Source organism: Lampetra planeri, chromosome 13, assembly GCF_965212315.1.
Source record: "Lampetra planeri chromosome 13, kcLamPlan1.2.h2, whole genome shotgun sequence".
Lineage (NCBI taxonomy): Eukaryota > Metazoa > Chordata > Hyperoartia > Petromyzontiformes > Petromyzontidae > Lampetra > Lampetra planeri.
In genome coordinates, this window is record NC_136119.1 from 2738968 (window position 1) to 2852635 (window position 113668).

Sequence of the window (113668 nt, forward strand, 5' to 3'; positions counted from 1 at the left end):
GCCGAGATCCCGGGACAACTCCAGCATCTTCCCGAGGATGAGAGGTTCCAACAGGTCAGGCTCCATCTCCGGGTATGCGGCCATTGCCAGCTCCAGTACCACGCCCCTATACGCCACCGGAGACTCCTCGGGTGCGCGTTGTCGTTGCACAAACCGGCGATGAGCATCATCCGGCGGCTCGTAAGCGTCTGCCATTTCGTCGAACACACCACGCAATGTTTTCTTCTTCGCGGCTTTTATAGAGCGAAAGAATCTAACGGACTCATCATCAAGGAGAGTCGGAAGAACTTCTAATGCCTCGGCGTCAGTCCACCTCGCCGAGCGTACCGCTGCCAAAAATCTGCAGGCGAACGCATTCCAATCGACCCCGATGGAGAATTCCTTGACAGTCGTTAGGTGACGACTGCGAATCCTTGGCGCGCACCCTCCAGCCGCTGACTCATCCGGTGGCATGTTCAACATGGCGTCGCAGCGTGGTGTCGACAAGATGGCGGCCTTCCGTCGCGGAGGGCCCAAAATGGCGGCTTCCCGCCTTTCATCGTGCGCCACGCCCAAAATGGCGTCTTCGTGCCGCGTGGCTGATGGCGTCGACATCGAAGACAACCCGGGCTCCTGCGGACCACCAACATCTCCTTCCGACGCCGCCCTCGGCGTGACGAGCTCACACAACTGTGCAAGTACGTTCTTGAGAGTTTCAAGTTGCTCCGCCATCCGACTCCATCTTAAAACCGCGTCCTTCGGTGCAGACTGGTCCGCCGACGCGGCGACATCTTGGACCCCCGGACCCGCACTCGTCCCAGCACGGATCTCCTCCTCTGCCGGAGTCGGGTCCACCGCAGGAGGAAGGTCATCGTCGTCGGAAGATGAAGCCGATGCCGGAGACGGAATATTCTTTTTTCTCAGTTGTTTAGCCATGCCGTTACACTTCTGACACCAGTGTAATAAAAGACTCAGACGCTTCTCTCTGTCCTGTGCCCTTTATTTGGGTTCGATCTCTTTTCCCTCACGGCACTCCCCTATATACTCTCTGCTCTGCAGCCCCAGGCTGCTGTCGCTCACGTAGCCCAACTCCCTCCTAGCAGACCCGCTGCTGTCTCGTCGCGCAGACCCCTGCTGCCCAACTCCTCCCTTGCAGACCCGCTGCTCTCTGCAGCCTCCTCGCTGCTCCTGCTGCCCGGGGGTCGGTCACCGTTGGCCGACGGTGCCGATCCTCGTGGCCCGGGTGTGTGGCGATCTCGCCACTCTCTCTCTCTCACCCTTCGCCCTGCGTGGCCTCACACTTTCCCAGTCTCCAATCACTCCCCACTGCTTCCGGTTACCCCCCTTATAGACCTCTACCCTCTCCCCCACGTGACGTAACTCCTCCCCCCATGACGTCACTTCCGGGAGGTCGTTTACGCCCGCATTACACCTATATAGAGGCGTAGATGTGGTGACCACACTTCTGCATATTTGTGCAAACTAGGGGGGGGATTAATGAGTCAACGTCCATTATGCATGCACATTATGCGAGCCCATTGATCTTGTCCTTTCTGTCCATTGTGTGTATTAAAATAGCCGTACCAATGGTAATCTCTATTGAATTATAGTGGCCTGTATAGGCATGCATTTAAACAATGTATTATTTTGATTTGAAGCTTTCGTGACTGCAGGAATCCATACTCTTTGGTTCTTTCGGTAAAGTCATGTAGGTGTAACGGGTTCCGGAGACACTTGTAGAGGTAACTTGTTTATTACAATACAACACTCCAACAGTCCTGATACTCTGTTACAGCCTAGGTACACAGCCTAGGTACACAGCCTAGATACTCTACTCTGGCTACGCTCTGGAACTCGCCCTCACAAGGTCGTCGAGTCGGGAGTTCCAGAGTCCCACCACTGGCTTTCACATCGTCCCAGGGTCCTCAGATGGCTGTTCTTGGGTCTTGGGTCTTGAGCTACGACTGGCCCTGATCGTCCAGAAAGCTCCGCTTTTGTAACTAGTCCCCAACGAGGGGTGGGGCCGTGTGCGCCCCCAGATCTCCCACAGCGCACACAGCCCCCCCTTTGGCGGCGGCAAGGGGATTAAGCGCCTGAGAACCCAACGCCTGGTGCCAAGAGGCTTAAGCGTCTGGACCCGCCTGGGAACCCAACGCCTGGTGCCAAGAGGCTTAAGCGTCTGGCCCACCCAGGGTCCCAGAGCCCCAAGCAGCCCCTCCCTTCTTATGTCACTACATTACCCTCCTCTATGTAGCCTCCAGCCGTCCCGGCTGTCAATAATTAGAAAGTTTAAATTAACAAAAGGGAGCGAGAGAAAAAAAAAATACGCGAGCCTCAACAGGAACAAGAAAGCAACCATGAATACCATAACCAACCTGTACAACTTTACACTATATACAATCATCAATCAACAAAAAGGTGAAGCAATGACACGTGAACAAACGACCCGCGGCACACCTAGCCCTCCTCGGGATCCGCATAGAAAACAGGGAATTAACAACAACAAATATACAGATTCCGACGCGTTGGATGCACAACCACCGCATGGATGGCAGGGTTCCACACCACCCTGCCAGCCTCCCATCCGTCAAGTGGAGAGAAGGCAAAGACCAACATGTCGAGCATCCCTCTACACACACTAATCTGGACGTCTGTCTACGTCCCGGGTCGAGAAGTCGTACTTCAGGGCCGACCCATGTACTGGGAAAAGAAGTCGCACTTCAGGGCTGCTCCAGTATCTACATTTTTAAATATATATATACAATTTACATGACACAAACAAAATAAATCTGCCTGCTTCTGCCCAGAAATGGTGGCCGCACGCGCGAACCGCATCTCAAAAAGGCATCCCGTGCTTGCGTCCCAGCAGCCCTCAATGAGGACCACCACCGACATTACATGTCAACCGTTAGCACCCCCCGCCTTTCCAACGTGGCGTCTCCATCCTAAAACCGCACACGTCGGCCATATCGGGGGGCTTCAACCCAGTCTCTCTCCAAGACTCGCATCGCAGCATATAGCTGTACCGACCGAGCTGAGACCCAATCTCTCTCCAAGATTCGCATCGCAGCATATAGCTGTACCGACCGAGCTGAGACCCAATCTCTCTCCAAGACTCGCATCGCAGCATATAGCTGTACCGACCGAGCTGAGACCCATCGTTTACTCCCTGCACAACATGCACCCTAACAACTGAGGGATACAGTTCCAACGTAACGGGACAACTACACCTGAACACCACGAATCTCCAGCCCACTGTTTCAACGCGCCTCGGAGTGTTTCAATCTCCGGGCCGTCAGGGCGAGCCTACTGCTCCAGACGCACCACGGAGGGTCTCAACCTCCGGGCCATCAGGTCAAGCCGTCAGCGATTCCATGACGGGACCACACTCTCCGAGCCCTGTGAGCGCACAGCCCACTAGGCTAGACATGCCATGGAGTGTTTCAATCTCCGGCTGTCAGGTCAAGCCGTCAGCCATAGCATGACGGGACCACACTCTCCGAGCCATGTGAGCACACAGCCCACTAGGCTAGACATGCCACGGAGTGTTTCAATCTCCGGGCTGTCAGGTCAAGCCGTCAGCCATAGCATGACGGGACCACACTCTCCGAGCCATGTGAGCACACAGCCCACTAGGCTAGACATGCCACGGAGTGTCTCTATCTCCGGGCTGTCAGGTCAAGCCGTCAGCCATAGCATGACGGGACCACAACTCTCGTGTTAGACACGCAACACCCGCTGGGCCATCCTGGTCAGGATCTGCACCCCAAGATATTTGAGAGCCAGCATGACAATTCCAAATCCTTGGCAGCATGTCACCATCTCAAAATAAATGCCCCATACAGTATATACATCGTTAACAATGACAGCACAAGCTATACATAAACAATCACGAACAAAGCTCAATACAAACCATACATTGTTAACAATCACAAGCAAAGTTTCGCACACACATTGACAACACTCACGAGCGAAGCTCCACACAGTTTACCCAACAACAGTCACGACTCCCCGATGACAACGAAGAGAATGTCAACAAAAAAATCATTAATCCGGAGCGCGTAAATGTACGAAGTGTCAGGGGCCTGGTCTCCCGACCTCCAACCTTTGGCCAGAGCAGCAGAGGCGGCGACCAGCGTGTCGGTCGATGTGCCGGCCCCGGCGCCGGTTACAGTAAGAATGGCGCCCTCACTGTCCGGTCGCAGCGCTAATGACGCGGTATGCTAGGTTGAAGCCAGCTGTCGTCCGGCAGTGAAGGTCGCAGCGCTGATGACGCGGCGTTGCTAGGTTGCAAACAGCTGTCACCCGGCGGTGAGGGACGCAGCGCTGATGACGCGGCGTCGTCGGGTTGGCCCACGCTGGGCCCGGAAGGGACGTCGCTCCCAGCGGTCATTGCTCCCCCGGCAGAAGTGACGACACACCCGGATGTATTTGCGGCGGGAACGGCTGCCATCTTTGTGTTGGAGCCGGCGGAATGGCGCGGCCGCTGCGTCGCCTCTCTCCCTCCTGTCTCCGCCTGTGAGCGACGCATGTCGTCCAGGATGGAGACGGTGGCGTGGAGCAACTCGGTGAGGCGAAGCAGCGTTTCCTCCATTGCTGCTCCCGACGCTGGAGGAGGATCGGCAGGTGTGGTGGACGACTGCTCAGCCGGCGGTGCGGCGTCGTTGTCGGCCCGAGTTGGCTGCCCCGTCGCCGCTTGCTCCTCAACATTGCCGTCAGGACTGAAGGTACGTGGCTTACTTCTTGTCTCCATTGCCACTTCTGACGCCAAATGTAACGGGTTCCGGAGACACTTGTAGAGGTAACTTGTTTATTACAATACAACACTCCAACAGTCCTGATACTCTGTTACAGCCTAGGTACACAGCCTAGGTACACAGCCTAGATACTCTACTCTGGCTACGCTCTGGAACTCGCCCTCACAAGGTCGTCGAGTCGGGAGTTCCAGAGTCCCACCACTGGCTCTCACATCGCCCCAGGGTCCTCAGATGGCTGGTCTTGGGTCTTGGGTCTTGAGCTACGACTGGCCCTGATCGTCCAGGGAGCTCCGATTTTATAACTAGTCCCCAACGAGGGGTGGGGCCGTGTGCGCCCCCAGATCTCCCACAGCGCACACACAGCCCCCCCTTTGGCGGCGCCAAGGGGATTAAGCACCTGAGAACCCAACGCCTGGTGCCAAGAGGCTTAAGCGTCTGGACCCGCCTGGGAACCCAACGCCTGGTGCCAAGAGGCTTAAGCGTCTGGCACACCCAGGGTCCCAGAGCCCCCAGCAGCCCCTCCCTTCTTATGTCACTACATAGGTATAAAATGAAGTTAAATTTTATTTTTATTTTATTTTATACCGACGTGACTTTATTTCATGATTAGCTTCCACGCAGCACGAAGTCGGTAGCTATCCGAACGGTTAAAAGTTTTTTTTTTCAATTTCAATATATTCTCGAATTAGTCTTGGCCAGTAGTACCTAGTTTTGCACACAACTTCAACATTATCAAAATCAATTGAGTGTCCTTGTTGGCACGCGTGTTCTGCTACTGCTGACAGTTGTATTTGGGAGTATATATATTTCTCACGCTGGCTGGAAATACTTCAAGAGTGCTCGTTCCGAGTTATATATCGTAAAGGGGTGCGACATTGTAATGCGGATGCGTTGTCCCGCTTGCCCCTGATGGAGCGTTGTGCATGTTCATCGGGCGCGGGCCACTGTAAACCACCCGTGGCGGGGCCACTGAACGTCGTGGCAGCGCTCGGTTAAAGGGGGAGCCCCCCAAGGTGGTAGCGCCAGGGGACAGCACTTTGAATCTCACGAGCGCCGAGTGGGGGCGGTTGCAGATGGAGGATGGGTCCATCATGGTCTTGCGGCGTCGCGTTGAGTTGCAGCACAAAGGGTTTGCATGTTGAGCGACGTGTACAATCTGGTAAAAGATTGCACGGATTGCAAGCGCCGGAAACTGCTGCTGAGGAACTCCCAGCCTCCGTTGCAGTCCATTTCGGTGTCTCGGATTAACGAGTTGGTCGCACTCGACATTCTGGGACCCTTCCCGGCCACGCAGAGTGGGAATACATTTCTCCTAGTAGGGGTTGAATATTTCTCTAGGTGGCCGATGGCCTGGCCATTGCCCGTCCAATCGGCCGCATCTATTGCCGATGTATTTTTGCACGGCTACGGAATTGATAAGGAAGCCCCCGAGCAGCTTCTCACGGATCAGGGCCGAAATTTATCATCGAAACTGCTGCGTGAGGTGTGCGACGCGCTAGGCACTAAGAAAGTTATAACATCACCATACCATCCCCAAACGGACGGTATGGTGGAACGCCGGCACAGAACTTTGACACCTATGCTCTGTCAGGCAGTCAAGGCGGCGCAAACCAATTGAGACTTGCACGTTCCAGGGGTCTTGGCGGCGTAGAGGATGGCCCCTCACACTTCCAAGGGATTTTCGCCATTTTTCCTCATGAATTAACCCCCCATTGGGGTCAAATTGGGCATGTCAGGAGGCAGGGTTAAAACGGCCTTGCCCACGCCCCTGCAAGTTACGTTGAGTTGCATGTTGGCAGCATGTGACGCGGCTAGGGTAAATACCGCCAGAGCGCAGGTGGCCAATGAAAAGAACGCGGTGCAGCACGAGTGTGTGCTTCCATGGACCATAGGGGACAAGGCATGGTTGCACTGCCTGCAGGTGCCCCTGGGAGCGTCCCCTAAACTGCATCGGCCATGGCAGGGTCCCGTGGAAGTAGTGGAGATTAAACGGCCATAGTGTGTGCGTATACAGGTGGGCCGTCGCCGTTGGTTTGTCCATCCGTCGTGGTTGAAACCATACATTCCTCCCCAAACTGACAGCTCATCTCCAAGTACCGTACGGCCGGTGTTTGATGTGTCCGACGAGCCGGGGGAATTGGCCACGGAGAGCGTGCATCAGAAGGATTGTGTTGTGCCGCCTATAGTTTCCGAGCCCCTGAACCACCGGCTTCAGCCCGGTTCACATCTTATAAGGAATCAGGGGAGGAGCCGACCTCTTTAAGGCTTTTATGCAAGTCCCCATCGCCCGGAGAGAAGAAAAAATGTGCCCCCAAGGATGAACCGGCGTCAAGGACCAGGTCGAAATGTGCTATGTTCCGTTCATAGGAATCTCCCTGTGTGTGGGGGGAATTCGTTGGGGTCGGGTCGACAGCAACGCGTGTCGGGTTGTATTTTTTTTCCATCTCTCTATCCCTTACAGTTATTATGGATGTTCGGATTTTTTTTTTAAATGTTGTTCTCCTTTTCGATTGCGGATTTTGTTCTGCTCTAAAATGTGTTATTATTATCGGGATTTTATGGGTTCTTGTTTGCGGAATTGTTCTGCCTAAATTGTATAATTGTTGGTATTAGCCAGGACGGATATCTTTTAAACATCGGGGGGAGGGGGGGGTGATGTAGTGACAGGGTACCGTCTGCTGACCATGGAAGCTAATTACGGGTATGGGTGCATTATAGAACAGCACACATATGTTGTATAGTACTTCTTGACACCCAGGAGACTTGTAGAACCAGACGGAGACAAGGATTCTTACTTAAGGCTGCTTGCCGTTAATTCACACTCTTACACACACTGTCCACTGTACACTCACTGGTTGTTTACACTCTCTGCACTCGACGCTTACACCCATTATGGCGCACGTCAGAACTCTGTCCTTAACGCGGACATCCCTTCAGCTATCCACGCCCTGGTACGGCTCCCCTTTGTCTACCCCCTCGTCTGCCCCGGGCGAGGGATCATCCATCACCGCCCGGCGACCAGGTGAGACCTCTACATCTCTAGCCTTTCTTCGGCGGCAGCTGGGATGTCGTCCACGCAGGCTCTCCTTCCTCTCCCACGCTGTCGTCATGGGGTCCCCCTTAAGTACCCCTTGGCGGCTCCTCCCCCTAGCTCGGACCCACCTTTGTTTCACAAAGGTGTACCCCCTTACAGCACCCGTGACATGACGTAATTCTCCACTGTCAACTCGCTCGCACCTCCCTGTGTATGCCCTCTCCGTGACCGTGTCCTTAAAGTATCGAGAAATAAATAAGAAATCCTCTACAAGTCTCGGAAGTCATCTCATTACACATGTACAAACAAATTCGCTATCACAGGAGACAAAGGAGAGCCCATTGCTGCTCCTTCCTTTTGTTTATAAAAGTTACCTTTCCACAAGAAATAGGTGTTCTTTAGACAGTGTTCAGCTAGTCTTCAGATATCTTTGGCTAAACCTATGTTCGGTACCAGAGTGTCGAGTAATTTAATTGACTCGTGGACCGGAACCCTCGTGAACAGAGAAATCACATCAAACACCATTGGAACCTCATTTGCCAGTAAAAATATGATAATTGGTTTTTTACCCTTCTATCTGGCAACAAAACTGACACCTTTTTTTACAAGGAGTCATGTTTGCATAGACCACAATACCTGCAGCCATAATGCAAACAAAAAACATAACCCTGATAATATATGCACTGTCTTCTTGGTTCTTTCGGTAAAGTCACGTAGAAGGGAAGTAATAAAATAATAAAAATAAAACATGATAAAATAATTCTCACGACGTTTCGGCCACAACGCAAGCAGCCGTCCTCAGGTGAAGAATGAAACACCACCAAGCTTGGAGCGTATATTTAAGCTGGGTTGGAGGGGGGGAGGTGGGAAGAAGAGCGCCTAGACAAAATAATTTTCATATCAAGAGGAAATTTAGCATATGGAAAATGCGTAGGAGGTGGGTGGGGGGGTTTCAAATTAATATTATGCCCGTGCATTATGCAGGATTAGCAGCATCAAAGGGAGGGAGAACGGGGGTAGCATTAACAAAGGAAAGGAATGTTAATAGTATGTAGCTGCAGTTGCTAAACAACCACGTAAAAAAACTAAAGTATAAACTACATAAACAACTAAAGTATAAACTACATAGCATCATCAGTATACTTACTATACTCTACAATAAACTGAGTTACTAACAGTAAGTAATACATTACAATTCTACGTCGTAAAAATTATATAATATGCTTCCATCTAAACTTTGTTCCCTTACATCACACGAGTCTACACCGTACTATATACTGCCATAGACAAACCCAACATTAAATTATATACTGTATTGCTATAAATCACCCTATACCTTATACATTTTAATATAACACTATGTATTATTCTACCCACCCTAATGTGTATCACACTGCTATATGTTTACTATACAATTACGATACTATAAATTACTTTGTACATTGTATTAAGCATATAAATGTTATACTATTTGTTATTATACACTGTACCATTGACTGTCGTGTCAATGGGTGAGTCGTGGTGGGAAACTTGCAGCGGAGCAAAGAATCCATTCCCTGCGGAGAATACAATGCCAGTGAGTGGAACGCGGTCTGAAAGTCACCGTAAACGTGAACACAATCAGTTAAGATCCGAAATGGTTTATTACGTCCTTCCAATGATTGCTAAGCCAGAATCCATCTTCTCGGTTGAAATTGTCTCTGTGTTTGTATATGTGGATCGCCTCATGAACGAATCTCTCATGATAGCCAGATGGCTTGCAGAGAACCTCTGTGGTTTATAGCAATACAGTATATAATTTAATGTTGGGTTTGTCTATGGCAGTATATCAGTGGCGGCTCGTCAATAGAGGGCACAGGGGCGCCGCCCCCATCAAGATTCAAGAATATACATATACAAAAATTATATAAAAATACATAAATAAAATATTTTTTTCATACGATGTACCGGCTGGTAGTAAGAAAAGCATCAGCATTTAATAAAAACTGGCTTTAATCGGTCAACTATTTCTATGTTTTTCAATGTGTTTCATGCGGGGCGCCGGACAAATGGATGTCTATGTGAGACTTTAAATTTTCGGACAGCATGTGACCTGAAGCTGGTCTCTAATTGGTTTCTTAAAGATTCTGCTCGGGGCGCAAGTCGTTGCGTCCCTGGCCAATCAGAATTGGATACATGTTATTTTATCCAATCTGATTGGTTCTCGTCACCTGTCATTCAAATTTACGCTCTGGGCCACTACTGCGAGTGCGCAGGCGACACCACTTCGACACTTGCTAGGCTGATCAAATTTTTTGTGTAAACAATGGCAGCAGTTCATCCAAATTCTGTAATTTATTTACAAACAAACCCTTTCACAAGGCTTTCACTGGAAGAAATAAAAAAGATAAAGGATCTCGGACCGGACCAACCCGATTTACAAATCCAGCAGCAGGCCAGTGACAGAGGACGAAGCTACACACGAAGCTTCACCCGCGCTTGTTATGAGAAACGGAGGTGGCTGGCTGGATGTGATGTTAGCAATTCTCTTTTTTGTTTTCCCTGTCTTTTATTTCAAAGTGTCGGCACTGAAGTTTTGTGGACAACGACGGGGGTAAGAGACCTCAAACATCTCTCTGACAAATGCAAACGTCATGAAAGTAGCCGCAGCCATATTGATAATAGCATGAAACTAACGTTTTTATGTTCAAGTAAGAAACATGCTTTTTGGTACTTTGGTCTGAAATGTATATAAAAGAGAAACATTTATGTTCAAGTAGGAAACATGCTTTTTGGTACTTTGGTCTGAAATGTATATAAAAGAGAAACATTTATGTTCAAGTAGGAAACATGCTTTTTGGTACTTCTTTTGGTCTGAAATGTAAATAAAGATCATCAAAATTTATATTCAAGTAGTCAAAATGGTTTTTGGTACTGCTTTATATTTATTTGCCCCCCTCAATAAAATAAAAAAAATGCGCCCCCCCCAAAATAAATATCACCAGCCGCCACTGCAGTATATAGTACGGTGTAGACTCATGTGATGTAAGAGAACAAAGTTTAGATGGAAGCATATTATATAATTTATATGACGTAGAATTGTAATGTATTACTTACTGTTAGTAACTCAGCTTATTGTAGAGTATAGTAAGTATACTGATGATGCTATGTAGTTTATACTTTAGTTGTTTATGTAGTTTATACTTTAGTTTTTAACGTGGTTGTTTAGCAACTGCAGCTACATACTATTAACATTCCTTTCCTTTGTTAATGCTACCCCCGTTCTCCCTCCCTTTGATGCTGCTAATCCTGCATAATGCACGGGCATAATATTAATTTGAAACCCACCCGCCCACCTCCTACGCATTTTCCATATGCTAAATTCCTCTTGATATGCAAATTATTTTGTCTAGGCGCTCTTCTTCCCACCTCCCCCCCTCCAACCCAGCTTAAATATACGCTCCAAGCTTGGTGGTGTTTCATTCTTCACCTGAGGACGGCTGCTTGCGTTGTGGCCGAAACGTCGTGAGAATTATTTTATTATGTTTCATTTTTATTATTTTATTACTTCCCTTCTACGTGACTTTACCGAAAGAACCAAGAAGATGAATCCCTGCAGTCACGAAAGCTTTAAATCGAAATATGCACTGTCCTTGAAGTTGATTGGTCCACACCCGAGACAGCTTTCCTTAGAGCCTAGTCTCACATGGGTTCGACCAGATGACGCCAAAAAAAAAGGTGTCAGTTTTGTTGCCAGATAGAAGGGTTAAAAAACAATTATCAAGTCACATCAAAGCTTACGAGAATATCATTAGGGTTAAGCTTAATATATTTAATTATAGTTACGAGATGTTCATAGATTTTGATGAATGAAGAGGTCCTACCGATGTAGGACTGTTTTTGTGTCCTTACGTATTGTGCTAATTTGTATGTGGCACAGCCTATTCTACTATGGGTCTTAATGGGACATTAGGTTTGTAATGTTTTGGTAGCCCATTAAGTCTTGGTGGTTTTTATGCCCTTGGTTTGATCAGGTATTGCTCTTCCTTGGGAATTGATGACTTGGCAATGATTGCCGTTGTTTTACGTTCCAAGGTGTTGGTTGGGTCTCGTGTAATTTTAAGGTAGGTACCTTCATCGAGTAAATCTTTGATTTTATATTCGTAGTCCTATTCAGATTGTAAATGTTGTGGCTTGGCTCTCCAACACACCGGTGCGCTGTACTCGTGACGAATTGGCATGTTCTGTTTACGTGACAACCCTTACTAGTTGGCTGTGTCTGGTGGTGGCGGGTTTAACGACACATTTATAGATTTAGGCGATCTAATCCAAAAAACCTCTATTATGGATATTGGTCACGAAAGCCTCCGTATTAAACTGACATGGTTCAGAGGTTTATGCTTTGAATCTGCAAGGCTGTCCTATTGACATTCCAGACCAATACAAATAAGTGGTGATTATATTAAAGAAATGATTTGATGATACTCAATTGGCAGTGGTGCTCAAGCACACATAACGAAAACACGCAACGTATTCGTCAATAACACAAGTTTTTTGCACATGTACTTCTAGGCAGGATGCAACCACTCCTGACAAAACATTGTCACCTACAGAAATCAAGATGGATGCTGTGCTTGCACTAAGCCTACTTGCGGAACCGCACCGTGAGTTTGATCGTCCATTGGGGTGTCAGGGTAGCGAGACGTTAACTACCTCGCCTGGTGTACAGGAGGTTGTGGGTTCGATCCCGATCCCGATCCCGACCCTGACGCCTGGTGTATATTTGGAGTTTACATGTTTTTCCCGCGCTCATGTGGATATTTCTCCGCCTCCTCCGGGTTTTCCCCTCCATATTTAGAAACATGCATTCATAGTATTTGGCTGCTATAAATGTCCACGTGATAAGCCACTTCTTTGAGCTATAACTTTTGGCCAGGTTGCTTCTGAAAAAGAGCTATATAGCTTAGCGGTCAAATTTTAAAGTTTAATTTACATTTATTTGAAGATGGCTTTTGACTCTGTGGATCAACCTGCTCTCTGATCTGCCTTCAGGGATTTGGATCCCTGGCATCCTGCTGGACACTGTGAAAGATTTACGTGCAGGCACCAGCACAAGGGTCCGTGTCGGGTCCGTGTCGGGTCCGGACTTTCCCCACAATTCGAAACCACATCTGGAGTACGTCAAGTGTGGGGCCTTGTCCCGGCGCTCTTCTGTTGGATTGACAAGGTGTTTGAAAACATGACCCACTACCTTGGAGTCACGATTTGCCGGCACCACTTTACTGACCTCAATTACACTGATGATGCAGCTCAGTTTGTTGAAAAGTCTGAAACATGCACACCAGGCCTCCAAAATGTACACAAAAATGTGAAAAAAATGGTTCATGGCAATAAACAGAAGATACAACTTGAGTTTCAGTCCTAAAAAAGTACCCTGTATAATCAAAGACAACACTGTCGAAGAAGTGGATAAATTCCTGGGTTCTGCACAGAGCCCTGATGGATGATGTAGACCTGATGTCACATGCCGAATCGGCTTAGCCTCAGACGTAGTGACAGTTTGAACCGGATTTAGTCTCAGAAATTATTAAATCTGAGCACGAACTTGAGGGTCTACCTGTGGCTGTGTCGTCAGCTTCGTTGTGTGGTGCAGAGGCCTGGACATTGCTTCAATTCTGGTCTGGATCAGCTGCAGTCCTTCCACATGCGATGTCAAAGAGAGCTTCTTGGCATCATCATGTGGAATTTCACCATTGCATCTACGACCGGTCTACTAGCCATTGAGAGCTTAGCACGAAGGTGATGGCCGTCACTTTTTGGAAACGTCGCCTGTCTTGATGCGCCCTCTCCAGCAAATTGCGCACTTCGGTTGGCGGTCGACGTTCGAAGTGGAATGCGACCCTCTAAGGAATGGTGCCACTTCCATGGGCGCCCCACCCCATGAGCTTTGGATAAAACAAATCACTGCAGACTCCGGCATGGCAGCAAAAGCAGCTTGTGCAAATGCTTCTCGCAAGAGACCACACGGCCCTTCACTGACTATGCGTGATGAATGATTGATTCACTGTGCAAACTGACCTACATTCCTCAATCACTTCGTGCTATGGATAAAAACTCAATGGGGAGGTTTCGTCTGGAAAAGGGGCTAAAGTCTCACATTCGCCCGTGTCTGCTGAGGGAGCGAGGGCGTTGTATTTAATGTGTGGAGTGTGTTTGCTGGAAGCACAGCCTTGGCGTCACAAAGAATAAGAATAAGTCAAACACAGACAATTCTCAATACATAAATCAAGCTTCATTTCATATATCGCACTTCACAAGAAAACCGTTGCAGAGCACTTCATAGCATGCCATCACAAACACTTTTATAAATACAAAATAGTAAAAAATATACGATCATTGACAAGAAAAAGGACGAAGCAGACTCCAGGGAACACGATGGGGATCCCCCCCCCCATTGCACGGGTACTGCCTGGAGTTCATGGGTCTGCACGTTAAACGGTCTCTCGATTCACCCCACTCGAGTGACCGTGCCTCTGCAGCTTGGACAATGGGCGTTCGTGCCTCTGCAGGTGCAACGTCTGCAGATGTCTCACTGTGCCCGCTTTGATTCGCTGCCAGAGGCCTTTCTTCTGGCTCTGCCCTGCAACCGGCTCCTGTGCCGTCTCCTGCTCCACACACCTGCCCTTAATCAACTCCGCCCAGCACTCAGGTATGATGATCTCCACAATCCGCTCTTTGCCGATGCGCATAAACTCAAGCCTGATTGTCTTCTGCGGCTCTTGTTGTTGTTGCAGCTGCTGCAAATAATCATGGTGCTCCTGCATGTCTATTCTCAGCCGCTCCTCCTGCTCCTGGTCTGCATGCGTGTTCTTTTGCAGTACTACGTGGCTGTGCAGCGATGAGCCGACATTCAGCGTGTGCAGCGTCCTTGCGGAGACTGTGTGATACAGTGGGGAGAGATTAAATAGAAGACAGCAGTCAATATTGGAAACACAGGCACATAGCGTTCACTGCAGCAATGGTCAAAAAAACTTTTTTTTATCAAAGTTGGAATTTTCTTTCGGAAGGTTACCAAAATCCTGCCCGGCTCTGCTCAATGGATCCACCATGAAGCACTTTGATCAATTGATGTTGCTATGCTCATGCCAGCCATCCTCTGTCATTTATTTACTTCCTTGCCACTAATTTATAGGTATTACCACAGCCATAGTTCTTATAAATATCCTGTATTGATACCTCTGCTAATGTCAAGTACTCAACTGACAAAGGTTGACCTTTGCTGACCTCTACCATGTTCACCCATCATTAGAGAATAACAGATTCATCTTCCTCCTTTCTGTCTGCACACTGCTTGACTTTAAAACTCTCTTCCAGTTCTTATAACCTTGTTCATTATCATATGACCTTGCTTATTATCATAAATAACGCATTCCTGCGGAGGGAGCTGGTAGGAACGTTGGGTTGCTCGGTCAATGACCAGGGTCAACGGCGGCGTGGTGTATTCCGCAAATATGCCCGACTGTGAGGGCGGGCACAAGCCGGCGTGAGTAGGTTAAACGTTGAGTTTTATAAGGGCACCACGGGGTGACCAGCCCCTCTCCACCCAGCCCCACCCCTCCCACCCCCCACCCAGCTCCACCCTCCCCACCCAGCCCCTCCCCAGCCCCAACCTCCCCACCCAGCCCCACCCTCCCCACCCAGCCCCACCCTCCCCACCCAGCCCCTCCCTGCACGACGGACGGACACAATAATCCCCTGTGAGCTGGTGTAACCAGGAGGTTCCTACCAGTAATAAGCAACTTACAGCCCGTTGGCAATCCATTGCTTCATAAAGGCCTCCTCCTGCCATATAAGTCATGGGAGTTGTTATACCATGCCAGTCACCCCAGATTGGTGAAGGAGGTAGGCCATAACCTGTTTTGATATCACCAGCCAATGATGTTAGCTGTGGCTGAGACTCAAACGCCGGTCACCGCGTCATAGTATCACTGTGCCACTGCTCCGTAATATAATGGGTACCAACGTCATTATTTCTGGCTCTCCCCTGCCCCGAGTTGGCAATGTCATATGCTGCTTACCCTGCAGCAGCGGGTCGCAGGGCTGCCTGCGCTGTGGACACGCACTCGCTTTGATCACCAGGCTAGCAGCCGGAGCAGTGGCGGTGGTCCTCCTCGCGATGCGGATGCAATTTTTCATGCTGCGGATACGAGAAACAAAAAGCGGGCAGAATGTCAAAAGGCAGAATTTTGGCAATAGAATGGAGGAGATGGGCGAGTAGCTCATCTTTAACAACTAGCCAAGCAGCTGCTTGGACTGGCCCACCCACTGAAGCTAACTAATTTGCCAACTATATACAGATCAGAGCCCTCCCAATGACCCTACTTTCAACCCCACCCATACATCTGGCAATTGATTATATTGATTATGACCACTTTTCAGTAAATGCTTGATTTTCAGTTCATGGTAATCATGGTGCCCCAGTAGCAAGGGTAAATTTTCTGGGTTGGAAAATGAAAAGAAAACAATTCCATTTATGATAAAAAAAAAAATTTATTGAACCTCCGCTGGGTAGTGCTACGACTATTTCATATTTCAATACACGATACAGGTGAGCATTGAAATTACATGTACGAGTTACTGCGTAAATGAAATAAATATATAAAAGCATCGTGAAGCTGAGGTGAATGGTACAATCCAATGGTACTCCTCTGTCAGTGTCATGCATTATACGTACGATATAAGTGGGATGAAGTTGCGATAGATTGTGATGGATATAACACGCCCAATATTCACTGCTTCCAACAAATCAGAGACGAGCGTGCTTGTGTAGCCCAGCATTCGGAAACCCTCCACCTTGAACAACACGTCTCCTGTAGGGTGGAACAGACACAACGTTCATCTGCTGTTAGCTCGTGTTTGTGCATGGGTGTACGTGTGTCTGTGTCAATCTGCCCCATGACCTGTCAACGTGCCTTTGACACTTCACGTGGCTTCGAATATATACGTAGACTCACACAAGTACCGTGGTGACCAGGGGCGGTTTCTTCATTAGGGCGATTGGGCGACGCACCACCAATCTCATTCAACCACAGAGTTCCGCGAGCCGTTACTGTGCCTCTGGATATAGTCCAATCAGCGTCATGTCACGTTCTGTGGAGTACCGCCTCTTTTTGGGCGATTTCACTCCGGCTGAGAATCGCCCAGAGTGTTCCCATAGACTTACATTCAAAGATGTTTTTTACCGAACGGCGGGCGCTGCAATGCATTCTCTATTGCTTCCGGGAGGGCTCGCACTAACGTGCTTACGTCATCATACGTCAGCACGTTTCAGTCAACAATAGTATTTGTCGCCACCTAGTGGAATCTTTAATACAAGCAACTGAGTGGATTGTAATAATAGTGAGTATAGAAACAAACAAGATGTATTGTAAGAGTCACTTTATTTTTCATTAATATTAAAGAAGTGAAGTTGCCTTTACATGCTTAAGCTGTTAATTTATCCATTGCATGGGTGGACCTTATCCTTATCAATCATCCAGACATTTGCCCCCCCTGAGAGATTTAGCAGGAGCCGCCACTGGTGGTGACATTTCCACCATCTCGTGAAAGATCATGCTTCACCCTAAATTGCATCTGCGTAAACCAAGGCAGATGTGGATACCTGCCCATGTAGAACTTGCCCCATCGGTCTCTGAGCTGGAATTCACCGGAATAATTTGAACATCAAACTTAACATGATGTTACCAATCTTGTCATTGATGACCGAGCTGAGACCAAATCAGTTTTACTCGCAGGCAGCTGAAACCCAGATTCAAAAACCAGGATATTAATGCTTCCAGCTCCGTGATCTCTGATCGACCCAGCCATGTCTGATATAGTATTGTTGTTATGGTTTTTTTTTAAACATGATAAACCCAATGGCCATCCCTGCACCCCATCTTATAGTGTTTTGCCCGTGCATATTTTTGCAGTGTCTCACCTGGCTGAAGTTTTCCTCTTAAATGAGCATAACTTCCTGGAGCAAGGACAACCAGTTGCACATAATCTCCACGCTGTACAAATTCCAGCCCATAGCCAACATATCGCTCCCTCATTATTGTTGCCCGAACAGTCTTCGCAAAGTTGGGCTCCAGTTCCAAGCTGTACTTGACGCCTTCACCTGGAGGGGGGAGAGAGGAGGAGAGGGGAGGAAAGAGAGTTAGCAATAGAAGTGGTGATCAGCATGATTAAAACTGTTGTTTGTGGCGAGGTTTTTTTCATTCAATTAATCAAAATAGCATTGCTGAGAATAAGAAATGTTTGGTCGAACTGATTTCGTGCTAAACGAGCACTGAGGCAGTGCTCATTTTCCTTTTAAAGCCCAAAGCTAACCAGCAGAACCTCCCGATTTTTCTGAATTAAGCAGCATTTTTTTTCGTGCAAACCACACGTGCATCGCTAGCCTGCAACCTTCGAGGTTACCAAGGCCCTCCATATCTGTCTTTGACTTCAAAGCGGAATACAATTGTGTATCATCAGCATATTAATGGCGCTTAATGTCATGCGACCAGATGACATCAGCAATCGGCGAGATCTATGTTGAAAATAGGAAAGGTCCAAGGACGGACCCCTGTGGAACGCCAACTAGGCATAGACGTGAGAGGTGGCAGCTTTGTGGGCAGGACATTATCCAGCAGTGGGTTGATAATGGCTAATAATGATGGTGGGGGTGAGTCTTTCCATAGGACAACCACTGTTGACATTTCCATGCAGTGATAGTGAATTTATTGACCTCGGAAGCATGATGCGTTGTCAACCCCAAACCCAGGTTTCAACTCACAATGTGATTACGAGCTGATCATTCCGAGCCATCTGGCTGGTAGTTTTAATATACATTCCATAAATAGTTTTTGCGGGGCAACTAAAATTGTGTGGGCTTAGCGTGGATACATCATCCTGAAACATTATCTGGTGCAAGGTGGTACACTGCTTATAGTGACAATTCACAGAAATGCCCTTCTGATGTCATGCCAATAGCAAATAATAAAATGTATCACCCATAACAGCAACAAACCCACTGTTATCATCCACAAATCCCATGAACACATCATTAGGAACGCGCCCGATGTCATCACATGTCAAAATCTAGGCAGAGTTAGGTCTGAACAAAGCTGGGATGGGCAACCACTCTGATTAAACAACCCACGAGGTGTATGTCGGTGGTCCTCATCCAGCAGTAGATTGATAAAGAGATACAAATTGTTACAGAATAACTGTTATCCTTGGCCCTATTATTAGCAACTCCTATTAACTTATGTTTCCAATACAGTGGTACCTCGGTATACGACCGCTTTGGAATACGTCAAATTTGGTATACATCGTGTTTTGACGTGAAAAAAATGTCTTGGGATACGACGTCTTGCTTGGGATACGACGCGCTTGCTATAACTTGTATGGGTCTGGATGAGTCACCGCTTACCCGCGTACAGTATATCCCGTTCACGACTGAAACAAAGCGCCGCTCCTCAGTCTGCCTGTAAGTCTCGTTCAGTGCACAACCCTTGCTATAGCTCTGTGAATTTTCACGTCTTTTTTGTCATTTTAACGTACATTTTTTGCGAATTAATTCCTGAGAAGGTTAGTGAGAAAAGCAGAAAAATACTACCCCAATAAAGCTCTAACAAGCCATAACAGTATTGTGTGGAATGACCAGACAATGTCACACTTCAGGAACATTCTTAGAAGAAGGCAAAAACAAACTTAAATGGACAGGTTTAAAGTAAAACTCAAACCTGGTGAACCTCAACCAGGTCCATGTCAAGAAAAAAGACAGAAAAGAGAAAGAGAAAAAAACCCAGAATTTCAGCTTCCTGAAGTTTAATTGGAAGGGGACTCTCCTTCCAAAAAATAACATCTCCTCCTCCTCCCCTTCCTCACCACCATCCTCATAGGCTATCAACTCCTCTCAGAAAGGTAAAGTGACGTTAAAGTTTGTTAAAAATTATTTATTTATTTATGCGTTTATTTTAATTTATGTATGCATTTTAGTAATAAGTAGTGTCTAAATTTATATTTAAGACTGCAGTCCACTCGCTGGCATTGACTATATATCCTTTGTATTCTCCTCAGGGAATGGAGTCTTTGCTCCGCTGCAAGTCTCCCGCACCACTCTCCCATTGACATATTTCGTTGCTTCCTCTTAGTACCTTTCACGCGACGGTCAATGGTATAGTGTATAGCAGATTGTATAATAATAATAAATAGTATAAAAGTGTAATGTTTAATATAATGTATAAGGTAACATATAGTATCGTAATTGTATAGTGAATATACAGCAGTGTGGTATACAGTAGGGTGTGTAGAATAATACATAGTGTAATATTACAATGTATAGTCTAAGTAACGCAGTGTATAATTTAATGTTGGGTTTGTCTATGGCAGTGTAAAGTACGGGATATATCCGTGTTTAGCTGGAGGCATATTATATTTTTTGCGACATAGAATTGTAATGTATGACTTACTGGTAGTAGCTCAGCTTATTGGGGAGTATATTGAGTATATTGATGATATTGATGCAGTTTATATTTTAGTTTTTTACGTGGTGGTTTGGCTGCTGCAGCTCCTTACTATTAAAATTTCCCTCCCTTTATTACTGCTAATCCTACTTCCTCCCTTTATTATTGCTAATCCTACATAATACACGAGCATAATAGGACTTTCAACCCCCCCCCCCACCACCTACACATTCCACAAGTAGTGACTAATCCCATATCTGAATTTTCCATAAACATGCTAAATTCCTCTGTTGATATGCAAACTGCTTTGTCAAGGCGCTCTCCTCTAAACAAGCTTAAATATACGCTGCCAAGCTTGGTGGTGTTCATTCGGACGCTGTCTTTCCGACAGCCTGTTCTTCACCTGAGGACGGCTGCTTGCGTTGTGGCCGAAACGTCGTGAAAATTGTATTTTATTATGTTTAATTTTTATTATTTTATTATTTCCCTTCTACGTGACTTTACCGAAAGAACCAAGAAGAAGTAGTGTCTAAATTATTTAATACAACCCCATTAATGTATAATATGCCATATAAAATATCATTTCTTATACTCTGAAACGGATTATTTCCTTTCCCTTTATTTCTTATGGGAAAAATTCGTTTGGTGTACGTCATTTTCGGTATAAGTCCTCCTACCTTCTGGAACGAATTAACGACGTATACCGAGGTACCACTGTAATCTGGATTACTTGTGGCTTATTTTCTTTACGTTTTTGGGGAATGGAAACCCATCATCCGTGATGTTTATTGCGGATAAGATAAGTCTTGTGCTAAATACACCTGGAGACACCCAGAGAAGTGGATACACAGAAAGACGCAGAGACACACACAGAGACACATTCACAGAGGTACACACAAACACACGGGAACAGAGAGAGAGACACAGAGACGCAACATATACACAGGGAGATAGGGACAAAGAAAGGCAAGGTCCAAAGACAGAGATGGAGACACGTACAGCATAGACAGACCTAGGGGAGGCCCAGGACCGGTTGTGTAAACATCGCCACTGGGGAGATAACGGCGGCCGGGCGTGGTGCTGGTCACCCACCCCCTCGTGTGCCGTGCCGGACAGCCTCCTAAGGCTACACGGGGGGGGGGGATCTTTGTCTGTGCCCACACACAAACACCCACACACTGTGGTACCTACGTAGGCCTCGACAACCCGCTTGATGTATTTCGTTTTCATGTCGAGAAACTTTTTTCCCGTCGTCGACAAAAGGCGCGGCGCTCGATTCGCCACCAAGCACGCGTCTCGACCACAGCTGTTGTCGTCACCGCGACCACGTGGGGTGCTTCTGTGACGTTACAATCTTCTGCCCGCCCCCTGCAAGGCCCCGCCCACCTACGCTCGCCCCTCCCCCTTCCAACGCTCGCCCCTCCCCCTTCCAAAGCTCGCCCCTCCCCCCCAACGCTCGCCCCTCCCCCTTCCAACGCTCGCCCCTCCCCCCCAACGCTCGCCCCTCCCCCTTCCAACGCTCGCCCCTCCCCCCAACGCTCGCCCCTCCCCCTCAAAAGCTCCCCCCTCCCCCCCAACGCTCGCCCCGCGCCCTTCCAACTCTCGCCCCTCCCCCCCAACGCTCCCCCCCAACGCTCGCCCCTCCCCCCCAACTCTCGCCCCTCCCCCCCAACGCTCCCCCCCAACGCTCGCCCCTCCCCCCCAACTCTTGCCCCTCCCCCCCAACGCTGCCCCCTCCTCCCCAACGCTCGCCCCTCCCCCCCAACGCTCGCCCCTCCCCCTTCCAACGCTCGCCCTGCCCCCTCCCAACGCCCCACCCCTCCCCCTAACGGTAGCCCCCTCCCCTGACCCCCCCTCTCCCTGCTGCTGCGATTGTCCCAAGTCGCCGCTGTCTTTGATTTTTTTCCGCGCTTGCTGAGCACAGGGCCCAAACAAATTACACAGATCTCGTAAATAGATAAGATGTAACACGGATCTCGAATTGAGAACGGTTATAAGAGCTCGCCTGTATCATTCTAACTTAGCAATCTTTGAAATACGTAATCAACCAGGCTATGCGTTAATTGTGTGTTGACCGACCCTCTGTGTTGTATTACATTACATTTCGATATTTTACTAGGTTATTTAATTTTAGTGTGTCTTTCTCCTGATTTTCAGGCTTGCTTGCCGTGTAATCGTTCTTGCAGCACCAATTGATATGCTAATTTTTTCTGTAACCCCCCTCCCTCTCTCTGCCTCCGCCCCCTCTGTCTATTTAAGGCCACCACACAGAGACGATCACCCCTCTCTGTTACCTGTGTTGCTCTCGCTATGTATCTTGGTAATATCTGTCTGCTAATATGTCTGTCTATAGTTTTCTGGTTAGATTTTATGTCGCTATTTCATTATACCTGATGATGATTGCTTGTGTTGCAATCGAAACGTCATATTCTATTATTTAATTTAATTTATTATTTTATCTTTAGACGTGACTTAACCGAAAGAACCAAATAATAATTCCTGCAGTCACGAAAGTTCTAAAATTAAGATTGTATCATGGGACCTTGTTGCCAGGATCAAGGTATTCGAAATAAGAATGTTTTACCCGTTCTGGCAAAACAACAGGTGGTGTTAAGATGTTGAAACACTAAATAGACACCTTTCAAAGACAATGCATATATGATTTCGATTTAAAGCTTTCGTGACTGCAGGGATTCATCTTCTTGGTTCTTCCGGTAAAGTCACGTAGAAGGGAAATAATAAAATAATAAAAAATTAAACATAATAAAATGAAAAAATTCTCACGACGTTTCGGCCACAACGCAAGCAGCCGTCCTCAGGTGAAGACCAGGTCTGTCGGAAAGACAGCATCTAAATGAACACCACCAGGCTTGGCAGCGCATATTTAAGCTGAGTTGGAGGGGGAAGAGCGCCTTGACAAAGGAATTTGCATATCAAGAGGAATTTAGCATATTTATGGTAAATGCAGATATGGGATTAGTCACTACTTGTGGAATGCGTAGGTGGGCGGGGAGTTTTAAAGTCATATTATGCCCGTGTGATGTGAGAGAAAAAAGTTTAGCTGGAGGCATATTATATTTTTTGCGACATAGAATTGTAATGTATGACTTACTGTTAGTAGCTCAGCTTATTGGAGAGTATATTTAGTATATAGATGATACTGATGTAGTTTATATTTTAGTTTTTTACGTGGTGGTTTAGCTGCTGCAGCTCCATACTATTAACATTCCTTCCTCTTCTTGGTTCTTTCGGTAAAGTCACATAGAAGGGAAGTAATAAAATAATAAATATAAAACATAATAAAATAATTCTCACGACGTTTCGGCCACAACGCAAGCAGCAGGTGAAAACCAGGTCTGTCGCCTCGACAGACCTGGTTTTCACCTGAGGACGGCTGCTTGCGTTGTGGCCAAAACGTCGTGAGAATTATTTTATTATGTTTTATTTTTATTATTTTATTACTACCCTTCTACGTGACTTTACCGAAAGAACCAAGAAGATGAATCCCTGCAGTCACGAAAGCTTTAAATCGAAATTTAACATTCCTTCCCTTTATTGATGCTAACCCTACTCCCCCCCCCCCCCCCTTTGTTGCTGCTAATCCTGCATACTGCACGGGCATAATATGACTTTGAAACCCCCCGCCCACCTCCTACGCATTCCACAAGTAGTGACTAATCCCATATCTGCATTTCCCATAAATATGCTAAATTCCTCTTGATATGCAAATTCCTTTGTCAAGGCGCTCTTCCCCCTCCAACCCAGCTTAAATATACGCTGCCAAGCGTGGTGGTGTTCATTCAGACGCTGTCTTTCCGACAGACCTGTTCTTCACCTGACGCCTGCTTGCGTTGTGGCCGAAACGTCGTGAGAATTATTGAATGTTTTATTTTTATTATTTTATTATTTCCCTTCTACGTAAATTTACCGAAAAAACCAATAATATGATCAGAGCATGTTTGTTTGCATGTTCACCACACGCACGTGTGATTAATGCAGACTTAATTACTTGCAAAATGTATCTATTTGCTGTTTGATCATCTCAACACCTGTTGTATTGCCAGAAAGGGTAAAACTTCCTCTTATTTTTCAAAAGCTTTCCTGTAAATGAAAACCTCAAACCATCGCACTTTCTGAATAAACTTTCAAAACGAGCCACTCTTATGAAGAGGGTGTGCGTTCAATGGCAGTGTTGCATGATCCATTCCCCAGTGCTGTTTGGTGTGCAGAATGATGGTACGTGATGTACATATCTGTTTGTCTTTTGCAAATAACACGCTGTGATTTGCTTTTGATGTTATTTGATGCTTTACACAAAGGGGAGTTTGGACTTGAAAGGGGCCCACTGGCTTCAGTTAAACGGGACGAGATGTGGTCCCAGTTAAATCATCCACTCACCCCTCCTGGACTCCCCTCCCACTCGACTTTCTCCGCCACTTGCCCGTGTCTCGTAGTCCTCGATTGCCTCCCTCCTCTGATGTGGTCATTCATTATCATCTTTTCCATCTCTTATTCCTCTTCAATACCCGTCCCATCTCTCGTTTCCCCTCTCACTTCTTGGCTCTTCGTTCCTGTCCAACCTCCCCTCTCTCCACGGCAAATGCCAGCGGCAAAAAAACATTTTATTTCGAACAATGTTATTGCATTTGAAGATGTTTGTTTACACAATGTCATTTATTCATAAAAAGCCTTCTCAATGTGTAAGACTCATGGGAAAATGTAACACGTTTAAAACGCACTATCGAGCCAGCAGACATTGTGGATGTTTTGCCTGTACGAGACAAGCCAATTCAACGGCATTTCAAATAAACCACGAACTCAATGGTCTTTTAGTCTTTAATTTAAATGTAATAGTTGTTCAATAGGTTGCCTTTGACAGTGAACATCACGTGTTACTGTTAAGTCTTCGAGAAACGTTTTTCTGTACTCCAGTGGCAAATAATTAATCTCATTAGTGCATGTTGGTATTGACAGTTTGAAAATAGTTTGCCTGCAATATTTACTTGTACATAATTACAACTCACATGATTTAGAAAATTAACATGCAAGGGTCTATTTCATCACGTAACCAAATAACATTATAAGTGCATTGGGCTATGGGACTTCTTGACCAGCATAATTTGTTCAATCTGGCAGAACACACAATGCTTCATGATGCTAAGCGGTAGAAAACATTGGGGCAGAATACCCTTTCGCCAAATTGACTGAAATAAAATGTACTTAGTTTTTTTTTTACAAAATCGACGTTCATTTATTATCTGATCATCCACAACCTACCAAAATAACACACGTTTTGTATTTACACGAGTCAACACAGCCATCAATACAATGCTCACACACATGCACAAGAGACTCTTAGGCATTCGTTACAGCACTGATTGTGGAGATCGGCACTCACATGAGTTACGGTACAGCCACTGTCATGCCTATCAATGTGCCTGTGTCAACGCCTATCTTCTATCCAGTGTCAACCTCATAATTGAGGGTCAATGCTCATGACAGATGCTTTCCACCTTGTGATCTTAAGCGTCTCTCACAGAGAGTCCTGTTCTGTTATTGTGAATGTTGTTACAACTTTTGCGGCTCAAAAAAGTAAGCGACAGTTCAATTTTCAAACATGTTTTGATAGAATATTCCACAGATAACACAGTGAGATGCGAGCGGACAAACAAGAGCATCCAGGAAGCAGAGGTACGCCGACGTGTGTACACCACAAAACGATCGTTACTTTTATAGGGGTGAACGGACTGTGTTTAACACAAGGATAATTACTGGCCCCAGCAAGTGCTCAATAACACATGATACAGCACTGCACCCCCGTTCCATTCCTAAAAACGATCAAATCAACGGTCATAACTTGGGATTGTAATTCATAGCAAACTTTGTTTTTGCCTTTTATTTTTGACATTCCATTTGCCAAAATGTGAGTCTCTTCATTTGCATTACAATTTTAAGTCGCAAGTAATCCCATTGTACGATTCATTGCGTATATGGTGTTAACATTTTTATCGATGCATCGATGAGTTGTTACAGTACTTGGCTAATTAAGAGTAAAAGTTGATTGCCATTAGGGATGCAAGACTTTTCAATCACATAAAACACCAAGCATATCAACAGCATAACTGAGCACTGCCTCAGAGGTGTTCAATAGATAGGCTGCTGTGACATTCAAGGTTCACTGATCCACCGCGTATGCAGCTCGCAGTCACAAGTTCAACCGCAATGAAGCTTGTAGAGCTGAATGGAGTTCAAAATAACTCACAAACACCTTGTGAAAGACCCAACGCAAAGATCTCTGGGTTTGATCCTACACGAAGTTCATGGTCCACTCTAAACCGCATCCACAAAAACCATAGCAGATACAGATACCCGATGCACAAATGGAAAATTAAAAACTCTCCAGTGTGTGACTGTGGTCGTCCAGAACAGACCATACAACATATACCAATGTAATGCCTGATCGACAAATACCAAAGAGACATCACAGCGATACACTCTGATACTCCTGACGCGGTTATCTGGCTTCACTACCTTAATGTCAAATTGTAGTTGTTGCTTTTAATCTACATCAGCGACATGAAAGCTGGGTCACAATTCAAGTTTAACCCATCGAAATAAAAATGGAGCACTACATTCTCACAAAATGTACCATTTTGAATAACTTTTCAAGCAGCGATCTTATTTAGTAAAATTGTTACAAATTACCCGACTGAAATATGCAGCTTTTAAAAATAATATCGATAACAAGTGTCACCAAACTGCACTGCACTTTGGACCCACAATATTAATACCACGTTCCATCAATCGGCAATGAAAGCGCAAATCAATTTCCTAAAACACATTAAGTTTGTATAAATTAAAAATTATTTACACCCATTTACCTTCCCACTCTGTTGTCGATGTTGGTGTCAAATCATGTTCGTCTTCTGTTACTGCCAGTGGTTGCCCAGCAGAACCATTAACCTTTGATTACTTATGCAGTCACATCAATGCTTTAACAAATTCAAGAGTTGGTGCAGACAAAGGACATTATTGCCACTCGCATACAGTAAAGTCCATTCCTACCGATCAAAAGATTTCCGCAAAATACATTTCGCTTTGCGATTCATAGCTATTTGGCAGGTTCACAGGCAATTAAAAAAAAAACCTTTTGCAGAACAGATGGATGCTTGTCTGCAAACCTAGCCTCAATTGCACCGATGGCCACACAGCTGTCACTTGCGAGAGCCGCCAATGTCTCCGAGAAGCCCACAAGAGCTGCGGGAAATCGAACGAAAGCGGCGAGCCGACGGATACCATCGCTACCAATGCCGCGTGTGGACCAGCTCAGCCCTCAGGCTAAGGCGCTTCAGAGTCTCGTATCCCAGGACGACAAGCATTGACGTGGGCGCAGAGGATGCGATGCGCGCCGACAGGCCCTTGGTGAAGCCCCACATGCCCTCCTGTGCCCACAACTGCCGCAATGCTTCCAAGATGGAAGAACGGCCCTCCACCTGCAAAGCCGGTAGCACACAAAGCATAAGCAACGCACAGTGTGCGTGTAACAGCACATCGTCTCTGACTGCAACTTAAGTCTTTGGTGGCTGGGTGGCTTACGATGTTAATAATGTCTGTGAAGCACTAAGCCAACGCCAGAGAATTTGAATTTAGGTATTGACCACCTGTGATTTAACTGGGCTCGCAAATATGGTGAGATTATTTTGTAGCAGCATTCACGAAACAGGTAAAAAATGTAAACGATTCACGTGACGAGAACACTCTTTTAAGAGCGAATAAAATCTATACCGGAGCGTGGAAAAATACCCTGACTGAAAGTTACTTTTTAAGTGCAATACAAAACGCAATTCCACCCGGGCTCACCTGCAGACGAGTCCGAATAACGTCCATGGGGTTTGTCAGCACGGAGGCTGTGACGGACGCCATGGGACCGGCGACTGCTTGGAGGACCAGGTGAGGACAGTTGCTGGGGGCCCTACTCGAGAGCTGCTCTGCACAGCAACGTGGGAAGTGGTTTGAGTTGGGACAGCAAAACTGAAATCGACTGGTCAAACAAAGTGCACGAGCATACTCCGAGACACTGCAAAGCAAACGATTCAATTGTAAGAAATGTAGACAATCATCTTTTTTAAAGTATCAGGTGTACAGCACCAACTCACCGGCATAGAAGTGATAGAAGGGCCACCAGACGGCGCTGCTGGGAATGTAGGTGAGCAGTGAGGCCAGGTAGCCCCTGTAGAACCCTCGCATGCCGTCCACCTGCCGAATCTGCCTCACAATGTCCCTGGCTTGCCCGAAGGAAGGGCGCCCCCGTCGGCCCTCCGTCGGATCGGTGCCCACCTGGGCCGCGTGGCCGTTCAGACCCCGCTTGGGATGGTCCTGCACTTTGAAGCGCCCGCCACCCTCCCCGGCCTGGCCCTGCATCATGAGGTGCTGTGACACGACATCGATGGGCACCGTGATGCTCTGCGCCACCAGTGAAGCCACCCCGCCGCCTGCCAGTGACCTGAAGGGAATACCGGCGGTGAGGCTGGTGTGCCAACGGAAGCGTGCATCTGTAATCGAGCATTTGAAAGTAGTTCTGTTGGATTGCCTATGACGAGATCATCCAGAATACGCCCGATTTCGTCAGATCCTGGATGATAAACAGGATTCAGCCTGGATTCTGCTTGGAAGAATGACTACTATGCATAATATAGGTGCAAACAAATGCTGCAGGGCCATATAATGGGCAGCAGAGGGCAGTACAGAAATGATTTTTCGTACTCTCGTATGCTCTGTCGATGCTCACCACATTCACCAACCGACAGTGACCGGCGTGGTGACGCATGGTCAAATAATCCCCACGACTCACACAGCAAAGGGAGAGCCTTATCCAACAGTGCATTGACAAGAGGACTTTAAATTAGGACGGAGTCATCAGGTGTGTGAGACTCCCAACTGTGTTAGAAATGTATAAATCTTACTTAAGGTGTAGGAAATAAAGAAAAGCTTCCCACAGGGGCTGCGTACTTCAATGTGTTGTCAGCTCCCAGCCTGCCGGCTTGGTCTCGCACGAGTTCATAGGTCGTGATGTAGAACTGTCCTGACACCAGAGTTAATGCGTTGACAGCGAAGCCCCGATAGAGACCCAGCACTCCCTCCCTCTGCAGGATCTTGATGAAGGCGTCTGCCGTACCGCGGTACTGGCTGCTGCCTCGCTGCACCTGAACAACATATTCATATCCAATTACGAGTTGACACAATATATTTACAGGTGTTTACAGATTACCATCCATTCACAATCACCAAAAAATAATATGTTGTAACATTCACATCCTATTCACATGCAATAATGGGTTCACACAGACATTCACATTCATTCACATGCCATTCATGGGCTTCCATGTTCATATACCTGCTCACACACCAGACGCTCACATGATACACAACACATTCACACTGCTCATATGCAACCGTATGTCCACACACCACATGAACTCACAAACCATTCTCGGCTCACATGCCGCCACAGTCAGTTGCCAAACGACCATGCATCATCACGTTTTCACAAGTGTTCAAATGTCACCACTCATTCACACATCAGATGTTCACACGTGTTGACATGCCACCATGTGTTCATCATCTTAACAGACACGCCCACATTGCTACGACAGTGGTAACATAAAAATACCAAATGAAACAAAATAATACTTTAATACAGGATGTCCATAAAATCCCAATCTATTTTATTGAAATCAAAGCAATTCAGGGCAAATTATGCAATAATATAATCAAAGGTATATTTATTAATAACTGTTAAGAATTAGATTATACATGAGCATCCTCAATATTTTTGCACAGCCCAAATCTGTCAGCTGCATTACAGCATCTGTGGAGTTACTTTTGTAACTGCTGCCGCTATACAATCTAGTAAATCTTGCAGATCTGTAACTCTCGTTTGATACACCTCTGACTAGATGAGGCCCCATACAAAGACATCCCAAGGTGTTAAATCCGGAGATGGAGCCGTTTGGGGCTTTGTTGCCACTGCGTCCAATCCAGAAATTTGGAAAACGTTCGTTAAGGTGCTCCTGAATCATGTTTGTATAATGACAAGGAGCCCCATCTTATGAAAAGTCGTATTACCATCACGCATTCTTGTATATACATATTCATATGGTCCTGAAAATAAACATTATATATACCGTGAGTTCAATAAAATACATAGGGACTTTTTGGACACCCTGTATAATACATATGATTGATATTGCTGAATAGGCAGGCTACTGCTGCTGGACACTAAAAGGGACCCTACCTGCAGCCTCGTTCGAATGAGCGTGAAGGGGTAGACTGTGGCCCGCACGCTCAGCATCATGAACACGCCCAGGGAGTAGAACTTGTGCTTGTCCAGGTCTGCCCACTCGATCACGCGAATGTTCCTTTTCTCCTGCATTGTTCCACGCTTGCAGCGTGCGGTGCTAACAAGAGGTGCTGCGGTCTTCCACTGTCAAATCTTCAAGCCTACAACGACCACTGAAATGGGTAAAAAAATGTATGACTATAAACATTCGAACACCATGGACGAATAAAATAGGAAGTATTCAACTTGAGGCATATGTGGCAGACCGATTTGAGGTCTGTATCATCATCGATTGTCTACCCACTGCTGGATGAAGGTCTCTCCACACCATCGTCATTCCTCATGGTCCTGTGATCACTGAGTCCATGTCAATCCTGAACATAAACACATCCTATTCTTGGGTGCATGCTCCCTTTTAGCATGCCATCACTAGCTAGTCTTGTCCATCGGACCTCATCTCTTCGTGATGCATCCTACCCAAGGCTACTACTTACTTTTCTCAACAGTCAATGATGCCTCTAATTAGAAAATGTTCTCCAATCAATGTTTCCGTCTCTCGGTATGGGCTGTACGGCTGTATGCAGAGGACATATAGAAGGCTAGGATGGGACAAGCTTGAATCACACTATACTTGTTGGGTCTTTTCACACGAGCAAAACTGACGTCGATTTAAGTATGTCGAATCGATTTAAGGATGATCAAAGTGCCAAGTGAAAAGGTTTCGGGGTCAAAAGGCGTAACATTTAGGAGGTGTTTTTTTCCCCTCGGGAAACTAAAGGCTGCTTTTCGTGTCGACGTCAAGTCCGGGTTTATTGTGTCTAACCAGGGGAACATTCAAGAGACCAGGACAGACTCAATTGCAAGTTTACTCGGTCACCAAAATTACAGAATTATAACAAGAACAAAGACATTTTTAAAAAATTCAAGATTTGAAGTTCATACTCTTTGGTTCTTTCGGTAAAGTCACGTAGATTAAAAAAAATAACTAATTTAGTTATTTTAGTTTTTTAATGCTCTTTGGTTCTTTCGGTTAAGTCACATAGATGCAAAAGAATAATAAAAATAATAAAATGAAAATAACTAATTTAGTTATTTTCATTTTATAATGTAGTTACTTTCATTTTATTATTTTTCTTTTTCATCTACGTGACTTTACCGAAAGAACCAAAGAGCATTAAAAAAATTCATTCTGAATCATGAGGAATTGAAAATGGAGCATATCAAAGGTGAATCAATGTTCAGTCAAACTTCACTTTGTCGACGAGTTCGACACAAACTTCTCACCTGGCCAGGCGTGGTGAGGATTAGAAACTGGCGTTCAATACATCAAATGACAACCACTGATCACGTGTTTGTGTCAATCGAGTCAACTCCGGACCGGAATTTGAACGTGGGCTGAATAAGTTGTTTCATCTACCAAGCAGAATCACAAACGTCCACTGCTGCAAGCAGTGAGCACTGGTCACTAATACTGAAATAGCTCTTCAGACGAAACCGGTCCACAGTCGTGCATCTGTTCATCGCTGTTGTGAGTCGGTCACGTTTACTCAAATTTATTAAATGGTGACCCGAGAAAAAAAGAACAATGCACTTCTTCAAAAAATCGTGTTTTTTTTTTACACATAATTCACAAAAGTTACGTTTACGGAAAAACTAAACTTCCACATCAGCGTTAGGAAGGTCATTTTAGGCGCTCTAGTGACGCTCCTTTCACGTTCCCAAACGTCAATGCACATTGTCCGCCCATGAGTCTTTATGGGCGGACAATGTCAGTAACTTCGGTCATTTTGATTCCACTCATCCGACATCAACCCTCGTGCAGGGGAGCCTGTGGGCACACACTCTCCACAGCAGCCCCACTGGGTTACAACGTTGCATGTCACTTCGCCACAATGGTCACCAACCCAGCCGTAAAACAACTAAAACACAGCATCAATGACAGCAGCGACCGTTGCGTGACCGCTAAAGTCCATTGCTGCTCGTACAGTAACCATCAGTTCGATACCATTAACAACGCCCTGGCCGAGGAAGAACCAGCCGTACCTTTCGTCCGGCGTCGGCTGAACCACGAGGGTCCCCGTGTCTCTGTCCGTCTCTCTCTCTCTTGCCCGGGAGACTCGGCGCGGTGTCAGACCCCCCTCCCTCACCTCCCCGCCTTCTTCGCGCGGGGTTAAGAGGTGGAGCAGCGGCAGCAATCGGCGCCGAAGTCGCTAAACGCCGATCCCACGCTGGCCACTGTGCCGCCGTTCACCGGGAGGCAGAGGGCCTCCGTTCAGCTGATCGGTGACGTCACCGCGGCGTCGAGTGGTGCTGGATGACATCATTCGACGTTATCTTTGCGGTGACGTCACGACGAGGGGAGGGGAGTGGGATGGTCGGTGACGTCATTGCCGCGCGTGTGGAAATCGATCGCTTACGGCAAGACGAGAGGGATACAAACGCGTTTCGTAAAGCTTTTTAAGATTAAATTTCGATTTAAAGCTTTCGTGACTGCAGGAATTAATATTCTTGGTTCTTTCGGTAAAGTCACGTGCCATTAACTTTGAAGATTGTGAAAAGTGTTGTGTCTTGGTTAAATTAGTTTTGAGGTTTTTAATTTGTTTATTGCTACACGGATCATGCCGTTTAGTCAGTTTCCCGGTTACTTTACAGCAGCAGCAACAAAAATAAACGACAAACGAATCAATATTGCAGAGAACGAGTTATATAGGCTCGATAATGAATATTGCACAGTTAGCAATCGAGGTACGGTATTTAACGCTGGAAAACGAAGCGCTCAGGTTTAAAAAAAAACAGCGCAGATATAATGTGAGAGTAAGAGGCACCAGAAAAAGTTGGGTGTCTGTACTCTTAGGTTTTGTCGGTAAAGTCACGTAGATAAAAAATAAATAAAAATAAATAACAACAATAATAGAAATAATAATATAATAATACACTATTTCGGTAAAGTCACGTAGGAAAAAAATAAATAAAAATAAACAATAATAAAAAAATATAATAAAGCATTATTTTTCCTATTATTTTTATTATTTATTTTATTTATTTATTTTTTACCTACGTGACTTTACCGAAAAAACCTAAGAGTATGAATCCTTGCAGTCACGAAAGCTTCAAATCTAGAATCAGGTGTCTGTAAAATAAGCGTTGTTTTGGTCTGACAGGGACATAAAGAGAGAGGCCTGGGGCAGAACCAGGCTGCAGGTGTTTGTTTTACCCAAATAGATTTTTTTATCGGAATAAGGAGACATGGTGCTACGGGAGAGAGTTCGCGGAGGTAAATGATCCTTCAGGTAATTGACAGATTTCTTTGAGGACTTTTTGAATGAAGACATCCCCAGCTGATGGTCCCTTCCCATATCCAGGGGCGACAGATTTGAGTTCCATGGAACGAGACGTTTTAATGTAGATTCAGAAGAAGGAAACCCATACTCTTAGGTTCTTTCGGTAAAGTCACGTAGGTAAAATAATAATAATAAATGAAAATATTTATAAAAAACACGTGTCTTGAATAGTTTGAATAGCTTTCTTCACACGCTACAGTAATTTTACTGGAGTAGTTACACCTGATGACGGAGGCTTGTGTTGCTTCCGAAACGTGATTTAATTTAGTTATTTTCATTTATTATTTTTCATCTATGTGACTTAACCGAAAGAACCAAAGATAATAACTAATTTAGTTATTTACATTTTATTTTATTTTTTTTACCTACGTGACTTTACCGAAAGAACCTAAGAGTATGAATTCTTGCAGTCACGAAAGCTTCAAATCTAGAATCCGTACAGGTCACTCAAGTCCGGGAGTCGAACCCAGGGTACCTGCTGGGCCAACGCCGCCTGGATGGTTGACTGGCCCCGGATACATTTTTAAGGTTTTGTTGACCGAGCATGAAGCAAATGTAACAACATAAATCCGCATTGTCTTCTTCTTCGTATATACCAAGGTCGTAGCCATGGAGTCAACATTGGGGGGGACCAAATCTTCCAGGGGGTCTGGGGTCCTCCTCCAGAAAAATATCTAAATTTGAAAACTAATTTCCTGCCTAAAATATATAAAAAAATTCACTAACACACAGGATGGACTTTTTATTTATTTTTTTGAATAATGTCTAATAGTGTATTGTATTACATTGCTGTTTTTTTTCTTTTTTTACCTTGTTTCATTGTATGTAATGGCAGAGGTTAGGGATTCATAAAGTACAACCATAATCACAATCATATAAACGTAAATATATGCATTGTTATATAAAGACAAGTCCAGATATTGTGGCCAAGGTTTAGCAAATTGTTGTTTTTATTTACATAGCATCGCAATTTTTATATTTTATAGCAATATATTGGGGGGGACATTTTGAACATATTTGATTATGGGGGGGGGACACATCCCCCCCCCCCATAATCAATATATATTATAATTACGGCCTTGGTATATACAATTGTTTTAAATTAATATAAACCATACGAACAACTTTGGATAAATAAAAGAGGAAGTGGTTCCACTTGAGGCATATGTGGCAGACCGATTTCAGATCTGTATCGTCGTTCATTGTCTCACCGCTACTGGATGAAGTTCTCCCCACACCACAAGTATTTTAAACACAACCCATCAGCAGCAAGCACGGTCTTCTGGAAGTGCATAATCTCAGCGGCATTGATTCAATCAAGCCTGGCTGTTGCTGATGAGATACTGAATGTGGGAAACCCGTCTCATTTGCTTGCCTTGAATCAATGCTGCTGAAATGATGCACACTCGAAAGGCTGTGTGGCCGATGGATTGTTTCAGCAATACTTTACTTTTACGTGGAAACGGATATATTCAGGCATATTTTGTTTATTCTCTACAACGACGCTATTGATTATATTGATGTGGTTAATTACAGAGGGCGTGACGCGTGATAAAAGGGGCGCGCGGTTAGCAGTCACTGCTCAAGGGCAGAGCGTCATGTATCGATTGCCCAAGTGTTGTTTTTAATCACAGTTTCACGTTTAAGTTTCATCTTTTCAGTCTCCTTTGTCCAATACCAATAACCCGCCATTCGCCACTAAGTAACGGTGACGTCACCACGGCGCCTGTGCCAGGCTAGGTGCACTTTGAGGCCACGTGAAGTGTCGAAAGTTTGCTGCTGACAGGTCACGGGACAGACCCAGCAGGTGCCATGGGTTGGCTGACTGAGATGACAGGTAGATGCACCACCAGCTGTACCCCCTACTGTGCCAGGCTAGGTGCAGGAGGAGGTCTCGGGACAGACCCAGCAGGTGCCATGGGTTGGCTGACTGAGATGACAGGTAGATGCACCACCAGCTGTACCCCCTACTGTGCCAGGCTAGGTGCAGGAGGAGGTCTCGGGACAGACCCAGCAGGTGCCATGGGTTGGCTGACTGAGATGACAGGTAGATGCACCACCAGCTGTAACCCCTACTGTGCCAGGCTAGGTGCAGGAGGAGGTCTCGGGACAGACCCATCAGGTGCCATGGGTTGGCTGAGATGACAGGTAGATGCACCACCAGCTGTAACCCCTACTGTGCCAGGCTAGGTGCAGGAGGAGGTCTCGGGACAGACCCAGCAGGTGCCATGGGTTGGCTGACTGAGATGACAGGTAGATGCACCACCAGCTGCACCGTGCCAACTTGCTGTGTTTTAGCCGCCCGGCGCTCCGCTCGTTGTTACAAGCGTCGCTGCTCCTTTGTTCGAGCATAATCTCACGTTCACGCGATTATTATTGTTAACACGCACGACTCGATACACGTTACGTACGCAAGTGTACGAATCTCAGTGAGATTTGGCGAGGTCGCGCTGTTGCCGTGGCTCGGCGGCAGGGGGTAGGTCTCGCCTGCTGTTGGACTTCTCGCCCAAGGTCGGATGAGGAACCCTCTCTCGGTGGGTGGTGTGGTGGGGCGTGCGATGTGGGCTGCTGTGGGGCAGTAGCTATTGGGCGGTGTGGCCTCTCGGCTTTTGGTAGGCGCGGTCTGGAGAACTTGGGGAATGCATTATTGGTCTGTGGGATGTGGCCTGGGCCGAGCTATGGACAATTCCAATTGGTTGGCTGGGCAGTCGTTGACGTCGTCTCGATGGGTGGGCATTGTGAGTTTTTATTTGGGCGCAGCCAATTGGGTCCGGTGGACTTTTTTTCGTCGAGGCTTTTATTCGGCGTTGCTATTCGTCAACTGGGGCTTGGGTCTTGTCTTCTGCGGGCGTGGCTTCTCATCGGTAGGCGTGGCCTGACCTACGGTGGGCGTGGCTACTCGTCGGTAGGCGTGGCCTGACCTACGGTAGGCGTGGCTACTCGTCCGTAGGCGTGGCTACTCATTGGTGGGCGTGGCCTGACCCGGCTTTCGACGTTTGTCCTAATGTAGGCGTGACTGGGCCTAATGCGGGCGTGGCTTGGTCTGATATGGGCGTGTCCTGACCTGCTGTGGGCGTGGCTCGTAAGGGGAGGGCCCTGAGGCCTCGCTCTAGAATCGGAAGCGCTTCGTGCGGCTCCAGTGCGAGGCGATGGCGGCGGCGGAGGGTGAGACGGTCGCAGGTGAGAGATTCATCATCATCATCACCTCCACAACAACAACATCGCAACCTGAATCACCGTCCTCGCATCTGTCATCAGGACCACACCGGTATCATCACCCACCAGCATCGTGGTCAACAACATCGCCCATCAACTCGACAGCATCACCACGATCGTAACCTTTGTCATGTTCATCATCACACGATCATAATTATTCTTATCGTAAACATCACGTCAACAACACAAACATCGATATCGTACTTATGACCGTCATCGGCAACATTGTTATCAACATTAAATCCAACATTATCGTCAACAGCATCATCGGGAACGTCATCAAATCATTAATAATTGTAATTCACGATCATCGATATTTCCACCATTTGCATCATAACGCATTAACATCAACATAATTACATCCACAACATACTCATTCACCATCGCCGTTCTTATATAATTAACCACAATTATCAGCCGCAAATGATTATCAACATCAATACCATCACCAAACACCTTAATTATAACCAGAATCACCATCATAAACGTCACTGTCATCACGACCACCATTACCATCGCAACCACTACCATCTCAAACTATCAAAAACATAACCACAACTACCACAATCATCACAATCACCATATACAGAGCCTCTGTAATCACCACACCCACTGTAAAGCCATCACGACCGCCATCATCGTCACAACCATCACCACTAAAACCATCACCACAAAAACCATCATCACTAAAACCAACAAAGACAAAGATCCCCCGTGTAGCCTTAACAGACTGTTGGGGCAAGTGCTGTTAAAGGCCGGCACGGCACACGAGGGCTGAGTGGCCAGCACCACGGCAGGCCGCCTTTGTCTTCCTAGTGGCGATGTTTACCCCACTAGGTACTCATTTGAGACTGAGTCGACCTAGGGTAGGCCCAGTACCGCTGTTGACCGTGAGCCGGAATCGAACCCCAATACTGCAACCACCAATTTCATTACAACCATACATAACCCACTATCATCGCCACAACAACCACCACAACCATCGCCCATCAACATAACCACTGCAGCAGTCGCAGCCATAAACAAAAATCACCGTCGTTTTCACAATTTACACCATCATCACCACTACCGCCATCATCATCACCACTACCGACACTGGAAAACGCCTTCACCACTAGGCCGAGGAGTCCCTGCGGAGTGAGCCGACCTCGACACTGTGGCTGTGTTTGCCAAAGTGGCTTTGTGTGTCCTCTCCGTGTTTGTGCCTCTTCTTGAATTTTTTTGGAAGAGGGCCGGCAATGATGTGTGTTGGGTTTGTGTTGTTTGTGGGTAGCGATGTTTGTTTTAACGGCTGTTGTTGGGTGGTGTGTGTGATGGTGCTTTTAGTTTTGGTAAATGTATTCCAATTTTGGAACATTTTCCCAGGAAAGCCTCACTTCCAAGGAGGGCGGATATTTGTCAATACAGCCACTGTAATCGGTAGATTCATGTGGGAGGAAACCGCCAGGAGTACCTGATGAAAAGTTACTCGTCATTGTTGCGACGGTGTTGATCGTGGTGATTGTGGTGGTGATCATGTTGGCAGTGGTTGCTGTGTTTGTTTGAGACAATGTTGTTGATGGTTGACAGTGTTGGTGATGATGTTAGTACTAGCGTAGTGGCTAGTGGTGTTAAAGGTGATCTTGACGGTGTTGCTCGTAAGCCTGTTGATGTTGGGTGGTGTGATGCGTTAGTAATATTGATGGTATTATTAGTACATTTATTGGTGGATGGTGGTGATGGTGTTTCTAATGTTGATGGGAGGTAGTATCAGTAGTGTTGATGGATGGCGGTGATGGGTGTTGTTCATAAGATTTATGTTGGTGATGTTGCTAATATTCATATTGGATGGTGTTTTTTGTGTCGATGATGGCGGGTGGGCATTTAATATTGATTGTATGGGGTGTTTTTTATGGCTTTAATATAGTTTGTGTGATTAGTAATATTGTTATGGTTGTAAATGTTGGTGTTGCTAATATTATTGATGATGGTGATTTTGTTGATGTATTCATCGTGATGGTTGTGATCCTGATGAGGCTAGTGATACTGTTGATGGTAGTTATAATACGCTATTGCTTTTGTTAATGTTGACGTTACTTATGACATTGATCGTGGTGGTGTTACTTTTTATGGTGGAGTGATAGTCATGATGATGTTATCGATATACTCTACTTGTTTTTGATAGTGATAATGTTGGTAATGGTGGAATTGGTGTTGAAGGTAGTATTATTTTTTATGGCCATGTTTTTATTCTATTTCTGTTAGTGGTTTGATGGTTATATTGTGGTGATGAGTTGAAGGTAGTGTTGATGATGGTTATGTTTCTGTTGTGATATTGATGATGGTGTTGGTGGTGATGTATTGGTGTCGATGGTGTTGCAGGTAATATTTATAGTGTGGTGTTGATGGCTGTGGTATTGGTGAAGGTTACTGTTAATCGTGGTGTAGGTAGTGTTGATCGTATTGATATGTTCTCATGGCTGAACACTTTCCCATATTCCATATTGTCAGACCTTTAAAATATATATTCGTCGTTATTTGACTACTGTGACTGCACATTTTACTTTGCAACTTGATTCACATAACCAATTATACTGAATATTTTTCATGTCCATACTAATCTATCTTTTGGGCCCTGCATCCTGTCCCCTTTATGTGGCTTCCATGAAGCATTCAAGCACACTTGCTTTTAAAATAAGGAAAATCCTTGTCTGGTCGGTACTATAATATACATACATTCAGAGTTAGAAACCTCTCTTCCAAATATGCTTTGATGTATGGGTTCTGAGACGGTCTTTTTTTAGCGTTACAAAAGCCAATTTTGTGTTTTCAATTTTCCGCAGTCGCGAACCGTTTGAAAACGCATCTCAATATCAAAGGTTAATCGTTAGCGTTTTTTTGTGCTTAAATTTGAATGGTTTATTTTAATGCTCGTCCAGCCAATGGACAAGCTGATGCAAAGGCTCCATTTAAGCTGTGCTGTACACAGAAAATTGACGATCACAAACGCGAATCATTAGAAACCTTTTCATTTACACAACGTATGCCCAAATCTCTTGTCCACCACAGTGTATGCTGTGGTGGACAAGAGCTTTGGACATCTGTAAGGACACATTATTATTGCACCGAGCCTGTGCTAGGTCAAGTCGTCACTTGTCATTGTGTCATGGTCACGATGTTTAAACAATGGTTAACCTACTTTTAGTGTCCCTTGCCCAACATCGGCACCTTTTACCCCCAATGTCTTCTCCCCCCCCCCCAAGTCAACCTTAAAAACTCCTTGAGTCAGCACACCTGTGTGTCACTACCTGAACCTCCCTACAGGTTTACTCGCGTATTTAAGTGCGCAGTTTCTAGGTACACAATTTGAAGGCTATTTATGTACGTTAGGTGTGAACACGAGTCCGGCAGACGTCAGGAGTATTGGGTAACACTCTTGGAAAAGTAAGCTTTGGTTAATTGTGTTTCAGGAATTCAATGTGGCTAGAGAATACATGAACCATACGCATTGTTAAATATGCATGCTCTGCGTTTAAGTTTACGTTATGCTGAGTCACTGTGATTGGAAGCGCATCGGCGTTGTCACGGGACACCCCCCCCCCTCCCCATGGCGAATAGTTTAGAGAAAACAATTTTTTCCGATGGAGCCCATCGGTAGACCCCCTGGGGGTGGGGAGAGGGTTAAGACAAAATATGAACATGCTTTCGAGGCTGTGTGTGCGGTTACTTCTGGGTTACACGGAAACTCGTCTTTCACGGTTCAGTTTCCCCCCCCCCTCCAAATAGATCGCTTTGTGACTTTTTACCTTGAGCCGTGAGCCGCCATTTGTGGCAGCGTTGAGTTCAAGTAGGACGAACTTTTCGATTGTCATGCAGTGATGACCGATTGATTATCGACTGAGCAAATAAACGGTTGTAAAGTTTTCTGTAAATGACGGAAAAGTGTTTAACAAGCTGGAAAGAAAGAAGTGATAATACACGCAAAAGTAGTTTTTTTTTTTAGACAGCAAAAAGGCAAAATTGCGACATTTAGTATGTTAACAATAATTTCAACATCTCACAGCACTAATCCAAAAATATATCAGATTAATAAGAAAAAAATGACAATACTCGAATTGACTATTCGCTTTCTTTCTAATAAAGAGGGACTCGGGAGACACGAGGAACCACAGACAAGCAGGAAAGGCAGCCACGCAGTTGGCCTGGGCCAAATTCGCCCCCCTCCCCCAAAGCTCTGAGATCCTCTATATATTAAGCTGTTATCAGCAAATTACATGATTATTCCTCGTTGTAAATGTGTAAACACGCATACATGTACTGAAGCTTGTCAGGAGATTGGCAGCAGCATCATCATCAAAGGAGTTTGCTTCTAAATTTTAAGGAATGTCATCAGTCAGGCTGGAGCAGTTTGAGAGAGGAGATTGCTTGATATCTTGTCCATTTCGGGAGACACGTTACCCTAACGCTTTCCCAGTATTCATTGTAAGCTTTACACAAACGCTGCCTTACAACAAAACACAATTGAGCTGGGAATGTTTACAGCCCTGGACAAACAGTTGTCTTTGTGTGTGTTGTTAAGAGACCCTTGTTATCATGGTGACCTTGTTCTGAGAAAAATCTGAATTTCTCACGTCAGGTTTTTTTGTTCGTTGTCACTTCCAAATTGCTGTTATCAATCTAAAACTAAACTCAAAGTGTAGTTTTTATGAGAGCTTCGTTTTTTCTGCAGTTAAGCCGTGAAATTAAAGCAGTAAATGTGGTTATAGCTTTTGATGAGATTCATTTGATCTTGTCTATGTTATGGATTGATTGCTAGCCAGTCTGAATCCGCTGCTAGATAAAGGCCTCCCTGTGTCATGTTAGTCATGATGGTCGTTTGACCATACTTCACGCTGGTCAGTGCAGGTTGCTAAATGAATCTGGTGGGAGGTCCGCACCAATTCGTATACCACTTGCCACTGATGTTAGCTGTAGCTGGAAATCAAACTGAGGTCACCAGGTTCATCACGCAGTGCGCTAAACCACTGGGCCACCATTCGCCCACCCCCAGTCCATAACATGTCTAACCACACTTTTTAAATGAGTGTGCCGTATGGGAAAATGTAATTATGTGGGTGTGCAGAGCATGTTCGTAACTCGTGACAAGCCTGCCTGTTGTTTTATCCAAGTAGAGTATCAACTCGGGTCATTTTAAAATGCTCTGTTTAGGGACATGTTGATACTCTCATCCATGTTTGTTTCAATTATGCAAGCGCTGTTGGGTTGAACTGTGCACAGACAGCATATGTTCTGTTACTGATAGCTTGGTTGGAGGGGAGATAAAAACAGTGCTGGCAGAAACTTGTGGAGTTGTGCAACATTCCTCAGCTGTGTCAAAAGTGACCGGCTTAAAAAGGAGTTTTTTTAAAGTTTAATAAACAAGGTGAAAATACTGGTAAAATATACGAGTGTAATTCCAATGATTGTTTTCTACTTAGTTTGCAAGGTAGTTGCCTACTTACTTCTTCTTGTGGTGGCTTTACTTGTTCGATTGCTCAATGCTTGCACGTTGGCTAATATGCTGTCCGGACGTCAGTTGTGTAACGCTATACTGTACGTTGTTGAACTGGACGTGTAATTTTAATTAACTTTTCAGATTGTGTATTGTTTCATGTTTATGACCACCATTATTTAAATTCATTTATAGTAATTGTGCATTTGCTTATCTTCATTCGATGACTGCGCAACTGAATAATTTTTTTGGTTTTTCAGAAAATCCATATCTGCACTTGGTGGAACCTCTACATGAAGACAACCCAGACCACAAATTCTTTAACCTCCTAAAGTTGAATGATCCCCGATACGGTAAGAAAACTTATCCTGATTTAGTCAAGTACACTTTTGATGCCCATAAATATAACTAATACAATAAACTCCTTTAAAAAGTTTATTTTTAAACAACGGTTTTATTCACAACTTCGTTTAACTCGCCCTCGAGAAGTACCTCAATGATGCTGCGCCTGCTCCCACATCAACGCTTACTTGAAATAATTGGTTATTTTATAAATTAATCTTCAATGTACTATTTTTTGTGTGGAGTGATGGTGCCCGTACTCGTTCACACGGAGCAGATGCGCCTGAGATACACTCGCCTGCTTTTTGTGCAAAATTATGTGACAGTTTAGGGACCGCGGCGTTTTTTACCTACGCAAAAATATATAATTAATAAGGCGTCCATACTAACATTGTAATTGCTTGAAACGAGCCAATTAATTGATGAATTCGTGCCGATTTTGATACGGGCATGTATTGTCTCCGGATCTGAGAGTGTGTACAATTTTTTATTGATTGGACAACAGGAAGTAGACTAACTTTTGATTACAAGATTTGACCACAACAAACAAGAGTGAAGTTAAATAAAACCGTTGATTAAAAATCAGTTCTTTGGTTAACGTCCATGAGTGAGGGATTTTTTGTGTGTTTATGAATATGATTCCAGAGAGATTACCTTTCTGCATTCGCATCCTGCTGGAGTCCACGATCCGGCACTGTGATGGCTTCCACATTCGCCCAGTCGATGTTGAGAACATCCTGGACTGGAGAGAAACAGGGACATGTAAATTGGAGGTCCCATTTCGCCCAGCACGTGTCATCTTGCAGGATTTCACGTGAGTGTGCCACCCTCCATCATTATCCTCACTGCTGCCACCACCACTTTTCTGCTTTCACTGTTAAACAGCATGTGCAAACTCTCATCTCACTATCAGCACCATCACCACTAGCACCAGCACCATCAGCACTGCCATTACCCAAGCACCTATTATTCCTTTATTGATTTTTATAAACTACACCAGGTACTGACTCATTTAAGACTGAGTCGACCTCAGGTAGAATCAAAACCAGCTCTTATCACTCACCATTGATGTTGGTAATCAAACTCGTGTTACTGGGTCCGTAGCGCAGTGTGCTCACCACAAACCAGCTGCTAGCAGTACTGCCAGCATCATCATCACCACCACCAATGGGAGTGCAGCGATTGGTGAAGCCAAACTGTTGAACCGATGCCGACAATGGAACTAACACAGGATCGCACACATTTGCAGTGGCATCCCCGCTGTGGTGGACTTTGCGGCGATGCGAGACGCCGTACAGCGTCTGGGCGGAGATCCCAGCCGAGTGAACCCCACGTGCCCAGCCGACCTCGTCATTGACCACTCAGTGCAGGTGGATGTGAGCCGCAAGTGAGTGGAAGAAACCCTCTCCCCCAAACCGCCCTGCGCATCCTGGGACCTGGCCCCCTCTCAGTCGTAGAATTTCAACCGTTGCGAATATAACATGCCGACGTTAAATTGTAGTATTAAGCATGTAACAATGCATCGATTCGTCGATTTAAAATAGATTCTTACACTCATGAATTGTGCTAAATCGTGTTTGTGACAGTGTTATTTTGCATTCATAGTTGTGGTACATCTTTAGTTCACGTAAACCATTTTACATTGCACATTCAGTCTAAAGGCATGAAATAAAATAATCTATGTTTGAATGCAATTGCAACCCCGATTTGAGATAATCGAATCACATGGTACGAGAATCATCGTTACATGCCTATTAAAGTATATTTTGATGCATTGGACCAGAACTATGTTGTTCGTAGAGAGCCGGGCAACAAATGCCATTGTTTTACCGCACTCTGCTCTAAACATCTGTGCGACCCACCTGCACGAGCCCACACTGACCAGCATCGTGAAATATGATCAAATAACCACGCCATGCAACGGGGTGAGGATGCTGTTATCCAGCAGTAAATTAACGAAATGACTGCACATGCATTAGGCAAGGTCCAGTCCGTAATTTTACATTCAGGGAAGGATATGATGGCGAGCTGCTGCTACGGGTTGTCACGTGCCAGCCTCTTGTTATTTGTATTGCCTGGAACACCTCTATTGACCTTTGTCTCCCACTCACACTGCTACTCGCTTTCTGGCTTGCCGTTCTCCCAAGTGACATTAACCATTTTTGTGTACCTGGCGATTCTACCTCCCACAACAAACTTACACCTGGGCTTGTCCTCTAGTTTTATGAAAACTCCTATTTTTAGACGTGGCATTTAATTACAAATTGGTTATAGCCACATCATTTTAGTATCATTGTCATTCCAGCTTATTTCGATGAAAGATAATATGACGTCTGGTGGGTTCAGTGATAAAAAAAAACATGAAATATTCATGAATAATACAGATGCTGTGTGAGAGTTTAATTGATTTAGGATCATAGTTTTATATCCTGGCAATACCTATTGTGAAGCCCATCTGCCAATGCAACCGCCAATTGGGTTTTGAAGGAGTGGGATTTATGCCGATATAACTTGATGTTTATTGGACTCGACATTGACGAGGTATCGGTCATAGTTCGATTTAGCCAAACTCTTAAACACCTCGAATAACATTTTGGTTTGTGCCATTTCTTGGTGAATCGCACTGGTAAAACTAGCGGACAATTTCGGTCTATAATATAATCACACGCATGTTGTCGTATGAAATGGCAGCATTAATATGCAGTGGTGCGATCCGTTAAAACTCGAGGCTTTTTTCAAATGCGCCCACCCCCACCCCGTCCCCCCGTGTTCTGTCTGCCTTTTCCCTGTTCTTTCCCCCCCACCCCATGTCTCCGGCTGCCGGTGTGCTAGCGCCCCCCCGATTGCCGCTAGCCCAGCTTCGTGGGCGCCCGCCACAACAGCAGCGGGCTGTGCGGACTGCAGCGCTCTGTGTCAGAAAATGAGGCACAAAGACCCGAGCCCAGCCAGCCTGCCCGGCCACGTAGACAGCAGCTCACTCTGCCCCTTCCACTTACAGCCGCTGCCAGGGTACAGCTGTCTTTTAGCATTTCTCCTTGTCTAGAGGGCTTCCCCAAATTTGGGCAAATGCTTTTGTTTGTTTTGTTTGGTTTTCTGAGTATTACTGGGGAAACTTACATGTGTGGGTGGAAGGACCTGGTGGGTGGTGGTGGTTAAGAGATTATTACCCTTTCTTAATCTTGCCATTGTTTGCTGTTGGCTTGCAGTGTATTCCTCACATTTGCATTTACATTTGAAGGTGCCCCTGTGAGTTCTGAAGGTGTTATGAGTTGGGCAACAACAACAAACTTTTTTGTTTGTATTTTTGTTGCAGGCCTGACAGCCTGCAGAAAAACCAAGAGCTGGAATTTGAAAGAAACAAAGAGAGGTTCCAGTTCCTTAAGGTACAGTTCAAGTTAAACTTTAAATGTAGTTTACATTTGAGGTTTCCAAAAGCTGAAAAGTCTAGCAAGCCACGATTGAAATACAAGCTATATAAATAAAACAATACACAAGTTTATGCATATTGCATATATGAATACACATGTACTGTATAGTATGCTATACACGATTGTGTGTCGTGTCTTAGTGTACAGACCAAAATGTTTACGGTATGGTTTGCTATTGAGTACTGTACTGTAGTTTTGTATGTTGGTCCGAGGGTGCCCTAAGTGACCACCCATCCCCTTCCCCACAATTCTCTACCAGCCCTTCCTCACAACTAACCTATTATTTTAAGTCAATTTAACACGCTTGGACTACGCATTTTATTATGCATTATATTTAATGGCACATTACAAAGTATTTAGTTTGTCACGTCTCTTATTTTTGCATATCATATAGAGTTGAGATTTTTTACGAGCCGACCAAGTGTAAAATCCATCTAGCTGGGATATTACCATTTGTATCGTGAGCTTACTAAGTTATAAGAATCGATAAATCGTGTGTGTGCGTGTGTGGGAAGTGGTAGTGTAGCGGTTAGCGCACTGCTCTACGAACCCGATGGCCCGAGTTGGTTTCCTGCTCCCGGCCAGCACCAGGGACGATTATCTGAACCGGTCCTGAGCCTCCTTTAGTTCGACCCACCCTCAATTGAGTACCCGGTGCGGTGTGTAAACATCAGCACTGGCGAGACAAAGGTGGCTGAGCGTGGTGCTGGCCACCCACCCCCCTCGTGTGCCGTGCTGGCCTTCGTAAGTGCTCGATAGCAGCACTTGCACCAACAGTCTGTTGAAGGCTATATGGGGGATCTTTTGTCTTTGTTTGCGTTTGTGCCAACAGTGGGGGTCTCACACGTTCAAGAACATGCTGGTGGTGCCCCCGGGCACAGGCATCGTTCACCAGGTGAACTTGGAGTACCTGGCCCGGCTCGTCTTCTTGCTCGACGGGCTCTACTACCCCGACAGCCTGGTTGGCACCGACTCCCACACTACCATGATCAACGGCCTTGGCATCCTTGGCTGGGGTCAGTTTGTAAAAATCTACTCTTGTTACATGAGAGATCGTTGTGTTGTAATTGGTTGTTGACGCCCACGTAGATGAGCGCTGACTGATAGCATGTGTATCCTTTCCCTGTTGTTGATGGTTTATGGTGTGGGCCTGATCACCAAGGAATGCACAAATACATCAAAATAAGTTTGTTTTTCCACTTCGTTTAGCTTTTTCCACCACTGAGGATTAGCATTTTGGTGTGATTGACATGCGACGAATAATCTTTACACGGTAGATGAAAGATGTGCCATAGTGTGGTTTTAGAGAGGCCTAGCTATCTGCTGTCATCCACTGGGGCCATTCTGTAAAACGAAGGGTGATGTTCTGTTCACTGTGAGTCTGAAGTGAAAATTCTTAATCTTGTGGCAAAACGCTGATGGGAAATTTTCAGTAAAATTGTTACAAAGAAACTGAGCCGGCAGTCATCCTTCAAATAAGAATGAGTTAAAATGTATAAGTTTGAGATGCTGCTGCGATTAGCTGCCATTATCTAATTTGCATTATCAATTGAATTGCTTGTTCATCAGGTGTGGGTGGCATCGAGGCTGAGTCTGTGATGCTGGGCCAGCCGATCAGCCTCATGCTGCCGGAGGTGGTTGGATACAAACTAACAGGACGGGTCAGCCCTCTGGCCACCTCCACCGATGTGGTGCTCACCATCACAAAGGTGAGTACATAGGCAAGGCAGTTGCTCCCTTTCCTGGGCCTGTAGCGTAATATAAAAGTGCTCGGTAGTAGGAGATGTGATGATTCATTTTATGCTATTAGAGGTGATGGCGAATGGATTAGGCTGATGATGGAGTTCCAGTCAAAGGAGCGAATATGCTCCAAAGTAAAGAATGGAGCTTTGAGGTCAATTCATTCGCAGTAGTCGACTGAATTGTGGCATCGTAACCGATGGGGGGTTGGCAATGATATGAGGATGTCTTCATCCAACAGTTAATAGTCAATGGGTCTATGATGGAACAATTCACTCCCTCCACAATTCAATAGACTTTATACTCTTTGGGTCTTTCGGTAAAGTCACGTAGATAGAAAAATAATAAAAAATCACGACGTTTCTATCGCAACACAAGCGATCGTCTTCAGGTGAAAAAATACAGCAGGAGGACTGCTGAGGCAGGAGAAATATTGCGGGAGAGCTGCTGCAGCAAAAGGTTATATATGTTTGAGATGGGTGGCCAGATGACAAACGTGCCATCTACGTATCTCTTCCACAAGGAAGGACGTAGGATGGATGCCTGGATGGCACCTGTCTCAAATTTTCCATGAAAATATTGGCTACCACTAGACTTTCACAATGCAGCTCGCATAATTCACTTTACGAATTGATTCTACATTGATTCTTGAGGTGCAAGTGTAATATATTATGGCTGCAGAATTCCCATGAACAAATCATGTCCAACATATATAAATGCTATACTGTGTGAACATCCAAAGGTGTTTTAAAGACCTATTTGGCCATAAGTAAGGACAATGGTTCCCCACCACTGTGTTAGCTCCAGTGTTTAACATTCCAAGCCTTAAATTGTATTTGTGTAAACCATTTACAGCACCTGCGACAGGTTGGGGTGGTGAGCAAGTTTGTGGAGTTCTTCGGGCCAGGAGTGGTGCAGCTGTCTATTGCCGACCGCGCCACCATCGCCAACATGTGCCCCGAGTACGGAGCCACGGCCGCCTTCTTCCCTTTCGACACCGTCGGCATGATGTACCTTCAGCAGACCGGTGCGTCGCCCCGCTCCCCACACCGCCTGGCTTAGGCAGCCTTAACAGCATTAGCGCCTGGAAAGCTTCGACATGTGACCAAGCTTTTAAGCTCAATGAACCATTGAGTCTTTAACGCACCGTGGCCAAAGCAAGTTGTAATTGAGACGTTTCATCCGTGCTTTTGTCTACAGGTCGAGAAGAGGCCAAAATGAAATATGTCGAGGACTACCTAAAGGCTGTCAAACTCTTCAGGGACTACAGCGATACGTCGCAGGATCCCGACTACTCGCAGGTAACCCATACAGCCTGGTTTTACTGGTAGGAACCTCCTGGTTACACCAGGCCACAGGGGATTATTGTGTCCGTCCGTCGTGCATCCAAAAATGGGAGGGGTGGGGCTGGGTGGAGAGGGGAGGGTGGGGAGGGTGGAGAGGGGCTGGGTGGGGTGGGGAGGGGCTGGGTGGGGAGGGGCTGGGTGGGGAGGGGGTGGGTGGGGAGGGAGGGGGTGGGTGGGGAGGGAGGGGGTGGGTGGGGAGGGAGGGGCTGGGTGGGGAGGGAGGGGCTGGGTGGGGAGGGGAGGGGAGGGTGGGGCTGGGTGGGGAGGGGCTGGTCACCCCGTGGTGCCCTTATAAAACTCAACATTTAACCTACTCACGCCGGCTTGTGCCCGCCCTCACAGTCGGCCATATTTGCGGAATACACCACGCCGCCGTTGACCCTGGCCATTGACCGAGCAACCCAACGTTCCTACCAGCTCCCTCCGCAGGAATGTGTTATGGGTTAACACGGTGTTTACTACTCGAGTATCAATGCAGGACAGGCAGATTTGCTTGGGTGCAGTGTCCATGCCTTCAGGTTAATTTGTTGATACCAGTTGAGTCACTTTTAATGAGAAGTCAGCTTTGTTCTTGCAATAGGAATGTGGACCCCCCCCCTCACTTTTGGGTTAAGAAAGACGGAAATGTTAAGTAACCTAAATAGATTAACCACCAGGGCTCTCCAGTTGGTTCTCTCTTAAAGATAATTGCATATAACCAATCGTCATGCCAAGTCCCAAAAATAATTCTGAAATATATACATGTCTTTTTTGAAGTATATTGCTCCAATTACTTGGGACAAAGGGAAATCCTGTCAATATTTTCTCATCTGCAGTTGATCCCGCTCGATACAATTAAATGTTATTCAAGGTTTTAAAAGTTGGGCTTAAGATAAATGTGAGCAAAACAAAATTAACGTGCAAAATCCATTGGAGTGTGTATACCTGGGACAGTTACTCGGGGCGGACTCGGATCAAAATGATAAAATCAACGTTGATGTGCCGAAAGGATCAGAGAACAAATGCTGATTACTCAACATAACGTAGAGAAGCTCTTGTCTTGTTCTGTCCCTGGGAGAGGAGCACTGTAATCAATACTGGTGTGTGCGTGCGGACACCAGGTGGTGGAGCTTGACCTAGCGTCGGTCGTGCCATCGGTGAGCGGCCCGAAGCGACCCCAGGACCGCGTCGCCGTGGAAGACATGAAAACAGACTTCCAATGCTGTCTCAACCAGAAGGTAATGTGTCGGCATGATCAGATTTTTTAGATGAGTTACGGATGTCAGGAGACCTACTGGGATTGTCGCAAGTTAACGCTTGGTGTAAAGGTCACTTCACAACGCTTTACAACGCCATAGTCTCACAGTTTCATGTCAAAAATGATCAAAAAATACTCTTGAATTTGACAATTATAACCATGAGCTACTTATAAACTAATGGTCGAGTGATGCAATGCATGTAATGTCTCTTGCAATTGGAAGGATGCGAGGTCAAGCCTTGACTTGGAACTTAATTCCCCTCGGGTCAATTAAAGGAGAACCACTCTGTGAGAAGTTAATAGACGTGTTTATAAATGCACTTAGGAATAGATGCCCTATGCATTGACTCCCACCCATCTTGGTAATGTGGAATTTACATCCTTGCTCAAGGGCTGTACACTGGAAGGGTAGGTGGCTGTGCAGAGAATAAAAGTAAGGCTTACTTGACATCAAATTACAGACTACCACTTCCAGTAAAAGTTTAGTGAGCACTTATCTACACAGCAGTAGTAAATACAACAAATAATATACTAACGCTGTTCATGAACACCACGTGGGTGCTTATTTGATTGGGAAACCACTTCTCACAAAGCTGACTTTGAAAGATGAACCTCTGCGTAACGAACGTCGCTTCACGATCAGCTTGGCAACCTCAAAGTTAAGCCACATGACTTCTTGCGCATTTGAAAATCTAAACTCCGTGTCATCAAATCGGGGTGTGCGTCGGGCGATTGCTGCGCAGGTTGGCTTCAAGGGATTCCAGGTGCCTCCCGAGAGGCAGAGGGACGTGTGCCCGTTCCGGTTCGAGGAAGACGTGGAGCAGGCCGAGTACGAGCTCGCGCACGGCTCCGTGGTCATCGCCGCCATCACCAGCTGTACCAACACGAGCAACCCGTCTGTCATGCTTGCAGCTGGTAAAGGCTTCATTTCACGTCTTAGCACTGTGACCAAATCGCCCTGAATTTGCCCTCAATCTCATCGGATCTGGGAAGATAATGAGGATTGAGTCTGGTTATTAGTACTAGGATGGGAGATTGCTTGGGAATAAGCAGGTGTTGGAGTCTTAATGCACAATTATTGTGTTTTATATATTTTCTTATTTGATTGGAAACGTATCTTAATTGGTATATTGTTTGTTAACTTTTTGTTTACAGTTTAGCTATTTTTATACATTTGCTCACTTGAAAGCGACTCCTGGATTGGGACCAGTAGGCTATTAATGTGTACTTAGAAAGGTGCCGTTATTATACCTCAGTCCTATATTGTTTCACAGAACATTTAGTTCCATTGGAAACCCCATGAGACCCCTGAGTGCTGTGTTGTTTGCCACTCTCATTTAATTAAAGTCCCTTATGTAGCCCAGTGAAACAGATAATTGTAGCCACTCAGTTCTCTGTAGTCCTCACACCATAGTTATTTATAATAATGCCCCTTTAGTTACCCAGCAAAGCCTCGCCGAGTTTTCGAGGCTGTTCTTTCAGGAGGGTCCTGCATTGCGGTGTTTGGCCAACTGCTCCGAATGAGTGTTTGGCTTGTGGGAGAAAACGAGCATACCCAAAGAAAACGCACACCACGCATACGAGGGGGATACCACTTTTAAACATTTTGTCTTTAATTACGCATGCTTGGAGAAGGGTCTCGGCTCACAGCTGTGGTGTGGATTTGTGTGACTTTGTGCAGGGTTGCTGGCGAAAAAGGCAGTTGAAGCAGGCCTGAGCGTGAAGCCGTACATCAAGACCAGCCTGTCCCCGGGCAGCGGCGTGGTCACCTACTACCTCAATGCCAGCGGCGTGCTGCCCTACATGGAGAAGCTCGGGTGGGCGTCACAACTATAACAACTGCTTCTCCGTCACGGGTGTTCGCTCGGAGAAACTGGTTTCACCATTTTATAATCCATCCTTTTGCCTCTGCTGACCTTGGGGAACAGGTGTCAACTTGGCAACGGCCGTGGGATTTAGTATAACAAAGGCCTCTTGACCTTGATGTATGCCTGTTGCACACATCAGAACATGGGGCTCACGAAAAGCTTCTGTTTGTCATTTTGTGTCACTTCACGTCCGTGTTCCAGGTTTGAAGTTGTTGGCTACGGGTGCATGACTTGCGTCGGGAACAGCGGGCCTCTACCGGATTCTGTTGTTCAGGCCATCTCTCAGGTAGCGTTATAACTCGAGCGCTGGCTTTAACTTTTCTTCACTTCCTTAGTTTTTTTCCTGTCATTATAAAGCAGCATACCACTCACCCATGCCTTCGTCTCACTTAGGCGAATCTGGTGGCGTGCGGCGTGCTGTCGGGAAACCGCAACTTCGAAGGACGCATCCACCCGTCTGCCCGTGCCAACTACCTGGCCTCTCCGCCCCTAGTCATCGCTTACGCCATCGCTGGCACCGTCAGCATTGATCTCAAGTCTGAGCCGCTTGGTGAGATTCCTGAGCCTAGACACGGGCCACTGCTTGGTTCACTTGCACCTGCCAATCCACGCGGCAATTCGGCGAGTGACTAACCTGCTGATGGTGCCCCCCCTCGTGGTGGTGTTTGTGACTGGTACCCTTTGGTTGTGCCTGACGCAGGTGTGAATGCCGAGGGGAAGGAGGTGTTCCTACAAGACATATGGCCCACCCGGGAGGAGATCCAGGAAGTTGAAAGGCAGTTTGTCATCCCGTCCATGTTCCGTGAAGTCTACGACAAGCTGGAGGTCAGGGTAACTTGCCGCGCGGGAGTTTTGTTTTCCCACTTAGCCACGCGAGGCGAGTGACTGAGAGAGACTGTCTTTTTCCCCTTTTATCGTGCGAACCGCAGAAAGGGAATGATCGCTGGAACTCGCTGCCGTACCCAGACATGACACTGTATCCCTGGGACACAAAGTCTACCTTCATTAAGAGTCCTTCTTTCTTTGAGAAGCTGGTAAGTAGACTTCTGCAGAAATTAGGCTTTTAAAAACTGTGTATACACAGCTGTTGACTTTAAAAGTGAGGTTGACCATCACTTATTTCTAAACAAGATTTATTTTTCACAGTCGTTGGAGCCCAAGCCGGTGGAGACGATTGTGGAAGCACACGTGCTTCTGTTCCTGGGAGACTCCATTACCACGGACCACATATCTCCGGCTGGCAGCATTCCCCGCAACAGCCCTGCTGCCCGCTTCCTTGCCAACCTTGGGTAACTATTATTATTTATTTGAGCTGCTTAAGTAGGCATTTAGTGATTCACGGCCCTCCACACATCCCCAGTAATGTTATGAATGATTACAGTTCTGGGTCTCCATTTGATTCAATAATCGTAAAATGTTTTGGGTTTTGTTCATCTCGTGCGTGATGTTTAATTCGTATTTTCTTCCTTGTTTGTATTTTCTTGTTCCAATTGTCTAAAGATACATTCGCATTTAATTTGCAAAAACCGTATATAATTCTTGCGTGCATTGTTCGATAACATATATTGTGTCGAAAAGAATTGACTGCAATCGGATTGTTGCACGCCCATTCATAATCGGAACTATACAGTCACTCGCGCATTATTTCCAGCGCCACAGTTAACCTTCACTGAACCCCTCCCCCCCCCCCACCGCTCTCTTGTGCAGGATGACTCCACGAGAGTTCAACTCGTATGGTGCTCGACGGGGCAACGACGCCGTAATGACAAGGGGGACGTTCGCCAATGCCCGCCTCTTAAACAAGCTCGTTGGAAAGCCGGGACCCAAGACACTGCACGTGCCTTCAGGCGACACGGTACGCAGCTGGGACTGCAGATTGCAGCAAGGTCTAACCTGGAGAATTCCTGCACATGATCAGACATAGCCATCGGGATGTGGCCTGGTGTCCGGGGCTTGAGGGTGATTCTGTGTCGGAACAGAGAGCCGGTACTTCTACATTTGTGTTGCATTCCAGGTTTCAACTGTCTGTGATTAAACATTTCTCGAGTGTAGCGAGTTGATCTTTTCAGCCCAATCACTAATAACTGCATAAATATCTAAAAAATTTGGGTTTCCACTTGATTTGGCTAAATTCTAGCTTTGCAAGGCACATAAGTTTGAATAAAATATAAAAAAATACTTAAAAAAAAAACACTTACTGAAATGTACTGTCCGAGCTGCCCCTCCCCCTGCCCCCTTCCCCAACCTCCCCTCCTTCCACATCCCCCACCCCTGGGCATGGCTCCTCGAGGCTTGCCCTGGTGATTTACAGGCAACGTGAGTTGAGCGTGGACAATTAGAGCCATAAAAAATATTGTTTAAAAATATATATTTTAATGATAGAATATAGTATTGTCATCAGTATGACATAGCTATACGAAATTTGCAAAATTTAGTTACAAGATTTCTTTTTTGAGGATACAACAGACGAAGTGAGTTAAATAAAAGCGTGTAATAATGAGGCCTCTTGAAGTGACTTGAGAAGTAGTTGTCTGACATTTAAGGGTCATTCTTTACACACGGTAGTGCAATGCTTGCTTCAAAAGTTCCTTTACTGATATTTATTCATCTCAAAAGAGAGATGACACCCACAGTAGCACACAATTTCAATAAAACTGGGTGAGAAAAATGGAAATAAAGCCGCCTGGTAGATGCTGAAACCTGCGCGTGCGATCCTGTGTTGTGCCAGCTGGACATCTACGATGCAGCTGAGCGCTACCAGCAGCATGGGCAACCGCTCGTCATCTTGGCGGGAAAGGACTACGGGTCGGGCAGCTCCCGAGACTGGGCAGCCAAAGGGCCTTACCTCCTGGTAACAACGCACGTTATCCGGTCACCGTGTTGAATGCCTGTAAAGAGTTGTCGGCAGTTTGTCTTGAGAAATCTGTCTAGACAGTCTTGACGAAGAGAGTCCTTTGCCTAGACAGCCCAACTGTGTACGCAAATTGTCACCACACCAGTGTGCGTGGGAATCTATGTTATTTTTCACAGCTACTTGGTATATTCTCGTGGTATTACCAAACTGAAATTGCTGCTGAATCAGCGGATGTTAAATACACCGGCATCATTTGCAGTGCTCTGCATGCCATCATATCCAGAACTAAAATTTAAACAGCTCCTGCAACTTAGTTGTGTAAAACACCCCTCATGATGCAGTCTTACTGTTTCAAAATGATATCAATTCATAACAATTTTCTTAACATTTTGTATTATTTTCAAATCGCCACACTGGACACTGGAATCTCCAACCATGAAGTTGATAAATCTATCTGCATCCTCTTTCTGACATGAAGGGCTGTGGCCGAAAACTTAAATTCACTGTAGAGCTTTCAAATGTTACCTTTTAAACTCGTAGAACGAGACTAAACGGACAAGAGATATTAATCAAAACAACCCATGCAATGATGCATCTCTTTACATCGATTTTTACGGTCAAGATAAAATAGTGAATTGTGCATGCGAGAAACTTTTCTTTGCATATAATGATCATATGCAAATTGTGTTAATGTATTCAGGTTAGTCGAGAAAACATTACAAATGAGATAGAAAACATGAAAGTCATCACTCCAAATCTTGGCCAATTCATTACGTCACGGTGATGAGACAATGTTGATGATACATGTGGTGATGTTTTTCTCATATCTCTACTTACCCGCACCTCTGATTAGCACCGTTGGCTATGTACAATGCGAAAGAAGTTCTCCATCCATACCCAAGCCAGCCTTGCTAGGCGACCCCCGCAAGCTAAACTGTGTGTATGTTTGTCTGCGGGGGCAGGGCGTGAGAGCTGTACTTGCCGAGAGCTACGACCGCGTGCACAGGAGCAATCTGGTGGGGGTCGGCATAGTACCGCTGCAGTTCATGCCCGAGCAGAACGCCCAGAGCCTTGGCCTGACGGGCCGCGAGAAGTTCACCATTCTCATTCCGGAGAGGCCCATGCCGGGGATGGCGATTGATGTGCAGGTGAGAGAGGCGGTGGGTGGGGAGAGCGAACGGGTCGTGATTTTGGGAGGTGGGGCTGGAGGCCATCCACACCGTGGTGGGTTGTCCGCATTTGCCGGTGTCGCCTAACATTTTTACTGTCCGAAATGTTAGAGAACAAGGTCCACTCGTAGTGACCAGGCCATTGGCCTTTTATTGCAAAAAAGTGGTTCCCCAAACATACGACTCAGACCCAATAGCTACCAAAATGACCCAAATTTTAGTTTTTGGTAAAATTTTGTTTTCATGATTAAATTCAGTACATGAGCTCTACAACTGTGATTTACGCATACGAATAAGTGTAGCGTGCTGTGCCCGTTGCGTGTAACCGAATTTCACTCATTAGCACTTTGCTGTCCCATGTGCTGCTCAGCTGAGCACAGGGAAAACGTTCCAAGCCATCATGCGCCTGGAGACGGAGGTGGAGCTCGCTTACTACCAGCACGGGGGCATCCTCAACTACATGGTGCGCAACCTGCTCAAGGCGTGACAACCATCCCCTTGGCAACGGGAGGTGGTGGCCGCGGTGTGGCGATGCCGGAGGGCTTGCTAATAAACATCCCCAAGTTCAGAGGGCGGGTGGCACAGGCTTTGCACAATTTGTTTCGTTGTTGCAACAAATTGGATAAATGTAAATTGAAAATCTGACAATGTTCAAGCTGCTCATTTTCTCTTGAATGGAAATGTGATTATCACCAAAGCCTTGTTTTGCTCTGCCTTCCTTCAAATGGCAAACATACTTGTGCAGTTTTTGTAATGGGAAAAAAAAGCATTAATAAAATCTGAAACACTGCTTGCAGCTTATTTTTGCAAATAATGTTAATTTACATTACACTTTAAATTTTGTCATTCTTTGTGCACAACTTTTAATTACTGCTGTGTAAATTATTAAACCCCCCACCGGCAGTGTTATCCACAGATATTCTTAAGGACACTCCAGTCAGAGTATCTGTAAAGAACGTTAACACAGTTAACAACTCTAAATAACATTAATCTTTAAGAAAATATTTCCCTATTACTGTACCTAAATTAAGAAATTCTCAACAATTAATAAGATTAATCTCGCAATACTTAAAGCTTTATGGAGGATTGTATTTACCAATTGCAATCGAGGCAAAAGCTTTCAAAGAGAAAGACATTGGCAGAGCCATCATGCAATTGGCATGCTATGAAGTGAGAGTTGGGCACCTGAAATGCATTAAGGGGTATAGCCAACCAGGCCCATGACATGTTTTAACCTTCGAGGTGTCTGGAGCACTGTACACTACATTGGTTCTTTTGGGCAGCAGGGTGGCGCAGTGGTAACAAAAGGGCCCTGGGTTGGATTCCCTTTTTAGGCCTCATTTCTGTGTGGAGTTTGTGTTCTCTCCCCTGTTCTGTATGGGTTTCCTCTATCTAACAAAACACTGTAACTGGTATTGGCCACGCAACGATAAAACATTGAAAATTACTCAATTGGGATTACCATATCACCCACGACTGCAACAATTTGTCAAAACCTTTGTGAAAGGGAGTCTTGATGCTCGGTAAGACTTTCCTGGATAAACAGGCTTAGATTCTAGTAATTAAGGGCATGCTGTCAATTGCCATCAAGGCATCGAATGCATGAAACTTAAAGTAATTTTTACTTTAAATTTTAAAACTGCAGTTTCACGATATCACACCCTTTTAAAATAAAGGATTTGAAACCATAAAGCACCCTCAAGATGTGGTTATTAAAGTTTTAATGTATGAATTTACATTCAGGAATTATTGCAAAAACTTATTTTCTTTTGGCACCACAGACCATCGAGTTGGTCGCCGATCGTCGCCACCACCGTCCGCAATATTCACAGCAGCTTGGTGCTCGGCAGCGTTGATGGTTTACAGCCTGCGACATGCACGACTTAAGACCCCCCCCCCCCCCCCAAGTGCATGGAATAAAAACTGTGCACTTCGAAACGTGGCTAACTTCTGGATAAAGATTACTGTAAAGGCGAATTGTTTTGTAATAGTTGGAGGTGGCGGATGCCGATGCGTGTAAACCTGTTGAGCGTTCGGAGTTTAATCGACTGGGTTCAGAACATGAAGTAAAATGAGCCAAAGTGCCATATGCAAACGCCGTTTTGTTATGTGTTCTTTTTTTTAATCTAGCAGTAATGAATATCCTGTAATATAGTACTTCAAATTTAGATGATTAAAATCCATAGAGTATATAAAAAATATATAAATATACCTAAGGCACGCTTCATAATTATGTTCAGAACTGCACTGAAATCAAGCCTTCAAGGTTCTGAGCCCAGCAGTTTTGTGTCGTTTGCATATTTGGCTCATCTGAACCTTTTCTCGAAGGAAAAGATGCACAATATTCAATCAAACCAGCAGTCACTGAAGACAACATTTTAAACAGAAATTGAGGCTTCTTTGTGAAGCTCCTATACGACGTGAAACCCTTAGCTCCTGATGCGTCATAACAAGGCTGCCACGTCGCTGTACGTTGCATTACCCACTGTGGCTTCCCTCCTTTTGTTAGAAAGTTCAGACTCCTGTGTTCAGACTTCACCGTTTATTATCATCTTTTAGTGTGAGATTGAAGTCAGTCGATGATAACGCTGTTTTCAATAAATGATACATTACTGCAGTTGGCTTTTTGTGCTTTATATACACTTTTTTACATTATTACAAAGTATTGAGGTCTCGTGGCCTCTTACGGCACTTAACATTGTTCTTAATTTTTCTAAAAGGTTTACACAAATCATTGCACTTCACACTTCCGACATAACGAAGATCTGTAAATCCCCAATTCTCCATAACATTGCACTTATAGCACAACACGCACATCCGATTCGCAAATCAACAAACTTTATAATGTCGTATCAGCAGCAGCAGCGGCGCACTTGGATCTGAGGCTAGGATCGGATGATGTCCAAATATCGGACAGAAGGAAACAGCGCGGTGGCTAACGTGGCGAGAAGGCGGTTGGCGTCGTGCAGGCAGTGTTGGTGCTCTCTGGTGAATTGGCACACGCCCTGGATTTCACCCTGGAATTCCACGTACTGCTTGTTCAATCCGAGCACCTCCAAGGAAGACAGTGCCTATGCATGGGAACAGTAAGAGGTAGCATTGTGATGTCGGTAGGGTTTTAGCTATTTCTTTTGACATTACCGGTAACCGTGTAAAAACGTGTCACCGGTTTCCCGCACGTATAGAAACGTCCAGCAATAAACAAAACATTTACCTTCGGTAAAGTCACGTAGGTATAAAATAAATCACGACGTTTCGGGCGCAACACAAGCATTCATCATCAGGTGGGAAAGCATCGTCTGCTGCTGAGGCAGACTTTTAAAAGGTCTTTTATTTTATTAAAACAGTCTGCCTCAGCAGCAGACTATGCTTTCCCACCTGATGATGGACGCTTGTGTTGCGCCCGAAACGTCGTGATTTATTTTCTACCTACGTGACTTTACCGAAAGAACCAAAGAGTATGGATTCCTGCAGTCACGAAAGCTTCAAATCAAGATTAAAACATTTATCTTTTTAAGTGCGAAAGGGAGCTGCCGGTTAGATCCCATCTCCTGACATAGTTAAACGAACCGGCAAGTTTCTTAAACCCTTTGCCTCTGCACCCAGCAGTATAGAAAAGTGCAGCACACCATTGGCAGGTCACGTGCTGGGGTAAATTGTGGTCATTGTTTATCTCTTACAACATCTTGGTCGGTGTGGAAGAGTAGAGCAAATACCCTCCCCAGAGCTCCTTCTAGTTGGGAGCCTCTTATGCCAGCGGTGTGGCGTAAGTAAACCATTGCAGGGTTGCACCTTGACAAGGGTAAATGTAACCGCGCGGTGACTTAGGCCGCCGTGCCGTTTGAATTACAAGGCTCTCAGAAGTGGCCCGCCGAGACGAGACAAAAATGGACAAATTTGATTTTAAAAAAATACACGAGAGGTAATGATGATGCGAGAGCTGGAGACCGGAAGCACAAACCAGTGGGGTCGCATGGAGAGCCATGATGACACCCCAGCACATTTTGTGACCCGCCTAAAATTAGTGATGTACATACATTGTGTATGTTAATTAACTGTAAATAACCAAACTAATAATAGCTATGCATTGTAATCTCTATGAATACATTACCCCCCCCCCCCCCCCCGGTCTTCTCACCTGATTGGCTCAAGTGACATCACATTTATCCCTCTAAGACTGAATCAGGAGGATTCTCTCCACAGCTCTGGCTGTCACCTGATGAAGCTGGTTGTAATTACCGGCTACCGGCTAAACGTCACGGCACTAGAATTGTAAATGTTGTGGGTTTACCCTCCACAACACACCGGTGTGCTGAACTGGTAACAAATTGGCACGTTTTGTGTACGTGACAAACCTCACTAAATGTGTGTCGGGTGGTGGCAGCTTTAACGACATTCATATTTAAAGTGATCTAACCCAAAAAAAACCCTGTTATTGTGGATAACATAGTTCAAAGACGCCTGCTTGAGCGGACCTGTGCGGCGCGGGGGGTCAGCTGCAGCAGGGAGCTTGGTTGCAGACGCAGGGTGTGCTCGTCAACGAGCTGTGCCTGCAGGAAGACGGCCATGCTCCGTGCCGCCAGCCGGAACCTGCAACGACAAAAAATTGGCGCGCTCACCACCGCGCTACCAAAGATACCTTGCCACGTCCGCTAGCACAGCCGCGATTCGTGGGAGATGGGTGTGCAAACCCCTCTCCGACTCTCTCACTTTTCTTTATGCGAACGTGCCTTGTTGTGTGTTCTCTGTTACCTGCTAAATATCTACTGTGACGCGGATGGCAGTACGAGGTTGGTCATCAAGCTGTTACGTCTATTAAACATGTTTTGTCTGCTGTTCAGAGCAGGTTACCCTCTCTCAAAATATTGACTTCATTTTCCACTTTCTCTTCTCAAGTTGTAGGCGGAATTGCAAACCTCTTAAGAAAATCAATCCTCGAGCAGCATAACTGACAACCAATGAGTGGAAAGATCTTTCCTTGGCAAAACTAATTTGATGTATCATTAGGTTGCAAAGATATGGGTCGTCATGGCCAAGCATCCCTCCGAGGTTGGTAAAATTTAGACTACTCTGGGTATGAATATGTGTTGTTCTGTGGATAGTGCCATTTTCATAAGAATGTGGAAGTTCAACGTACCTAAGGGAATGGAGGAGGAAACCATGATTTTTTGTGTCTTTGCAGAATGAGTAAAAACTGTAGTAATAGTAATAGGTTTTTACCCATTCAACTGGTACAAAAACTGACACCTTTATACAAGGCATCATGTTTGCAATAACCACAACACAAGCAGTCGTGTTGTGGTTATTGCAAACATGATGCCTTGTATAAAGGTGTCAGTTTTTGTACCAGTTGAAAGGGTAAAAACCCACTATTAAATTTTGCCACTGGTAAAGGAGGAATCATAGAGTAAAAACTGCTTCACCAATCGTGCTCTATGCGCTGGGCCAAGACTTGCAGCATCGTTACAGGAAAATACAGTTTGCCTCCAGACCCCTGGGGGCTCTGGGCAACTTGACTAAGATTGATCAACAGCACTGAGCAGAGAATGACCCCGGAACGTGCCTGGGCGACAGCGGGGACTTGTGACCCAGACCCAGCACCCCGAGCAGACCCGACATGACTCGCTCCTCGGCCAGCTGGGTTAGGGAAGACACAAGGCTTCGGAGGACGCGAGCCATCTCTCCCAGCGGCAGCTTCTTGTTGTGCTGCAGCTGCAAAAGCAGCAGTTCCAACGCTTTGTGCCACCACAGCAGCAGCTTGGGCTCTTGGGACATAGTCCTGGGAGAGGTGGACGAATAGACGTAAGGATGGACAAACGATTGAATGGATAGACAAATGGATAGATGGATGAACAACGATGAAAAGGATAGATGGAAAAACAGGCAGATAATCACAGATGGAGAGACAGACGAGAGAACGGATTAATGGACGGATAGATTTTTGAACAAATGGACAGTTGGAAAGATGAATGAACGGATCAATTAAGTAATTCATGCCACTACTACCATAGACAGACGGAAAAAAGATTTGCCCCTTGCCACATAAAATATTAACACAAAGCTATAGAACACTTACATTACTTGCTCTATTACTTCATAATTTGTCAAATAAAATCACCAACTGCAGTTGTATTTCACATACTTAAAATGACGGAGATTGTTGTTTGTCATTATCAATCATGATCCATCCATTGCTAGATTAAGGCTTCCCAAATTCGTTTTCATTTATCACAATCCTAGCTCCTGCAATCGAGCCGGTTTCATCATTCCGCCTCCAAGATCAACATCATCTGGGCATGTTCCCTGCTACCACTGGTACTCCATCATTAGTCTTGACCATTGGCCATCATCCCTACTAGCATGGTGTCCCAACAAAACAAACTTATTTTCTTGACAGCGAATATATGATGTCTCCAACTTGCGCATGTCCTCCGTTTCACACGTTCCTCCTGTCTCTCAGCGTAATTAAAAACACGCTCCAACATCCCGCCACCACGGCGCCTCAAAGAAGACATTTAAAGTGATACTTGTGTGACTTCACCATCGAGCCTTTTTCTAACCCGGGGTGATGCACTACTTGCTGTGAGAGGGAATCGTTTTCGTCTCGCGAGATGAAGCCGACTGTCATTCCCTGACAAGGTGGCGGACTTCTCTCTGCGAATGCTGCCAACTGAAATGTATTAATTCCACGGCATGAGGCCGAAAAATAAAATAAATGCTTCATGAAATGAAAGCTTCAACATTGAGTCTGCACAGTGATGTGAAGCCAATACGATACTGCACAAGGTCAAACGGCAGACTTGCAGAGTTCTCACAGATGCATTCCCAGCTAAAAATCAATGTTTGGCTTTAATTTGTGCATCGGACATGCCCTTATGGGGCACTTCAAAGTGTCATTATTCACGGTCGTGCATTCTGCCAGGACAGAATGCATGCGTTCAAGAATTCAAGCAAGGCATCTAAACAAACCTCGTACATATTTACACAGCCGTTTACAAATACCAACAACGCACGAATAGTGCAAAATAGTAATGGTATCCCCGACGTTATGCGTCAGACTTTAGGTGGTCCCAACAACAACAACGCTGTTATATAACTCGCAACTAGCGGGATTGCGAGTTAAAATTCCAGCTCATAGGGCCAATAAACCAAGCACCAGTTTGCGAAACATCAACAGTCATTGTCATGAAGGTCTGACTGGTCCTTGCCATAGCACTGTGGAAGTGACTCCTCTGGCTCAGGGCCACCAATAGATGCAAATGAGCTCTGCCCAACATTGACTGAGCATGGAGGCACCACTTTGACTGAAAACTGCAGGGTGATATTTTATGGTACTGTCAATAGGATTTTTCTATCCATGGCAATTTTAGGAGTTGATCGATAGCCTCTGTAAATAGACTCACATATACATCTCAAATCTGGGCTGCCGGCTACAAGGCCGTATACCATCGTAATGGGTTTCACATTCCCCTGTACGTGCTGGGCTCCATGGACTAATACGGAGAGGTTCCAAAGCATTAATTGCGCGTCCTGACGAAGCGTCTTCCTCACAAACTCAAACACTACTCAACTATGTTTTACAAGGTGAGGCCCAATAAACTTCATCATTCTTTTACAGAAGTGACCTGGCCACAAATGATAGCTCAAAGAAGTGGCTTCTCACGTAGAAATTTATAGCAGCCAAACAAAAACTCTAAATGCATGTTTATAAATGTGGAGCGAAAAACTGGAGGACCTAGAGAAAAATTAACTCGATCATGGGAAGAACATGCAAACTGCAAATACACAGACGTTAGGGTCGGGATCAAACCCACAACCTCCTGCATACCAGGTGAGGGAGATAACATCTTGGCACCGCGACACCACACATTTTCACAACAACATGCAGGAAAGCGGGCCGCACAAGCAAGGTCACGACACTGCCCGGCTCCCTTACTTGGGCACGGCGCGCGCGATCCACCCCACGACCTGCAACAGCAGCTGCATCTCGTAAACCAGCGTCTCGTTGCGGTGCTGCAGCTGCAGCAGATGGGCGTGCAGCGTGAGGAACGCACCCAGCGACATGCACTCGTCTACAAACGCCTTGAGCGTCAGCTCGGGCATGTGCAGGGCGGAGAGTACGGGCGCCCAAGCCTCGCTCCCCTGCGCCGCCTGGATGCCTGTGGGAGCACGGAGGTGGGGATGTTGTCAATGGAGCAAAGTTCGTTGGTGAAGCACCCTGGCCCCCCATATGGACGCCCGAGGAATTGGTGAATTGTGCAAAGAAAAATTACGACGATGATGTTGATGGATAGATCAGAATCAGAACCTTTATTTAGACTGGAGGAATCCGATGAGCTATGAAGTTCTTTTTCACCAATGTGCAGTAGGTGAAATAATGATGAATAGATAATAACGGTGGCAGCAGTGATGATGTTGCGATAACGAATGAACGATCAATGGTGGTGATGTTGGTAGTGGCGAAGGTGACAACGATGATGACTGCAACGACAATGGTGACAATTACAACCACACTTAGGTTCAAGCCACAGTGGGGTGGATACCTGCAAAGTGTGCAGCGATGCTGGTCTCAACGAGCTCGGCCATGTGCCGCACGGACGCCAGGCTGCGACAAGCAGCAGTGAGTACGGGCAGCACGAGTGGGCTGTGTGGGTGCCCATCGAGCCACGCGGTCAGGCCGCTCACGAGGGGCGCCGACTTCTCTAGGCTGCCCTGGTTCAGCAAAACCAGCAGCTCCACCACCAGTTCTGTGTGGATGGTATACAGGGTCTGCACGTCCAAGCCTGCCAGCCAAGAAGTGCGGCCAACCAGAAGGCGCAGGTGTTAGCACCGGGCGTGGTGGCTGTGCGCTTGTGGGGCGAGCGGAAGCACAGTGGTTAGCGTAACTGTGCTACGAACCTGACAACTCGAGTTCAATTCCAACTTATGGCCAAGATCAGTGCTCAATATTTGCACTGGTCATTGGCCTACTCTAGGTCGAGGGAATATATGAGGTAGCCAGGCGTGGTGCCAGCCACACCAACCCCTTGCATGCCGTGTTGGCCTTCATAGGTGCTCGCCAACGGCTCTGACCCTAATATTCTGTGAAGGCGAAATGTGGGATTTTTTGTGTGATTGTGGGGTGAGCGGGAGTGCAATGGTTCGTGCAACCTGAGTTAAGTTCTCACACATGGCTAGCATTAATCGCCAGTTACATCTGAACCAGGTGAGTTTGTGTGTATCTGTGTATGCGCCTCTGTGTTTGTATATCTCTGTGTGTATGTCCATGTGCCAGTGAGGTGGTGGTTGCCAATCTGTAAGCTCTTTCCATTACACATTATTGCTTGCTCTGCAGGTCAGGTCACACTCTCTTACAAAAGCCAAATTGCATTTGCAAAGGGGATACTTTTTGCACAGTTTATGGTGAATTGCTCATCCTTGTACTACTTTGGTTCTTGAGCTAGAAGCGGAATAGTAAAAATTCTTCAAGAAATAACTAAGAGTTTAACTTACAATCAGCGAGTGTAAAAGCTGTCCATTGACAAATTAGATCGGGAAGTAACGACTTACAATTCATTGACTAAAACCAACTCCTACTCTTACAATGCAGTGATGCACAATGAAGCAACGCAGTTGGAGATTGCTTATCCTTGCACTTGTTTTCGTTCTTGAGCCATCGGCGAAACAACAACAATCACGAAGCCCTTTGCTGGGTCCGCTGCGCCTTATAAAAAACGTGAATAAACTAAATATAATTAAACAAAACGCGAGTTGTACGGCCCTGTTAGGTCAGGTTCCCGGCCAACTCATTACCTGGTGGAGCGAAGTTCTGGACGTCCTCCAGCAGGCCGGTGAGGGTGGCGGCGGCATTGGGGTGAGCGATCTCCTTGGAGAGCAGCCCCACCAGCAGCTTCACGTACGCCCGGCACTTGGGCAACGCGTCCTACAGGAACCACGTGGCCACACGGCAAAAAAAGGTCAGCGACCTCGTTAGCAAAATAACACTGGGTCCAATTTGGTTCATGTGAATAACATGTTTTGTTTAAAGGTCAACTGTAGAACAAAAGAGCCGTGTTACCGTACAGGGAGGAAGTTAGCGGCGTGACGACGAGAAGGTTGACGTCAGAGTAAGAGACTTTGTTTGACCGGGGAATACATTTAGTCTACTTGGGAAATTTTACAAAGTCGACCCCGTCAAGTTGACCATACAATTAAAGCGAAGATATAACGAAAGCAAGCAAGCAAGGTATTTAAAGTTACCATAAATATAGGGGAAAGGAACAAGGAGGTAATGAAAAATGTTCATTATAAATTACAAAATCATAAGAACACATACACATGCCAATACAATGACAACAATCATTCCAGTCACTGGATTGCAAAGAGTGGTCATTTACAGAAGGTGAAGTGAATAGATTAAATTAATGACACCACAAGGGGAAATTTTTTTTACAGGGTGTCTGCAGACTCGTGTTGGATATTACCGTGACATCTACATTCAAATAGCTTCCGGACCAGAGCATTGAAGGTAGGCAAGGTCAGGATGTCTTTAAGATTTAAATTAGAGGCTGACAACGTGGGATGCAGTGACACAAAAGGCATGCATGGTGGGTACAGAGGTGGGGGTTGTGAACAAGTGGCACAGAGAAGCTCTTTCATCCAACAATCGAGCGAGAGAATGGCTGACGATAATTTATGTTTGTACGAATTAAAAAACAAAAACAAAATTATTCGACAAATGTGATGCTTTACAGACAGAGTTGTGCCTCTCAGTTACTGATTTGCCAGATGGAGTACAGCAAGTAGGTTCCTGAAATATCCGTGCATAATTTTAGTAGAGTTCCTCAGTAAGTTCTCTCACACTTCTTGTGGGCAAACACTCAGCAATTTAATGATTTTTGTTTAATAATTCAGGGCCACAATTCGATTCAAGAATTGATAGCTTTTCATATTTAACATGCTGTTTAAGCCACAATGAACATATAATCACATGAACGATCGAATGAACGGGGGGGGGGGGCAGGGGGGAGACGACACATCTGTTGCGGCCGCACGCCGGCACCTACGGGGTGTGGGCCAGCGCAAGTTCCCGGCGTGAGCCCGGCGGCCGCCTTGAGCACGGGCAGGAGGCGCGAGGCGGCGTCCCCGGGCGCGCCCAGCACCAGCGATGCCTGGAAGTGTTCGCCCACGTACTTGGCCACCGACTCGTATGCGGCGGGATCCACCAGCTGCCAGGGGAAGGCGGCTGCCTGCGCCATTAGAATCGGCAGGGGGCCATCCTGCGGGGTGCGGGGGCGGTGGGGTTAGCGGGGGGCCACCGGTTTGTGTGTATGTTGAACTTCTTTAGCACTGTACGTAGCCAACCGTGCTGATCGGAGATGCTAATCGGAGGACGCGGCTCAAAATAGTCGCCGGGTGGTGTTTGTTGAATTATAGTTGTGTACGCATCGTCGCATTGTGATGTTCAACTTGTCGGGTACTCTTCTGGGGCCTGGCTGCCGTAAGGCATCTTGTTGCGTGGACTCTCATGGCGCTTTCTCATCGCTACGTTTGATGTGGCGGTGTAGCAGAGTTCGCAATCGGGTACCCGATACCCGTACCCTACCCGATACCCGGGTACGGGTACCCGTTTGCGACCCTGGTGCAGCCGGGTATGGGTACGGGTAGGCCGTGAGTCACTGGTGAGTAACCATTTGTCACTCATTTCCCAACGTCTTGTCTCTTCTCACAATTCAAGTTCCTAGAATCAACCCACCCGCGCCTGCAACATGGCTTCATCCCAGAGGTCGCAATCGAGTACCCGTACCCGTACCCTACCCGATACCCGGCCGGGTACGGGTAGCCGGGTATCGGGTAGGGTACGGGTACCCGTTTGCGACCCTGGTGCGGCCGGGTACGGGTAAGGAATCAAAACCCGTTTGCGACCACTGCGGTGTAGATATGTGGTTGATGACTGTCAGTGGTGGTGGTTGGGTGGGGTGTTAAGATAGTGGCCCCGGGCTGGCTGCTTTTTCTTCTATCGTGTTTTCTCGACTTGGTGCCGGGACTCGAGGTTAACTATCTGTGTCTGCATGGGTCGCTGGAACAATTCAAGTTACGTGGAAAACCAAATGTGATGCAGTCATTGGTTGACTGGGCTGTCAACGTAAACTTTAAAAACTTGAGACCCCAGTTGAATCACAGCAAGGTTGAAACTCAGGCTCTCATCAAGTGCTGGTTCAGGGCTCTGACTGGAGCGCCACGAGGCCACTTCTCCTTACCTTGTGTGTAACCGTCTCCTTTCTCCCCGTGTGTAACTGTGCCCGTGCGATAGCTGAGCCAGCAGCAGATGCCAAGCTTACGGGTGCGTCGAGGAAGCTGCTCTCTCTTGCGAGCGCGGCCAGCGTGTACAGGAGGTACGTCAGCATGGCGCACGTCTCTCCGCTCGGGAAGGGGCCCCAGGCGCCAGCCAGCACTTCGAGCCAGTTCACCTGGCACAGCGCCGAGCCCAGGAAGCGGAAGCAGCTCGCCTGCCCCCCGCACTCCACCTGCGGGGCGACACGCGTGGAGCGACGATTGTGTCGCGCGAAATTCGGCTCAACAACAGCAATCCGGTAGTGACACGACTGACGAGAACCGGTGAACCAAATGCTTGCACGATCATCCGCGACATCACACAAACCAAGACAGCGTGGGTGCGTGTGATGCACAGCACGGTATTCTGGGTTTTGCGATGACAATGAAAAACATATAACCGAGGTGAAGAATACATAGCTCTCCCAGCTTTAGGTGAAAAACGATAACATCATGCCGTAAGTAGGATATACACTGTTCCTGTAATAGTGCGTCAGTTATTACATTGAAACAGATCATTGCTTTCATGACACACGTTTTGAATTGTGTATGTAAATGGCCATACATCCCAAAGTAATTAGGGAGGCTTTCATGGGCATAAGAAATTCATTTATTGCTGCTTTCAAATGCGTTTGCCTATACGGAGCAAACAAACAGCGTTAAAGTACGGGAGGTACATGAACACCGTTTGTTTCTTTAGAACTGCTTTTCGTGTCTAGTTTGTTGTACTTACCCTGCACCTCCAATTAGCACGGTAAGCTACGTACGGTGCGAAAGAAGTTCAACAACAACATATATACAAACGCACTGGGAATGCAGGAAGCAATTGCCGTAGCCAGAGACCAGAAAGAGTGAAGAAATTCCATCCAGCCTTATCCTCGACCTCCTGCCGACAGCTGACAGAAGGGGATTAAATAGGTGCAAAGGCGCGGCTCTCGGGACCGATGCGATGGCTCACCTTGAAGAAGGCCTGCATGGCCTGAATGTCCGGCTGGAAGTGAGCCCAGGGCAGCGCAGAAAACTCGGAGTGGTAGACAGCCAGCACGTGATCGGGGATGCCGGGCTGTGCCATGGTGCTGCAGTAGTGCTGCCAGTGCAGCCAGAGGCTGCCCTTGCCTCCAAATGGCAGCATATCTATAGGATGGGAATGGAGATACGAATTAGGAAAATGCTTGCTTTGATAACATCAATGAAATGATGATGGCGTTAAATGAAGTTGCATGAATGTATAATGATAACACTAACTTTATAGACATGTGTCAATCCGCTGCTGGACGAAAGCCGCTCGTGTTAGGTCGGACAAGGTGGTTGTTTACGCGCACTTCAACAGGCAGGCGAGTGAGTGTTGGTGAAGGGAGAGGCCCAATAGCGCTCCAGATATCACCCACCACTGGTGTTAGCCGTGGTCAGAAATGATCAAACTCACGATTTACAGCCCAGTGTGCTAACCACTGCACCACCGCTCCACTCATTGACTCGATTATTTTAATAGAATAAACCTGGGAGGCACACGCAGCACCAATTTTAAAAAATCTAGATTGAAAACTAATTTCTTTAGAACTGCTTTCTGCATTTAATTTGTTGTCTGTCCCCCGCACCTCCGATCAGCATGGCTGGCTACGTACTATGAGAAAGAAGTTCAACATACATACGTACGTACCGCCAAAGAGCTCGTGCAGCGCACGCACGCAGTCGCAGAAGAGGTGGACCATGGTGCAGGCGAGAGCGGAGTCAACGTCGAGCCACGGAGAACTCCGTGGGCAACTGCGGAACGAGAGAGGTGCATCATCTCAAGACCGAGGCTCCGAGTCGCACACAAAAAACTGGGGCTGAGCCACACTCACAAAACAAAACCAGGGCTCTTGAACCACATGCACGAATCCAGGGATCTTGAGCCACACGCACAAAACCAGGGCTCGCAGTCACACAAACAAAACCAGGGCTCTTAGTCACATGCCGCACGACGGGCGTGCAAGTCCACCAAGAGTTCAGCCTCTCTACCAATCCACTGCCAGATGAAGGCCTCCCCCATGCCACGTCGGTCATTTGGCCATACTTCTCCATGTTATTCAATGACGATTGTTGAGAGAGCACCCAGGACCATTTCAAATATTACTTGCCACTGATGTTAGTCAGAGCCAGGAGTGGAATGCAGGTCATCGGGTATATCGTAGAGTGTGTTAGTCAGTGCGCCACAGTGAATTTCTTTTTAAGTTGTCATTTTGGAAAGTAGTGTAATACCACTCCACATTAGAGAACAGCCTCTGGAAGGTGTTATCATAGAACTACTTCTGAGGTTCCTTCACATTTCTATAATATTTTTACTTGGGGTGCTTAACTCGATAGAGATATTCATCACATGGCAGCCATCCATTGTTTTTGTTTATGCCCCAGAGAGAGAAATATGCCAAATGAAGAAAATACTACTTTAGAGAATTTAAGAGAACATCACAAAGAGAATGCCTCACCTTTTGTCGCCTGTTTCCAAGTACAGGATCCATGGTTTGAAGAGATCAGTCAACAGCGAATAAATCGACTGAACAGCTGCACGAGAGCACAACATGTTTCTGTGTATTATTTCCTTGTTTACTTAAAGACCACTGGAGTAGGATGTAAGATCATTAAATGTACAACTTAACTGCTACATGAGCCACATTGCTGCTTCTTTTGTTGCACACGTAATTTTAACTTTCCTTAACTGCTTGAAGTTGTTGATTTATCTGTTTTAACACTCGGTATTGTGACAGCTCACAGTGTGACAGCTCACAGTGGGACAGCTCCATTTGTTAGGGGGGTGGGGGGGGGGTCGGCTCAACTGATCAACACCGATCGCAGCGGCCAGGCCCAGAGCTGAGCAGCAACGGGGCAGCGCGTTTATACCGACATTTCTAGCGGCCGCACTAGGGTCCTGTTGGTTTAATTTAGCTACAGCCCCCCATGGAGGATGAAACATCTCCACGCTTCTTTGTGTACTCTTAAGCTGTGTTTGTCAGTGTCTAAGAATCACTCGGTACACATGGGACACGTTTTCGATTGAGGATTTCTTATTAACAGAAAATACTTTGTTGCTTATGTTAACATTAAGCAAATTGGACTTATGTCTTGGCCCACCAACTCTATCATCGCCCACAAGGATTTTTAGTTGGGTTTCATTGGATTGTATATACACCTAACCTCCACCCCTACACACACACTCAGTCTGTCAGATTGCGGGGGGCTCAATAGCTCATCCTGCTCCCCTGCAGCGCCGCCGCTAGCACCACCCCTTACCGGCCTCCGCATCGGGCGTGCCGGCCTTGCCGTTCCGCACCAGCCGCGCCCTCTCGGCTCGGAGGAGGTTCCGGCCCAGGAACCCGCAGAGCGAGGCAATGGCCGGAACGTACGGGCGCCATGCGGAGTAGAGGCCGAAGCTGCGGCGGCCCTGGCGCAAGAGGCGCAGTGCCAGCAGCTGCCGCGCAAGCCACTCCATCGTCTCCCGCACCTGCGGCGTGCGGGCGACAGACCGAGCACACGGCCGCACGTTCAGGGCTATCGTGGTCGGAACTCGGTGGCGAGATATTAACTACCTCTCCTGTATATTTAGAGTTTGCATGTTCTCTCCCCGTGGTCGTGTGGATTTTTCCTCCAGGTCCTCCCGTTTTTCCCTCCACATTTAGAATCAACGTGTGTTTGGAGTATTTGGCTGCTTTAAATTTCCACGTGATAAGCCACTTTGGTTGGGCTATCACTTGTGGCCAGGTCGCTTCTGAAGAAGAGTTATATAGCTCAAGTGGGCCTTACCTGGGAGAATTTGTAATTATTCGTAGTTTTAACTCAACCTTGGTTAGGAAACTGCAACAGCTGCGCAGGCGAGGAGTGGTAACGCTAAAATACCAACGTCGAGATTTGACTGCAGCGGAGTGAAAAGAAAGTAATTGTAACACCAGATTAACATCAACAACTTATCTCCATTGTGTATCGCGTCTAAAGGCAACTCAAGATACTTTACACACAAAAAAAGATGTGTGCAAGAAGAGGGGAGATATGTTCTGGACAAGGAGCTTGGGTCAGGACCCTAGCAGTTGCATTCTAATGATGCGGAAAGTCATCGCGCATCGGTCATCGCAATCCTGGGAGATGGTGCCACATCACCTGCACGTCGGACAGCAACCCCGCGCGGTCCGACTCAATGGTGATAGCAGCGGCAGCGGTCGCAGTGGTGATGGTGGCGGCTGGTGCTGTCCAGGCTTCGTTCGGGCCGGCCTCCGTGCAGCCCAGAGTGAGCAGCACGTCGCTCCAAACCTCCGGGCTCAGCTTCTGCTCGTCCGATCCTACGCGACGCAACCCAGGCATCTTCAATTAATACCGTGTCCCTTCCCGACCGTCCCTCCACTGGGTGAATGGTCGACACCATCGTGGGGCGTCACGGAGGCGAGATGTTAACTACCTCACGTGGTGTACAGAAGAACATGGGTTCGATCCCGACCCTGATATCTGTATATTTGGAGTTTGCATGTTCTCCCAATGGTTGCGAGGATTTTTCTCAGGGTCCTACGGTTTTTCCATCCACATTTTTTTAATATGTGTGATAGAGTATTTGGCTGCAATAAATTTCCACGTGATAAGCCACTTCGTTGAGCTATCATTTGTTGCCAGGTCGCTTCTGAGAAAGAGCTATGTAGCTTAGTAGGCAATACCTGCTCAAATATAAAAACAAATAAAAACTAGTTTCGCGATGTTTATTAACGTCAGTGAATGCTCAAATGCTGAATTGCGAATTCACAGAGGCAGCAGTGTTGAGTAGGCACCCCTTGCCACCAAAGGGGGGCATGGGATAGATGCTGAGCATGCAAGGATACATCGATTAATCCATGAAAGTTGATGTTTATGATACACAATATGAATTGTGCACATGAGAAATTATTACATCTAATTCATAGAAATGTATATGCAATTGATAAGCTCAAATTACATTGAGGCTAATGAAGCAATAAATACTCGCACAAACTAAACATGACAAATGAGAATAAATATAAAGCAGAGGTTAAAACAAAGACAAAAAAAAAATGTACCTGTAAAAACAAAGTTTTTCACTATAAATCCTTTATATGCGTGGCATCGGTTTTATTTTATTATTCATTTCTGTTTTTCTTGAGTAAGAGTTTCATTTTTATCATTATTTTAAATTAAATATGAAATTTTTTTTTTCCTAAAAAGTGGAAAATTTTGGAAACATTTTTTCACGAAAATAAATTGTCACGCACAACGAGTCTGTGTGCAAAATGTCAGCTCGATTGGATCACGGGAAGTGGGTTAAAAAACGGCCGAAAGATTTGCACGGTCGTAAGCGCGCAAGCAGGTGAACTTAATATAAAGGATTTAAAAAGGAACGTATACTCTGAATTTAATGCAGAACACGAAGCATAAAAGTTAATCGTCGAAAGGCGTCGAAAGGGAGGGGGGGGGGGCCCGGTGGCAAAGGAGGCGGCGATGAATCGTTCCACCCCTAGCATTGAGAACGCCGTTGCGTAACACGAGCGTGAATGAAACGTTTTGTTACTGTTCGAATGGGAGTTTCTTCTAAAAGCAGCGCCTCGCTGTTTACTCAAGTGCACCTGCCACCACCTGTGCTCGAACAAGGCGTCAAACTCTTCGAGAGAAAACACCGCAACTTCGGCGGACCGTTAATTACGGGGTAATAGATCTCCACGGGTATTGAGACCGCGATATTTTTTCATACTGAAAGGCAGCAGCGCTAAGACTTTAGTGTGGGCTGTGCCATTCATATTTTAAACATTTCGAATGTTTTAACAACTCAATGCCTTAGTGTCTTGGAGCCAATGTTTTTTTTTATAATACATAAGCACAAATAAATGCACTGCACACGTTCTACACCCTTTTAAAATAACCTGGGTAATTATAACCGTGCCAAGTGCTTGTTTGCAGGGTGTGAGACCCCTTTTTTCCCATAACGGCCAGTTTTCCAGTTGCCCCTGCAACAATTAATTATTTGTATTTAAAAAAATATATAATTTTCACTCATATTTATCTTGAGCCCAACTTAGCATCTCTCTTTGTTAAGTCACCGATTGCATCCTGCATGTATGCATGTACGTTAAACTTCTTTCACACCATAAGTAGCCAACCGTGCTAAATCGGAGGTGCAGTTAATTTCCACCGGTTGTTACAATGACTTCTTCATCGGCGAATCCGAGGTGGTCAAGCCTCGACACGTCATCCAGAGCAGCAGCATTTGGCACAACGGAAGGAACACATGTGCGTGCACGTGAGCTTCACGCAGCACCAAGATCCCCCCCTCACCATCGACGAGCATCCGCAGAGTCTCGCCATAGTGGTCGGGGAAGTGGTGCGCCAGCAGCTTGCGCCAGTGTGAGCGGAGCAGCCCGGACGACGCCACCATCTCCGCCGAGGGCTGGGCGCCGCACGTGCACAGCGCCGCGCACACACCTGCCAGCAGCTCGCCCCGCCACGGCAGGGGAGGGCGGGCGACACTCAGCCACTGCGAGACGTCAAACTGGGAAGAAGACAGACAAGGGCTCGGAGTCTTCCACGCCGGGGATTTTTCCATATCCGGGAGTGGAAAAGGATTTTTAAGTATCCTTGGAGGGCCACGCATCAGTTGACATTAAACAATGGTGGAAATTCTAGATTTGAAGCTTTCGTGACTGCAAGGATACATATTCTTAGGTTTTTTCGGTAAAGTCACGTAGGTAAAAAATTTCAATTACTTGATACAGCTATCGTGCTGTGACGGTTCCACCTGAAGACGGAAGCTTGTGTTGTCTCCGAAACGTCGTGATTTTTATTTTATTTTACTTTTATTAATTAAAATTTTTTACCTACGTGACTTTACCGAAAAAAACCTAAGAATATGAATGGTAGAAATGCTAGGACTAGATGCATTGAATCTGTGCACAGAACTACTTTTTGCTTGCTCTACCATAATCACGCTGTTATAAACTAAAGATCTTTCCATTTGGAACTGTCACAGGAAATTTTGTAAAAGCAGCCCATGTTAAGAGAAGGGCCTCAGGCAGGTGACGCTGTAGCATCTCACATCCTCCTATGTAGAGATGTTCATCAATTTGGAAATCGGAACCAAACATAAAATTCAGCCATACGTGTTGGGATTTATCCAATATAGGTGAAAAACCTAATTTAATGCATTTTTTGCATTAAAGTGAGACCACCGAGTAGTGAGTTTAATCACAAATGTCTGGAACCCAGATTCAATTCCAGGACCTAATCTGTGCCAGCTTATTGTTCTGAAGTGATATTAGTCAACTTAGCCACCTTGGCTATCCAATAGGGTGCCACGGTCGAGATATGTTAACTACTTCGCCTGGAGTGCAGTCGGTCATGGGTTCCATCCTGACCCGGATGCCGTAATATTAGGAGGTTGCATGTTCTCCCTTTGGTCACATGGATGTTTCTCCGGGTCATTCGGTTTTCCCTCTATATTTATAAACATTGCGTTTAGAGTATTTGACTGCTAAAAATGTCCACATGATAAGCCACTTTTTTGAGCTTTCATTTGTGGCCAGGTCGCTTCTGATAAGAGCTATATGGCTCAGTGGGCCTTACTTGGTAAAATAAAAATTTTTCTGTATTTTAAGTCTAGTGTGTATGCAATTTCAGGTGCCTCAGCTGGAACTACTGACAACCAGAAGCGCCAGCAGAGACCATCCCACAAAGTGACGGTGGCAGTGACCCTCACGGTTTTGTACGGCCCCACGCACACCTTAGTGAGAAGCATGAAGACCGTGTCACTGGTGTCGGTGCTCAGAGTGGCGGCCACGAGGCCGTACATCCCGACGAAGGCGCGCGGGGCGGCGTTGGGTGTGAAGTGCGGCGACAGGAGGCTGCACAGGCAGCTATTCTTGAGCACGGTCTGCAGCAGCCGTTCACTCTCGGTCTCCACGCCAGAGATGAACATCTGTGGGCCACCAAGCAAACGGTGAGCTTTGGCGCAAGGAACGTAACGGCGTCGCTCACTCCACATTCCGACAGCTGTCACGGTTCAGAATGACTTTTCAGTTTATCACCATCGATATAGGCATTCATAATTTACAGCGGTTGCAACATTTCCCTTAATGATTTCGAAAACATGAATACATGGATGTAAGCACTGATTTTAATCCATGATAAAAACATGTTATTAGTGTTGACCATCGAAAGTTTCAATTAATCACTGAATAATTATGTCCCTATTTGTTCACGGACAGGTACAATATCCCTATTTGGCTATTTTCAAATTGCTCCCCAGATAAGGCATTTAAAAGTAATAATATGAATAAGATCAGCATGTGATCTGAGAGCATTTCATGCTCAACATTTAAGTCAATAAGTTACTGCCATAAAAATCTGGAAGTCCCTTCCCCCAGTCAACTGTGCGGTCTACTCCCTACCTCCCTCTTTTACTCAGCCCATGGCTGACCACCACCGTCTCTGCACAGCGTCTTGAGACAAGGTCATATTTAGATGCTGTCCAAAATCGAGTCGCGTTGCTTTGTACCTGTCCGAGGACCTCGAGGCAGGAGGAAAGGAACTGACGGCTGGGTGGGTATCGCGTCGTCTCCTCGCTCACAAACGACACCATGAGGTAGAAGAGCGCCACCCCCGTCTCCCGCATCCCCACCTTGGGCTGCACCTTGTACTCATTGATCAGGGCTCTGTGGAGAGAAGTTCAGTGTTCGAGTCCCGATTAAACCGATGGGTCTCGACCTAAGCCACGAGTGACTTGGGCCGGGACCATTAACGAGCGGCACTCGAGAACCTGGGTTAATAACGGGTGGCTAAAACCCAAAATGAAACCCAGGATGTTAACCGTAGTAACACGGCCACCCCAGGTGCGCATTCCTCACGTGAGCAGCTCCTCTGTGTGCACGACGGCCTCGGGAACGCGGCGGTGTGGCAGCTGACTCGTCTCAGCCAGCAGCTGCTTGGCCTCCACGCGTGTGTCATGCAGCTGCTGCTTGATTCGCTCATTCATGTAGGCGCGCTCGAACTGCTCGCGGTGGATGAGAGGCACACGGAGAGAAGCAGAATAAACCCTCTCAGAGCTGCTGCTGCTGCTGTCCACTAATGAATGTCTATAATGAGTAGGCTGCTGCAGAAGTCAAGCCTACGCATATCAAGAACAGTCAGTTTTGTAAATCCAATGCTGGATGAGGACGTACCCATGCTCTGCAGGTCATAGAAGTTATTTGACCATGCTTCACAAAGCTGGTAAATGGGCGGTGATGAAGGTGGGAAGCATATACATGGGGAAATGAGAGTACATCAATGGATTTTGCGGTCCGATGAAAACCTAATATGGAGGTACACGCACATGACAAGAGAGGTGAGTTTGCCGATAGAAGCACAATCCAGCAACCACACTCACCCACCCCAGTATTGCTCACACTGGTAACATGAACATGGGAGGAGGCAGACCTTGATGGTGACGGTGGCAGCCCCAGTGCAGGAGTGCGTGGAGGAGGAGGTGTAGCCGGGCCTGCACTCCAGCTGCAGCACCTCCTGGTCCTCCCCGTTGTAGTAGAGCCCGGGCAGCAGCTCGAGCAGGTCCTGGTCCAGCGCCACCTGCCTGCACTCCCGCACTGTTGCTTGGCTGCACACACAAAGACAAAGCCTTAATAGACTATTGGGGCAGGTACTGTTAGCGAGCACCTATGAAGGCCAGCACGGTATATTGTCTCCCCAGTGGCGATGTTTACACACTCCACCAGAAACTCATTTGAGGCTGAGTCGACCTAAGGGAGGGCCAAGAACAGTTGAAATAATAGTCCCTGGTGGTCCTCATGAGCGGAAATTGAAACCCGGGTCACCGGGTTCCTAAGGCAGTGCGCTAATCTCTGCACTACAACTCCCCCCACACAAGTGTAGCCTAACAGACCATTGAGCATTGCTCGTGAGCCTATTAATTCTGGCACGGCGATAGGGTGATGTGGCCAGCAGCAAACACAGTTCTTACGTCTCCCCAGCGCTGATGTTTGCAGGCTGAGTCAACCCCAGGGAGTCCAAGGACAAGTTCTGATACCACTTAAAGCAGATGTTAGCCATGAGTGGTAATCGAATTCAGGTCGCTCAATTCATACCCCTCGATCGCATGTAAACCATTAGCTAAATAAAAAATGCATGAATTAGATCATGCGAAGCAATGTCAGTTGAAATAACTACTTCAGAGCTATGTAAAATGAACACCACCCTCTTTCCATGCAGCAAACGCCCCACGTGCACACAAATCAGATCAAGTTATTTTTGTATTTTTCCACGTCCCACTTAAAAGGCTTATTAGCCATGTGGGACCACGTAGCCCAAGGTGCACAGGGATGTCACAAGAGACTGACCGTCCTTTCAGCTACAATATTTCCAGTAGCCATGCAACGATGCAAGGGGGGTGTGTTAAGGTAATCTTTAACTTCCTAATTTCCAGTGTGAATGGGCAGCTCAGGTGGTCAATGCCATGGCACAGAACTGAGCCAGCACCGCTTAGAACCCTCGCTCCAAATTCACATCCGGACAACCAACGGTGCTCAAACTGTATTTTCGAGTGCAGAGAGTTAATGGACTAATCGAAGTGACTCATATTAAACTTCACTTCTTCTGCCACGCTTTTTTCTCGCACTCATGTGGGGATCTCTGCTGTCCTTGCCAACGTTCTCCCTGCTGCCCTGCCCTGTCCCATCTCTCTTTCTACTCCTCAGGCCACCATGTCTGATCGCATCACATTGCCTCACTTCTGCTTCTGCCTTTCTCTTGATCTCTTTCCTTACACTTGCATCACTAGCACCTTCTGACCCACGTAATTTTCCTGTCGTCTCTCAACATGATCAGATTAAACTCGACTCTTTTCAGCAATTCCAGCTCTATGGATTAAACATTTCATATATGACTGCCGTGTGAAGAACACTCCGTCCCACACATATAACATTTGGCACGGTTTCTGGTTTTGTAAATATATGGCCCTTTATTTACCCAGGAAATCTGCATTGGGATGTTGGTCAATTAAATTAGCAATGTACAGGTAGTCCTCTACTTACGATGGAGATGCGTTACGACGACCCCATCGTAAGTCAAAAATATCGTAAGTCGAAGATGGCCTAGCCTACCCAGGAGTCTTAAAGAATGGTGATAATTTAGCAAAACAGAGCAATTTACAGTACCGTACTGTATCAACTATATACTGTATTTATGAATTCCAATACTGTATTGCACAGTAAAATGTAAAGTAAAAAAAACAAGGTAAATTCTTAGCCTACCGATATGAACTGCAATTTAATAGAAAGTTTTTTTCAGGAAACAATCCTATCTGCTATAAAAACTTTGAACATGTATTGAACACTGAGACAACTTAACTTAACTGCCATCGTAAGATCGAAATATCGTAAGTCGGACCATCGTAACTCGGGGACTATCTGTATATTATAATTGTGAAATACGTGGAAAAGGAAAAATAAAATCCAACGAGTCATGACATAACCATGGTTGAGAATATCATCAATGTGTCATCATCACAATCATCATCAAGAGAATTTCAAATGATTTGCGTCAACATGTGATGAGCATAAGTCTCACGGAGACCCCGTACGCACTGTGGCAATACGTCAGCTCAATGTAAATGAAAACACAGTTGAGTTTGCAAAAATGTTTATTCTTTGTGCTACATCAGGGCATAGCAATGTGTTGTTCAATTGTTTTAGCTGTGTCAACACCAGTGTAAAACTGGCATTGAAATCAATAGCTGCAAAATTGTTAAAGACAAATGCTCTGCTCTGATGATGCAATTAATTGCGCTTTTCAGGGCATTCACCACACATGCTCACCATTACACACACCTGCTCGCCACACACTAAAATCACCAACCACACTCACCCAATACACTCACCATACCTCCCGACACTCACCAGGCCCTGTACACTCAGCAGATCGATCACACTCACCAGACCCACCACACTCCCCCGCACACTCAGCAGGCCTCCCAAACTCACCAGGCCTGCTGCTGCAGCACCTGCAGGTCTTTGGCGACGAGCTGCTCGGCGACCCGGTCGTCGCACAGGCAGGACGCCACCACAGCCGGCACCGGGGCCTTCAGCCAGGGCAGCGGGGGAGGCTCACAAGGCCGCTTGGGTCTCGGAGGTGAACCCCGGCTTACGCTCTTCCCAAGCTCTGCTCAACGACAAACGTGGCAAAGCAAGGGTTGAGTCTGGTCAATGCTCGCGAGGGAGACTGCCTGGGTCTTGTAGGCGACGTGGACATTTAAAAATGATTACAATAATTTCGGTGGTTAGAGGCAAATATTGTTAATTCCAACAGCTTGCAATTCCATGTGACAACAGGTTTGCAAGAGGATGTATAATTTTATTTGCTCGGTTCACCTAGGCAAACGTTAATAGGAATGTTTTTTTAAACATTTAAACGCTTATGACAAGTCATTATTAAGCACTAATAACTCAGCCCCACACTGATTATACGAAGTCACAATTCATGGTTGCAATCAGGTTCACGGATCTATTCTTTTTAAATCCTTTATATTAAGTTCACTTGCACGCTTGCTTGCTTGCTTACGACCGTGCAAATCTTTCGGTCGTTTTTTAACCCACTTCCCGTGATCCAATCAAGCTGACATTTTACACACACACTCGTTGTGTGTGACAATTACTTTTCGTGAAAAAAAATTCCAAAATTTTACACTTTTTAGGACAAAAATATTATATTTAATTACCAATTGCTTAATGGTTGCATGCAATCATCTGACCCATAAGTGGCAGCCATCTCAAGCCAGAGGACGAGAAGACTCTAGCCGCCACGCATATAAAGGATTTATAGTGAAAAACTTTGTTTTTACGGGTTAATTTTTTCATCTCTTTAAAACACCTCCTTCAATTCTTCCTGTCTCATTTGTTTAGCCAAGTTCACGCCATCAGCCAAAATCCCGCATTGGCATATCTTTGCTAATAATATGCCCATATAAGAAATAATCTATCTGTACACATGTGATTTGATGCAATTTCTCGAGAGCGGAAGAATCGATGATAATTGACGAATTTGTGCAAGCCTCGTTATTATTGATAGCGGTAACAGAAGGGGTCAATTGGACACTGGACACTCACCCCCAGGTGCCGTGTTGCTGCCAGGGGTCAAAACACCATTACTCTGCAGCTCCTTCAGCCAATCGTTACGGCATCCCGCAAGGTCGCGACCTATCAGGGTCATGTCCACAAACTCCAACCACAGGTCCTGCAGCAAAAACGTGTCAAACTCAGACTCATTACAATACCGATCACCTGTCACGTTATCTGTTGTTACACTATCTGCTGTCACACTATGTTACCACATTAAGGTACAGTATCTTCATACCACTATCTGCTATCATATTATATCTTATCACCTTATCAGTCTATCACTCTATGTTAACACATGGTCTGTTATAAACCTATCTGCTGTCACAACTATCTGATATCATTAATAACAAGCAGTGTCAGACACTTAATAACATCTCAACAATCCACACAATCCTATTCAACAGGCATGGTTTCCCACAAACTTACCATTCCGCAATATTTGGTATGATTATGAAAAAATAAACATTTATATTTATTACGATGATAGTGACAATATTGATGGCCACAACGATGTCAGTTTTCAAAGAAAAGCACCAACCACGTGAGTGAACACTTACACTGAGTAAGCATACAGCACCCTCACCTGGTCGTTGTTGAAGATGCGCACCATCCTGTGGGGGTCGTAGTGCAGAGGAACAGACGGGAGGTACAGGTCGGCGCCCTGCAGCTTCTCGTCATCAAGCCAACAATGGAACAGGTGAAACAGCCTGGGGCAGCCAGAAGGTGAAACACACGAGGCACACATCACAGTGGGGACCCAGAGGTGAATGTGCTTCACTACTACATCAACCCTTCATCCCCGGGTGAGGCTCCTTAACAAGTTGTGTGTGCATCTTTGTCTCTGTGTATATATCTGTGTGCATGTGTGTGTAGGGGTGAGGTGCTCACTAACAGCACTTGCCCCAATGATCTGTTCAGGCTATACTGGGGGATATTTGTCTTTTGTGGGGGTGAGGTGGCATGGTGAGGTCAGTGCACTTTGCTACAAAGCTTGGTGACCCGAGTTCTATTCCCAGCCACGGAAAACATCAGTGGCGAATACCTGAAGTGTTTATGAGACTCCCCAAAGGCGACTCAGCCTTGAATTAGTACCTCGTGAAGTGTGTAAATATCAGCAGTGGGGTAGACAAAGGTAGCTGTGCACAGTATTGGCAATGCCACCCCATTGTGTGCCATGCAGGACTTAACAGGTTCTCGCTCAACAGCGCCTTTTGGCGTCATCTGGTCGAACACCATATGAAACTAGGCTCCAAAGAAAGCTGTCTCTGGTATGGACCAATCAGTTTCAAAGAAAATGACTGCAAGTATTGAGGTTAATGTAAGCATGATTCCTTGCAAAAGGTGTCAGTTTTGTTTCCAGAAAAAAGGGGGAAAACCCTATTAGTATAGCTTGTTTACCATTTTCTGTATGTATATTTGTACACATTTTCGCATGTTTATCTTTGTGTCAGTGTATCTATATACATGTCTGTGGATGTATCTGGATGTCTGTGCATGTTTCCTATTGCAGTGTGTGCCTGTGCGTGTGGTTGTGACGCTGGGGAGCATTCTCACAGGAGTCGGCGTGCTACTCTACGCACCCGGCAACCCGAGTTCAATTGATGATTATCTAAACAGGTCCTGGGCATTCCCTAGGTCGACTCGGCCTCAAATTAGTTTCTGGTGCAGTATGTAAACATCGCCATTAGGGAGACAAAGGCAGCCTGGCGTGGTGTTTTACACCCACTCTCTCTCGTGTGCCGTGCCAGCCTTAATAGGTGCCCGCAAACAGTACTTGCCCAAAAAGTATGTTACGGCTATGTGGGGAATCTTTGGTCTTTGTGGCTGTGACGATACTTTGATACAACAGGACAGCGACACAGCAATTAAGTAAATAACTTAAGACCAGCAGCATACTTCACAAGCTCCTTGTGCAGTTCGAGTGCAGTCGCTGCAGCCGTAGCAGAAGGGGCGGACGGAGAGGTATGAGGCTGCTGCGGCCGTGCAGGCGACGATGATGATGGAGGAACCGGAGGCGCTGGTGGACCTGTGGTGCCGACATTGAAGGTCTGCGGGGCTCGAACCGCTTTGCTGGCACCATGGTGGTAGTCGGCAAGCTCTGCAAGTCGCTTCTTCAGCCTGTCCAGCAGAGCGCGCTGTGCCGGCGCCTGGAAGAAGCGGCTACCCACGCTGCCCCCGTATGGCATCCTGCAAACACAGCGTGCGTATGACTCGCACAGCGAGCATGTATTCATTCATTGTGCATTAATTTTTATGTTTTTCCCGATTTTATGAATACCGTGATATCGCTGTCAAAGTATGAGATGAAGTGACCATTTTGAATGATTGCAGAGCAGCATGTCACCTGATGTTAATAGTCCGCTGAAGGAGATATCAAAGAACTACTTCTCTTCAAGTGACCTTTTTAATCCACACAGTAGGGCGTTGCAATTTCTGGCATGTCCTGCTACAGAGTGAAATGTTCATCGCATGACACTGAGACCTATATTGACTTCTCAGAGCCAGACCTCTGACAATTTATATGAAAAACCTCAGCGAATGTGATGTTTGTTTTGTGCAGTCATTGTCAGTCAGGTTGAAACCACCAATTAACCAATTTGATTTAATCAGTGGCGGCTAGAACCCAGGTTCACAATCCAGGATCTCTGCAGTGTCAGCTCAGTGCTCTGACCCCTGCTCGACCAGGTCACCTCCAACTGCATTGCTTACAACTGTGAATGGTGCCCATACCCGGTCTCCTGGCCTGGCCTGTGCAGGTAGAGGAGGAGAAATTTCTGCCAGATGAGAGGGAGCACGGGGTGGTCCTCTGGTGTGACCAGAGCCTGCTGTGCCCAGCGGTACACCATGAGACGCTGGGGCGATGGTGCCACTGGCATTTTCAGCTTGCTCTGTGCCTTCTGCGAAAACAGCAATTTAACGCGTACCACCGACCATCGAGTGTTATAAACAACTGCAACCCGAAAATAAATGTTGTAAACGCACTCCTGTATTGTATAATAACTAGGCATGCAACAATACACAATAACTTTTTTTTTACTTTGTTGTGAATGTAGCATCTCTAGCAGTTGCAGGGACACGTTAACAATCACATGGAAGAGATAAGTGAAAAAGTCAACAATTAAAATAACGATGTATCAAGGTACCAAGAGCAAAGCAATGACTTTAACTGATTAATTATTGCACGGTTACAAGCCAAGTAGCAGTATTAATATCCGCATTGCATGTTTATTTTAACAGGTGTTAATGAAGAAGGTGCAACAACAGAGGTGTGTGGTTAGAGATGTTTTGTGAATCCTGCACCTTCAGGGCTTGCTCGGGGCTGAACATGGGGTTCGTCTGCAACTCCAACTCCACGTGCTTCCTGACCTGGGAGTCCTCCTCGAAGATTGCTTCTGTGTTCAGCACCGTCCATGCAAACCACACCTGCAAAACACAAAACACTCCTCGTGAAGGCATATGGACTGCCGGGGCAAATACCGTTAGCGGGCACCTATTTGGGTTAGCACAGCACGTGTTTTCGCAGAGTGGCATAACCAAAGCCATGCACTCCTGGTGATCTTTGTTTTTCCGGGGTAGACAATGATACACTGTAACAGATGTTCATTTTAGGCTGAGTCGACCGAGGACAACTACAGACCACAAATTCAATTAAGAATAGAAATCAATTTGGGTAAACAGGAATTTGGAGCCAGAACACCAGAAGCATAGCATGGTAGAAGTGCCAGCCACAAGTGGCTGCGTGGGGACATGTGAACCTATTGGGCAGTGACACAGCTGAGTGGAAGCGTGTTCGATCCTTGGTGCAGAGGGTCACAAGTACAAATCCAGCGGCAGCCACAATTATCACTGTGGGTGTAAAAGCCTCAATAAAAGCCATCTGTTTCACAACGGACATTAAAGATTTCCTGACGTCATTCGCAAGAGTTGGCCATTGTGTTCCAGCGTCAGGATCCACATTTTCCAAAGGAGAAAATGATCCGCAAATTACTAATTTGGGATTACACGGAGCAATTATTGTCCTTATACTGGCAGACCAATGCCTGTTTGTAGACCAGGTGCTGAGTCATCTTGTGTCCACAGGGGCAGCTGCCACTTGGGGTGCCTTTCAAAATTGATTAGAGATGAGAGGTAAAGCGGTCCGAGATGCTCCGGCAAAAAGGGTGATACATCAAAAATGAATAATTATTATGACATACAACATATGTGCATTAAAAAAATCAAGGATTCTTGCATATATTAATCGATCAATCGATGCATCTTTACACGCATAATACCAAATGACAAATGTTTAAGGCGCGAAAGAAGTTCAACATAAGTAGAACATAGAGCACAAGTTTGTTTGTGTAGTGGTTAGCACACTGCGCGATGAACCCAACGACCCGAGTTCATTTCCCGCTCACAGCCAACACCAGTGACGATAATCTGAACCGGTCCTGGGCCTCCGCTCGGTCGATTCAAACGAGTACCTGGTGCGGTGTGTAAACATCGACACTTGGGAGACAAATGCGGCCGGGCGTGGTGCTCACCACCCACCCTCTCGTGTGCTGTTCCGGCCTTCATAGGTGCCCGCTAACAGCACTTGCCCCAACAGTCTGTTAAGGCTATATAGGGGATCTTTTTTTTTTATCTACGTCACTGTTCCCTCACCTCTGAAGAATTCGCCTCTCCCTCTATGAAAGATGGCGTTGGATTTCCTGACACCACCCAGCTGATCAGGGACGAGACAATTCCCTTGTCCCCGTGGTACCCGAGGGCGGTCTGTGATGGCAAACCAACAGAAGGCACACAGGACAAAATTATACTATATTTAAATGAATAATACCGGTCATTCCATTGAAAACCCATCACTTTTAACCATGCCATTTGCATTTTCCTGGTAAAGCCTCACCGAGTCTCAAGATTTTTTTTTCTCGAGGGTTCTGGAATGTTAGGCCAATTCCATTAATGAGCATTGTGCATGTGGAAGGAAATTGAAATACCCAAAGTAAACCCATGTATGCGAGTGGATATCACTCAGAGCACTGTGCAGATAGAATCAACCCACAAATAGATCTCATCCAGATTTGAAGCTTTCGTGACTGCAATGATTCATATTCTCAGGTTTTTTCGGTAAAGTCACGTAGGTAAAAACATTAAAATTAATGAAAGTAAAATAAAACAAAACAAAATAAAATTCACGACGTTTCGGAGGCAACACAAGTCTCCGTCATCAGGTGGGACCGTCACAGCCGAATTAGCTGCATCAAGTGAAGCAATGATTCAAGATGTAATCCCTTATAAGCAAGTTGAAGGGAGGTGGAGAGGGGGGGGGAGAGCTTATCAGGCTGTGGTAGCCAATGAATGGAAACGTATCGGGAGGGAGGAGGAGCGGTGATCAAAGACTGCACGGAGTGCTCAACACAATGAATGGAGACGTGTCGGGACGGAGGGCGAGCGGCGATCAAAGACTGCACGCAGTGCTCAACACAATGAATGGAGACGCGCCGGGACGGAGGGCGAGCGGTGATCAAAGACATCACGTAGTGCTCAACACAATGAATGGAAACGTGGCGAGCGGTGATCAAAGAACAATGAAGAGATTACTGTTAAACACTGTGGATGTTAACACTCGGTGAAGTAAATTAAAATAGTGCCTGTCAGATAAGATGGTCCAAAAAGTGTAATTAAGTCTTTTTTGCGTGGTTAATAACATCTTTCCAGTGATTACTGAGTTTGTACCCATCATCACGGTTGAAATTATGTCTGTGTTTGTATATTTGTATGGCTTCGTGTACAAACCTTTGATGGTAGCCCGGAGGTTTGCAGAGAACCTTGGTCTCGGAAAAGACAATTTCATGAGAGCCCGCCGAGTTGTAGCAATGATCGGCAACGGCCGAAGAATCAGTTCTGCCGTGTTTCAGATCTGACTTGTGAATTTTATTTTGTTTTGTTTTATTTTACTTTCATTAATTTTAATGTTTTTACCTACGTGACTTTACCGAAAAAACCTGAGAATATAGATCTCATCCAGTGAACAATATGTGGATTTAATTCAATGCTGGCCATCTTGCGGGCCCATGCCTAAAGCATCTTAGGACACAATTATATTTAAATGGTATATACATCCAAACTATATACTGTATTGTTAAATCCGGTATGTACTGGAAGTCATCCATCCCGTTACTAAATAGGCTCAATACGGGTTTTCTCCAGGCACTCCAATTTCCTCACACGAAAAATAATAAAAATTGGCCAAACATTCCAATGCAGAACACACCTTAAAAAAGGGTTCTTGAGACTCAGAGATGCTCACGTAGGCAGCTTAATGAGGTTATACAATTGAAGCCACTGGCCCTCCTTCCCCTGGGTCACCTTGTGGAGGAGGTAGAAGACTTTGTGCAGAACTTCCTCCTGGCGGTGGTAGAAAGCCGCCTTGCACAGCTGGTCAAGCAGGAAGAGGCCGAGCGGCTCGCGGTACCAGCCCCCGAAACTCGTGAGCAGCTGGCACCAGAAGTCCAGCACGGCCGCAGGGCCCACAGCTCCCGGGTGGCAGCTGTCGGAAGCATGGGCCTGGAAAAGGGCCGTCAGAAAAAGGGCAAAAAGAGGGGCGTCACAACGGAGAAGGCTGCGACGGACGTCTCTGAGAAAGGAACAACCAGTGGGGGGGGGCTATTGAGCGTGCAGGTGATGCATAGGGGGCACAAGGGGCAGCATGGAACCCACAGGCACCGGGCGATGAAGAGGGGAATACTCGACAAGGGGGGGGGGGTTTCTCCCATTTAATTCCTCGCACCAAGGTGCATTCCAGTCACTTCTAAGGCACTGGACACAATGCGCTCCTTTCTTGTCTATGCGTAAAGCCACACTTGAGGTCAGATGTTTGTGACTTTAATTTAAGAGGCTGTACGTTGTAATTGTCAACGTCAACTTTTATGCGTCTGAAATGCAACAAGCATTTTCTATGAATATTGACAGAGTACTGCGCTAGGCAAGTGAAGAAGCATCAATTAAAATGGTTTCTGCCAAAATACCTCCGACATTACTTCCTTCAATCTGCCAGTTAGTGCAACTGTTGCACAGTTCACGACACATTCTCATTCTCGAGTTCTCTGCCCAAGCACAGGTTCCTGGATCAAGTTGCCTCCCATATTATCCGATGTCAATTCCCTCCAAACGCATTGCAACACCACACAATGTGCCGAGGCTCTTGAGCCAGAACTATTGAAGGAGAATTGCAATGACATCTATTTGCCTTCCGCAAAAGTATCTTTCCATTGACATCATCACTGCACGACTGGCTAACAAGATCATAATTGGATCCATGACCAGCAGTGAGCCAGACATGGAGTGCGGTGCGCACAAAAGACAAAGATCCGCCGTAAAGCCTTAACAAGACTGTTTGGGGCAAGCGCTGTTAGCGAGCACTTGTTCGGGCTGGCACAGCACACGAGGGGGTGGGTGGCCAACACCATGGCGAGCCGCTTTTGTCTCCCTAGTGGCAATGTTTACATAACGCACCTCATCTCATCTGAGGACCGGTTCAGATAATCGTCACTGGTGGTGAGCGGGAATCGAACTCGGGTCACTGGTTTTGTAGCGCAGTGCACTAACCACTACACTACCGGGGTGCGTACACACACACACAGACACCTGTATGACGCTGTTCAGGAGCCGGACATTTTCTCCGAAAGCCGGGGCACTGGAGAAATGCTGCGTGACTTTGTGGGTCACCTGCTGAGTCACACCCTGCGCCACCCCGCCGTCCACCTGCAGGAACGTCTGCACCAGCTGCAGAAATCTGGGACGGGCAACGCCGACAATCAATAAAATTACAACAAAAATTCCAAGCTGTTACTGGTGGCTCTAACCCTACTTTTAGCAACTTTCAGGAAATTCACTTTGAGCCAAGACTAAGTGTTGTTGCCAACTGTCTATCTACGTGACTTTACCGAAAGAACCAAAGAGTATGTTTCGTCCAAGTTTTTGGTACAAGAATGTCTTAATGATAACAATGGGGAAAATGTATTTTAAAAAACTGTTTCGCCCATTTTGTGGAAAGTGAACCATTAGATAGTCAATTGCTAGGATACGTGAGTGGCTATTTAAGTAAGGCAGTGATGTCGGCTACGCAACTGTTGGTTCTTGAGGAGGTAGAATGGGCATGAGTAGAACCGGGGCAGGATCTTGGCCAGAGTGAACACGGTGGCCCGGAGGCAGCGAGCGTCCACCAGTGCGGAAAGCAGAAGAACGCCCTTTGCACAGAATTCTTCCACACTGGGGGGACAAAGACAACCGCAAAAGATCAGAGGAAGACGCGACCCACAACAACTCTAATGCTCTGGTTCAATGTGCCATTGGCTACGTACGGTGCACAAGAAGTACAACATACATACTTACTCCCATACGTTTCACCACAATGTCAATGCAGTGAAGTCACGAGAGAAACGAGGACTTTTACAAAGCACCTGAATGTGAATTTTAGCAGGCTTTTTTCTCATTCGTAATAGTGTAACAACACCGACGACCGAATCACTAGGAGTCACATGGAATGAGGAAGATCTCATCAGATCTCAGAGTGGGCAACCACCATGCACGTCAGGTTGTCATAGGCATCTCCTCAGTTGTGCTACGTGGTAGGTAGCAGAGGGCAGCGCACGAAACGCCATCGCTGAACTGTGCGCCGATGTGCCAACGTCTATGCTGACCCGCCTTCACCAACGCGCATTGACCAGTGCGCGGTGCGGTGTGATAAAATAACCAACACGGTACACGCAGAGTGGGGAAGCCCTCATCCAGCAGTGGATTGACAAAAGGGCTAAGACATGCACAGCAAAAGCTCTGTTATCGGGCACCCATGGGGAATGGAGGGTGCCAGTTAATCAAATATGCCGGTTATCTGAGAGTAATATTTATGGTTCAACAAAACTCCCAAGTACTTTTCAAGAAAGAAACTAAGCCTACATTTTTACAATATTATAAATTATATACTATTTTACAGAGGTACCCACCAGTCACATTGTACAGAATTCTATGTTGATTATAGATCAGCAGTGGGGCCGTTTAGAGTACAGTATATTATCGGACAGTACAATACGTACAGTAAAACCTTGGATTGTGAGCATAATTCGTTCCGGAAACGTGTTTGTAATCCAAAGCACTCATATATCAAAGCACTCGTATATCAGTTGTGATCACGTGACGCTCGGCAGACAAAGCGTATACACATACTACTCGTATTGCAAGACCTCGCTCGTTTATCAAATTGATATTTATTTTAAAATGTTGCTCGTCTTGCAAAACACTCGCAGACCAAGTTACTCGCAATCCAAGGTTTTACTGTACAGACTGCCATCACTGCTATCACTCGGCAGCGTCCTAAAACTTCCGTAATAAGCGCACGGCAAGATGCCGGATGGCTGCTGGAATTTTTCCGGATACATGGAGGAGGATTTGTATTGCCGTCTACGACAGATGCCGTCTAATAAGAGCATTCCGGATGGTAAAGTGCCAGATAACAGAGCTTTCTCTGCACATGAATGTTAAGCCGCCGCACCTGTGCCCCAGCGTGGTGATGGACAACGCCAGGTAGCAGCCCAGCGGGATCCCGACGGCCACCGCCTTGCGCAGGGGGTGCAGCTCTGTGTCGGCCGCCAAGTCCGGCACGGCGCGCGGTGGCGGTGGCGTCGTCACCCCCGCCCCCCCTGGGAGGATCCAGTCCATGTGGTGCAGCTTCAGCCGCAGCACCAGCTCCCACGCCCATGCATTGAAGATGCTCTCGGGGGATTGACTGGCACGCACCACGCTGGCCAGGTACGACACCTGCGATCAGGCAAGATGTGCCCATCGTGAGCGAGCGCGGTTTCTAGGTTTAGCTGCCCAGTAAAGCAATGGGGAAGATCTACGGTGGATGCGGCCGGGTGATGGAGTGCAGAGAGTGGAAGGCTATGAGTTTGAATCCTGTTTGGCAGGGCTACTCAGCTCATATAATGTCTCTATGGTTGATAAAATTAAAACAGTTTTGTGGGAAGTTTACAATGGTTGATATATGGTGAAGTTGGCTGTTATCTTAGGAATATGGAATTGTCCCTACTAGCTCAGGGACTCCAACAGAGATGCCAACGATACCTCTCTCTACTCTACATCAAGATGCATAACTTCTGAGTCTTTACCAACAGTGCACAGATGCCCCCTTTTGGTAAAGTGCTCTTACTGGATATATATAGAACTACATTACTGGAACTGCCAAGGATCAATAGCATGTTGAGCACGTAAACTTTTGCGACCAATATTATTCATAATAAAGGTTTTTGGGTTAGATCACGTAAATATGTGACGTTACGCATCACCACCCGACAGAACCAATTAGTAAGGTTTGTCATGTAAACAAAATGTGCCAATTATTCCTAGTTCAGCACACCAGTGTGTTGGAAAGAAAACCCACAACATTTACAATTTGAGTACAACATTTCGCTGGTGATTACAACCAGTTTCATCAAGCAACTTGTCAGAATTGTAAAAAAGTATTCGTTTCCGGTCTTAAATAGAGTAAGATGATGTCATCACAGTATGTCTATCAGATGTGAAGATCAGCGGGGGGTTGATTTAGTAACATCAATTATAATGTGTTATGTTGATCTGTCAAAGCTTTTGCGGCCGTTTGCAACGCTCTTCCTTCTGATATGAAAGCCACTGGAGCTACGTACTTTTAAATCTAGATTGAAAACGAATTTCTTTAGGACTGCTTTTTGTGTTTAGTTTGTTGTCCTTCACCTGCACCTCCGATTAGCATGGTTGGCTACGTATTATGCAAACAAAGTTCAACATACATACATACATGCATGTCTCAATCGGTTTCACTCAAAGCGAGCGCAGCTACCTGCTTGATGCTCTCGCTGATGATGCCCCCGTACGGCTTGTTGGCGAGGAAGCGCTGGTAGGCCTCCATCACCAGCAAGGCCACCTCCAGATGTACAGAAGAATCCACAGCGAGGCCAGTGCCCTGTAGCAGACATGCAGTCGATTAAAGTGACACAGTATTATAGAGGACACTTTAAATACAGAATGAAGACGTAATTCAATTCTACGTCCAAGATATTCAGTGGTTATCATTTGGTCATGAATATAACTTTGCTTTGAAAATGTAAATGAAATAATCAGCTTAAATTCATTTGAATAAGCATATCATAATTTACATACGTGTGTTAATCCACTGTTGTATGAAGGGCACTGCATTCCGTGCGAATCAGTGCAGGTTTGTAAAGGGGCAGAAGGTAAGTGAAAGAGCCAGCACCAATTCAGATATCACTCGCTGCTGATGTTAGCCGTGGCAGAGAAACTACCTCAGGTTGACAGTGGAGTGCATTAAACTCCGGGCAACCGCTCCACCCATATAAATATAAAGTCTAAAAATATTACCAATCAAGAAAAGGAGGATTGATTGGTAAGAGACATCGCTAGAAAAGGTGACAGCCAATACACAATTCGAGCGACAGCCAAAAAGAATATTCGACAGAAGGACCACTGTTGAGAGAGATGAGATCAAGCCATGATAAAGAGTGAGAAACGTTGTGGCATCGCAGGCGATGGAATCAGGAGGCCATCATCCGGTGCATAAACCATGGTGAATGACGATGGGTTGCCTAAAAACTGGTGTCCACTAAACTCACTCACCTGTGCATTCAGGCCCCAGTTCATGCCCTCCAAGATGAGGCACGTGAGCTTATTCTGAACAGTCAGGAGCCCATTCTCAACCAACCAGTTCCCAAGCAGGATCAGGTCTTCTGACGTGGGCCGCCACCAAGTCAACGGAAGCTCCTTGAAGAGGTACAAAGCAGCCTGCCGGAGGAAGCCATGAAACCGCAGTGAATATGGAAGGGGATTACAGGAAATTAAGGATAAATTAAGGGATCCATTGCTCTGCAAACAAGCGAAATCCCTCGGAAGTAAAATAGATGAAAGCACTGGATAACCATAACACGTGGGTTAACTTTTTTCACATCCTGAAAAAGAGATGGATAAGGTCACAAAGAGCCGGCTGATGGGCTTCACGTATATCTATTACAACCACAAGTACAAATAACTTGAACACCACGTGCGTACAGTCAAACACAAAACCTTACCTTGCCAGGTCAAGCACCCTGAGCTATTAGCACTTATTCCGAAGTGACCTGCCTGCACATGATGGCACATCGAAGTGGCTTACCAAATAATCTAAACACAGGCATTACATTCTGAAACTCTTGCAAGGAACAAATCATAATGGATTTGCAGATTCATACTTGCTCACTAATACCTTTGCCACCGCTTTAATGAAGTAATAATTTTGGCAAACAACATAAACATGCAAATGCACAAGTTTACATGTCATTCAAATATATTTAAATTGGTGTAATCTACATCATTGCAACTCAGGGTGATCATCCGAATCAGACGTATCCTGTGATGGTTGGAGGTGCAATTTTATAACGACAAGATGGCCTTCCTTTGTGGCTGGTGATCGAACAAAGAATGGTCACTGCACTGCACGCTTACAGATGCGCTTATGCGGCTATCTGGAACGCTCTTCATTCCGATATTAGGAAGCCACTGGAGCTATGCACTTTTAAATCTAGACTGAAAACTAATTTCTTTAGAACTAATTTTTGTGTTTTTGTTGTCCTTCCTCCCCCACACATCCGATTTGCACGGTTGGCTACGTACGGTGCGAAATAAGTTCAACATACATACAATAATAGATAACACTGTTATAGAAATCAGCATTATTATTTTGAAAAGATCGTGTCTACTGGACGCACCAATCCGACCTGGTCCAGGTTGTCTTTTGCCTGCGCCAGCAGCAGCGACACGACGTATGGGTGAGCACCGGCGATGACCACCAGCAGCTCCCGGCCCACCTTGGAGCACAGCTCCCTGGTCTGGGCGCTCACGTATGCGACCTGACGGCACAGACCCCGGAGACAAGACGCTGAAAACACAACGCAGTCATCCGCTTCGGTTGAACTGCTAGGATTTAAAGGAAGACGTAACCCAAAAAACAGACAAGCAGCTATTGTTGTCTTGTAGATTTAGCACCAATGTTGAAATCAAAAAAGATTCTAGAATTCGAGTCTGCCACCTTGAATCGTGACAATTCATTGAATCACCAATGAAGGTGTTTCGTTATACCCAATGGCGGAGCCAGGCTTTTCAGGTAGGGGGGGCAACCCCTCCAGCAATGGAAAATGATAGGAATTGTTAGTAAGTAAGGACTTGTCCCTTGCTTTTTATTCGACGCAGCCATTGATCGAGGGTCGAATTCGAACCGTGTGTGATCGGCATCATGCTCGCTGAAGGTGTTTGCCTTCAGGGAAGTCGTGTACTGTATACGCAACTGCGCATAATTCTGTGAGTCACTAATAACCGCTTTGCCGTTACTTATTGCAAATTATATACTCAGACTATTGTCCTATCATCTCATATAGTCCCTGGCACATAATAATATGCTACACAGTGGCAGTCGCAAAATGCCGATTTATTACTAATAAACCCCAATGATCCGTTCACAATTAGGGATTTCGATTGGATCATTGGGGGGGGCACGTGCCACCCCACTCCCCCACTGGCTCCGCCAGTGGTTCTACCTCCTCGCAGATTATAGGTATCTACGAGAATTACATTTTTACCATTGCATCTCCCTTTAAGACCTCCTAATTTGTACAGAAGACGTTGTGTGTAGACAATCATAAACCCTGCATAATGATGAGCAGCTCTTACCCGGTATATCTCCAGTGTTATGGTGCTCACAAGCTCCTCGTCGTCATCCTCTCTCTGTGCCTGGGCCATTTTTCCGAAAGCGGTGAGAAGGAAGATCGCCTCCGACTCATCCAGGCCGGACAGGTACTCTTCAAACGTGTCGCAAAACTCTTTGTCTTCAGGATAAAAAAACGAAAACCAACAACAAAAGAATTTACAGGGCTGGTCTATCCCAACTTCACTTACTGCAACACAGCATTGGGAAGATTGGGCAATTTCCATGTGTCTGGCTTGTGAAAATAAACCGGACAACCAGGAGAAAATCCAGGCATATCAGGAGATAACACTCAAAGCTCCACATATGAAGCTGAAATAGTTATGAAAGGAACATTTCCCGTCTCATGACACTAACAACACGTATTTTTGCGTACCGATAGATTTTCTTGCAAATAACAGATATTAGCACATCAGGAACTAAATTCAAGAAAAAAAAATATGTAGAGAATAAAAAATACATCTGGATCGAGCTGCAAATATGTTGACTATAGTTACCAAGTAGCTTAGCCTTGCACTCGGTCACAGACAGACGCATGTATGGCTCCAGCCCCTCACGCTCTGAGAGATGCAAGCTGCAATATAGCCGCCACAGCATGGGCATGGACAGCCTTCCGTATGGCATCTCCGACATGAACTGCCAAATTCCCAACCTGCGTGCAGCATACGGCGAAGGTCACATGCGGCATCACACAGCGAGTTAACAAAAACCCAACGCACCAGATCAACCGTAACCACAACCGCCCAAAAACAATTCAGGCAAGGGTGTTGTACAATTAGAAAAAAAACTGCACCAACTGGTTAAATATTAGGTCCCCTTTTTACAACACGGTGGTATGCCGATGAACAACAACTATGCAATGCTGTATGTCAGATCTCCCTTGAATCAGGTCTCCCGGTTTCGAGAATTTCGCCGAAATGGGATCTCACCTGGTCGCAAAAAAGCTTCACACGTGTAAGATGATAACATTTTTTTCTGTTTTTCCTTGTAGTTTAGCTTTTTTCATGAACAATGTATGGATTTGTAGCTGAGTTCTCCCTTGCAAGAAACTTAGTCTAAACGAGCTCACATGAGTTCACGTGTCCTACTAATTCATAACTGCACCACAGCATGGTCTCTCTCTAGCATGGGCACCCAATGCTATCAACCTATTGACATGCAGCGACATGCGTACCTCCCACCAACATCTCTACCAATAGCAATGTAACTGTGCACATGGCCTTGTACGCAGTCTCTGCTGTGCAAAGTAAAATCATTGCCATCATTTGTCTCGTTCCCTTAATATTGCAGTTGCTTATAAATGCCACGCAGATGCTCGCCACGTGAATGAGGAATTTTCATTGCTCATTTGAGCAGGGAGACGCTCAGACTTTTTGACTTGACATTTTGCAACGCGCGAACATTTTTCTTTTGACCCATCGCACCTGCAATAAGCATGGTTGGCTACGTGTGGTGCGAAAGAAGTTCAACATACATACAACAAGAAAAAACATCCGTTAAAAAAATTCAAGAAGACTAAAATGGTTAGGACATGTTTCACAAATGAACACAGAAAATGTACCACAACTCACAATCCTTACTGAAGTACAAATAAAAAGTAGCGCGAGACAAAATATGCGTTGATGTAATAAAGAACATTGAATAATCTGGGGTGTACGTATGACTGAAGCAACAAAGCTGGTCGCGAACAAAGATGGAGGGAAATCAATCGGCCCAAATTGGGAAAGAAAAAGAGTGGAGATTGACGGAGACATCACCAACCGCTTAGTCCTCATCACGAACGCGGCCGTGCGGAGAAAGAGCTGGTCAAACTCGGCCTGCAGCTTGCCCAGACCGTACTGCCGAAGGGCGGCAGCCGAGGCGACGGAATCGCGGTGCTGTTGAGAAAAGCGGCTCCAGCAGTCGCTCACGTGCGACACGGTGAGCCTGGACCGAGCACGGGTGGCACAGCGCAACGCAAAGTGAGCTCGCGATAAAGGCATCGGATTGTGTGCGTAGGAATCTTTTATATTTACTTTGTATATGTTGTACGTCTATCCGAGGAGGTATATAAACATCTTAGTTAATCGACGATGACTAGCAGATACAAATCAATACTGTTAACTGGGCAGTATTACCATTACACAAATTTTATATGATTATTTTATTGTACAATCATTGGTGACTTGGGAAAAACCATCAACTTGTTACAGTTCAGAATCCAATTTCATATTCGGTGGCTGAAACTCATATTCAAACCCAGCACCTTATTGTTGCTGGCTGTGTCCTCTAACACGGTATTAGCCCCCTGAACCACCCGGCTACCTCACTGGGTGTTAAGTTTCACGTCAAGTTAAAGCATCTCAGAAAATCAAATTGAGTATTACAACTACAACACAATTTGATCAAAGGGTGACTTGGGGGCACGTGCCACCGGCACCTCACCTCATCGTCTGCCCGATGCGCTTGACAAACTGTCGATAGCGAACCCTGTTGAAGGTTTCCAGGCCTGAGGCCAGGACCTCGATGACAGCTCCAGCCACAGCCAGCAGCTTCATCATCTCACCGCTTGTTGATTGGGCCACTGTGTATGTGCCATCATCTACAACACACACAAACACATAATACACATATATATAGACACACACATACACCCCCACACTGTGAAATGCTTTGAAAACTATTTATCAATAGGTGTATCAATTATCGGAATGTTCATGCTGTAAACATTTTGGAAAGATGTCCTATTTGGCCTATAATACCAAAACAATGTATAACCCGCGGAATGTTGCAGACCGAAGACGCGGTGCCAAGCTCCGTGTCAGATCGCATCCCACGGTTCCAGGGAGACTCAGTTAAATGTCGACTAATGTTAGCAAGCACCTGATAATGTTAGCACAGCAAAGCACAATACAACCAACAACAAGAGAGATACCAATTCAAAGTTTGCTAAAATATATATTGAATCATAAAAAATTATATGTGTATCAAATCATTGAAAAAAATTTCTCTTTTCCATCGATTCATTCCTATAAAAATAATTGCCGAGATTCAGGGAGCAACCACATAAGACCCATGGAAATCCTTGGGTTCAGTGTTAATGCCTGATCCTCAGACAAAATACGGCCCTATAATAATTCCTATGGTTCAATATTAATTGCAAAGGCTCAATATGCTACATTGACCTATCTCATATAGAAATAATAGTTATGACACAGTTAAAAATTCCAAAACTGGGACTTATACCGAGTCATAGTGAATATTAACAAAAGCACCGCTGCAGACTAATTACTCTTACAGCAGAAAAGCAAATGAAGACAAGTCGGCCGGCTACCTTGCATTCCCAGAAGTTTCTGAAAGAGCTCTTGGAAAGGGAACTGGCAGAAGAGTGCGACCAGGTCATTTTCGAGCAGTAGAAGCCAGCTGTCTTCATTTTCTTCCTAAACAAACACAGCGTCAACTCAACAAGGGGAGCAGTCACTAAATCCGGTAAGAAGAATGTATAATCTGGTGAGAGTGCGTACAAATCAAAAAAACAAAACACGTACATTTCAAAACGCAGTGCGAGAAACTAAATATAATAAATGGTAAAGAATACAAGTTTTTATAAAGGTCCCATTATAAATAAATTAATTGAGCAACACATACTTTCTAAACACGGCTGCTTGCGTTGTGGCCGAAACGTCGTGAGAATTATTTTATTATGTTTAATTTTTTATTATTTTCCTTCTACGTGACTTCACCGAAAGAACCAAGAAGATGAACTAGATATCAGCCAGTGGGTCTCTCGTGAGCCAGCGCCGAGATGAGAACACAGGCAAGGAGTGGAACAAAGCTCAAAGCGAGCCAGTTTCTATGTCTTTGGTGCCCGCGTACAAAGCCCAACACTCGGGCACAGTCATCGTCAACAGAGCTATGAATTGTGGCGCACGAAGTTCACCTCTTCTCCGGCTTCATCCACAAACGTCCAGAGCTGCTGCTTCTTGCCGGTGGCTTGAGCCGACACGGGGAATGGCGGTTTCTCCAGCGCTTTCAGCTGGCACAGGAACTCACTGCGGTTGCTAAACATCGGACAGGGCCGAAAATCTCAGTTGAAGAAAAAGCCTTCGAATTAAATTAAGAAATTCATAATAGGCACAACAAAACCTGGGAGTGCATACAGTGTAACAAAACCTACCGCACAGGTGACATGAGCACTGCCAAAGGCTTCATAAACCGAGACACAATTCCTGGCCCTTCGCCCATTCTGATCTGAAAAATCACACAAACGGCCAATTGTTAAATCGTGACACCAATGCTCATGATAACCCATTTGCTATACACGGTGTGTGCGGCTTGATATTTTTTACAAGTCAACGCAAAACTCATGTAGATATGTACCTGGCAGAGGTTTGACAATTCACACTCCCAGGGATTCAATGAACTGTCGCGATTGAGAGTCGTAGTTCAATTGCTAAATCGAATACTTAATTCACTTTGCAAGAAAGTACCCACCACCAGTGGGCGCAAGGGTGATTGGAACACATTACAAACAATAAGAATCTAAAAACATTTGCAATTGCACATGCGGTTCGACACATGCATCATAAACTTTAGATTCGATATTAATCAATGAAACAATAAAATGTCACACCACTAGCTCCTAGGCTTGTGTCCTGGGATTTGGTCATGAGGAGCAAGACCTTAAGTTTACTTTCAGGTGTGAGCAACAACATACATTGGTGATATCACTGTCAAGACAATGCATGAAAATCTAAAGCAGCCCTAACAGCGAAATAATATATGCTACAACACAACTACTGTCACTGTAAAAGGATTTTTTTCCTTCACATTACTAAAACCTCAATCTTTTGTAGAGCAGTACTAGATGAATGAAATGGAAAAATAATTTTCGATTTAAAGCTTTTGTGACTGCAGGGATTCATCTTCTTGGTTCTTTCGGTAAAGTCACGTAGAAGGGAAATAATAAAATAATAAAAAATAAAACATAATAAAATAAAATTCTCACGACGTTTCGGCCACAACGCAAGCAGCCGTCCTCGGGTGAAGAACAGGGCTGTCGGGAAGACAGCGTCCGAATGAACGTTGTGGCCGAAACGTCGTGAGAATTTTATTTTATGTTTTATTTTTATTATTTTATTATTTCCCTTCTACGTGACTTTACCGAAAGAACCAAGAAGATGAATAAATAATTGTGAAATATAACTATGGCTCTTTTTTTGTTTGTGTCGCTCTTGGGCTTATTTTGAGCAACTGCCTTACCTGCAAAAAGGGCGCAGCCCACTCAGCCACTCCTGCTGGGCAACGAAGAACGTGGTTCAAAAGAAAAATATCCTCATTTATCGAGCCGACCCTCAGGAGCACAGCCACCTGTGTAGAAACAACACAGATTAAAAACCAAACGGAAGAATACATTTCGATTTAAAGCTTTCGTGACTGCAGGGATTCATCTTCTTGGTTCTTTCGGTAAAGTCACGTAGAATGGGAAGTAATAAAATAATAAAAATAAAACACAACGCAAGCAGCCGTCCTCAGGTGAAGACCAGGTCTGTCGGGGAGACAGCGTCTGAATGAAACACCACCACGCTTGGAGCGTATATTTAAGCTCGGTTGGAAGGGGGGAAGGGCGCCTTGACAAAAGCATTTGCATATCAAGAGGAATTTAGCATATTTATGGGAAATGCAGCTGAGGACGGCTGCTTGCGTTGTGGCCGAAACGTCGTGAGAATTATTTTATTATGTTTTATTTTTATTATTTTATTACTTCCCTTCTACGTGACTTTACCGAAAGAACCAAGAATATGGAAGAATACATCCTGCTCGATCACGAATCGTAGAGAGCAATAAATGACACAGGTGATTGGGAGGATTTTGACAGCGCGAGGAGAGCCGACGACAGCTCACCAATTGTTGCAGCCACCCTTGCACGTCCGAGTTGAACTGTGCATCGGCGATAGATCGACGCTTGAAGCCGAACAGAACGCTGACGCTTCTCGTCAGCTGCAGCAGCTCGCTGACCGTGCACTTAGACTTCACAGTGCGTCGTTCTGAAACGGGCAGAAAGAAGTGGTCATCTGTGAGCAGGAGTAACTCCCGATGGACGCAAATACAATCGCAGAAGACGCACGCAACTCCAGTCGATTGGATAGTTGTCTTGTTCTTAAAATATTAGTGAATAATGCAGAGTTAAAACACGGGGAGGAAACACAGGTGTAACAGTTAGTTAATTTTTGAATAATATAAAAACTAACCACATTCATCATTTGCCAAATAATTTGTATAATAGGTTTCTCTAAAGATTGGTTTCGATTATAAATATCAAATTATATCATCTTCATGCACTTGCACCCTCAATACTTGGCAACCACCAAAATATGAAAAACAGCATCAACAATTCAGCAGCAATTTTTGACATTAATTATAACATTGTGGGGCAGTGAAACTGTCGGGAAACAAGAGTTACAAATGTAAGAGAAAAAGCGGTGAACCGGATCGTTGCGCCACTGAAGCAGACCCTGGTGCGAGGCGAGACCTGGGGGGCTGTCGACGCTGTGCGTGAAGGCACAGAAGGCGGGTGTCTGGCGCAGCAGGTGGTGGAGGTAGGACTCCACCTGCAAGCGAGACAGCACCGAAGTGTACGTGTGCAGTGCCAGCGTCTGGTAAAGCAGCTCCGACCGGGCCTTGAGCAGCCGTTGCAGCTCCGTGAACGCCCCGGCGTTCAGCTCCACCGTCTGGAAGTGGTGCTTCCCAGTAACCTTCACCTTGTCTGCACATATGCCCTGGATGAAGTGTGCAACGGAAACAAAACGTCATCGAACATCAGTGGGTCACAATCCTCTATCAAGTCTCTAATTTTGCCACAGAGCCACAAAAACAAGACTGTTGACTCAAAGTGGCCACGACACGTTTCAAAGGTTTGACATCAGAGGCAACAGTAGTATTGTGGTGGCTATAGAAGCACAGGAGCTGCCCCCTAACCTGTGCAGTGGCTTGGCCCTCAGTGAAGATCCACAGGCGGCGCTTGAGGGCCTTGTATTCGGACAGCATGGCCTGGAGCTGAGCCTGGGCCGAGAGCAGCTCACGCCGGCAGCGCAGGTAGTGCAGCAGCAGCTCGTGCAGCTCGTGGCCCTCCTGCCGCGCCTGCGACGAAAACTCCTCCTCCATGGTCACCATTGCCACCGGGCCCTCAAGCCAGGAGCACGGGTAGAGCATGCGCAGCTGCTCGTACGAGAAAGCTGCATCGGCTTCCTGCAAACAGGAACATGGAATTGCGGCAAGAGACATGTTAGGGTAGGCAACTGAATTTGTATAAACGGTGCAGGTTAGTGGAAGCAGTTGTTTTTACGCCATTTAATAGGCATGCACAAAAATTAGTCAGATTCTCACATGCATGACTTGGAATGTAAGAATTGATTTGAAAAGATGAATCTCAGAATTATTGCATGCCTACTGTTAATCTCAGAACAGAAAAAGGCGTTTAAGGATATTTAATTGGACCAGTTTGGGAAATAAGAGGCACACTTTTGACGGCATATTTGAGGCGCATGATACACACATGCAGCAAATCATACATGCGAGATTTGATCATTTATAATTTCTGGAAATTATATGATATACAGAAAATAAACTAGGCATATAAAGGAAAAAATAGACAATGAATGATTCGACTCTTGATTAAATCTTAGCAATTTTCTAATAGTTGGAGTGTGAATTTTTTCACACCTAAAAACTTTCGTTGAAAATTTGAGAAACTGTACCTTCTCCTCTTCAATTTCTTTCTCTTGTGATGCGTGAACCCTCTCGTCTGCCACTTCCCTCGGTAACTCCGGGTAAAGCTTCTCGATGGTCACGCTGCTCATTTGCGCGACAAGTTCCCTGTGGGACCGCAACCTCTCAGCAGTTTTGGCAACGTGCAGTACCGCCGTACTTTTGCCCAACTCAAACGATGCCCCCACGTCCATGCTTGGGAATGCTTCGACAAGGTCCGCTGCCTCCTCTGAAACCTCCACAAGTGCTGCACCTTCTCCTTCCACTTGGCTCAGCGCAGGATACAAAGGGGCAGGCGCTTCTGCCGGAACACGACATTTGGTGCCAACCAGTCGGCCTTCGGGAACGCGAGCCTCTGACTCCAAGTCTGTCCACGAATCCTTTGCCAAGTCTACATGCGTGGAGACATCAGGGGGGGCAGTTGGGAGCAGTTTTTGTACTTTTCCCACATCGCCAGCCTTCCACGCGTCCGGGAGAATTGGTTGTGCGCTCTCCAATTTGGCAGTTTCCTCCGGCGCCTTGGGCAAGGGCTCTGGCGTCCTCTCCATCGCCTCTGGTCCAGCGCATGTTCTTTCACGCTGTTGCTCCCCACGTACTCTGTGTTCGCCAGCGATTTCATGAGAACTGTCCACCTGAGAGTCTTCTCTTGTGGCTTTGGGAGGTCCGGGTTGTTCAACATCAACATCATCGTAGGTCTTTGATAACTTGTTTTTGTCCTAGGCAGAGATGAAGCAATGTTACTTGTACTTGCAATATTTAGAATACCAATGGCAGCTGTAACATGGATTCACTTCATATCATGTGGAATAACTAATAAAAGTACTGTTTTGTTTTTTATTTTAGGGAGCCAAATAAGCTCCTTTTAATATTCTTGGGAAATATTGAATGCGTCCCTCAGTCAGAGGCCGATTTCAAAATCAAATAAAATTAAAGAACATCTGAACTAATACCAAAGTACAACGCAGCTCACCAACAACAAACCCCATATCTGTGTAGAGTTGCGTAAGTTTGGCAATAAAGAGGTATTTAGATTTTTACAAAGTAACGTTGATACATTAACTTGTGTGGGTTCGATCGTGCGGTGCATGAGTGTTATTTGAAGTGCATGTGCATTTTTCCGTGACCACAATCCTTTTGTACGAATAAATCCACACGCAAAAATGGAAGTTCCCATTATAGCCCAGCATGACAACTTGTTTTTAATACGTGTCTAATTACTGAATGTTGACTTCATTATAACTGTTAGACATGAAATTATACATGCACAAAAATATTGTCCATTGAGAACAAAAACACGTGTTAAAATTTCACAACACGTGGGTAACAAATCAAAATTAACCTCCTCACTGTCTACTCTTGTCATGCACATGTACAGCTTTTTGTCAATCTACTGCTGGATGAAGGCTCCCCACACCGTTCGGGCAGTGGGGATTATCAGACCATAAATCACCATGCTGGTTAGTGCGTGTTGATGAAGAGAGCATAGTTGTGGCACCGTAGTAGTACAGTACGATGGATTTTAAGGCAATGCCCACAACGTAGCGCTGCAGCCTACAACACCTGTTATGCAATGTGCTTACTCATTCAAGTACTAGCCAGGGTCAATATAGCCTAGCTTCTGAGCTCTGAAGAGATGACGTGCATTCCAGTTGATTTGGTCATCAGCGTCTTCTACAACAGTATATAAACGGTGAAGTGACAAAACGATAAAACTAGAACGCAGGCACACAACAGTGGGTCTTTCTTCATAAGATACACACATGGAGGCAATTACAGTAGCAAACATGAGAACCCATGATTAGCATGTTTGCCAATAAACTCAGCTATGTAAATGTCCTCCGTTGATTCACGTTCGGTCAACCAGCAAAACGTTGCACAGTACTGAATATAGTAAGTACGTAATCTGTCAAAAAAATACAGCGGAAAAAATGTAAGAGGCACATGACAAGCACACTAGATTCCCACACAAGCGCTGGCGAAAATATTTGGGGCTGTAAAGCCCCAGGAATTTAAACTTATGCTACGTTTCCATGACATACAAAGCAAAAGACTTTGGAATTGGATTTTGGGTCATGGGGGCTCTAAGTTCTAGATTAGAGACTACAGGTGTTCATTAAAGGTAGAAATTACAGGGATCAGAGATATAGGCTAGAAATCTTGAAGTGATCAGGTTTTAGGCTCCAAGAACCAATGATTTTGGATTCTAGGATCCAAGGTTTGAGGCATCAAGAAACCTGGCTTTAGAACTCTTGAAAACCCATTATTTCGGAACCAGAAACCCAGGGCTTGGGGCCCAGGAATTAAGAAGACACGTAAAATCAAGGTTTGTGACGTTAGGAAGCCAGGCTTTAACACTCAGAAAATACAGTCTGGATATCAGAGGCGCAAAGTCTCGAGTCCTAAATATCACCAGAATTTGGGACTAAAAGACTGCAGGCCTTTGGACCAATAAAGCCCAGGCTTTGGAACAGTGACCCCAATGTTTAGGGTCCCTGCGGATACCCCAAAATTCAAGACTAGCACCCTGAGAATCCAGACTTTAGGATAGAGAAACACAGACATTAGGACTCAAGGAGCCACGGTTTAAGGACCAAAGGGACAGATTTTATGTCATCCAGAGATGCAAGGCTTCGGGACCCATGGTACCCAGGCTTTTGACACGTAAACAAGACACCTCTTTGGAACCTGAGACACCAATGTTCAATCCTGTACTGTACATACATACAAAACAAAGGTTTCACTTCCTACAACACAAATACACTTCAGGAACCAGGGACACCAAGGCTCAAGAACCAAGGCAGCCAATGTTTGGATGAATACATTGTGCCCCAAGACCCCAGGGTTCATGACCCCGGGGAAACGAAATGTCCGTGGGGAAACCAGAAACTCCCCGAGTTTGAGACCCAAAATACTTCAGGAACCAGGGACACCAGGGACACCAAGGCTCAAGAAACAAGGCAGCCAATGTTTGGATGAATACATTGTGCCCCATGACCCCAGGGTTCATGACCCCGGGGAAACGAAATGTCCGTGGGGAAACCAGAAACTCCCCGAGTTTGAGACCCAAAATACTTCAGGAACCAGGGACACCAGGGACACCAAGGCTCAAGAACCAAGGCAGCCAATGTTTGGATGAATACATTGTGCCCCATGACCCCAGGGTTCATGACCCCGGGGAAACGAAATGTCCGTGGGGAAACCCAGAAACTCCCCGAGTTTGAGACCCCCCCCCCAGACCCGTTTACCCAAAGTCTGTGGGTCTCACAGACTCCCCCGGTCACCCGCGATGGGCCCCGCGAGAGAACGACCCACCTTGGCCGGGGCCGCGCGCTGTCTTTGTTTACGACGAGGCCGCACGGCTTCCGCCATGCCGCCACTGACGCCACCACCACACTACTACTACTACTGCCGCCACCGCCGAGTCGTAAACATCCCACTGCGCTTGCGCATGCCCCGGACACCCTCGGCAACCACGTGACCCGTGCGGCGTTCTGTGCAGGCTATGGAATGTAAACAGCTGATGGAGGGGGAGGTTTGAAAGGAGGGGGGGGTTGAAGGGGGGGGGGGGTTGAAGGGGGGGGGGGTTGAAGGGGGGGAGGTTTGAGGGGGGGGGGGTTTGAAGGGGGGGGGGGTTTGAAGGGGGGGAGGGGTTAAAGGGGGGGGGGGGTTGAAGGGGGGGAGGTTTGAGGGGGGGGCGGTTTGAAGGGGGGGGGGGTTTGAAGGGGGGGAGGGGTTAAAGGGGGGGGGGGGTTGAAGGGGGGGAGGTTTGAGGGGGGGGCGGTTTGAAGGGGGGGGGGTTTGAAGGGGGGGGGGTTGAAGGGGGGGTTCGAAGGAAGGGGGCAGGCAGTGACGTCACTGCGTGCTGAATTGGCACAAAAGGTCAACACAGATGCGGTCCGTTCCGCCTTCTGTGCCCCCTGGCACAATTGACGCAAGGGCATTCATTCGTTGAAATTGTAAGCAAACCATGGACCGGTTTTCAACTTTTTTTTTCGATTTAAAGCTTTCGTGACTGCAGGGATTCATCTTCTTGGTTCTTTCGGTAAAGTCACGTAGAAGGGAAGTAATAAAATAATGAAATGTTATTTTATTGGTTTATTTTTATTATTTTATTATTTCCCTTCTACGTGACTTTACCGAAATAACCAATAAGACGGTTTTCAACTGTCAATGTCTCATCAGCATTCCATTCGGGCTCGCTTGAACCAATGCTGATGCATTGCCAGACGTGTATAGGCACAGATGCTCTCTGTTGGATATATTGAACCAGAGTTCGACGCAAAACTTTAGGCTGTTCAGTAGTACATTGTGCAGTCTTCGCGAGTGTCGTTGTAGATTGTATAAGTGTAATGCGGGCGTAAGCGACCTTCCGGATGTGACGTCACGAGGAGGCGGAGCCAGGTAAGCGGGTAAACCGGAAAGAGAAGGCAGTCGGGGTGTGAATGGAAAGGTGTGGGGCCACGCGGGCGTACGAGCCGAGGGGGCACCGTCGAAGCGGGAGCCAACCCCGGGAACAGTAGGGAGCTACTGGGAGGTGTAAAGCTGCAGATAGAGATAGGCAGTAAGGCTGTGTGTGAGAGGCAGCGGGGTGGCTGCCAAGAGTCGCAGGAGCGACGAGGAGGCGAGACAGCACGAGGCTGTCAGAGCTGCGGAGTAGCAGAGAGGAGAGTGGAGCTGCAGCAGGAACAGCCAAGGGAGCTGTGTGAGATTACAGCAGCGGAGCTGCTGTGGGGCTGCAAGAGCGACAAAGAACAGCAGCGGGGCTGCTGATGGTGACTGGAGTGACATCGGAACCAGCACTGAGAGAATAAGAGAGACAGCCATGTGGGAATGCAGTACGGACCGAATAAAGGACACTGAGCCAGAGATCGTGGTCAAGTCTCTTATTACACTGGTGTCAGAAGTGAAACGGCATGTCTAAGCAAGTAAGGAAGAAAATTCCTCCGGCGCCAGCATCGGCTTCTTCGTCCGACGACGACGAATTCCCTCCGACCACGGATTCTGCTGGGGTGGTGGAGGAGAGCCCTGCTGAGGCGAGCACGGGGACGGGCGTGGAAGATGTCGGCGCGATGGCGGGTCCGTCAACAACATCGGACGCTGATCAAAGATGGCAACAGGTGGCAGAACAACTGGAGACACTCAAGGACGTCCTGGCGCATCTATGTCACCTCGTTACGCCAAGGACGACGGCGGAAGGAGAAGGTGCTCCACGGGCCGCCACGTTGCCTGCCCTGCCGCCGCCATTGGCCACGCGGCAAGAAGACGCCATCTTGCGCGCTCCGCGGCGCCAAACCGCCATCTTGGCCACGCCGCGGGCCGACGCCATTTTGAATTTGCCTCCAGAACAACCATCATTGGAAGACGGCGTAAAGAGGAGTCGGAGTCGCCACCTTACTACAGTTAAGGAATTCTCTATCGGGGGCGATTGGAGCGCTTTCGCCTGCCAATTTTTGGCGGCGGTTCGTTCAGCAAGATGGACCGATGCGGAGGCTTTGGAAGTGTTGCCGACTCTACTGGACGACGAATCTGTTCGATTTTTCCGTTCCATAACGGCCGATAAGAAGAAGACTTTATGTGGAGTTTTTGAGGAAATGGCCGACGCCTATGAGCCACCTGACGACGCGCATCGGCGATTCGCTCAACGACAACGAGCACCCGAAGAATCGCCCGTGGCGTTCAGGGGTGCGGTGTTGGAGCTGGCCATGGCAGCATATCCTGAGACGCCACAGGATCTGCTCGAGCCTCTCATATTGGGAAAAATGCTGGAGCTGTCTCGGGATCTGGGGATCCCCATGCCTGTGTGTGGGCATGAGAAGCTCACGTCCCGGGCGGCAGCAAAGTGTCTGGATGCGCAGTTTAATCTCCGTCGCTGGAAGCAAGTAGCGGCATGGACGGGTGGGCCCGTCAAGGAAGGAGGCGCGATGGGGTGGGACCCCACAAGGGCGATCTATGTGCCGGATGAGCGGGGTCCTCGGGAGCTGACGGCCGCCTCCTCTCCATGGTCGGGACGCGGAAGGCCGGGGCCGCGCGCTACGCCATCGGAACGGGGCCGTCGGGATGCAAGACCTGCGCTTCGGCGCAACGATGCCGATTGCTTCCGCTGCGGCCGTAGGGGCCATTACGCCAAGGATTGCTGGGCCCGCTTCCCGGGTCCGCCGCAGCAGGAGCCCACAACACCGGACAAGCCGACCAAGGAACCTCCGAAACAGGCATGTCGGCACGCACCAGACACCCGGCAAGGCTTTACACCTCACCCACCACCTTTGTTGCGCGATCCTATTGTTGTTGTTAAAGAAAGGCCATCGACGGGGCCTTGTCGTTCAGTTGCGCAGTGGCGCAAATTGGCATGGAGAGTTGTCGCGGCCGCTACGGGTTCGTCCACTGTACCGGGGTCTATACAAGGTGTGGACGTGCGCATTTTGGTCGACTCGGGAGCGTCTGCGACTATTATATCGGATGTCATTTTCCATCTGTTGGGCATTCCGCCGGGGGCTGTGCGTCCGGTTTATGGGTCGTGCGTCGCTGCGAACGGGGGTAGTATGGGTATCGTGGGCCAGGTGGATGCTAAGATATCTATAGGGGATGTGTCGGCTTCGGGCGTTGTGTTAATATCGAGATCTTTGGCGGTTCCTTGCTTACTAGGCACGGATTTTTTGGCTAAGATGCCCATTTTGATTAAAATCAATGAGAATTGTATTGAATTGCCGGGGGGCCGTCGAATCTCGTTTCTGCCGTCGCCCTGGGGGCGACCTGCTTCGGCCGTACAGGTGCAGGCGCTGTCCGTCGCATCTGTGGACATCCCACCTGGTTCACAGATGCTTATACCCTTGCGGTATCGGAAGCCCCTGCCCAATCGGCTAGGAGCAGTAGGGGTCTTGTTGTCGCCATCCGCCACGATAACAACAGGGTTGGCGTTAGTTGGGGCACAGACCATCGTCCGGCCGGATTAATTACCGTTTTTACAGGTGCTTAATGCGGGGGTGGAAAACATCCGTGTTCCGGCCGGTACGGTTGTGGCACATGCCACTACGGCGTTTGCGACGCACGATTGTCCGCATCGCCGGGGAGTGGTCGCTGGTGTTTCCGAGCCAAGGGGTTCGGATAATCGTTGGATCGCTACCTTATGTGACGAAAATTCTTCCCTGTCCGTGGGGCAACGTGATGCGCTGCGTAAATTGTTGCTGACGTATTCGGATGTGTTCAGCTCCGACGATTTGGATTTGGGACGCACATCGTTGCTTTCCCATCACATTGAGACGGGCGACGCTGCCCCTATTCGGTTAAATTCGCATCGGATGAGTCCAGCGGAGCGAGAACACGTTCGGGGGGCGGTGGAAGACATGTTGGCTGCGGACATTATATCGCCATCTAACAGCCCATGGGGCGCTCCTGTGGTCTTGGTTAAGAAAAAGGATGGCAACTTGCGATTTTGTGTTGATTTCCGGAAATTGAATAAGATATCGGTGGCAGATGCGTACCCCCTGCCGCGTATGGACGACTCCCTTGACGCATTGTCGGGGGCTAAGTTCTTTTCCACACTGGACCTCTCTTCGGGATTTTGGCAGCTTCCCCTTGACGAGTCCTCACGGGAGAAAACCGCATTCCGTACGCCGCAGGGGTTATTTCAATTCAACTGCCTCCCGATGGGATTGAATGCGGCCCCTGCTACGTTTCAAAGGTTGATGGAGCTCGTTTTGACGGGGTTGCAGTGGGAGACGTGTCTTATATATTTGGACGATATTATTGTGTTCAGCCGCACATTTGAGGAACATTTAACGCGGCTGGAGACAGTGTTCACGAGGATGCGCTCTGCCAATTTGAAATTCAAACCAAAGAAATGCCACCTACTGCAACGGTCCGTCCGTTATTTGGGGCACATTGTGAGTGCAGAGGGGGTGTCCACGGATCCGGAAAAGACGGCGTGCGTCCGGGATTGGCCGACTCCGGCCTCCGTGGGGGATGTTCGGCGGTTTTTGGGATTTGCCTCGTATTACCGAAGATTTGTGCCGGGGTTTGCGACGATTGCGAGGCCCTTGCATCTCCTTACGGGTAAAGGACGGAAATTTGTTTGGGGAGAGCCGGAAGAGGCGGCCTTTCGGAGTCTGCGTGATCTATTGGCTACGGCCCCGACATTGGATTATCCCGATTTTGATCGCCCTTTCATTCTTGATACGGACGCGAGTGACACAGGTATTGGGGCGGTATTATCACAGTCTAAAGGGGGCGTAGAGCGCGTCGTGGCGTATGGTAGCCGAGTCTTGTCGCCTGCGGAAACACGCTACTGTGTCACTCGTAGAGAACTTTTGGCGGTTGTTTTTTTCCTACGCCAATTTCGACCGTACCTTTACGGTCGTTCTTTTATTGTGCGTACGGATCATGCGGCCTTGCAATATGCACTTAAAATGGACCAGCCATCGGGACAGTGGGCACGTTGGTTGGACACGCTGCAGGAATTTTCCTTCCAAATTCAACATCGGAAGGGAGTGCGCCATGCGAACGCTGACGCACTTTCCAGATTACCAGGGCGCGCCCCTTGTAAATGTGCGTCGGGGACGCATAGGTGTTCGCCGATTCTGAACCCCCCTCAGCCGCTTACGTTGGCCGTCGGGAAGTCGGATACTCCGATGGAACCGGGACCGACTGACGGGGTTTTGAATCTGCCGCGGTCTGTCTGGATTCGGGAACAGATGATGGACGAGTCGTTGTCCATGCGGAAGCGGTCTATGAGGGACAATGGGAGTCCGAGTTCGGCTGTGGGGCCGCGAACCGCTCTCCGAGATGGTCTGCTTATGTGGCGAGAAAGGTTCCAGGAAAGCTGGCGTGTGGTGGTACCAACGTCCTTGCGATTTGAGTTGATTAGAACTCTCCATTGTGACACACTATTGCATTTAGGGGTGCAGAAGACTTTGTTGACGTTACAACGTCATTATTTTTGGCACGGCATGGCGACAGATGTCGTAGGGCACGTGCGCGCGTGCCCTGAATGCGCCCGGCGTAAGCCGCCTAAACATCCTTACGTGCCGCCTCTCCAGTCGATTCAGGTGTCTCGAGTCAATGAATTGGTGGCACTGGACATATTGGGACCCTTCCCACCATCGGCGAGGGGAAATAAATATTTGCTGGTAGGGGTTGAGTATCTCTCCCGTTGGCCGATGGCCTGGCCGTTGCCCAATCAGTCGGCCGCGGCCATCACCGACGCCTTTTTGTTTGGGTACATTATGGACAAGGGGGCGCCTGAGAGACTCCTCACGGACCAGGGCCGAAATTTCTCTTCTAAATTATTGGCTGAAGTGTGCGCGGGCCTTGGGACTAAGAAAATACGGACATCTCCATACCATCCGCAGACGGATGGTATGGTTGAGCGGCTGAACAGGACATTGTCTGCCATGCTTTGCCATACTGTGAGTGAACAGCAATCAGATTGGGATCTGCACATCCCCGGAGTGCTTTCGGCGTACAGGATGACGCCCCATGCGGCTACAGGGTATTCGCCGTTTTACCTTATGTATGGTCGGGAAAACGTGCCTCCGGTGGATGTGCAATTGGGTACTGGGGTGAAGGGACCTCGTAAACCACTCCCTGAATACATTCAGGACACGGTTCGCCGGGTTACGGAGGCGCGGGAAAATGCCCGCGTGGCTACGGCCAAAGCCCAGGCCCGGAACGAGCGGTATGCTCGGCGGTCTGAGGGGGAGTGCCCCTGGAAGGTGGGAGACCTGGCCTGGCTCCATTGCCCGCAGGTGCGGCCGGGGACCTCTCCTAAATTGCACAAACCTTGGCATGGTCCTGTGCGCCTCATTGAGGTTCCCAATCCACAGTCGGCGCGCGTTCAGATTGGGTCTCGCCGTTGGTTTGTTCATACGTCGCGGTTGAAACCATATGTTGCTCCCCTACGTGATGCGTCATCTCCCAATGTTGCCTTGCCGGGGTCTGTTGCTGCTGACTCTGACTCTTCCCCGCCTGCGTCCATTGATCTTGCTAGAGCGCCTGTCGTACCTGTTCCAGACAGGCCGACCGTGACACCGCGGGGGAGGAGTGGGCCTGTTCGGAGGGCGCCTGCCAGGGCTGCGGGACCTTCGAGCCCTGCGACCCTTCCGACCCCGCTGCAGGCGCATTCGCGGAACACGA

At 46.7% G+C, this 113668-nt stretch overlaps 3 protein-coding genes across 6 annotated transcripts; 1 reads left to right on the top strand and 2 right to left on the bottom strand.

Moving 5' to 3' along the window:
- Positions 1-25065: 25065 nt before the first annotated feature.
- LOC144721911 (solute carrier family 25 member 44-like) lies at positions 25066-32886 on the bottom strand. Of its 2 annotated transcripts, XM_078599858.1 has the most exons (6): positions 32626-32886; positions 30538-30755; positions 29253-29446; positions 28400-28746; positions 28104-28231; positions 25066-27736 (listed from the first exon to the last, which is right to left on the bottom strand). In XM_078599858.1, the coding sequence occupies exons 2-6, from the start codon at positions 30673-30675 to the stop codon at positions 27545-27547; spliced, it is 999 nt and encodes a 332-aa protein (XP_078455984.1). In that variant the 5' UTR covers positions 30676-30755; positions 32626-32886; the 3' UTR covers positions 25066-27544. The 2 variants fall into 2 exon arrangements, with proteins under 2 accessions (XP_078455984.1, XP_078455985.1); XM_078599859.1 differs by lacking the exon at positions 25066-27736 and having other exon boundaries at positions 28104-28226.
- Positions 32887-36985: 4099 nt separating this feature from the next.
- Positions 36986-59210, top strand: LOC144721914 (cytoplasmic aconitate hydratase-like). Of its 2 annotated transcripts, XM_078599862.1 has the most exons (22): positions 36986-37103; positions 42870-42962; positions 43597-43765; positions 44201-44338; positions 45784-45960; positions 46265-46334; positions 47212-47395; positions 47949-48088; positions 48975-49146; positions 49320-49420; positions 50566-50682; positions 51446-51617; positions 52384-52519; positions 52772-52856; positions 52964-53120; positions 53271-53395; positions 53500-53604; positions 53717-53859; positions 54278-54425; positions 55299-55421; positions 56387-56572; positions 56964-59210. In XM_078599862.1, exons 1-22 carry the CDS (start codon positions 37073-37075, stop codon positions 57078-57080), a joined length of 2889 nt encoding a protein of 962 aa, XP_078455988.1. In that variant the 5' UTR covers positions 36986-37072; the 3' UTR covers positions 57081-59210. The 2 variants fall into 2 exon arrangements, with proteins under 2 accessions (XP_078455988.1, XP_078455989.1); XM_078599863.1 differs by lacking the exon at positions 45784-45960.
- On the bottom strand, positions 59121-107034 carry EPG5 (ectopic P-granules 5 autophagy tethering factor). 2 transcript variants are annotated; one of them, XM_078599861.1, is made up of 45 exons: positions 106853-107034; positions 103531-104256; positions 102752-103021; positions 102306-102552; positions 101678-101820; positions 101036-101143; positions 99951-100024; positions 99714-99834; positions 99108-99213; positions 98219-98375; positions 97556-97720; positions 96292-96446; positions 95761-95915; positions 94812-94943; positions 93679-93843; positions 92885-93007; positions 91562-91827; positions 90142-90282; positions 89659-89806; positions 88381-88578; positions 86677-86787; positions 85330-85452; positions 84760-84926; positions 83926-84216; positions 82613-82736; positions 82018-82144; positions 80896-81073; positions 78341-78515; positions 77770-77912; positions 77421-77577; positions 76647-76841; positions 75206-75419; positions 73037-73215; positions 72176-72386; positions 71374-71449; positions 70566-70669; positions 69864-70039; positions 68914-69099; positions 67639-67851; positions 66386-66515; positions 65137-65376; positions 64530-64752; positions 62157-62372; positions 61069-61183; positions 59121-59664 (listed from the first exon to the last, which is right to left on the bottom strand). In XM_078599861.1, exons 1-45 carry the CDS (start codon positions 106907-106909, stop codon positions 59479-59481), a joined length of 7917 nt encoding a protein of 2638 aa, XP_078455987.1. In that variant the 5' UTR covers positions 106910-107034; the 3' UTR covers positions 59121-59478. The 2 variants fall into 2 exon arrangements, with proteins under 2 accessions (XP_078455987.1, XP_078455986.1); XM_078599860.1 differs by having other exon boundaries at positions 94803-94943.
- Between the last annotated feature and the right edge of the window lie 6634 nt (positions 107035-113668).

What these genes read in the sequence shown, in the direction of transcription:
- LOC144721911 (XM_078599858.1), bottom strand. Translation starts at nt 30,675, where the DNA reads ATGCAGGAGAAAAGGAACATTCGCGTGATCGAGTGGGCAGACCTGGAC. An exon ending in TCATTCGAACGAGGCTGCAG is followed by an intron (nt 29,447 to 30,537) that starts GTAGGGTCCCTT and finishes TATGTTGTTCAG; the next exon opens with GTGCAGCGAGGCAGCAGCCA. An exon ending in GGAGCTGACAACACATTGAA is followed by an intron (nt 28,747 to 29,252) that starts GTACGCAGCCCC and finishes TATTCCCTTCAG; the next exon opens with GTCACTGGCAGGCGGCGGGG.
- LOC144721914 (XM_078599862.1), top strand. Translation starts at nt 37,073, where the DNA reads ATGGCGGCGGCGGAGGGTGAGACGGTCGCAG. An exon ending in AGGATCCCGACTACTCGCAG is followed by an intron (nt 49,421 to 50,565) that starts GTAACCCATACA and finishes TGCGGACACCAG; the next exon opens with GTGGTGGAGCTTGACCTAGC. An exon ending in CGCTTCCTTGCCAACCTTGG is followed by an intron (nt 53,860 to 54,277) that starts GTAACTATTATT and finishes TCTCTTGTGCAG; the next exon opens with GATGACTCCACGAGAGTTCA.
- EPG5 (XM_078599860.1), bottom strand. Translation starts at nt 106,909, where the DNA reads ATGGCGGAAGCCGTGCGGCCTCGTCGTAAACAAAGACAGCGCGCGGCC. An exon ending in GTGCTCATGTCACCTGTGCG is followed by an intron (nt 99,835 to 99,950) that starts GTAGGTTTTGTT and finishes TCCGATGTTTAG; the next exon opens with CAACCGCAGTGAGTTCCTGT. An exon ending in TTCGTGATGAGGACTAAGCG is followed by an intron (nt 96,447 to 97,555) that starts GTTGGTGATGTC and finishes TGCTGCACGCAG; the next exon opens with GTTGGGAATTTGGCAGTTCA.